This window comes from Ovis canadensis, chromosome 1 (genome assembly GCF_042477335.2).
Source record: "Ovis canadensis isolate MfBH-ARS-UI-01 breed Bighorn chromosome 1, ARS-UI_OviCan_v2, whole genome shotgun sequence".
NCBI classification, from domain to species: Eukaryota; Metazoa; Chordata; class Mammalia; order Artiodactyla; family Bovidae; genus Ovis; species Ovis canadensis.
The window spans coordinates 28462712-28604807 of NC_091245.1; the positions used below are offsets into that span (position 1 = coordinate 28462712).

The 142096-nt window shown below is 49.7% G+C and overlaps 3 protein-coding genes across 13 annotated transcripts; all 3 read right to left on the reverse strand.

The window, feature by feature from the left end:
- Positions 1-2728: 2728 nt before the first annotated feature.
- Positions 2729-8495, reverse strand: CZIB (CXXC motif containing zinc binding protein). 2 transcript variants are annotated; one of them, XM_069592140.1, is made up of 8 exons: positions 8136-8495; positions 7844-7927; positions 6774-6830; positions 6340-6421; positions 6101-6132; positions 4750-4827; positions 3913-3978; positions 2729-2979 (listed from the first exon to the last, which is right to left on the reverse strand). In XM_069592140.1, the coding sequence occupies exons 1-8, from the start codon at positions 8139-8141 to the stop codon at positions 2902-2904; spliced, it is 483 nt and encodes a 160-aa protein (XP_069448241.1). In that variant the 5' UTR covers positions 8142-8495; the 3' UTR covers positions 2729-2901. The 2 variants fall into 2 exon arrangements, with proteins under 2 accessions (XP_069448241.1, XP_069448230.1); XM_069592129.1 differs by having other exon boundaries at positions 6735-6830; positions 8136-8237.
- Positions 8496-10610: 2115 nt separating this feature from the next.
- On the reverse strand, positions 10611-19524 carry MAGOH (mago homolog, exon junction complex subunit). The gene is made up of 5 exons (XM_069592152.1): positions 19326-19524; positions 16697-16755; positions 14269-14379; positions 11951-12033; positions 10611-10851 (listed from the first exon to the last, which is right to left on the reverse strand). The coding sequence occupies exons 1-5, from the start codon at positions 19411-19413 to the stop codon at positions 10752-10754; spliced, it is 441 nt and encodes a 146-aa protein (XP_069448253.1). The 5' UTR covers positions 19414-19524; the 3' UTR covers positions 10611-10751.
- A 6800-nt stretch (positions 19525-26324) lies between these two features.
- LRP8 (LDL receptor related protein 8) lies at positions 26325-104745 on the reverse strand. 10 transcript variants are annotated; one of them, XM_069560017.1, is made up of 20 exons: positions 104418-104720; positions 103515-103634; positions 69463-69585; positions 60824-60952; positions 56986-57369; positions 55949-56071; positions 53126-53164; positions 51853-51972; positions 51652-51777; positions 48306-48480; positions 46127-46354; positions 43666-43784; positions 43266-43405; positions 41630-41771; positions 40507-40659; positions 39383-39607; positions 37248-37316; positions 31192-31364; positions 30055-30231; positions 26325-27852 (listed from the first exon to the last, which is right to left on the reverse strand). In XM_069560017.1, exons 1-20 carry the CDS (start codon positions 104521-104523, stop codon positions 27814-27816), a joined length of 2910 nt encoding a protein of 969 aa, XP_069416118.1. In that variant the 5' UTR covers positions 104524-104720; the 3' UTR covers positions 26325-27813. The 10 variants fall into 10 exon arrangements, with proteins under 10 accessions (XP_069416118.1, XP_069416050.1, XP_069416336.1 ...); XM_069559949.1 differs by lacking the exon at positions 53126-53164 and adding an exon at positions 55036-55158 and having other exon boundaries at positions 104418-104672; XM_069560173.1 differs by lacking the exon at positions 53126-53164 and adding an exon at positions 55036-55158 and having other exon boundaries at positions 27335-27852; positions 30055-30115; positions 104418-104672.
- Between the last annotated feature and the right edge of the window lie 37351 nt (positions 104746-142096).

Below are 142096 nucleotides of genomic sequence, written 5' to 3' on the forward strand. Positions count from 1 at the left end.
CTGCCTTCTTGTGGGTGAGGCTGGCCTAAAGGTTAGAACAGGCTTCATGGTGGGCAGGGATGGGTTCCAGGGAATTCTGGGACTCGTGCCTCCCACTGGTAGGTGGAACTGGGCGCTGGGCCTTGTCGTGGGTAGGGTAGTGTCCAGAGGCAGCTGTGGGCTCATGAGGTCTTTAGACAGCTGCGTGCTGACTGCTGGGGCTGCATCCCCTCCTAGTTAGTTCTTTGGCCTGTATCCCAGCAGTAGTGCCTAGAGGCTGTTGTGTGGGGCCAGATCTTGGTGATAATGAGCTAGAGAAAGGAATCCACAATTTGGGTGCCCAGCAGCACCAGCATCCACGTGGTAGAAGCAGCTCCCAAGAATGGCTGCCACTAATCTGTTTCCAGGGGTGCTACAGTTGCCCCCCTCCCATCCCCAGGAGACTCCAAGACCAGCTGGTAGGTTTGCCCAGGCTCCTTTCAAGTTAGTGCTTTTGCCCTGGGTCCCAGAGAGTGTGAAATTGTGTGCCCTTTAAGAGTTACGGAGAAGGAAATGGCAACCCACTCCAGTATTCTTGCCTGGAGAATCCCATGGACAGAGAAGCCCGGTGGGCTACAGTCGTCCATGGGTTGCAAAGTTGGACACGACTGAGCAACTGTCACTTCACTTTTAAGAGTTGTCTCTATTTCCCCCAATTTTGTGGGACTCCTGAAACCAAGCCCCTCTGCCCTTCGAAGTCAAATGCTCTGCACACACATATCCCCAGTGCAGGACCTGCTGTGAGAACTTGTGCAGTGTAATTCTCTAGCTGTGGGAGCCTGCCCCTCCCACCTATCTTGTTATGGTTCCTTCTTTGTATCTTTAGTTGTAGATGTTTCCCAGCAGTTTCCCGTCTTTTTCAGTGATGGCTGTTCTACCAATAGTTGTGATTTTGGGGTGTTTGCAAGAGGTGAGCTCAGTTCTTTCTACACTATCTTGGCCAATCTGTCAGTCACGAGCATTCTGAGATTCAGTTCCCAGTTACTTTTCAGGGTGGGATATACTTGGGTTGCTGTAGATGGGTGTGTTTTTGTATTGAATTGTGTTCTGCATGTTGCCAGTGTACTGAAATGCATTTGATTTCTGTATACTGACACTACATCCAGTGCCTGCTTATGTTTTTGGATTTGCTAAGTGGAAAATCACAATCTGTGAAAAGTGAGTTATTTCTTCCTTTTTGGTCTTTTCACCTTACTTTCTTTTCAGTCTTACTATGCTAGGGGGTGGGGACAATGATGAAGAGTGATCCAGAATATCCTCATCTCACCCCGATCTTGAATGGAATACTTCTAACATTTCATTTACTCTGAGTTTCCTATAGATATGATTTGTGAGGTGAGGGTAGTTTCTTTCTGTTCCTAGTTTGCTAAGCGTGTCTATGGTTTGTTGTTCAATTGTACCAAATACTGTTTTGCATCTATTGACATAATTGACTTCAGCTTTCCATCTGTTACTGATTATTTATGTTCCTCTACCTCCTAAAAGATGAGAAATTAATGTACAATATAAAGAGAACCTTGAGATCCTTTTAGTGCTTGCCTTTATAACACATACTGGCTGGTACAGGGAATAAACCCTGAAAGGCTATTATTTACCCAGCCTGATGCTCCTCGCTTGCTTTCAGGCCAGGCAGTAGACTGTTCCCAGTGGGTGGGGGCTGGCAGAAATGCTGGCTGAGGGAGGCCAAAGTAGCCCTGCCCTCTCAGGGGCAGAAAGCACAGGCCCAGGAACTGAGAACGTGAGTGGTCTAGAGGACACGTGGCACAGCTGCCAGACTGGCACAGGTAGGCATCTCTTCTCCACCTTTCGACATGGCCAGGTTTTCCTGCTGTGTGGGGATCCCCTTCCTAGAGCCCCACAACTAGCCTTGGAATGGGCAGACCCTCTCCTAGAGGGCCACTCAGAAAAATGAAGACAGTAATTTTTTACTTCCAAAGAATCCCAGGCTCCAGCAGAACACTGAAGAAGAATAAGTCCTCTCGTAACAGCCTTGCCAAATGGCAGTCTCTGGTATGGAGCTACAAGCTTGCCCTAATGACCTGACCATGCACGGAACCACTCTCTCCATCATGTAGAGGATCTGCAGGCCCAGGGAAGCAGGCCCATGAGACCAGAGGCCACGACTGTTGTCTGCACACCTCCACATGGCTGTTCAGGGGTAGAAGACAGAAGGGTGACCACAAAGGGGACAGACCAGGACCATGAGGAGCGGCAGGAAGCAGAGAGGCTGACTCAGTACAGGGAAGAGCCTTCACAGGGATTCCCCTGGTGGGAGGGGACTGCCCCATCACAGCAAGCGAGCAGAGACCCAATGGCCAGCTGGCAGGCACTAGAGATGATTCATGCTGGGACAGAACTACTGACCTCCAAAGTCCCTCTGAACCCTGGGACATGCAGCGACACCAGCTAACAGAAACGCCTGGGTTTACCTGAGGGTCAAGCTGGTCAATGTAATGTTTTGGGTGAGGACTGCTGGGTTCAGCATCATTCCACAGGCTCAGCTGCCCTCTGTAGCAATAACTTGACACCTTTGGTCCCTGGCTCGGCCTGCGCACTCCCCAGGCAGTTGAGAGCCCTTGAGAAGTCTGTGCGCCTGTTTTGCTAGCTGGATCAGGCTATGATTTGGTACTGCGGGAAGGTGTCAAGAGGCCATCAGAGCCCTCCAACATGGAGAGGGGTGGAAGGAGTGGAGTAGCCATGCACCCAGTGGTGTAGCACAAATGGGGACTTTATTGGTGGGGCTCGGGGAGCTGCGGCAGAGCCGAGTGTGCAGGCTGCGAGGGCCTGCACAACTGCCAGGAGATGAGGGACAAGGGGGCCAGCCTCTGCTTGGGGCACATTGTCCCTTTTCAGTTCTTAGAGGCAAGTGTACAGGAAGAGGGATCAGCACTTCACAAACTGGTGGGCGACCTCGTAGATTCCCACAGACTCCTGAGCCGTTTCGTCATAGTCAGTCCAGTCCTGTGGGGAAAAGGGCAGTGTTAGCCTCAGGCAGCCTGGGACAGCGTGGGGAGAAGAGAACTGGGACTTAGAGGCACAGCTCAGGCTCTAACTCAGACTTCAGGAGCATGTCTGACCCAGGACACGGAAAGACTGCTCAGGTCTGAATTCCTCCTCCTCTGGCTTTGTGATTTTTCAAGTCCCTAGCTTTCCTGAATCTTGGTTCTGTCCTGCTTTAAAAAAGGGAACGATAGATTTTGTGGTGAACGTTGAAAGAAATGAGTTAACACATGTGAAAGTACTTGGCATGGTGACAGGCACATGAGAGCTCATTAAATCCAGTTACTGTCATTATGCAGATTGAATTTTTTGTCCTTCCTTCTTCTGAGGCCTGACCACAAGCCTTCCTCATCTGCAAGGCAGTAACCTGTCCAGTGGTCCAGTTGACTCTTGGTGTTCACAGTAGTTAATGTTCTATAAAGTCCCCACAAGCATTGAATTACTGAATATTGAACTCACTGCTCCCAGGGGAAATACAGGTTAGGTTCCTGGGAGCATCTGATCACAATATTTTCCTCAACCAATCAATACATAACCTTGTTTCATGTATGTTTCTGTTTAAAAACACCTTATCTAAATAATATATATGTGTGTGTATGTATGTATGAATATAGTTGATTCATTAAGACTGGACTCATGGCCAACAGCACTGTATCTCACACCTAAACAAAGCTTATCTAAGATGTATTTTCTCCAAAAGGCACATCCCAGCCTTCCTGCATGTGATCACTAGGTAGCCCTTTAGCACCACACGTTGGGTTATCGTAAAAACCAGAATCACCAACAAAAAGCACAAAGTGTGGAGCCAGCATCTCGCTGAAGAGCCTTGTTCACCAAAAGGATAATTCCCACCAGGTGCTGTATAGCTCCCCACAGGGCCGCCAAGTCCTGTACCTTCTCCTGTAGGTTAATGTCACTGAAGACTGTCCCCGATTCCACACCCTCGGCAGCAAACCCGGCCTGCAGGTGACAGGAAGGCAGCAGTTAATCGGAGGGGAAGGCACCAGTGTGGCAGGTGGGCCTGGCCAGGGAGCCCACCCATCTCACAACCCTCTGGCACAGAAGGACACAGACGCAGTGTGGGATACTGTTCTGGGGACACAGACGCAGTGTGGGATACTGTTCTGGAAGTATCCAGATCTTCTGGATACTGAGATCGCAGGGCCTAGCAGCTGCCCTGGGACTAAGACTGGTTTCTCCAAATTAAGAGTCCTGGCCTAGAAAGCAGGAGGTATAGGGTAAACCCTTTCATCACCCCTGGTTTCCTGAAAGACCCCAGGCATGTCACTTCCCTCTCTGGACCTGTTTTCTTATGAAATGCAGATAACAATATAATCTCTTTTGCCTACCTCAAAGGGTTGTGAGGTGAAAATGCTACACACATCTAGTGCCATGAGCACTGGCTCTGGAGTTGGATTGATGTGGGTTCAAATTACTGCTCCAGTGTTTACTAACTGCTTCCCCTGAGCAAGTCACAAAATCTCTGAAGTTCTTTCCTCACCTGAAAAACTGGATGAATAAACCTCACAAGGTTACTGTGAGGATGAAGTGAGGTAACATTAAAAGTAACAAGTCTGGTGTCCAACACAGATTAGCTGTTTAAGAGATGACAATGATTATTCTTACGAAGGCGAATTCCTGCTCCACGGTCTGCAGGAAGCACAGTTCTGCTGTCACTTCCTGCAGTATACACCTTCCCCAAATATACAGGTTCCCTGGGAAGACAGGTACCTGGGGCTGGAAATCCACTGGTTCAAGTCCTCGACACTCAAACTCGACTATTGTCTTGAACTTCTCGTTGTCTTCAGCCTATAAGGGAAGTTTGAGGAGGAGCCAGGATGATCCCACGGCCCCTGTGAGCCCAGAATGGGCCTCAGGAGCTACTCATCTCTCTCTGGAAGAAAGCCACCTTGGCACTGGCTCACCGTGAGGTCTTTCTGAATATGGACTTTCGGGTTGGGGCGCCTGGATGTGAGCTCACACACAGTTGTGCTTCTCTTCCTTTCTGGGCCTAAGATTGTCAGATGGAGCTGAGGAACCCACTACAGCTTTACCGTGAGACTGAACTAGGTGTAAAGTGCCCAGCATAGGACCTGACTCATTGGTCAATAAATGGTAGATAAAATTATCAAAGTAAAAACTATGAGAATAATACTGAGGTAAAAGGTTTCCAGATCATCCAAAGGGCCTTGGTACACTTAGCTGTGGCCTTTTGGTAACCGTCTGCCATGCTGTCAAGGCAGGGGCTGACTTAAGGCCTTTGAAGTGGGATATGCATGTGGAGGATATTCACTGAGTGGAGTGCTATAACCGAAATGTGTGCCTACCTGACCCTTGGGTCCACACGCCCCAGGGACTACACCTACACATTCATTCTCGTTCATTCACTGTTCACTGTAGAAACACTTCCTGCATGCCAACCAAGTGCCTGTCCTCGGTGTAGTTCTGTTTCCTGGTCTGTCTCTTTCACTAGATTATGATTTACTTGAGGGCAAGTCCTTATGTGATTTTTTAACTTCAGGACAAAGCTGAGAGTTTGGCATAAGGCAGGCATTTTTCAAAAACACCAAATAAGGAATGGATAAAGAAAGTAATTGCCCTTCTTTAAATACAGACCCAAAGCATACATTCCCTCCCCTCACTTCTGGACTAATATGCTATGCAGTAACATAAATAAATGTCTAATAAAGTCAGATAGCAAGGATGGATGCACCATTCAAAGGACTATCCCACCCATGGATGCAGAGAAGGCTCACTAGTCCTCAGATATAGACAAGGCAAGTGTTCCCAGCATTGGAAACTGAGTGGCCAGGTTGGGTCAGAGGTCACGTGAGCTCCCACAGCCCAGCACTTTTAAGAAAGCGCTACAGTAGCCTGGTTACGAGTCTTTTTCCTCCCAGGCATTCAGGCAGTGTAAGGTGAATAAATGACTGACACAGTGAATGAAGGAACAAGTTAGCATGTGAGTCAGTCAGTCCCGCAGCTCATCACGCTGGTGCAGATGTAACTCTGGAACACAGGCCTCCTGGTTCCCAGCTTCGATCTAATCCCACCATGCCTGCCACTGCAGCGGGAAACTTACGTTGTAAGACTTGATGGTGCTGCTCAAAATCTCTGAAATGTAAAAGAGAAGACAAAGTTGATTTGAGTCCACATCCTGGCCCTACCAGGTACCCAGATGGTGCTCTGTGCAAGAGTCTACTGTAGAGGCTTGGATACCTCAGGCCTGCGTCCACCCACAGGTAACATGAGCATGCTTTCAGTCTGGTACCAGAAAGCTGTGGGCCAGCCTGGCAGAGGCAGTATCCATGGCCTACCTACCAATGGAGTTTTCCCTCGAACACAGCTTGCACTTCTGGACCATAGAGGCACTGCCACGGCCTCCCTTCAGTGCCACACTGTCCTGGCAAGCAGGAAACAGAACCTCTAGTCACATATCAGTCAGGTGTAAGGGTCCTCAGGAGACCCAATCTTACCACTTATTATCCAGTTAAAGAGATGAAGACCCAGACAGGGTGAGGAACTTGCCAGGACAAGAATCCTGGGGAGGCTTCTTGAGACTGAGAAAAGGACGACCCCTTGATTTTGAACTCTTGCCTCACATCCCAGAGTCTATTGTTCCCAGTGCTGATCACACCAATGCCTGCCCTCCCAAACCACAGAAAGTGGGGTCCAAAGGCCAGAGAGCTTAGGGCCACAGATTCCTGCCCAGAGACCTGTGTTTGTGTGGATACAGTGGTGGGGGGAGCAGTTACCATCAGCCGAATGTACTGCCACTTCTCTGAAATCTCACCACAGTTGCCACATTTCATCTTGAGGAGAGGGAAAAAGAGTATTAGTAAAGTAGTTGGCTCAGCTGGGCAGATGCTGAGGGAAGGGCAAGAACGGGGTGAGGTGGGCAGGCTCACAATCTTATCAGCCATCCAAGGACACAACAGGACTAATCTCTGGGCAAAGTGTTTCTCACGGTGACCGGCCCATCCTCCTCTAAGAAGTGCTCAGTCTGGCTACGGAGTCAAAGCTCATGTGGTACAGAAATGGCTTCAAAGTCCCCACAACACTCACTGAGTTAGGAGCTTCCCCTGTGTTCTCACAGGCCCTGGAGGTTGCTGGTAGAAACACTTATCACTCTGTTGCTACTCTATTTCTTTGTCTCCTCCTCTAAATTTGCTTTTTGAAGCTAGAGACCATCAATTCCTCAAGTAAGACAGGGCATTCGGGCTTCAAAAAATTTGAAAATAAACGTGGTCAGAAGGCTTCCTGAAAAAGGGATTTTTTTCCAGGTATTGAAGGATATTGGGATTTAGACAAGAAGGAAAACAGATGAGAAGCTCCGGAATGTGGGAAAGTGAAGGGCCTCAGCTGCTCAAATAAGGCGAGGACCTCTGTAGACCATGCCACTAGGGTACCAGATTTACAAATATGGGTTGGGGAAGGATGGAGCCCCGCACAAAAATAAAACCTAATCAAGAAAAGAGGTGAAATTACTCTTACTAAATAATCACAAGGTCCCTGCAAATAGTCTTTCATTTAGTGTCCGTTTACATAACATGAAACATTTAACGGAGGCAAAAATTACAAAAGGAACTTCAAGACACTGCTAATTAAGAATTAATCAATAAACTTTTAAAAAGATAACATAAAATTCTACCCAGGAGAAAAGAGAACATTTAATAAGGATTTCTCATCTTGCCCGAGAGAAAGCTCCTGTTCACTACTGAGATCAGGATGGGAAAGTTTTACGCGAGCCGGGCCTTGGCGCCCCCACCAGAGCCCAGAAGTGCCTGCAGCCTAGACGTCTAGAGCCCCGCCCCTCCAGCCTCACCTTCAGGTACCACCGGAAGTCTTCGCCCACTGGCCGGAGGTTGGTGACATTTTCCAGCGTGGCTTTGAGCTGCAGCGCGATTTTCTGAGAGAAGGGGCGCCATGGCGACTGCGTCAACAGCGCCTGCGCAGCCCCTGCCCCGCCCCTGTCCTCCCTTCCCGCACGAGCTTTGCCTCCCGGCTCCTTCTCAGCACAAGCCCTCTCTCCTCCATCCCTCGTGGCGCGATCTCCTGCCTCCTAGGTTCTCGCCACCTGCCCGCTCCTGCCCTGTCGGCGGCTCGCTCCCACTTACCCCCATAGCAGCCCGGCCCACCCAGCGCTTGCTGCGGTCACTGCTTTGCGGCTCGTCGTAAACGGCGGGCGCTGCCTGCGCACCCTCGGTGCGGCTCTGGGCGGGGCCTGGAGGCGGGGGTACGCGGGCCGCTGCTTTCCCAGGGCACCTGGTCTTTTAGGCAAAGCCGTCTTGTGGAGGTAGTCTGAGACCGCAATTAGCCGGGGTTCAGACCCGCGGAAGGCCCCCTCCAGCAATCGGTAATTAGATATTTACTGAACCGCAAGTCAGTTTGAGGGACGTCGCACCAAACAAGACAGTTCTGCCCGAAACCTCTGCCGGGTCCTCACTAGTCTGCCTTCCTTCACCCAACCTTGCCCTGGCTCTCCCTGCCTGCCCGCCGATGCATCTTAGATCACGTCAGTTCACGCTGCCCAGGGCCGGCTTCGCAGATTTGGGAGACGATTTTCTTTAAACTGCTCGTACCTCTTTACCCAGGGGACCTTTCGGAGGGTTGTCTCGTGTGCATGTCCTGCCGGTGGTCCGCAAGACTGGGCACTCCCCTTCAGCTTACTCTTCTCTGGGTTCCCGGTTTGCTCTAGCATACATTCACTCAACCTGTGCTTTCTTCCAGGGCTCCTCTGAGACCATACAGGAGCTGTAAGCATTACAAAGAACAGCCTGTTTGAGGCTTTTATAGCCTCCTGAGGTCTAGACTGTTTAAAATTTGGAGCGACTCTTTTGATGTCTACTTTGCCACAAACTTACCTGATTGCCGCCAGGTACCCTTCAATAGCAGAGGGTGCACTGCAGACAGAACCCCTACATCTCAGGTCCCAGATCAGCAGCTAACTTGCTGCCCTTTTTCCATTTTTTTTCCCCCCTGTGATCTTTGGAAGAGGCAAAGTAGGGTGTGTGTGTGTGTGTATCTTTGGGACCCTGTGATCTTTTTTTCTCCCCGGTATTTATTTTTGGCTGTGCTGGGTCTTCATTGCTGCAGATGGGCTTTCTCTAGTTGCAGCAAACAGGCTAGTCTCTAGGACTCATTAGTTGTTGGCACATGGGCTTAGTTGCTCCGCAACATGTAGAAATCTTCCCAGATCAGAGATTTAACTCATGTCCCCTGCGGTGCCAGGTGCTGGACCACCAGGGAAGTCCTGGGACCCTGTGATCTTTGAAGGAGGCAAAGTAGGGGCATGTGTGTGTGTGAAGGAGGCAAAGTAGGGTGTGTGTATGAAGGAGGCAGAGTAGGGTGTGTGTGTCTCTGGGATCTTTGGAGTCAAAGTAGGGCATGTGTTGGGGAAACACTTGCTCAGGACTATTTGGGACCTGTCCCAAGTTGGCCACTCGAGAGATGTTGAGCTTAGCTTTATCACCTCCCCTCAATCAAATGAGATTTAGCAAGATCGTGCCCACTATCTGTTCAGTCAGCAGTTTGCCTAAGGAAGCCACGCAACCTAGTAGCAAGAAAAATTTCCTGCAGATCTACCTGCTGAACAAATCCCACTATCTATACCAACTAGGTGCTTCTTAAATGGCTGTTAGAATTCTGACTTGAAAATGAATTATTGGAAAGATTTTGACTAGCCACTTTATGATATATTAAACCAAGTATACGTCCCCATAGTGAAAGTTTCAGATGTATCTTTAAAAGTGATTTTTAAAACTCCAACTTCCAGCTTCCCTGGTGGCTCAGTGGTAAAGAATCCACCTGCTAATGCAGGAGACATGGGTTTGAACCCTGGTCTGGGGATCCAACATGCTGCAGAGCAACTAGGCCCATGCACCACCACTACTGAGCCTGTGCTCTAGAGCCCAGAAATCACTACTGAGCCCATGTGCCACAACTGCTAAGCCTGTGCCCTAGAGTTCATTCTCCACAAGAAAAACCAGCACAGTGAGAAGCCCAGCGATACAAGAGTAGCCCCTGCTCTCCACAACTACAGAAAAGCCCGAGCAGCAACAAAGACTAGCACAGCCAAAAATAAAAATAAGTAAAAAAAAACAAAAAACCCTCCAACCTCAATTATACCTCAGTAAAGCTAGATGAAAAAAATCAAAATATCAACCATACCACTTTACTCCCTAAAAAATTAACATTTCACTAATACCAAATATGGAGTATTTAAATTTTCTTACTGATGGCAACTTTACATTTCCTGAATCATGATCCAAGCAGGGTTCGAACATTGTATTGATTATGTGATTATATGTCTCTCAAATCTTCTTTAACATTCCCACTCCATCTCCATTTATGTTTGCAGCTTTTTTTTTTTTTTAAATCAGATCACTTATCCTGGAGTTTCCTCTGGTTACTGATTGGATTTCCAGTTATTTTTTAGCATGTTTCTCTAATCTTTTACTTCCTATAAACTGGTAGTTATATGTACAGAGTTGATTAGATTTTTGGCAATACTTCACATAAGAACCTAGTGTTAAAAAGTAATTTGAGACAAGTTCACATGTTCAGGTCTTCATAAAATTAAAAAAAAAAAATTGCTTTTTGTTATGTATTTATTAAAGACAATCATTTATAGTTTATAAAAAAAATACTGCCCTGATATACACAAAAATGTCTAGATAATGGTAATTAAAAGCATCACTCCCACCCCCCTTGTGTCCACACCAATGTTCCATCTAGATTGGCTTAATCTTGAAGTGTAATCCAATAAGACTGAAGACCAAACACTTCAGGTCCTGGACAAGATAATAAAATACTCGTAAGCCTTCTGGATCCCTGTAATGCAAGAGGAAAAAGATGTTTAAAAAGCTGAAAAAACTCAGCAAAAATTACCATTTAATAACCCAGATTACTTACGTACCAGGATATTCCTCGTAAGAAGTATTTACAGAATTAAAACTTTGAAAACAACCAAATTCCAAAAAGAAGAAAAATTCTATATACATTAAAATGGAATATTAAGAAGTAATTTAAAACATTAAGGTTTTTAAAGAAGGAAATGCTTATATTAAGTAGAAAAAAATCATGATTAAAGTAACAGACTGTTGATCTCAATTCATTTTTTGTGCTTTAAAAGACTATTTTTTAAAGCACAGGAAAAACACAGAAATACTTTAAGATTAATGGTTATCTAACTGATAATTTTATGGGTGATTTTCACCTTTCTACATTTCTGTATTTCCTATATTTTCTACAGTAAGCACATATTACTTTCAGAATTAGGAAAACTTCCTTTTTAAGAGGTAGTGCTAAGCAGGACCAAGAGACTCACTCAACCTTACTATAGCATAAGTGGGTAAGAACAGGAGACTGTTCATAGGAAGACAACTATGCCCAACATGTACTGAAAGTGAACTATATCTAATCCCAAATCCTCAAAACACAAGAGACAAAGAGGCTGCCAAATTCTAATGATTCTGTGTATACAGTGTATTCATGTCTCAATAATTTACCCTCACAAAAACTAATTTTAAAATTTATATTCTAAATGATTTCAAGTTTCACTAAAGTCAGGCTTTAAGATGTGCAATCTGAATAACCAACACTGAGGAAGGTACCCAGACTCACTGATTTCATAGGTATTTCCAGCAGTTGCTTTTTGTTTTGGCCAGACTCTCCCACTTTGGCTGCCCCTATGGCATTACTCTGTGGGTGCATCACTGAGAAGCGCTCACTGATGACGACTGACTAAAACACCAAAAGCAAACAGAGCAAGCCCTTGAAGATAATCTGGGAGTCTCTCTATTGATGGGGACAAAGCTGGCCAGTTCTTAGATTTGTACCAGATTATTATCTTACCATAAGAGTCTCAATTTGATTATGGGTTTCATATCAGCATGCTCGAAAACAGACTATAAGGATCATGTGTACTTACTTGGATTGATTGACATCAATAAGGGAACCAATTTTTGATGTTGTGAAAGAAATGTGTTCGTCTCCAATGACAATTTCAAGCTCCTAGAAACATTGAAAGAAATATCAATCCGAATTGGTTTTTCATCACACAGGAGAAGGGTTCATCATCTTCCAAATCACATAAACTCTAATACAGATGGCCACACTACCAAGACCAACCTGAGCCCTAGACTGTACTGGGTACTAGAAACAAAGAGATAAATGGTATGACCTAAATACTGGTTTAGTGCTTGAATAGCTTACACTTAGTTGTGTCTGTGAGGCTCCACATTTGGAAGAATTTACATTGTGTTTCATACAGGAGTTTTCACTGTTAACAAGGTGGAGTAACATGTATAAATCTGTTTTACAAATATAAGAATCTAACATTTAAGGGCAACATTGGACAAGGAAAGGAATTCCAGACCTTGAGTTAATCCCAGCTTTTTCACTTACTAGTTGTATGCCCTTGGGCCTGAATTTCTAAAGAATGAAAGAAGTACCACAATCTTAAAAAAAAAAAAAAAAATCTATTGGGCGGGGAATTGGGGGGGGGGGTGGGGGTCTATGGGACAGATCAGCAAAACCAAAGATTTCTGCCCCTGTGGAACTTACAACCTATTGAGCTCTACTTCTTTTTAAAAAATAGTTATTTAATTTATTTGGCTGTGCTGGTCTTCATGCAGGATCTTTAGTTGAGGCATGTGGGATCTAGGTCCCTGAGCAGAGACCGAACCCGGGGCCCCTTGAATTGGGAGCATGGAGTGTTAGCTACTGGACCACAGGGGAAGTCCCCTGAGTTCTACTTCTTAACATTCAGACTTGAAATGTTAATATTTTGTACTTGTGTCAGATTTCTTTTTCAAGATAAATATTATAGTTTAGACCCACCTCCCACTCTATTTTCCTGCATGCCCAGAAGTTGGAATGTATTTCCACTCATGGTTTTAGATTACATTGCAGTTTTTTGTTTTTAGCCACAGGGCATGGTTTGTGGGATCTCGGTAGTGAAAACGCCAAGTTCTAACCACTGATCACCAGGGAATCTCCATATTGAGTTAAAATTGGTTTGTTACATAAGTACAATATTCTATTTCTACTTCTGTATTATACTGGGCTAACCACCAAAAATTTAAGTTTCTGTCACCATACAGTTGATTCCCTTTACAAATTTTGAACACTCAGCCCCTTCCCTCTAATAACCACTACTCTGTTTTTTGTATCTATGTGGTTCCAGTTGGTTTGTTAATTTATTTTGGTTTTTGTTTATTTTCAACAAAATTTTTATATGTAGATCAAGTTCATTATTTTTAGATGCTTGAGAATATTCATCATCACGCATAAAGGAAACCAAACAAGACAATTTCAGACAATGATGAATGCTATGAAGACAAAAGCCAGATCTTATTTAAGTGATAAGAAAAGGCATTTTAAATTAGATAGGCTCTTAAGACATCAGTGAAGAAGTGACATTTGAAGACCTCAATAATACAGACAGTCTCAGATAGAATGTTCCAGGCAATATGTAGCAGACGCAAAGGTTCTAAACTGAAGAAGCACCTAGGTGAATCTGAGTAACAGAAATAAGACCAACGAGATTTAAATCCAGTGAGAGATGGCAAAAATGGTAGAAGGTAAGCTGGGAGTTCGGATTTTATTTTAAATGCAGTGGGAAGCCAGAGTTTAAAATCAGTGGAATATATAAACAAATCTACATTTTAAAAGATTACTGTCACTCCAGGAAAGAAAAAATGGGCTCTACAGGACAAAAGAAGACACAATGAAATCAATTAGAAGTTGGAAGGCAGCATTAAAGTAGAAAGAAGAATCTTTCCTATTAATTTGGTCAAATATGACAGTGGCTGTTATTTTTTAATTACCACAATGTTTGCAGAATAAATATCTAAGCCAGAAATTTACAGATAGACTTAGTTGCTGGCATGACTTTCCATTACATTGTTGACATGACTATGTTTTATTTATCTTGCTATCTTCACAGTGTTTTGTCCATAGTGGTTACTCAGTAAGAAACGTGGGTAGCAAATACTCTCAAGAAGCGGGAGGTGGACCAGAAGAAGAAATTCAGGGCTGGGCTCCAGGTGGTCCGCAGCTCCACCTGCTGTCCCTGGTCCTCCGTGTGGGCTTCGTGCCGCCTTAGACCAAGGTGCCAGTGACCTGCTCGGTGCAGGGCTCCAGAACACGCACACATACTGAGTACATTCAGTGTCATATGCAGAGCAGGAAGCTTTATCTTATTTGTAAGATTTCTGCACTGTGGGTAGCTGCTAAAACACTCACCTGCCGGCCCACTCGGTCAGGAGGAGGCCACAAAGCATCATCCTCTTTGGTAATTTCACTGTCATCAATTATTCTTTTCAGTTCCTCCATCACACTTTTATGTACATAAGCCTGAAAGCAAGTTAAAAAACAGAATTTAAATTGTATCTCTAAGCAGCATTCTGACTCAGATAGTGATGAAAGATGTAAAAAAAAAAAATAAGACTAATAAAGATTTATTTCTGGCACCTCAGTGAAGACATTCCAGCTTGACTTCAGCATGCTAAGAGGACGGCAGGGTCAGAAGAGTCCAATGACTACACCTCAATCCCACATCTAGTTGTTTCTGTTTCTTGGTATATCCTGTTCATATGGACCTACTCCTTACCTATTTGCACACCTGAGCCCCAAAGAAAGATCTGTGAGTAACTCAGGTTATTTTAAACTAAATGACATGCTTCTGAAGAGCAGACACATGTCTTTTACATTTTACTTTTAAAAAAAAGTGAAGATGCTGACATGTATGGGTAAGCTTAATACTGATCGCTAATTAAATATTACAGTATGAAAATATACTATTAAGACATTTTCAAATGTGACAAAGCAATTAAAAGGAAAGAATGGCTTTAATGAAGTTCAATGGTGTGGCAGAAATCACACCAAACACGGACTTCACAAAGGCAGGCAGAGGTCTAAATTCCTGCTCAGTTTCTTACTAGGAAAAGTAACTTTGAACAAGCCCCATAATTGATATATAGGTCTTCAATGTCTTATCTGTAAAGGATATGTAACACCACCCATCATAGAGGCTTACAATAGGGGTTAAAATAGGACTACAGATGTGGTACCTAGTGTCATGACTAGAATCTAACATGCATTCAATGATGTTAAGTGCTTTCCCACACTCCCCTTTTGCCTACTCAAATGCAAATTAAAAGAGCTCTATTGAGTGCTAGGTACCAGGGAATGCAGATGATACCACCCTAATGGCAGAAAGTGAAGAGGAACCAAAGAGCCTCTTGATGAAGGTTAAAGAGGAGAGTGAAAAAGCTGGCTTAAAACTCAACATTCAAAAAACTAAGATCATGGCATCCGGTCCCCTCACTTCATGGCAAACAGATGGGAGAAAAATGGAAACAGTGACAGACTTTATTTTCTTGGACTCCAAAATCACTATAGACAGTGACTGCAGCCATGAAGTTAACAGACACTTGCTCCCCGGAAGAAATGCTATGACAAATCTAGCTCAGTGCCGTCGCTCAGTCGCTCTGACTCTTTGCGACCCCATGGACTGCAGCACACCAGGCGTCCCTGTCCATCACCAACTACCAGGGTCCACCCAAACTCATGTCCATTGAGTCGATGATGCCATCTGTCGTCCCCTTCTCCTCCCACCTAGACAGCATATTAAAAAGCAGAGACATCACTTTGCTGACAAAGGTCCGTATAAACAGAGCTATTTTTTTTTTCCAGTAGTTATATACAGATGAGAGAGCTGAACTATAATGAAGGCTGAGCGCCAAAGAATTGATGATTTTGAACTGGGTGCTGGAGACTTGAGTCCCTTGGATAGCAAGAAGATCAAACCAGTCAATCATAACGGAAATCAGTCCTGAATATTCATTGGCAGGACTGATCTTGAAGCTGAAGTTCCAATACTGTGGCCACCTGATGCAAAGAGCCAACTCATTGGTAAAGATTCTGATGCTGGGAAAGATTGAGGGCAGGAGGAGAAGAGGCCAACAGAGGATGAGATAGTTAGAGGACATCACCAACTAAATGGACATGACTTTGAGCAAACTCTGGGAGATACTGAAGGACAGGGAAGCCTGGTGTACTGCAGTCCATGGGGTTGCAAAGTCAGATATGACTTAGCAACTGAACAACCACCACCAAAGAATATATCAAACACTAAGTTAGTGACGGGTATGTTTCTCAGATGAAGCAACTGAGACTTATCAAGCTCAACCAGGAAATTTTCCCAAGGTCACATGTTAGTAAAAGATTCAAGGTTCAAAACCAAGATCTGCAAGACTTCAATGATTACCAGTTATTAACTCATCACTATTAAAGAAAAACTAAAAGAGGATTTGAGAAAAACTTCAGAAGCCGTCTACAGAGACATTTATACTTTCCTATTCTTTATCTTTCAGTATTACTCCCAGATTGGACTTCCCTGGTGGCTCAGACGGTAAAGTGTCCGCCCGCAATTGCAATGCAGGAGGCCTGGGTTTGATCCCGGGTCAGGAAGATCCCCTGGAGGAGGAAATGGCAACCCACTCCAGTACTCTTGCCTGGAAAATCCCATGGATGGAGGAGCCTACAGTCCATGGGGTCGCAAAGAGTCGGACACGACTGAGCGCCTTCACTTTCATTACTCCCAGAAAGAATAAAAACAGGACACAAGGCTAAATGGTAGTGAATGAAAGGCCCTCAGAAGATTCATTACCTCTTTTCTGATCATGACATCATTTTTGTAATTGCTGTTGTTGGCATATCTCAATTTCCCTGTGAGGGACAAAAAACAAATTCAATATATAATAAAAACATAAAGAAAGCGTCATTAGCCTACCAAGACTATCAGCTACTGCTTAAAATGTATCCTAACTTACCCTTCAAAGTGTCTAACAGTTTTAGTATTTACCCCTCTGGTGTTTCAGCAACACTAGTCTTTTCAGTTTTTCACTTTAGGCTTTGGTGAACAAAAAAATGCCACCTGCCTTGTCAGTAAACAAAGGCTGTTGCAGCCATTAAGCCATCAGCCACTGCAGCCACACCACCCCCAGCCCCTTCCCCGAGGGTGCACTCTGAGGGGATTCAGGATGTTGAAAACAGGATACTGGTCCTGGACAGTTAAGGTGAATATCAAAGGAATGATTTCAAAGAGCCCAGCATCCTCCCATACAAAGAAAAATGCTAACTTCATTAACTTTAGATGTCTGGTATTTTATTAACAGTAACCTTTAGATGTTCTACCTGTTTTTTGTTTGTTTTGGGTTTTTTTTCCCCTCTAAAACCTCCTATATATCCTGGCTCATCCCTCACCTCTTCAGAATAGTCCCTCAAAGCTATCTGAGAGCCTGTCTCCCAGGCTTATGTCCCCAGTGTTTCCACTAAATAAAACAATTCTCAAACTTTAAGTTATTTATTTTTTTTCCCCAGTGAACACTATTAAATAACCTTCTAGCCAAAACTACAGCTGACAATGATTTACAATTCTTGCAAAAGGCAGCTCAGGTGTGATAAAAGAACAGACTCTTGTGACTGGCAAATCGTATCTCAGCTGGCTAATGTCCTCAGCTGAAAATAGGAGTGATTGATAACCTACCTACACACAGGGCCTTCAGAGGCTCAAAAGAATTGTGAAAGTTTCTGAAAACTATAAAATGGTTTTTACATATATTTACATATGACTGTGAAACACTGATCTATTCCTTTTCTAAACATGATAGAAAAGCTGTGGTTTTATTATTGAGCATTTTTGGTATACAAGGCCCTCTGTAACATTGTTCATCAAACAGGCTGATTTGGGTATATATGGTGGATATGAAGAAGATAAAAGGAAATAAAGGAGATAATTTTTTCCCTATAGAAGGCACACTAAAAAGAGTGAAAACAACTGATGCCTTACTGCACTGTGTCTCTGCCTCAAGTCTCTCTCCATTCAGTTCATTCTCCGTAGAGTGGACAGAGTGAAACAGTAACAGATGGATCCAATTGGGTCACTCTAATATTGACATTTTAATACTGACAACGGCTCCCCACTACCTTCTTGATAAAGTCCAAAATCCTCAATGTGGCTTCCGGCTAAGCTGAGCTCATTTCCAGCCTCATTCCTACAACAGGACTCTCACACAGAGCTGGAGTTAACCAAAATACAGTTCACCCGTAAACGATGTATGGGTTAGGTGCCTTCTTTCCACTCCCAGAGTCTTTTCTGTTTCTTTCTACAACACCTTAGACACTGTCTTATCATTGTTAACATAACTTTCTCCACAATTTGGGCTTGTCAGTTCATTCATGGGGTCCCAAAGAGTCTTAGCAACTGAACTACAAGAAGCTCATTTTTTATGCCTTCATTTAGTGGAAGCTTTCTGCCATCTTTCACTCCTTTTCCTTCACCATATTGGTCCCTCACCAAATCCTATCAATTGGCAAAGTCCTATTGGTTCTGCCTCCAACTGTATCCTAAATCCTTCTCTACTTTTACTATCACTCTAGTTCTAACCAACATCCTTTTTCTCTTAACAATTGTAACCATCTCCTGTTATAGTTCTAACCAACATCCTTTTTCTCTTAACAACTGTAACCATCTCCTGTTAAGTAGTTTTCATTCTTGCCTATTCTGCACCTAATAATTACAATACTTTCTCAAGAATAGATTACACCTCTGCTTAAAACTTCCCAATTGCTTCCTGCTGCACTTAGAAAAAAAAATCCAAACTCACCAAGACTGTATGAGGTGGCCCCTGCCTACCTAATTGACATCATCTCCTACTATTCTCCCCGGAGTTTTCACTGCTCTTCAGCCACAATGGCCACCTGAAACATGCCTAGCTCATCTCTGCCTAGAATGTTCTTTTCCCGAGCTGGCTCCTTCTTTGTCAATCAGAGCTCAGCTCTAACACCGGCTCTTCAGCGAGTTCTCCAATAGCTATCCTTCCTTAAAGCGGCCCATCAGCAATTGTTCCATCATTTTATTTTCTGATCACTCAACACTATCTGGGATATTTTTTTGTTTACGACCTCCCAGTAAAAGAATACAAGCTCCACGAGAGAGGAAGCTTGTTTATCGTTCACTCCTACACCCCAGATTGTGGAAGTGAGACTGGCACAGATAGGTGCTCAAGAAAGGTTCGTTGAATAAAGCAATATGGTCAAAATCGTCACTAAACAGAAGCCCCAGCACACGGACAGGAAGAATCAGTGGGGCGGACAAGGATCGTTCCTTCCAAATCGGCGCCTCACACCCTTGGTCCCTTCCTCTAGTTTTTCGTACATTACGGATCCCCGGCCCCCCCACTCTCCCGCCCCCAGGCCTAGTCCTCGCTCCCGGGGAGCCGGGAGGCTTCTCTCACCGTCGGGCCGGAACTCAAATTCCAGGAATTCGTGGCCGAATTTGCCTTTGTGCCCCACGTAGTAACGCAGGTAAAAGTCACTCTCCATGGCTCGCAAAACGGAGACAAGACCGAACTTTTAAGAGCAATCCGCACCGCCGCTAAAGGCGCCCAACACTGACGTTTACTGCGGCGCGAGGAAGTGACGTTAGGAAACGTCATCGTGCGTCGCGGAGCGACTCCCTCTCTCCTCCCACTTCCGGAGATGGGACCAGGCGACTTTTCCCTTCCCGCCGGAATAAAGCCCCTTTCCCCCGGAGGCGAAGTCTGTTCAGCTCCGCCCCCTCGGCCTGCGACTGGGAGAGGCTGAGGGCTGTTCGTCAGTGTCCCCATTGGGCTTGAGGCCCAGGCTCCAGTTTCAATTAGGATACCCAACAGTGTGAGTCAAAATAGGCCCTTCACCGTCTCTGAACCTAGGTCGTCCCATCAGTAAAACAGGGTTAAAGGATCCGACCTCTTGGGAGAACGCAGCGCGGCGCGGCGCGTCTCTAACGTTGGCTCCGACTGAACTCTGCTGTTTAAAAATCAGTTCAAGAAACTTCTCAGCGACGCTTTCCCTAAATCCACAGTGGAGCTTGCCATTTTTTTTTTTTTTTTGCAACTAACTCTCCCGCACTTATTCTCCATTTTATCTCTTTCTACCTCACTTTTTCCCCTTTTTGCCTCACTGGTCTCTAGATGAGTTGTTGTAAGAGTTAAGTTTTGAATGTTTGATCTCCCACTCCATCCGCGCAATTGAATCGCCTCGGACGGAGCACCTAAAAAATACTGGTTCCAAACCAATAAAGCCAAAATCATCCACAGTGAACCTGTGTGTTGGTGTTTACTTTTTCTCCGCAGTTTGAATCAGGACTGTGAACTACTGTCCAGGAAGCTCGTGTGTTTTCAGGCCTAAGTGGTTGACTGCGAATGTTTTCTCGGCTGTGGAAAATTTTTTCCTCCTTGATTAGGCCAAGGGCAACTAAACTCTTATTAGAAACCTGCTTTAGCTCGTCTAAGTTCCAGCCAAATGGAAAACGGATTTGTTTCTAGAGACAGTGCTGAAATGGCATCATTTTGAGGGCCTGCGAAAGAGTCAGACGCGACTGAGCACGCGCGACTATAGCACTATTCTGTCTTCAGGCTGCTTGCCATTTCCTTCTCCAATGCATGAAAGTGAAGTTGCTCAGTAGTGTCCGACTCCTGGCGTCGTCCCTGAATCTCATTCCCAATCTTGCCGTTACTACTTTTCTCCCCGAAAAAGTATTGATAATAGAATGAAGAGTGGGTGCTGGGGTGGGGGGTGGGGGGAATGTCACTGGAGATTTGTGTTAAAATAATCCCTCGTGTGACAGTGATTCACTGTGACCAAAGGTGAACTGATTAAACTTTTTGGACCTCAGGTTTCTTATCTTTAAAGTGAGCATAGTAATGTTCACTTTTCATTTTCATGCATTGGAGAAGGAAATGGCAACCCACTCCAGTACTCTTGCCTGGAGAATTCCAGGGGCGGGGGAGTCTGGCAGGCTGCCGTTTATGGGGTCGCACAGAATCGGACACGACTGAAGCGACTTAGCAGCAGCAGCAGTAATGTTACACATCTGGCAGAACTATTGCAAGGATAAAAAACAATGTCTTGGAAATTGAAAACTACTTTTCAAACTCCAAATTGCTATAAGGCATCTTATTAAAAAAAACACTGGATGTGGGTGGTAACAAGGGACTTGTATAAAAAAGATAAGGGAATCAATCACTTAATAAATGTCAGCCCCTAGGCTGAGTGTGTTTAATTTCTTTGAATTTTCTTTGAATTTTCACAACAGTCTTGAGGTGGTAATAGAGTTAAGTATTTAGAGACATTGGGTAATTACCACAGGGTTATTTTCCAAGAGTGAAATTATAAAAATTATAATGTAATTGATGAATCTGGGCATCTGGAGACATGGCAAATATCAAAAAGTGATGAGAAAATTTAAAGGACACCCAACTCCAATCATGCTGTAAGGTAATTTCAGGCTTGGGGGTATGAAACCACATAGTAAAGTATAGCTGAAAGAGCATGGTCTATGTGTCTAATGTGTCTGAAAGTGAAAGTGAAGTTGCTCAGTGGTGTCCGACTCTTAGCGACCCCATGGACTGCAGCCTACCAGGCTCCTCCATCCATGGGATTTGAGGTTAGCATAATTTACTGAGCATCTACTGTGTGTCATGTGCTGGGAATACAGTGATGGCAGTCAAGGAGCATATAAGCAATTATAATGTAGGCATCAAATTTATAAATAGGGGAAGCACAGAATACTATGGCAGCTCATGCAGGGGCTCCTAATTCAGTCTAGGGGACAAAGTTAAGTCTTCCTGAAGAAAATGTTCCAGACAGAGGGCTCAGAACTTTTTGGTTATAATACAGAAAAAGAAAAAAAAAAAAGTTGAGAATATAGTAATTCAGTTGGAGAAGAGGTACAAGACTAATCACAAAGGACCTTATAACCCATGTTAAGGAGTTTGGGTTAAAACCCAAGGCTGTTGGATTTAAATGCAAGGAAAACAGATGAAGGGCTTTAAGCAGGAAAGTGGAAAGGGGTGTTGGTGACAAGACCGGCTGCATTCTAGAAAGATCACTCTGTGCAATGTTGTAGACTGGATTGTAAAATGGAAAGATTAGAAGAATGAAACTCACAATGGAGATTAAGATGAAGCCAGAAAGGTAGGGGAAAAATCAGGAGTATGGTATCATGGAAACCAAAATAAGAGTATTTTAAGACAGGAGAGCCAACAGTGTTATATGCTGCTTCTAGGTCAAGGAAGAAAAGGATTGAAAGTACTTCCAAGGTTTATAATTAAGGAGATCCTGGGTTACCTTGGTAAAAACAATCTCATTGGCATGGGAGTGAGAGGCAGAGCATTGGAATACAAGTAAGCAAAATTTGTTGTGGAAGCACAGAGTTACTTAACCTTACGAGTTAGGTCTGAGTCTGAGAGAACAGAGAAGGCTCCCTAAGCATAGTACTCAGGACAAATAGGAGTTAAGCCAGATGAAGAGAGAGAGAAGGAAAATTGAGGGAGAGAACACCACGTGTGCTATATGTATTTTGGGGGCACTAAACATAACTTTGCCAACAAAGGTCCATCTCGTCTAGGCTATAGTTTTTCCTGTGGTCATGTATGGATGTGAGAGTTGGACTGTTAAGAAAGCTGAACGCCGAAGAATTGATGCTTTTGAACTGTGGTGTTGGAGAAGACTCTTGAGAGTCCCTTGGACTGCAAGGAGATCCAACCAGTCCATCCTTAAGGAGATCAGTCCTGGGTGTTCATTGGAAGGACTGATGCTAAAGCTGAAACTCCAGTCCTTTGGCCACCTCATGTGAAGAGTTGACTCACTGGAAAAGACCCTGATGCTCGGAGGGATTGAGGGCAGGAGGAGAAGGGGACGACAGAGGATGAGATGGTTGGATGGCATCACCGACTCAATGCACATGAGTTTGGGTGAACTCCAGGAGTTGGTGATGGACAGGGAGGCCTGTCATGCTGCAATTCATGGGATCGCAGAGTCGGACACGACTGAGCGATTGAACTGAACTGAACTGAAACATAACTGTTGACTTTGGGCGGTGTCTTCATTCTTTTTCTCATCTCTAAAATAGGAATGATAATATTGAGAGTCTTTATCTCACAAGATTGCTCACTCCCCACTCATTAAAGCATCACAGTACTTTCAGATTTAATAAAAGGAATTTAATCTCTCTCTAGAAACAGTGCACCGAGTTTACAAATGTCCACATTTGGTTTTTAATTCACCAAGATGATGTCAGTACAACTAGTGAGATGCAGCACATCACCCCTTGCCTCTGGAAGAGAAACCAGGTTGCAAAAGGGACTGAGTATAGAAGCTAAGGGAACTCAGAAGGACAAGACAAAAAGCAGAATTGGTTAGTGTGACCCACCATTCTAACATGCCTGTTACATCAAATATGATCATTTAGGGGTGTTCAGGGAAGACAAACAAGGAAAATTTATTTGGGTACAATGGGATGGAGTCTGCAAACCAGTACTTCACCTCACATCAACAACAGCTTGTATAGAACAAAATGCTATTTAAAACACATGGTTTGTACAGATATTTTCTCTTGTAATTTTTGTAAAAAAGTATCAAAACCTTCATGTCTTTAAATATATATATATACACACACATATACAGGTGGCTTTTTAAAAATTACTTTTCATAGCACAAAGTATTTGCAAATGCGAGGATTTCTGCTGATTCTCAACTATGCACACTGTGCATAGCCTGAATGAACAAAGCTTCCTGATTTCTTATGTTAACTGAAAATATGAAGCTGTTAATTCCTCCATCTCAAAGTTGTCCACATCCTGAAAATCCTCAATACCCTAAAAATAGTGGGGAAATTCCAATACTCTTTGTGCATTGCCAGGAAAAGAAATGATTGACTCTGGAGCACTGAACTGATAACTCGGTTCTGTTTTGTGAAATGATGAGTGTGTAGCAGGATTGAGGGAGAGGAGTAGAGAGGCTCTCATTCCTGTGCTCTTTCCCCATTCCTTCCAGTACCTGACTGGAGGTCCCCTCTGCGGACACCACGTCTTTCAAAATTTCCAGTTTTCTTTTTCACAGTTGAGAAAGTCCCAGGGGCTCTTGACAACATGGAATGCTTCTGTGAAAATCCCACTGCCCTCATATCAGTCTTCATTGACCATGTCAAGAAACTCTGACACAAATACATGAAAAGCAGCCACTATTGCCCTTTGGCCACAGGAAAGCTTGAGGGTAAAGACTGTCATGTCTGCAAAGTGCTTGCAACACATCCTGATCAATTTTCCATGATGTACTTGGTGTCTTACACACAATAAATGACCAAGAAAATTTGATTAATTGAATCAGAAATTAAATAGAAGTATTCTATAAAGTGCTTACATTGAACCTATCTTTCCATCCAGCCTCATTTCTTGCTACGTCTCCCTTGAGCCTTTTGCTCATTACAAATTACATCCAGTTCCTTAAAATCCTCATGCTGTTTCATGCTTCTGTGTCTCAGCTCAGTGTGTCCTCTGCCTGAAGCAGCCTGGACACCACTTCTTCATTTCTGAGACTTAGCTTCGGTCTACTTTTCCCACAATGCCTTTCTTGACCCCATTCTTTATCTCCTCAGGTAGAAATGACCTCTCTCTCCTTTGTAATCTAATAGTACTAAAAAAAAAAACCAACAACAACAAGAAAAAACTACTCCTTTTTTTTTTGTTTCCACGTATGTCTTCCTCTAATTGCTACTGTGAGTTCCACCAGGACAGAAAGCATTTGATTGACATCTGCAGTACCTGGCACTTTGTTGGTGCCTAGCAAATAGTTTCAGTGGATGAATATCCATATTGCAATCACACAGACAGCTGGAGGGATGGTTCATCCTTATTGCTATAAATTTAAATCCAATCTCATTCTGAGGTTACAGTTTACCTCAATCTGTTTTATAATCATGCTCTCAAGAGTAAATAAATAAAATTTTAGTTTTCTCTGTTTCTGGAAGACCATTTCTGTCAGGGCCTTCAAAATTCCACCAGAAAGATAGGCCCTAAGATAGGTAGCGGGTTTGATACAGTGTTCTGGCAGCCCAAAGTAGTCTCCTGGAAAAGGAAAGGGAGGAAAAGGGCTTGGAATAGTTTCTTTTATATAGATATATCTGATAAATTGTCTAACCTTTGGGCCTTATCTCTAAACGCCCTTCCAGCTCTACTGTCCAGTGACTCTGTGATCCATTATTGGCTGTAGATATATGATGACCCAGGAGCAAAAGGCAACAGAAGTGCAACTACACCTCAAAATGCCTCCACGAATAGGGAACGATGGCCCTGACTCCTCAGACTTCATCTTATTTACTGCCATCCAATACATGAGTATTCCACAATTCAGTGTTTGTTTGTTTGTTTTGTAGGTTGTGCCCATAACAGCCTCTTCCAAACCACAGCTGTAGCATAGTCAGGAAACATGGGCAGAGGAGCCTGGCGGGCTATAGTCCACGGGGCTGCAAAGAGTCAGACATGACTGAGCACATAGGTTCTTATGTCACAGGAAACATGGATGTCTCCCAGAGAGTTGTGTTTCATTGTCATTTTGAGATTTCAGGCTGAACCATCCTGACCCCACTCATTATTCGTTCTTCAAAGGCCAGGATCTGACTGAAAGTTTAGAAACTATGCATTAGTCACTATTATCATTTCCCCAGAAATTCTGTTTCTTTGGAGGCAGGTTACAGGGAAAGTTGCTTGTTTTGTGTAAATTTCTGTGTTTTTACTTTTGTCATTTTTCTTCAGTCAAAAATAATTTTAGTTTCCATTTCTGAAAGAATACTAGTAAGTCATTAAGCTCCACAGGAGTTGCCCCTCTGTTCTTAAAATTCTGTTTGGTGCTGGTCATTCTATGTCAATTGCGTATACCCTCTTGATGAGTGTTTCAGGACTATCCACACATGTATATCATGAAGAAACTGCTTGTTTATGCAAAACTTAGTGCCCAGGTTCCAGGACACAGTTAGGAGACCAAGACCATGAATGATGTGGACAAAGGTCCTAGGAAGAGGGTGACAGAACTCCAAATCCAGAGGGTATCAAGCTGGTGAGACATCCAAGCTTCACTGAGCTGCAGGCAGCTCGCGTGGAGGGGAGGAATTTGCTTAAAAGCATCAAGCTCCAGGTGTGTTCAGGTTAGATACATGCCCTCTGCTCCTACTTATACCACACATTTCCATGTCACATCTTGTCCCTGGTTGTCCAGTGGGTGTGAAGTGGCAGAACATCTGAGTTAATAAAAGACCACACCTTGGATAAGAGTCAACGGGGACTGAATTCCTTCTGGGACTGTAAGATTATCTTTTCAATGGTAGACCCCACGAAAAGAAAAGTGCACTTCTCCCCGCATCCCCCAAGACCCAGGAAAAGCAAAGTAAGTGTCCACAATGAAAAAAAAATCTATACTTATACCCAGAGTTTTCCTTTTATTTACAAAGCAGTAGACCAAATTCCTGTGTGAACATATATATCCAGTGTACTATAATATTGTGTATGCCATTTCCTCCTCAAATAGGACTTTAGGTTTGGCCACTTTTTCTGATTTAAGCCAAATAGCAGTTCATCTATATAGACACATGATGGTAACAAACCTATGTATCACCTTTAACTGTTTTCCCACCCTAAGGATGTGGCAGAGAGTAAGGGGAAGGGTGAAATAGAGATTAACAAAACCTATTCCTCCGTCCTTATCCTCACCCATAGGATACTCAGAGGTAAGTGCCTGAGCCAGTCCCTAAAGTAAACTTGGGTGGTTCTAAAAACATCTCCACTTAGCTCTTTCTAAGTAAGGATGGCACCCTCAGTATGCTTCAGAGAAAACAATGAATTCAATCCAAGTGTCCTGAAGGAAAATGAAATTACTTGAAATGCTGGACTTTAAAACAAGGAGTAGCCGAGGTTCAGGAATGTTCTCACCTGAGCTTGCGAGAGCTTTGTGTACTGTGTGAAGTCTGAACACTGGCTTTAGCCACAGAAGAGAAAGCCCAGGTGAGAGCTACGGCAGCCCCTCGTGAGCCGAGGGGCTCTTTTCTGACTGACTGGAGTCCCGGGAACAGCCAGAGGCAGAAAAGACCTGCCTCTTCCACTGCACGTTTGCACAAATCACGAAATCTCTTTTCTGAGCCAAATTTACAAAGGCTTCTCTGGAAACTACAGATACCCCTCTCTTGTGGATTGTTTTAAAATATACTTATCTTTACGTAAGTGAACAACAGCCACAGGTGTGCCTCTTCCCTACAGATTTTTCTCTCTCACTCGCATACACGCAGAAACATAAACGCACACAGAGACCACACAGTGGGCCAGTCACACCGAAAATAAATACTCTCACGTCTCTAAATTACTTACAGATCTAATCTTGGTTTTGAAATATGTTAATAAATAACCTAAATGGGAGAGGGAGTTGACGTGTCTTCTTTTTTTTTTTCTTTTTACTTATGTTGATGGATAGCCACAAAGCATTATCATTCTATTTACAAAAAAACAAAACATAACTCTGAAACCTAAAAAAGACCCTCCAAACCAAAAGCCCTCTGTACATATAATTTTTAAATGATGAGTAAGCTACTGTACCATCAGCCCCATTTGGTTATGTACATCATGTTAGTCACTCAGCAGTAGCTAATCCATGAATTCTTCATGGGTAGTGCAACCAGTTAAAAAGTGTATAAAACATTATACATATAAAAATTCTCACATCCTTTGGATGTCTGCAGTTCATCATAACTTTGTGGTTACCTTTCTGTAACATAAATTAAAAAAATTACACACACACTCATACACACACACATACACACAGACTTAAGTACAGAAACCCTTCCATCCAGGCATACACCATCCAGAGTGTAGTGCATGGGACTGAATTCCATGAGGCACGAAGGGAGTGGTCCCATCCTCAGGGCAGTCCATCATCTTCAAGGCTTAATGCCACTCGCTGGGGGAGACAGAGCAAAGAAGTCATCATCAGATCCACTGGAGCTATTTATTGGATCACAACATAACAGAAATTCTATTACTTTATAGGCAGTAGCTCACATACTCTTCTAACTACCTCAGAAGACAGGTTTGTCATATTTATTTTACAGATGAGAAAACTGAGACGCAATGAGCTTAAACAGCATTTGTCCTGGGTCACACAGCAAGTGGGTGAACTCAGTTTGAACCCAGATCTGTATGACTCCAGAGCTGTAGTTTATTTCATCATTCTGTGTTGTCTCTGTAAAGAAGGGGGCTACAGAGATCTAAACTCTCTCCATGCTCCCTGATAGGATTTTAGGTTTGCTGAACTTCAGTGGGTTAGCTTTGCAAATGTTTAATCCCAGGCCTCTAGACAGGAAGGTATTCGGCTGTACCCCTCCAACTAACTGTATAGAATTGGAAGGCAATGGAGGTCAATTATGTTAACCCCTCGTTCCCTTACCCCTACTTTCTAGTCACTAGATACTCGACTTCCCTCTGCCTCAAATGGGTGACCCTAGATGGTGAGACCACTAACCCCTGAGCCAGCCTATTCCACTGAGACAGTAGATTTACATTCTTTCCTATACTGACATGAGATCTGTTTCTTTATTTCTTCTGATGTTCCCTGATTCTCTCTCTTAGACTCAGAGAGTTCTACACAGACAACCCTTGAACTTTTCAGTTTGAATTCCCTTCCCTTTCTTCTGAGCGTCTTCTTCTCCAGGCACATCTAGCTCCCCCCACGTGGTCCTGATGTTATCCTGTGCCCCACTCTTCCATTTCCTCAGTACCCTCCTTTGGATAGGCCCCATTGTTTTAAGATCTTTCTCATAGCTTTATGAATTTGGGCTAGCCACTTTATCTCTCTGAGCCTCGGTTTCACCACCTTTTAAATGGGAATAGTAGTAGGACCTATCAAATGAGATCATGTATGTAGAGTGTTTAATATAGTATCTAACACATATGGGATCCAGAGTATTCCACATCAACCTAATCAGCATAAGAGAGAACCAGACTAGCATTTTCCATTTCTGGACATTATACAAATCCACTGCCTTTCAAATCATCTTTGGGTTATTTGTGATTTTGCATGAATGGCATGGCCTTGCTCCACTAAACTTCTTCTAGTCTGTTACCCTCCTCCTCAAGTCAGATCTCCAGGCCAAAGGCAGGTCCCAGCAGCGATAGTGGAGCTACCCAAAAAGGGGCCAGGGGAGAGAACAGGTTCTTGAGAACACTGATTTCCACAGCTTCCAGGCTAGATACTCTGAGATATAGCAGAAAGAGCATAGACTTTTGTGTACATACAGACAAGAGTTTGAATTCTGGTTCTGCCACTTCCTAGTTGTGATCCTAGGTAAGTTATTCAATTTCTCTGAGTCTCAGTTTCCTCATCTGAAAAATGGGGCTAATAATGTCAAGTATGTAAGTTACGTAAAGACTAAACAAGAAAATTTATGTAAAACACTGGGTAGTGTCTGAAACAGTAGATTCTTACTAAATGTCAATTTCCTCACTGTCCTACTCTATTGCTCTGCAGCTGGCAGGAGCTTATTCTTCAGGCCTTAGTTTCATCAGGAATAGCTCCTCCTGAGTGACTGTTTCCTTCTCTGGAAACAGTGACATGTCACATGTACAGGAAGCTTTATAACTCACAAAGCATTCTCACATGAGCTATCTCACTTGAACTTAGGCCGTAAAGGGAATGGGGGTTATCATTCCCATTTTACAAATAAAAGTGAGCACACAGAAAGGACAGAGGTCACAGGGCTGTGGAACAGTGAAACCGGGAGTCATCTCCTTACTCCAAGCTCAACATTCCTTCCACTGTGCCCTCTCTGATCTTTAAACACTGGTTAAGCAACTGTTTGCTTGGACTGGCCGAGGTTAAGGACCCTCAAGGCCTTCTGCTAACCCTCCTCACTTGTCAAGCTTATCTCCCACGTCTCCCCTTCACAGCTTTAGCAGCCATCCTGTCCGTCCTGCCCCATACTCAGCCATTTCTTCCGCATGCCACTCCCTTAGTCTGCAACTTGCCCATCTTTCCTGTTTGCCCCAGCACCCAGCTCACAGTTTGCAGCCTTCCAGAACCAGAAAGCCTTCAAGGATTGGCTGCACCTGTCTGGTTCATGCCCTCGCTCATCAGCCCCTCAGACTCGGAGTGGCACTGCCCTACCTTGCACTTGACGACAGGCAGCTCGGAAAGAGGGTTCTTCGGGAGTTGGTGCGGCTGTGACCTTGGTTCCCCCGGCAAGACAAAAAGCTCCTTGAGGGCAGGGGCTGGGTCTTCCAGTTCTCTGGTCTCCCCAAGACAGGGCTCTGCCCACAGTGGGTGATCAAAGCTGCTGATTGCCTGACAGGGGGATGGACTGGATGACCTATGAGGTCACACTCAGCCCCGATTCGGCTATACAACCATGACATCTGCTTTGGCCACTGTGTGGTCCTCGCTCCCCCAACAAGCCATGCCCTGTTGTGCCTCTCGGCCTCTGCATGTGCTTCTTTCTGAAATGTCATTCTCCCCCTTCTCTACATGGAAAACTACTATTAATCTTTTAAGGACATAGTTCATCTGTCATCTCCTCTGTGAGACATTCCTGCCTGATTTCTCAAACAGCATTAACAGCTCCTTTGTGGATATTTCCATAGCATTAGTTCAACAAATATTTACTGGGAGCCAGCTCTGCTGTGCTAGGTACCAGGGAAATATTAATCAGACAATCCTGCCCTCAAGGAGCTCACAGTCTAGTGGGGAGACCAACGAGTATAAAGGCAAGTAGACTGCAGTGTGACATGTGTTGTGATGGAGAGAGGCAGTGGGAGAAAACGAAACCAGGGAAAGCTTCTTGGAAGAGGAGGCCCCTGGGCTGCCACCATGGCACTTAGCACACAGCTGTTCAATAACAAGTGACTCTCTAACTCCCCCACCAGCTCCCCGGAAGCAAGTACATCCCTTCTTAACTTTTGGACACTTGGCATCTAATGTGGTACTTGACACATAACTGGTGTACAGTGCTTACTGAAATGAATGTGTTTGAACTGAATGACCACAGTTACCTTTCTAGGCCACAGGTTCTGAAAACTTGCTCAGCACAAAGACAGGCCTCTTTACTCCAGGAAGAGCTTCTAGATACAAGGTAGTTCTGATACCCTTCTACCCCAACCACCTGCCCCAGCATTTCTGTGTCCCCAGGGCCTAGAACAATGCCTGGCACATGGTTGGTTCTTGATAAATGTCTAAAGGAGGGAGGGAGGGAGGGAGCGGGGAAGGGAGGAAAGGAAGGAAGGAATCCTTCCTGCAAGGAATACTTACTGCTGGGTAGACATGGCCAATCTGAGCAGTCCTCCCTATGTGCAGCTCATCCTCCTCCTCTTCTTCGGTTGTTTTCCTGTACACTGGATTGTCGAAATTCATGCTTTTGGTATTCTTCCGCTTCCAGTTTCTCCAGATCAGGTAGCCACTCATGCACAGCAGGGCTATGACCACTGGAGGAGGAGACACATCACACTGGGTATGTCTGGCAGGCTCCAGCCCGCTGCCTGGACGTCAGTGCGTTTCATGTCACCACTCCTACCTGACTGCCCCTTGTTCCTCAGGCTCTGTTTCTGCATATTCTTTTTCTGCTGTTGGGAAGCCCTTCTCTTAGCTCTTCCTTCAGTAACTGCTCACCCTTCAAGACCAGCTCAAATGCTCTCAGCCTCCCATGGTGCAGTCAGTTTCTCCCTCACGTGTGTTTCTAGACCACAGTGTTGTACTTTCCGTGCATCCTCAGCTAGACCGAGCTCCTTGAGGGCAGCGACTATGTCTTCTTTCTCTCTCTATGCCCAGTGCCCAGCACTGAGTAGGCGCTCAGTCACATGCTGAGTAACTGAGTTTCTTCACCCTGTTCTTGCTGCTTCCCTAGATTTCTCTAAGAAAACCATTCTTTCCCAAAATTGGAGGGGGGAGGGTAGGGAGGGGTGGGGTGCTTTTTCCCAAAGCTGGGCCTCTGCAAGAAGAGGAGCATCTCTAGAAGGGGACACAGCAGGGAAACACAGGTTCTGAGGTAAAATAAATGGTATACTAACGAGTGAAGGAGGAAATTCTCAAACAGAGCTGGGCAAAAACGAGGCAAGCAGATTCATAAGATATAGTAAGCGCTTACCCTGAGTGAGCACTCAAGTGAGGCTGGATGACAGCCATCCAGGGTGCTAGAGAGGGATTTCCACTTTGGTAAGATTATTATAATCAATAATAATGATACCCATAAAGGAACAGGGCAAGGATGCCTGCTATCGCTGCTAGTATTTGTTATCCCGGTAAGACCAGAGAAAGAATTGAAAGGCACACACGGGAAACAGAGAAAGCAAACTATCATAAACAGATACTGAGGGTCTGGAAAATCTTAGAAAAGCAGATGAAAAACTAATAGAAATAATTTTAGCTCCTCAAGAATCAACATAAAAAACTGGGGCTTCCCTGCTGGTTCAGTGGTTAGGATTCTTTGCTTCCACTGCAGGGGCCATGGGTTCAATCCCAAGCTGGAGAAGTTCTAAATGACACATACTGTGGCCAAAAAAAAAAAACATAAAAAATCAATAGCTTTCTTATTAATCAGCAATAATCAATTAGAAAATGGATATAATAAGAACACATTCATAACAGCCCAACAAAAAACTATAAAATACTTGGGATAACCCAATAGGAAGGTGTAAGCCCTATGTGATCTATACAATTCTACTGAAGCCCATAAAAGAAGATTCAAATAAATAGGAAGATGTGTCATGCTCCTTGATGGGAAGGTTCAATGCTGAAAAAATGTAAATTCTCCCCATGTCAATCTACATACCCAAAATGTAAGAGTTCATCATATTTTTTATAGAATTAATAAGATGATTCTAAAGTTTACCTAGAAGAAAAACGGAATAAAAATAGCTAAGAAAATGTTGTGAGAATCATAATGCCCTATTAGATATTAAAACATATCACAAATGTGCTTCTAGTAGCTAGGAACGGTATATAGAAATTGGTGGAGGAGAATAAGTAGCCTAGAAGCAGATGAAGGTATGTACACGGATACAGTTCATAATAAAGATGACAATTCAAGTCATAAGGGAAGGATGGACTATTCAATGATGGTCTTGAGAAAACCAGACAGGCATGAGAAAAAAACAGTCAAGTCTGTACCTCATGCTGCACTCTAAATTCTGAATAAATTAATAATCAAACACTAAAAATGCTTAAACTATTGATAGTAGAAAAATACATAGGGGGTATTTTAATAATTTAGGATGAGGCAGACCTTCCTAAGCAGGACACAAAACCCATGAGACTAGTGGTATGATATGATACTTAAAAATTTTAATTTATGCATGGCAAAAGAGGCCATCGACATATTTTAAAAATCAAGTCATGGTATGGGAGAAATGATTTATAACATATATTACAAAGGTTTAACATTTATTATATATCAATATTTCTATAAGTAAGAACAAGACAGAATCAATAGAAAAATAAGACCATGAATAGCCAATTCATAGCTGTGAAAAGAAGAGAGGCAAAAAGCAAAGGAAAAAAGGAAAGATATAAGCATCTGAATGCAGAGTTCCAAAGAATAGCAAGGAGAGATAAGAAAGCCTTCCTCAGCAATCAATGCAAAGAAATAGAGGAAAACAACAGAATGGGAAAGACTAGAGATCTCTTCAAGAAAATTAGAGATACCAAGGGAACATTTTATGCAAAGATGGGCTCGATAAAGGACAGAAATGGTATGGACCTAACAGAAGCAGAAGATATTAAGAAGAGGTGGCAAGGTTACATAGAAGAACTGTACAAAAAAGATCTTCACGACCAAGATAATCACGATGGTGTGATCACACACCTAGAGCCAGACATCCGGGAACGTGAAGTCAAGTGGGCCTTAGAAAGCATCACTATGAACAAAGCTAGTGGAGGTGATGGACTTCCAGTTGAGCTATTTCAAATCCTGAAAGATGATGCTGTGAAAGTGCTGCACTCACTATGCCAGCAAATTTGGAAAACTCAGCAGTGGCCACAGGACTGGAAAAGGTCAGTTTTCATTCCAATCCCAAAGAAAGGCAATGTCAAAGAATGCTCAAACTACCGCACAATCGTACTCATCTCACACGCTAGTAAAGTAATGCTCAAAATTCTCCAAGCCAGGCTTCAGCAACACGTGAACCATGAATTTCCAGATATTCAAGCTGGTTTTAGAAAAGGCAGAGGAACCAGAGATCAAATTGCCAACATCTGCTGGATCATGGTAAAAGCAAAAGAGTTCCAGAAAAACATCTATTTCTGCTTTATTGACTATGCCAAAGCCTTTGTGTGGATCACAATAAACTGTGGAAAATTCTGAAAGAGATGGGAATACCAGACCACCTGACCTGCCTCTTGAGAAATCTATATGCAGAATTGGACATGGAACAACAGACTGGTTCCAAATAGGAAAAGGAGTACGTCAAGGCTGTATATTGTTACCCTGCTTATTTAACTTCTATGCAGAGTACATCATGAGAAACGCTGGGCTGGAAGAAGCACAAGCCGCAATCAAGATTGCCAGGAGAAATATCAGTAACCTCAGATATGCAAATGACACCACCCTTACGGCAGACAGTGAAGAGGAACTAAAAAGCCTCTTGATGAAAGTGAAAGAGGAGAGTGAAAAAGTTGGCTTAAAGCTCAATATTCAGAAAACTAAGATCATGGCATCTGGTCCCATCACTTCATGGGAAATAAATGGGGATACAGTGGAAACAGTATCAGACTTTATTTTTTGGGACTCCAAAATCACTGCAGATGGTGATTGCAGCCATGAAATTAAAAGACGCTTACTCCTTTGAAGGAAAATTATGACCAACCTAGATAGCATATTCAAAAGCAGAGACATTACTTTGCCAACAAAGATCTGTCTAGTCAAGGCTATGGTTTTTCCAGTAGTCATGTATGGATGTGAGAGTTGGACTGTGAAGAAAGCTGAGCGCCAAAGAATTGATGCGTTTGAACTGTGGTGTTGGAGAAGACTCTTGAGAGTCCCTTGGAATGCAAGGAGATCCAACCAGTCCATTCTGAAGGAGATCAGTCCTGGGATTTCTTTGTAAGGAATGATGCTAAAGCTGAAACTCCAGTACTTTGGCCACCTCATGCGAAGAGTTGACTCACTGGAAAAAACTCTGATGCTGGGAGGGATTGGGGGCAGGAGGAGAAGGGGTCGACAGAGGATGAGATGGCTGGATGGCATCACAGACTTGATGGACGTGAATTTGGGTGAACTCCGGGAGTTGGTGATGGACAGGGAGGCCTGGCGTGCTGCAATTCATGGGGTTGCAAAGAGTCGGACACGACTGAGTGACTGAACTTAACTGAACTGAACTGAAAGGATGAAATGTAAATGGCCAATACGTTTATGAAAATATGCTCTACCTCACAGGGAAGTATCAGGGAAAGAATATTCCTCTTTCACCCCTCAGATTAGCAGAAATTGAAAATAATGATTGTATTAGGGAAGGTTACCTCTGGGAAACAGCACATGCATGTCCTTCTATAGACCAGAGGATGGCAGGAAAGGGGTTGATTTCTTTTTTACTACATAATGCTGAATATTTCCCACTCACTCCACTCAACATGACCCTGGGTCTCACCATCACCTTTACTGATGAACCTTTCAAGACCAATTCACATGCCACCTTCTCTAGAAGTGCCTACTCCCTACTCCCTCTCCTCCACAGAGCGTCATGCCTCTATCACAGCGCCTTATAATATGCAGTAACTCCTCTCCTGTATCACCTTTTTAATCATTAAGTCTGATTAAAGACTAAAGGCTCTTAAAAGTCGTTAATCTTTTCCTTCTCTGAATCCTTGGTACCTCGCACAGTCCCTTGCGTGTTGTTGAAGTTTTTAAAACATTCACTCGCTAACTCACCACAATATTGGGGATTGCCAGGATTAAAGGGCAAAGTCCTTATCCTTGAGATACTCATAGGCAAGTAGGGGAGATAAACCTACAAATGGACAATCACAGTGCAAAGATCCGACCAAGAGAAAAGACTGGCATGAGAGACAGGATGTGCAGCATACTAAGTGAACATCAGGGTAAGAGAGAATGAATCATCCCGCAGGGCTCTCTGCGAGGTTTACACAAATGCTGCCCCCTGGCCATGCTCCACATCCACCCCCCTCCCGCCCTCCCATGCCATGTCCCATGGCTTTGCTTGCGCTGTCTTCACTTGCTTGGGTTGTGCTTGGCCCTTCATTTGGCTGATTTGGCTCAAATATCATTTCCACTAAGAACTCTCCCCTACCCATGTTCCTTCTCTCCCAGTTTCAGGATAAGCACCTCCTCAACATATCTACTGAACTGCCTATGGCTTCATTGTAGGACTTAGCATTTCAGAATCAAATTATCTGTGTTATGTGTCTCTCCAACAAGTCTATAAACTTTTGGAGGACAAGAACCATGTTGTACTTATTTTTAACCACCTTCCCTCCCCTTATCACAGAATCTGGTACATCATAGCTGCTTGATGTGAAAGGGAAAGTCGCTCAGTCATGTCCAACTCTTTGTGACCCCATGGACTATACAGTCCTTGGAATTCTCCAGGCCAGAATACTGCAGTGGACAGCTGTTCCCTTCTCCAGGGGATCTTCCCAACCCAGGAATCAAACTGGGGTCTCCTGTATTGCAGCTGGATTCTTTACCAGCTGAGCTACCAGGGAAGCCCTAGCTGCTTGATAGGCCTTTCCATGGGGCTCAGTGGTAAAGAATCCACCTGCCAGTACAGGAGACAGGGGTTCAATCGCTGGGTTGAGAAGATCCCCTAGAGAAGGAAATGGCAAACTATGCCAGTATTCTTGCCTGGAAAAATCCCATGAACACAGCTGTTTGATAATGTTTGTTGAAAACCAAACAGAAAGAAAGCAAGATAGCATGATCTACTAAAGGAATGGCAAGTAGCTCTACTAATAGTTTTCAATCTATTACTTTTGTCCTACTCATTAATTCAACAAATTTGTTATTTCCTCCCATGTGCCAGCTACGGCTAGGAGCTGGGGAGAGTGGGAGCAAGAGAGACACCAGGCCTGTCCTCATGGAGCCTACCGTTTGGCTTCACATGGCTGGCATGTAGAGTGTCAGTGAGGGGTAATGGGGGAAATATCTGGACAGTTGTTTGGGGCGAGGTCCTAAAGGGCCTTGGGTGCCAAGCTAAGGAACCAGACTGCACCAGGACTGGGAGGTGAGCAGAAAGGCTTCCAGGGCAGAAAATTCAGCGAGAGGTCAGTGTGCCAAGTGCTCCGTTCTTCTAACGGTTTTCCCCCAAACTCTGGGCAGGGTTTCTCTTTTCTCCCCATGGATTTGGGGCCACACTCACCCATGGGCACAATGATCCCAATGACAGCAGCTGTGACTGTGGAGCCCATCTTTCCACCTTCATTCCCATCTGCAAAACACAGACATTTGCAGGATGATGCTCTATCACTGCGAGCCCAAGTCTTTCCTTGCTGACCTCATGCAGTAAAAACTACCCAACTGCTTCTTGATCCCGTTCCAAAATGATGGTCCTGCTCAATGCTTAATAATTTAGTCTTTCCAGATCTAATCAGGACAGAGGTCATCTCCATTTCACAGATGAGGAAATTGGGTCTTATTGGAGTTTGGGGGACTCTCAAAGTGGCAAAGCTGGGGCTCAAAGCCGGGACTTGTGACCTGAATCCCTTACCCCTTTCCACAGTGTTTGGGTGGCAGGAAGCTCGGGGCTGAACCCTTAGGTCTTTATGTTGCTGATGCTTGGGGCAACTGCCTCTTTCAGCCAATATCTGTTGCTTTATCTCTCCTTATTTCCACCCAAAATAGAAATACTCTCTGCAGTACTGTTTGCATTATCAGTTTACTTTCAAAAAGTAGTTAAAATGAGACACAATATAGCTTAGTGGAATCCAGAGTACAGGCTTCTCGGTTAGACTTCTAGGGTTCAAATCCTGGCTCTATTCACTCCTTCTGTGACCTTGGGCAAGTTGTTGTATGTCATAAATATCATATTTCTTTACCTTTAAAAGGAGGATAATTATATACCTACTTCCTAGAGATATTGTGAAGATTAAATAAGATAATTCATGTAAAATGCTTACTTAGCACAGTGCCTGACACCGCCTTACCAAGTTCAAAGAGGCCAGAGAGTGGGGTAGGAGTTCTTGTGAGGCCTAAATAGGGCAGATAAAAGCAGATTCTAAACTGAAAAGTGCTTGGAAATGGTACTACGTAGTTTTAAAAATAAGTTGTGCCATCTTTTCCATCTTACACTCATCTTCATTATAATGTCTGTATAGAATTTTTTAGCTTAAAAAGCAGTTTTCCCTTGGATGCTCGTGATAGCCCTCTGAGGTGTGAGACGAGCCATCACCTCCGTTTACTCCTAGACAGGAGACGACTGTCCCCTGGCAACGGCCAGATGCCATCCTCTCAGCATGTCTAGTTCTCCAAGTTACTCTAAGGGAGCCCAATTATTAAGGGGAGAAAGAGCTGCACTGTTTACAAAGTTTTCTGCGGAAATGCCGCTCTCTTCTCCCCCTGGGTCAAGAGAAAACACAGGACAGTGATATTAAAGCCTAGAGTGTGATGAAGCCAGTGGGGAGACCCCTTGGTCAGAGCTCTGCCCAGATAAGAGGAACTGGACTTTACACTGCTTCCATCTGCCTCTCTGAACTCCAGGGTAAGCAAGCGCTCAACTCTGAAAATCCCACTCTGGACCAAGATGGGCCCGATTAGAAAGGTGCTGCCAAGCTGCATAGTTTCTGGGCCATGCACATGTGGGAAAAAAATTTAAAAGATAGTTTATCCTCTTAAACGAACTTCCCCTAGCAGGTAACTCAATTTAAAAGGTATTCACTGGTTAATAAGACAGAGCATTTCTAGCAGTGACAATTACGGCTCCTAATGATTTAATAAGTGGTGAACTTATCCCAGGGTTTGCAGAGAGGCATGAGCAGACCATAGTTATGGATATGACTACCTGGGGAACCTACCTACCTGGGGAACCTTTCAGAACCTCAGTTCTCAAAGAACTGAGACCAGGGCTTTTGAAGTTTAAGTTTCTGAATCTGAGGGTCGCGCCCTCGTACTCGTCAATAGCGTGTAATGTAGACACACCACCAGAGTCAGCAGAGGCTGTGTGCACAAGCATTTCTGTTCACATGGCCTCCTCTCTCTCTCATCGTAACCTTGCAAAGCAGGTAGGGAAGGGTTATTATTTTCCCAGTTTGTAGGTGACAAAACAGGCTCAGAGATAAGAAGTAGCTTCCCTCAAGACCCTCTATGAGGCAGGAGCACCTGTGACTCCAAATTGCAGGCTGGTGCTCTACGTCCCCCTGCTTCCTCCCTGCTGATAACCCAACACTAAAGTCTGGTATGATCTCTTCTTCCCACAGATCCTCCCACCCTGGCTTCCCTAGGACCCCCTCCCCTGCCCCCACCCCACGTCATGCAAGATGACAGAACTCTTTTCCTTACAGTGTTGGGAGTGGTTGCTGGTTGCAGGGCTTGGGGTAGACAGGCTGATGCTGGGAGCCCTGGGGACACTAACTGAGCTTGGGACCATGGTGGCCAGGCTCGGTGTCTCTGTGCTGTGGTTCTGGTAGGCGGGGCTGTGGATGGTGGTCCCAGGGGCTCTGGTGGTGTCGGCCAGCGTCCTCGCTGTGGTAGAGGCTAATGTCGTAGTTGAGGTAGACTGAGGTGCTGAAGGGGAAATACCATGAAGATCACTTGGACAGAGCACTTTGCTGTTTCAGTGCCTAAATTATTGCTCTATAAGGATACTCGGTGAAGTATAAACTCATCCTCATGGCTCAACTCAAATGCCCTCTCTGAATGGGCTGGTCCTCCTGAATGGGCTAGTCCTCCTGAATGGGCTACGATCTTTTCTTTAGCTGAATGACAAGCATCTTATCTGTTTATACTGTACCTTGATTTTACAAAGATGAGTTATTAAGACAGTGCTGTCAGATTAGGTGTGGGAAAGATCGCTATAAAAGAATGGGAGGAGTGGAAATCATGTACATTGAGAAGGATTTTTTTTTAATACATGTATACTGTTATATTACTAGGTTCAAATTCTCACTCTACTATAAACAGTTGAACCTGGAAATCATAAATGATAGAGCAGACCTATGCTCAAACAAAAGGCCGTGTATCTTCATTGAGACTGGGGAATGAATGTGAGTTACATGGTTGAAGTATTCAGTTAGTCCCACTCATATCACAAAAGGACTTTTGGTAGTGTGTGAAGTTCTGGGTGAGAAACAGGCAGGATTGAAGTCACCTGCATACAAATAGTAACTGAAGCCATGGGGATAAAGGCTTCTTAATTTGAGGTCTTCAAGGGGCTCTGGATCCCCCTGAAGCTGAATTTAAAATGCTGTGTGTATATGTGCATCTTTCTTGGAAGTGAGAAGAGACAGCCTTGGAGGGACCCTACAGGACACCAGCATTCAGTGTAGGTAAAGAAGAGCCTACAAAGGCAAAAAGCAGCCAGAGAAGATGGAGGAATCCAGGAACAGTTTCCCAGAAATCAAGGCAGATTTCAGCAGATGGGTCTGACATTCCCAGGGACCAGCCCTCCCGGTAGCTCTGCTCACCTCGGTAGCACCTCCTCATGTCAGGGCCCAGCCACATTGTGTCAGGACAGGCACACGTGTACTTGGGGGAGTGGCTGGAGATCTGAGGAGCAGGAAGGCACAGGTACTCACAGCCCCCATTGGGCTGGGCACTCAGCTCACAGGCATCTGCAGCTACGGGCACAGAGAGATGGCGAGAGAGAGCGTCGGGGCACAGACAGGAAATGCCAGGTTCTCCCTCCTCCCAGGGACGAGGCCCTGCCCACTCAGCTCAATCAAAACACTTTCTCTGCTACTTCTTTCGAGCACCTTCCGCCACTGGACTTGCTGTTTTATCCCCACATTTGTTTAATGCTGACGACAACTCTGAGGGCTGGGTGTTATGCCCAGACTGCCCCCCCCCAAAAAAAAAATAGACTGCTTAAAGAGAACAAACTTGTCAAAGCTATGCCTCTTGTAAGTTTGGAGACAATTTAAACTCGGGTCTGTTGGACTCCAGAGACCATGTTTTTTCCTCCCTATGCCACATCTCTTTCCTCTTTAAATTTCTAGATCTAGAATCAGGCACCAACCTTATTTCCTTACCCCCTTTCCCCACCTTCACCCTCTCTGTTGCAGTTAGACTGAGGACACCCTAGTGACAGAGGCGAGAACAACCTAATGGTAGGATTCCTGGCTTTTGTTCCCAACCAGCCAGCTGACTTACTGACGGCTTTAGGATACATTACTTTACACCACTGCCAAGCATGAACAAATGACAAATGAGAAGCAATGGGCTCCTTCACGGCCAAAGTTGCTCTGGAATCAGACAGATCTAAGTTTAGGCGTTAGCTCTACGATCTGCTGACATTATTTCACCTCTCCACTACAGTTTCTTCAGCTGTTAAATGAGAACAGTAATTGCCATACTTTGTAAGACTGACAAAAATGGGACATTTGTATGTTCATTTATTTATACCCAGCCTTAGTTCACCAAGAGTTTGAGGCAAATGAAATAAAATATGTGACAGCTAAGCAGTTCACCAACGAGAGGGATTGTCACCACTGCCTCTGGGGCTGCTGAGATGTGACATAAATGTGAACGCAGCCTGCCTACTGGATGGAGAGGGTGTGGGCAGGGGCCCTAGCACTGGGGAAGGCTCACCTCTTGGCTGCTTCAGCTCATGGAAGATGACGATATCATGCGGGTTGTTGAGGTTCTCAGCTAGGATGGAGATTTCCAGGCCATTGAGCCGATTTGCACTGAAAATGGCCTCATTCTCCAGGTCTGTCCAGAACACCTTGTCCTGTGGGGTACAGATACAGAGAATGGCCTAGAGCCTAAACCCATGACCTCTGTCTGAGGGCTCAGGCTCAAACGACAGCCACAAGAACTGCTCTGGCATTTCCCCTGAGCTCTCCTGTCCACGGATTCACGGTGGGACTCTCAGCTCTAACCTGTGGCATATGCTGTGGTTTCCTTCTGTCTCAGAGGGTTACTCAGTGATTCTGTGCTTTGGCCTAAAGGCTGCTCATTAACGCTGAGCTAGGCCTGCTTCTTGGAGTTCAGCAGAACCAGGGTTGGGTTGGGTCTCTTTAGCTATTACCATCGCTAGGCCCCGGGACCAAGATTGGAGAGGATGTGTGGTTTAGTGAGTATTATCCAGACAGGGCCTCCTCCTGCAGCCTCTGGGTGTACACGCGTGTGGAATGGTTAGTCCACACAAGCCTAGATGCGCATATGTAGGCAAATTCACATTTACAGGTACAACCGTGCACCCTGTGCAGACCTAGACACAAACCCACATGCTCATCTCCATGCCCAAAGGCACACCTGTACCTAAATGAGCACTTGTCTAGATACTGGTATACACGTTTACATTCACAAGCACTAGCACATACAGGGATGCACATATTTTAGCAGATGCATTCATGTTTACACATGCACATACACATACGTGCCACATATATGCACAAGTACAAACACATGTGTCTGAACACACCTGTCTTTTGAAGCAGAGGCTGGACGTGGGAAGTGGAGCTTTGCCCACAGTTTCAGAGCTGTGCTGGGTGATGTTGCTCCGAGCAAACACTGCCCACACCCACCACGGGCCAATGTTCCCTCGCTTCCCCTCCCCCTGATGGCAGAGCGAGTTATGGGGAAGAGGTATGTGTGTACAAGAACTTGATTGGTTCTGGCTTCCTTATTCCCCAAGGTGGAAGGTTGTCAGGGTCGGAACACAGGAAGGTCTTGGCTCTTCACTCTTCCATGAGCTTCTTTTTTGTTGCTGTGGGGTTTTGTGTTTGTTTTTTTTTTGGCGGGGGGCGGGGGGCGGGGTCTTTTTTTCTTGAGGGTTAGGATGATGCCTGGTTTACCTCTATGACCCCAGGATCCAGCAAAAGTGAGTGAGAGTGTGTTGAATTGAATAGCATCTATCAGGCCATTTCCAATAGTAAATGAAACTAAGGAAATGTACATTCCTTCTCCTCCCTTTATTGGGCACCTTCTGTATATGTGGGTACAGTGCTGGGTGCTGAGGGTACAAGGTCTAGCAACTTACCTATGAGAAGTGCTCTGGGGGAGGGGCCTTGGGGAGGAAGCACAGGAAAGGCTGCCAGGTGGACAACGGACTGCAAAGCCTCTGTTTGCAGGCAGCTCACATATTGCGTACAAACGAGCCAATTGGCTTCCCTGTCCCTTTGTTTCCACCTGGACGAGTCTCAGGGAGTCGTCCTGTGTGAACAGCCTTTCCTAGGCTCCAGCTTCCTGAAGGAGCCTTGCCTCCCCTCTCGGGGCTCACCTCAAACACAGCTATCCCAAAAGGGTGGCTCAAGAAGTCAGGGGAGGAAATCAGCATCTTCCTGTTGCCTCCATTGAAGTCAATGCTGGACAGCTGGTGCAGCTTGGAGTCCACCCAGTACAAGCGCTGGTTCAGCAAATCTTGGGGAGGAAAAGGACGAGGGGATCAGTTGCTGAGCCTGCGACTGCAGCCTGGATCTCGGCTCCTTTGTGCCTCTTCCCTGCCCACATCTCCAGGCCAGGCCTCAGGAGGAGGCCAGCCCAGGGAAACCATCAGGAAACAGAGGCACTGGCTCTAAGAGGGGACGTGGAGACAAGATCCATGGAGCTCCAGGCAGTGGTCAGCACCAGGTGCTAGAACAGCCCACTCCCCCGCCCCCATCCAGGAAGGCAGGGCTCACCCAGGGTGATTCCATTGGGCCACTCAATACCATCCGACACCAGTGTCTGCCGGCCCACACCGTTGAGCCCGGACTTCTCAATCTTGGCCTGGAACCCCCAGTCAGACCAATACATGAACCTAGAGGAGAGAAAACCCAACTGAGCTTCTTGACAGGGAACATGACTGGGGCAGTCTGGCTCACAAGGACTCAGTGGCCCTCTGGATCCTGCTTAGTGGGGACTGGAAGTTGACCTCTGAAGTTCAGAGGAGCATCAAATCTTGGAACTGACAGGTGAGCTAGTTTCAGGAGCATAACACAACGATTCAGCATTTGTATATATTGCAAAGTGATGGCCATAATAAGCCAGTTAGCATCCTGCACCACACACAGCTACAGTTGCTTTTCTCGCGATGAGGACTTTTGAGATTCACCACTCCCCAGTTTTGAGACTTTATGATGGCTTCTCCTATTGACCTTAAAACCAGATCCCACATCCTTACCACAGCTGACAAGGCTCTGCATGACCAGGGCCCTGCCTACCTCTCTGGCTATTTCTCCCAGCACCATCGCCCACCTCCCTTACAATCCTCACAGCTGCCCCACAGGGCTTCTCTTAGGTCCTTCAGGGCACCAAGGCCTCCACGGAGCCTTTGCTCCCACTCTTTTGCCATTTACAATGTCTTTTCAGTAGAGAATCTTCCTCTGTTAGGAAGTAGGTTCTTCCTTCCCCTCAATGTAAGCAGGTTCTCCCTGTTACCTTCTCTTAAAGCAGCCCGCTCTTCCCTTCTGTAGCGCTCACAGCATTGTTGACTTATGTTTGCTTTTGGGTGTGGTGTATTTGTTTACTGTCTGTTTTCCCCACTAGTCTACAAGCTCCACTAAGGGAAGGTTCCTCATCTGCGTTATTCCTCATTTTATGCCTGGCAGGTGGTTTGCGTGTGATATAGGTCTTCATTTACTATTTGTTGAACAAACTAGTGTTTTCATTCTAGTCTCACAATTACCCCAGAAGGGTATCATTACTAGTCCCATTTACAGATTAATAAATTGTGGCTCAGAGGGGCTGACTTTCCTAATATCATGATGTGAACAAGCAGCGAAACCAGGCTTCAAATTTAAGTTGAAATTCAAGCCTGCATGCTTAACCCTCCCCATAATGCCTCTGCTGAAGCCTGGTGTCCAGCCAAGCTGGCTCCAGGCTAAGGGGCCGAGTAATTGTTTTGGATCATTTCCATTTGCTGTCTGAATCCCATCGTCATTCTGCTCTGTACAGCAAAAGGCTGGTGCACGTGGGAACCACATCAATGGGCTTGACTCCCTAGCAATCTGGCTTCCAGTTGGATTCAGCAAAATATTGGAGTGGGAAGAGGACAGACTGAGGTCAGGATGTCTATTCCCGACTCTCCCACACAAAGCTGACTCCAACTGGCTCACGCTCTAAAGGTTTAACCGGCCTCAAATCATCTTCATCTGAGTGTGCAGTGGGTTTCCTGCTGGGACCCTGACAGATCCACAATGGACCAGGGATGGGCTGGGTGTAACCACATGGTTTGGGGGATGTGGCAGGTACAGCCCCAGGTCTGTATGACAGCAGATAGGGAACGGGGTTGAGGCGGGGGTTAAATGAGATGACTCAGCGTCTGCAGAATGCCTAGGACTGTGCTTCGTGCACCTGTGTGTGCCGAGTAAATGGCAGCTGTCAGTCACTTCCCAGGGCTGCTTAACAATTAAGGAAACAGCAGAAGGAGGAAGCTGGTGATTCTGGTAAGCAATGTGATGCAGCTGCTTAAAATCCATGCCATCTCAGGACATCACTACTGAGGAAGGGAGGGAGTCCTGCTCTGTTCAGAATCCCTACCCCCAGTACAGAGGCATGGCCAGAGCAGGTCAGCCTGGGTGATGAGGGGCCCAGAGACTGTGGGCAACATGGGTGGGGATGGAGGCAGGCAGCCTGGAGCAGAGTAGACCCTGTAATTTTGTTCCTCAAATCTCTCTGTCTGTCTGGAAGGGCAGGGAGGAGACATGCCAGAGGTAACTCCAGAGGACAATCAGAGAGATTTGGGAATGCGAGGAACAAAGATCACTTTCCAATGAGCAGAGCTGCCCCCAGCTGAAACAGGCCGTGTGGGATGGAATGGGCTCCTGTCTCTGGGAGCCTGAGCACCTACCAGATGACCACCTGCAGCGTATGGCAACCTGAGGGAAGACATCCCGCCCCAGGAATATCTACAGTCCCCAGCACCCTGAGATGCTCGGTTCTGTGATATGATGAGTGAGTATCCCAGTCCTGGGAGTGCCCCGGCAGCCAGTGCACAAGGACCCCTGGTCAGGCGTTCATGGGCTGAGCGCCCCGCAGGGACTTTCTCCCCCATTGTCTATGTCTGGGTGGCCCATGGCCTTCTGAAGCCCTCGAGATAGCTCTGGTGACAGACACGTGCAGACTGAGTGCCCAGCATAGTCTGGGGGTGGGAACACTCACCCTCGCAGGGGGTCGACGGCAATGGCCCGGGGTTCGCTGAGGTTGCGGCTGAAGAGGGTACATCGGCGTTTGCCGTCGACTGTGGCCACGGAGATGGTCTTGTTGCCAGAGTCGGTCCAGTAGATGTGCTTGTGGACCCAGTCCACCGCCAGGCCCTCGGGAGAGTGCAGCTGCTCGTCAATGAGGACATCCTGCTCCACGGGGTTGCTGGCTTTGTCCATGTAGGCACTAGGAGCAACCAGGGCTGGTGTGGGCAGGCGTGCCACCCCCGGGGCCTGTCTGCAGCTGCCCTTCCCCTCTCTTCCCTCTGGGCCATGGTGGTGCACCAGAGAGGAGCTTGGCTCATTTCCATGCAGTGTGTTCCCTCGGCCACCAGGGTAAGTACACAAGCTAGAGTCAGCCAGTCTCTGGCCTGAAGAAGCTCAGTTTAGAAGGGACGGAAATTTACAGCCCAATAATTACACCAATACTCTGTGATTACGGAAAGTATCAGAGGCTGTACCAGCAGAGAAGTGGAAACTGCATCATCCTGGGGGGCTGGAGGAGGCCTTGTGGTTGAGCCCTGAAGGACCAATTCACCAGGAACACAAAGAACAGACAGGTCGGGTTAGAGTCAGCATGTGCAGATGCCAAAGCACGTGTTCTGAAACACTGAGCGAGCCAGCGGGCGAGGGTGGAGGGGGCCGGTGAGGGTGTGAGACAGAGTAGGTAGGAGGGACCACCTCCCGATGGCCCTCGCATATGCGCTAAGGGTAAAACTGAACAGGTCAGAGGACATGGCCAGACAGGGGAGTTAGATCACTGTGGCACCTGCCGAATACGCAAGGGTTTGGAGGGGGAGGGGATGAAGGCAGGGAGACCAGTTAGGAGGCTGTGAGCACGTCCAAGTGAGAGACGAAGAGGGTCTGCAGAAGGGCTGAGGCAGTGAGAACAGAGAGAAGAGGCCAAAATACAGCAGGCACTCAGGCGGAAACACTAGCAGGGCTTTATGTCTCCCAAATGCCGTTTTCCCCAAGGCTTTCTTCTCCCAGACCCTCTCTTTGCTCTGTTAGTTCCACAGTGCCCACGGCCATCCTGACTCAAATTCTCTGATCTTGACAACTAAGTCTCAGACTATAAAGCAGACTGGCCCCCTTTGAATGTCTCATGGACGCCTTGAATGCAACACATCCCAAACTATTCACCCCATTCCCCTCTTCTCAGCCACACTCAGCCTGCCTAACCCACCACCATCTCTCCCCTCCCGGTCTCATCTCAGAGAATGGTACCCAAGTGCCAGGCAAGAAACCGAAACTCTCAAAAATGAACTCTCAAAACGAAAGTGGGAATTCATTTCAACTCTTCCTCCTACAGCCCCATACCCAGTCTGTCATCAAATCCTGCCTCTTTCAGTCACAACTGTTGGACACACACTGCTTGAGCTGGTTCTGGGTGTGTGAGTTTGTCTATGTGCGCTAGGGTATGATAGGCACTGGGTTGTCAGTGAGTAGCCACTAGCGTTGCTCCCATCCATCCATCCCACCATCTGTTCAACAGTCCACCCAGGGCCTGGTCATCAGCAGTCCTGAGTCCAAGTGGACCTCAGGACAAAGAAAGGACATGACTACCAAAGGGGACTTGGGCACGCGGAAGCTCCCAGGAGAGAACTTCTTGTGTGTGTGAGGAGCCTTCCTGGGAGCCAGAGCCAAGAGACTGTGATGTGAAGGGCTGGTCTGGGCATAGTGCAGCGCCCAGACCGGGTCGGAGGTGTCCTCTACACTTTTCCTTCATGATCATCACAAGGGATATCACCGTGTTCTGAGTGGGATGCTCCATGCAGGACCAGGTCTGAGTCATCTTTCAGTCCTGAGTATCCAACACACATGTATGTGAGCGGCTCTGAAAGTCCCCGCCAAAGCCCCAGGCACCTTCCTGTGCCTTGCACCACCCGACTAGGCCGCCAGAGGTCAGTCAAAGCCCCCATGTGTGGGCTCTCCCAACAAAGCCCTCAGACTCCGCTGGCCCAGCAGGTGGGGAAGTCCCGGCAGTTCCATGTGCTCTGCGCTCCTGCATCCCCTCCTAAGCCCCAGCTCTGTCCTGGGGGAACCTAGGGGCAGAGGGGGTGCAGAGGCCACCCGTCCCCTCCGCCTTTGTCAGTCCCTCTCCACGCCTTGGCTGCAGGAGCCAGGCCTCTGCTCACCTGTAGATCTTGCGGTAGGAGAGGTCGCACCAGTAGATGCGATTGGTGGCAACTTCAACGTCCAGCGCCACGACGTTCTTGAGCATGGGGATGAGCCGCGAGTAGTCCCGCTTTACTAGGTCTATCCTCCGCACTTCGTGCCGGTTGGTGAAGATCAGGGATGGGCTTCTGCCAGCTGCCATGCAGGGGGGGTTGAGAGGGCAAGGGTCAGCGCAACGGGTGGGGCGTCTAGAGACCAAGGCTCTGCTGCTGGTTTGCTGCGGGACACCTCATTTCCCGTAAAAAGTGGTGGCAACTCCTACCTCACAAGTTAGAGAAGTGAGATAATGGGTACAAAAAGCATAAGATGCAAAGCACCACACATAACAAGAGGGATTTTTTTATTAGACACAAACTCCCCCAAATCTGAGATGACTCCATTTCCTCTGGCCTGTATGGGAGGCTTTCTGCAGTGACTCCAGCTCCCTGTTCAGCCTCATCACTCACCCCCTAACACCTTGGTCCCAGCCACTAGGCTATCTGTCATCATCTCCCCACGGCAGAGCTTTGCTGCCTCAGGGCCTTTGCTCAAGCTGTCCTTCCACCTACAGTGCACTTCTCCCCAACAGCTGCCTCTTCCTCTGCTTGGGCCCCACTGCAACATTCAAGAAGGTGCAACAGGAATGTTACATGATTTACAAAGAGGGCTGAGGCTGCAGGATGGAGCACAGACCTCAGGGCTGGTGGTGAGGCTCAATGGAGGAGATTCAAGGAGGTCATTGTTAGTCTTCAATTTACACAGTGTGTTTGGGGACACGGCAAGAGATGAATCTGCAGATGCCGGCAGGGACCCAATTACAAAGGATCCTGTGATCTGGATTTGCCCTTTATTCTGAGCCAGTAGTTGGGGCAGGATGTGTATAATATGATACAAATTATTCACATGCAAAGGGACAACACACAACTGGTGTATATACAAACTCATTTTCAGACTTAGGATTAGATTTTGGGAAGAACATCAAAGGTTTAACACTCCTGGCTACTCCATGAGGAAGGTCACTGTCCCCCAGGCCTAGAAGGGTCTAGAACTTGGCACAGGCTGCCGCTCCTCCAGCCTGTTTTCAGATGTAACGGGCCAGTCTCAGGTATATGCACTGTCTGAGCGGCAACACCTATCTCTGGAGCTGCCTGGGCCTTCTCCCAGTCTTGTTTTCCAGCTGACGCTTCTGCAGGGCCCCTGGTCCCTGTCACTGCACATCTCTGCCAGGGTAATGTGCTCCTTGGGGGTTGGGAGGGACCAGCACAGAGCCATGTGGGGCCTGGGGCTGAGGGTGTGACCTGTGTGTAGTGATAGAGATCATTTCAGAGCAGGGTGGGGGTGACAGGGAGGGTATGGGACAGAGAACATGGAAAAATACAGCTCCATGTGCAAGGAGAAAGGAGAAAGGCTGGGTTCAAGGCCAACTCTGCCATTGACAATCTGTGATTTTCCTTGCCTGGAGAGTGAAAGTCGCTCAGTCGTGTCCGACTCTTTGGGACCCCATGGACTATACGACCCATGGAATTCTCCAGGCCAGAATACTGGAGTGGGTAGCCTTTCCCTTCTCCAGGGGATCTTCCCAACCCAGGGATCGAACCCAGGTCTCCCACATTGCAGGCGGATTCTTTACCAGCTGAGCCACAAGGGATTCCCTCGCCTGGAAATGAGAGCAAAGACACCTTATCTTCCCTAGGGCAGGAGCTGGGTTAAAGGGTATCTTGAACTGATTTTTACCAAGAGTTGTGACTGTGACAGGTGCCCTGTTTGTTTACGACTGGAGTTTTTGTGGAACTGCACTTTAGATATTGATATGTGGGGGTTGTATATACGTGGGCCATTGTGTGTTGTCTCCACTGCAAGTATATAGTCTCTGTTACACGTCACACCTGTCCTAGGTGGAGGAAGGAACTGGTTGCAAGCTACATGTGATGTGCTAATGTATGTGCTGTACATTGTACAGTTTGGGTGCTGTGTGTTTCGGGTTTGCTGGCTATATATCAATTATTGTAGCTGCTGTATTGTTACAGCCTATAGAGTGGGTATTTGTGCATCTGAATTCCAGGTTCATATATCTAACAGCCTACACAATACTTCCACTGAGATGTCTAAACAGTTTTGTTAAATTTAACATGTCCAAATTAATCCAATATTCTCCCAAACCCGCTTTTACCATCTTTCCCAATGCCTTAAACAGCAATCCCATTTTTTCATTTGGTTAAAAACCTCATGGTCATCTTTGACTCCTTTTTTCAATTTCACACCCTACATTCAATTCATAAGAAAATCCTGTTGCTTCAAAATAAATCCTGACGTTGAAAATATATTCACATTGTCTACTTTTCATTATCTCCATGCAACACCCTGGTTTAATCCACCATCCCCTCTCTCCAGGCTGACTGCAAAGACCTCTGCAGCAGTTACCCAGCTTCCTCCCCTGCCCCTGACAGTCTGTTCTCCACACAGCCACTAGAGGGAGCTGGTTAAAATGGAAGGCACCCTGTCCCTTTACTCTGAACCGACCAAAGCTTCCTTCCCCCTGACTGATGGTGAGAGTCAGCCCTTCATAATAGTCAAGAAGGCCTTTATGATCGTCCCAAGTCACCTTGTGGGCTTCATCTCCTCCTACTCGCTTCGCTCCAGCTGCACTGGCTTCCTCTTCGTTATCTCAACACAGCAGGCATGCTGCTATCTTTGGTTCCTGCAGGTCACGCATGGCTCACCCCTTCTCCTCCTTCAGGTCTTTATGCAAATGTCACCCTCTCAGTAAGGGCTTTCTTGAACACTCTATTTAAAACCATAAGCCACTGCCCCCTTGGACTGCTCTACTTTATATTTCTCCTGAACCCTAATCACTGTCTGCCATGCACTGAATTTTATTTCATTTTTTGATTTCCTGTCTCACCCACTAGAGTGTAAATCCTATAAGGACAGAGATTTGAATCTGTTTTGCTTACTGTTGAGTCTCTAGTGCCTACAACAATGTTAGGTGTTCAGTGTAAACAAATGAATAAAACAAGTGAATTCCATCGGCTGACCTGAAGATCAACGTCAGGTCTGCACACAGCTCTTTGTGTGGGTTGCCTATGCCATGTGTGGCCGGCATGGTCCAGCTTAGATCTGCCATGTGAGTGCAGTCTCTGGGTGGCTCTGTGCAGGGTCAGTGTTGTGTGCATGGTTGCACTGTGTGTGTGCTATATATTGCAACTTCCTATCTGAGTGTGTGAGGGGGTGTGTGTGCACACCCACTCCTCGCATGTGAAGCACGCTGCTTCCTGGACTCCCTCAGAGCTGCTCCCCTGCCCCCGACCTTGTAGTGTCCATACTGACCAACGGCCTTGCAGTTCTTGGTCAGTGTGTCCATCTCGTAGCCAGGGTGGCACTCGCATTTAAAGTAGCCCTTGTAATTGACACAGATCTGGCTGCAGGCATCTGGGTCCTCGCACTCATCGATGTCTGCGGGGAGGAGCAGAGGTCAGAACCAGCAGGAGGAGCTGCCTCTGCTTGAGGGGCTGGGGTGGGGGTGCTCACCGCCACAGGTCTTCTGGTCCAGGAGCTGGTAGCCTGCAGGGCAGGTGCACTCAAAGCCAATCTTAAGGTCGGTACAGATGTGGGAACAGCCGCCATTGTTGCGCAGACACTCGTTCAGGCCTGGGGAGGGACATGCGCTCCTGAGGGTCCAGGAATTGAGACTGGGGTGGGGGAGGGACACGGATGGGCCTGGAGCTGAAGCAGAGACTCAGGGCAGCCTCAGCCTCCCCCAGAGCCTCATCGAGCCTCAGCCTCGTTAGCCAGGTGACTGGGCAAGAGGAGGCTCACAAAGGGTCCTTGCTTAAGGCCAGATACACAGACAGGACAGGGTGGAACCAGAACTCGGGTCCTTTGCCTCCCAGGCCAGGACTCTGTCCATCACCAGCCTGGAAGCAGCCAGGCTGCCTAAGATCTTTCCTTTCACAAACACATTTCTTACATCTCCTTCCTCATGACCTCAGTAAGCATGTGCCATGTCCAACCCTCAAGTACCTTAAGAATCCCCCGTGAAATGCCCTTGCTTAACCACCTCCAGTCTCGGGAAGCCCACTTCCCCCCGAGGCAGCTGGTGCCACGCAGGGTTGGCCAGAGTCCAATGGCTCCCTCAGCATTTCCTTAAAGCGCTGATTCTTGGTCCCCTGCCTTTCACGTGTCTTTCTCTGCATGCACTCCATCTGTCCATGCCCCTCTCTGGATGGGGCCCAGAGCTAGTCTGCCACCCAGAAGGGTCTGAACTACTACAAGGGCTGCCCATTACTGAGCTTGTGGTTATTTAAGACTGCCAGGCCTCTATCTCCATGGCACTGTTGCTAAGTCAGTTCTCTCCCACTGTGAATTATGGTGGACTTTTTCCCCCTCCTCCCCTCTCAGCACCTGTCCCTATTCCTACACTTGGTCACGAGTCTGGTCCCAAGATTACCGACTGCTGCAAGGGATGTAGGGATCTGGTTCCCCCATCCTCCACACCCTCACCACGTCTGGCAGGGTCCTAGTGGAGGTCAGAGAGGCCAGGACCAAGGCTCACCAAGTTCTCACAGCATCTTCTGGGCTTTAGAATCACAGAAGGTTAACTCTTCAAGCCAGGGGAAGGTGCCGTGCCACCCTCTGCCCATTAGACCCCTGCCCCGCCACTCCAGCCAAGCCAAGCAGAGCTGTGCCGAGCCAGCCAGGGCCATGCACACAGCCGGTCTGAGCTTCCCACCCCAGGCCATGCATAGCTGTGGGTGCCCCCCCCCTCCAGCCTGAGCCATGCTGGGGGAATGTTCCCCTTTACCCCTGGGCCGCCTTCTGTTTCTCTGGGATGTTGGCAGAACTGAAAGAACAAGACCACGGCAACCCCATGACTGGTGGGCTGGGGGTGACTTGGCCAGGCCCACCACTGGGAAGCCCCAGCCCCTTGGGGTGGGCTGGTTTCTGGAGGGCACCACCTGCAGGAATCTCCCCGTCACTCCCAGCCCTCCCTGACCTCTCCCATAGCACACTGCACACTACTGCCTCAGCGCCGTCCCTCACTTGTTCACCTGCTCACTCATGGCCTCAGTCACCATCATTCACTTCCTCCCTCTCCTTCTGCAGGAGCTGCAGTTCAACCACTGTATTTACTGAGCACTGGGTGGACCGGGAGGTGCCAGATGGCTCTGATGGGGGAAGGGGAGAGTGCCACGTGACTTAGGCTTCCATGAAAGACAAAGGCGCAGAGGCCTCCAGGGTTGAGGTGAGTCAGGGTCAGAGAACGGGTAGAGGGTCCCTCAGCCCTGGAGAGCCAGCACGGAGGCAGAAGAGGGGAGTCTCTGGGCCTTCCCAGTTTGGTCTACCCTGGAGGTGAGTCTGCGGGGGGCCTGCAGTGGGGGGAGGGAGGGAAAGTGGTCCAGAGAGGCCCGAGGGGCATTTGGGGTCCCCACGGAAGGAAGGGGCAGTGCCCCAGCACTAGTGCACGCCTGCATGCACACACGCCAGCCCACATGCACAGGCGCATTCACACAGACATGGCAGCCACACAGAGACACGTGACGCCACTCCCTTGCCTTCCTCCGAGAAGGAGTCACGGATACAGACACTGGTCTCTCACCAGCACAGAGACACAAACACATGCGTACATACGTCTCTTTGGAGTGTCATGCAAAAGACAAGAGAGAAGAGGGTTCAGCAGGTTAGTCTCCGGTAGGGCGCCTAGGCTCGGATGTTCCTGCCGCCCTATCCTCTTTTCCATGACTTCCTTCTTCTGGGACTTTTCAGGGCAGAGGCTGGGGGGAGTCTGTCACCTGCAAGCTCAGACGAAGGCCCAGTGACCTTCTCCCAGCTTCTCTTCCTCTCCGAAATCAATTTCCCAATTCTCAACAGGGGCAAAAGTGTGCTGTTTCAGGAAGCTCAAGGGAATGATCTGCTCTGAAGGCCCAGGAGGGAGGGTGCTGGGTGGAAACGGGCCTGCCAAGAAGGCAGGGGAGGGAGGATCTGACCTAGGCTCTGTCCACTCAGGTGTTCTCTGTCCAAGCTGCTGACCTCAGAAATGAACCTTCCTAGAGCCCACCCTGAGTTTCCCACAAGCTCTTGGTGATGTCCGCCCACCTGCAATCCAGACTCTCCTACCCCTTTTAGCTGGGCACCCAGCCCGACAGCTCTGGCCGTCAGGGCAGCCGCCTCCTTGCATTCCTTGCTTGTGTCCAGCCTGTGAGTCTGGTCTCCCAGAAAGTTCCTCAGGGCACAGGACGGTGCCACCCTCTGCTGCTGGGTCTGCCCTATCCTTACCCAGGCCTGGCTTGAGCCCAGTGACCTTCATCTGTGCCTCGTCTGGCCACCCACTGGCTGTTCCCCACCTCTTCCACTGCAGGGTCCCCTGCTGTGGGGGCTGGAAGGCCTCAGAGGCCAGGGCCCTGGCTAGGACAGCAGGGCAGAAACAATGAGAAAGAGAGAAAGTTCCCAAGTGAGCACACACTCAGAGGTCTGAATCTGAAACAACTGAAGAGAGGCTGTGTTTACGAGAGGAAGCACAATTTTGAGCATTTGGAAAGGAAAGGCCCTTAGATTTGCAGAAACACAGAACAAGAGGCCCCAAAGGCAAAGAGCCCCTTCTGAGACCACGGGACAGCACATGTGCAGAGGGGCGGGTGAGGGCTGTGGCCTGAGGGCCGGGAGGGGGTGTCACGGGGGGTTGGTCCAGCAGCCGGACGGAGACAGGTACTGTACCACACTCTTTCAGAGGCTCATCCGACCAGTCCCGGCAGTCCCTCTGAGCATCACACACTTTCCTGCCGTCCACGCACTCGCCACTCTTACACTGAAATCTGCGGGGACCCTCACATGTTGACTCTGTCGGGCCGGACAAGAGAGTGGACAGCACCTGTGAGACCTTAGGCAGGGAGGGTTGGGGTGGGCTGGGCCTGTGGGAGGTGAGGAGAGCTCCAGACTCAGCCCCCACCAGCCTCCAGATGGTGGCCCAGGATTGACAGCTGAATACAGGGCTGGTGGGAGCTCTGTTCACAGGACAGGACCTCAAGGATAACCAGGATCATGGAGGTGGGCAGGGTGTGGGGGTCTACATCTGAACTGCCACCATTAGGGACCTTGGAGGGAAATGCAGCCCCTCTACAGACACCCTGAGGGCTGCAGGGACCATCTCCCGAGGGGGCCTATGCTCCAGGGGTCCTAGACTGGGGAGGCCACCTCACTGCCCAATCCTTGATCCACTTCTCCAGATGACCAGGGGCTCAGGGTCCCTACTCCTGCAGGGTGATGACAGAGAGCTACCTGAGAATTAAGGGGGCCCCTGGGGAGCAGGATCCTGCCTCTGCCTGGCCCAGGAACCAGTTAGTGAAGCTGCTTGTAGGTGCAGATGGAGACAAAGGGTGGGGGCTGGATCTCCGCAGTGCCTTCACACCCCTCCCCCAGGCCTCTTTCAGCTTCTGCGAAGTCCTTAGGGCTCCAGTTTTAGTGCCACGTGGACCCGCAGGGAGGGGCTCTGGGTGGTTTAGGGACAAGTAATACTCTGTGGGAAGAGGCATCATAAGGGCCCAGGGGTGGTGTCTCCCAACTCCGCTCTCTCCAGGGAGCCAGGGGAAAGCTCAGCCGGTGCCGTCCCCTTGCCGCTGACCACACTCACCCTGCAGGCAGCCAGTTTCGTCACTCCCGTCTGGACAGTCCTGCTCCTGGTTGCAGCGCTTGATGGCAGGCACACAAGTCCCATCCCCACACTGGAACTCATCTCCACGGCAGGTGCCCAGTGCTGCCAGGGGAGGGTGAGCAGAGAGGGTCAGCGCCCTCAGGTGCTGGGAAAGCTCTGCTCCCCCACCTCCAGCCCCACCTCCACTCCACATCCACCCCGGGCAAGAACAGAACCAGTCGCTGAGCTTGGGAGTCTTCGGAGGACACCTGGCCAGGGCACAAGATGGGGAGACTGAAGCTCAGAGAGGGGGAAGGCCTCACCCAGGGTCACACAGCACTCTGGCAGGCAAAGCCAGCACTAAAACTCAGGTCTCCTATTTCCCTCTCTACCGGCTCTCCCCAGGGCCACCCCTCCGGAACAGACACGTGAACTTCTTTGGAATCTCAGTGCTCATTACTTAATGACCTCAGCCTTTCAGCAAACCCTTCCTCAGTGCCCAGGATGTAGGGGTGGGGGGCACAGATTACTAAGAGCCTCCCCTTCCTCTAAGACCTCAAGGGTGCAGAGCAGGGCTGAGGGGCAAAGGAGATCATTGTGTGGATGTGTTGACAAGGTGGCCAGGAACCTGCAGGAGCTCAGGGGAACCCAGCCGAGCAGGGCCCATCAGAGGAATCTGAGAGAAGCCTTGAAGGATGAGCAGGCCCAGGAGGTAGGGAAGGGTCGGGTGGGGGCTCTTCTTTAGTGTACCAAGGTGTCTGGCATTGGAACCAGTGGGTGACTACTCGGGCCAGGGAAGGCAGAGGTGGGAGGTATGACAGGGGCAGGGGCGCATCCCGGAGGGTCACAGGTACCTGTGAACACCCTGAGCTCCGCAGCTTAGCAGCCATGTGACCACACACACTTCACGTTTCCCCAGTTCTGTCGCCCCCGTTAAACCACGACTAGGGTCGGAGTAGGGCGAGAAGAGGCGGCCCCCTCTGCGGACCGTGGCGCACCCGCGGCCCTGGGCGATATGGGGGCGGGCGGGGGCTTACGGCAGTCGGCCTCGTCCGACTTGTCCTTGCAGTCGCGGTCACCGTCGCAGCGCCAGCCCAGGTGCACGCACTCGCCGCTGCGGCAGGCGAACTGGGCGGCGGCGGCGCAGGCGGCCGGCGCGGGCGTGGCCCGGGGGCCCGCGCGGCCGCACAGCTCGGGCGCCTCGTCCGAGCGGTCCTCGCAGTCGAACTGGCGGTCGCAGACCCAGCGCTCGGGGATGCAGGCGCCGCTGTCGCCGCTGCAGCGGAACTCGCGGGGCCCGCAGGCCGGGTCGGCACAGCCGCGCTCGTCGCTGCCGTCGCCGCAGTCGTCGTCGCCGTCGCACACGAACACGGCGGCCAGGCACGAGCGGTTGCTGCACTGGAACTCGTGCGGGGCGCACACTGCGCGGGACAGAGAGCCAGTCGGCCCGCCAGACCCTATCCCCGGCGCCCCGGGCCCGCCGGTCCCGCTCTAGGGGCCCTGATCCTCACCCACCAGCCTGAATGAGCCCTGCTGGGGGCCCCAAATGTGGACGGCAGAGGGGGCCTCCAATCGGGGGTCCAACTAGGGTCATGCTGAACGACCCGGGGCAGCAGGCTCATCCCCTTAGCGTCACTGGGAGCGGGAATTCCTGTCCTGCTGCCTACAGGATGGTGGGACTAAGAGTCTCTAAAGCTGCAGAGTGTAACCTGTCTTGAAGGCCTCCCCCAGTGTTCCCAGGAAATGATATGTAGCATGACACCGACCCTTCCAGGAACAAGGCCCTCGACCTACTTCCGTAGCTCAGGCCCCTCCCCGCTCCCTGGTTTGCTTGCATATCCCCTCTAAGTCCCTTGGCCTGGCATCCAAGGCCACTGGCATGGAGCTACTGCTGTAGCTCCATCCCCTCACTCCACTCACACCTTGCTTCCCATCACACACTAGACCATTTGTGCACTTTCCCACTTCCCAGCCTTTGCCCAGGCTGTTTCATCTGCTGGACGCCCATCTCTTGTCTGCCACTGTCTCTCTTTATCACAGTGATGAGTTCAAATCCTTCAAGGGTCCAAATTCTACCTCATTCATAACACACTTCGTGTTCCCTGCTTGGGAAGTTTCCACACACCTCCAATCTTCTTTCAGGAACCCTTCACAGCCTGCTCAGGGGTCTGGGTCTCCTGTCCTTCTCTGTCTGCCCCATGACCACAAACTGCATAGGGGTGGGCTCTGAGATTGACCCACTTTTTCCTGAAGGTCCAGCACAGAGCTCCCTGCAGTGAGTGCGTGTGGTGGAAATGGAGGCTGGACCAGCCCAGGTGTGAGGAATAATTTAGGGATTCACAATCATTATGGAGAAGGAAATGGCAACTCACTCCAGTATTCTTGCCTGGAGAATCCTATGGATGGAGGAGCTTGGTGGGCTACAGTCCACGGGTTGCAGAGTCGGACACAACTGAGTGACCTCACTTTCACTTAATCACTATGGGTACAGGTCATTGGCCCTGCCTAGGGCCCTGGGCTTCCCCTTCCTGGTGGGCTGCTCTGAGCTCAGAGGCTGGGAGAGCCTTAGAGACCAGTAGCCCCACTACCAATTTACAGATGGGGAAACTGAGGCCCAGGGAGAGGAGAAACGTGCCCAGGGTCGCACAGTCAGTTTGCGGTGACGATGGGTCCAGAACTCAGGTTTGGGGCTCTTACTTCCTACTCTGACTCCTCTTGGCTTTCCAGTTTTATTCCCACCTGGAGTTTCTAGAGTAGCGACCTGGCTTCCTCCCTCCTTCTTTCCTTATACAGAGGCCAAGAAGAGGCCTGGAGCCCCAGGCCAGGCATGGATACAGAGGCTGCACGTGCATGCATGCTAAGTCACTTCAGTCGTGTTCGACTCTTTGTGACCCAATAGCCTGTAGCCCACCAGGCTCCTGTGGGATTCTCCAGGCAAGAATACTGGAGTGGGTTGCCATGCCCTCCTTCTGGGGATCTTCCCCATTCAGGGATCAAACGCTCATCTTTCATGTCTTTGCTTTGGCAGAAGCGCCACCACTAGCGCCACCTGGGAAGCCCGGTAACTTGGTGGTGGCAGCACCCCATCTTTCCACGCGGGGGCGCCAAAAGTCCGTGTTTTTACTTTCTGTTGGAAACCTGTCCTTTTTCATTGTTACTGAACATAAATTAGAAGGATGCCTTCAGTTTCACAATGTAGGCAGCTCGTGTCATGTGTTGCTGACGGCTCTATCAAGTTTCTGACAGATGAATTTTTTCCCCTTCTGGGCTTTTGGGATGTTGGGGCCTTGGTAGGAAAAATCACCCTACTCTGTGATGTCTGCCCTTCAAGATTAAGCTGATGCCTAGATGAGCCCTCCCTGTCTGGACAGGGAGGAGGAGTCACTATGATCAGAGTTCTAGGAGGAAGAGCCGCTTCATCGTGAGCTTGCTCCAAGGTTTCGAAGCTGACAGCACCTTTAAGATCTACATCACCAGGCCTGTGTTGAGGGACCCCTCCCAGCATTCATGAATGGAAGAAGCTTTGAGGGATGAGAGAAGGGAGAATTCTTTTTCCTTTGCCTTGGTGATTGGGAGCTGAAGCAGAGAAGCCCAATAGGACCTTTGAACATGACTATTTTCTATAATTAACAGGGAACAGCCCTGCCCCAACATGCCAGAGTTAGAGCTATTCCCACTCCTGGAAATAGTGGCCGATAGCCTTGATGACTGCGGAAACATTTGATTTTCAGGAGGTATGGAGGGGAGAGGATTCTCACTGGCCAGTGAGGCCCCACAGCATTATCACAACTGCAGAAATGAGGCAGTGTACCACTGGGGCTTTGCAACTGCTGGTCCCAGCCGGGATCTGCCCCCATACCCAGACGCTTCCAGCTCCAGAGATATCCAAATTCCAGAGACTTACATTCTTAGAGTGCTGTGACCTAGAAGCCCCCAGAGGAGGCGGCACTTCCCCCAGGCCAGGAAGGATGGGTAAGATACAAGGACAGAAGCTGGCAGAGTGAGCAGGGTGGGAGACAGTGGTGGACAAGTCCTTGGCAAAAGCCCCCGAGCGATCGCCCGGATCTCTGCCCAGCCTCACAGCCCAGTTCCAACAGCCAGTCTGTCTCCCCCATTCATCATGAGCTCCCAGAAAGAGGCCTATAGGATTCACCTTCTTGTCCCTTCCAGAGCCTGGCACACAGTAGGCGCCCATTGCATATGAGACATGCCCAGCCAGGCCGCCTTCCCCACTGGCCCAGGCCCTGCTGGCCTGCCCCCTGGGAAGGAGATAATCCTGTGTTTGAAGCCCACTGATGTGGAACTGCCCCAGTGACCACTTCCATCTGTCCCTGCAGAAGCCTGCTGAGACTGTCTTCCTGCCCCGTGACATTGGTGCTCAGACCTGAGATTTCAGCAACAGTCCTCAGGAATCTGCTCCCTTCCCGCCGACTGCCGGTGTCCTCCCCCAGGCCACCACCATTTCTCACTGTGGCCCCCACTCTGGTCTCCTGCCCCTGCTCAGAGATCAGTGCAGACTTATGGAATGGATGAGCAGATGTCAGGCATGGTTAAAACACGCATGGACTTTGCTGTCCGGACCTGAAGTTGAAACTCACTCAGTCCCATCACTTAGCTGTGGGCATTGTTCCTCACTTGTCTGAGCCTCAGTTTCCTCACCCACAAATGGGGATGATAATGGCTGCTCGTGAGGTGGTTGTGAGGATGAAAAAGAATGTCTCTTCAAAGTGCCCGGCCATTACTAGTGTCCTGACCGTCCCCCTTTCCTCTCCACCTCCCAAGCCCCCTGCAGCATCTGGCCCTCCTTCCCCACGACTGGACACTGCTGCCCAAGGCTGCCTGACCGAGACCCTGGGGACCAGACCCTGGACTCACACGTGGCACATCCAGCCTCGTCCGCTCCGCTCTCACAGTCCTTCTCTCCATCGCAGCGCCACGAGGCTGGCACACACTTGTGGCTGGAGGGTCCACAGCTCAGCTTCTCTGCAGGACACACCTGCTTGGCTGCAGAGAGACACAAGTGCATGGCTTAGCCAAGAGGGACAAAGGGCATGGTGCCAGTGAGCCCTACTGCCCGACTCCAGCCACATGGCCTGAAGCCCTGGGAATCCACCAGGGCCTTCCTGTCTCAGTTTCTTCGTCTGAGAAGCTCCTCTGCCCTAAGGCTTTCTTATTCGTGTATTTGCTTTTGGCTGGGCTGGGTCTGTGTTGCTGTGTGCGGGCTCCTCTAGCTGTGGTGAGCGAGTCTGTGGTGGCAGCGGCTGTTCCTGCTGTGGAGCACGGGCTCTAGGGGTGCGAGGGCATCAGTCTTTGTGGCAGGAGGGCTCAGTAGCTGTGGTTCTCAGGCTCTAGAGCATGGGCTCCATAGTTGTAGCACATGGGTTTAGCTGCTCTGCAGCAGGGAGAACCTTCCAGGACCAGGACTCGAGCCTGTGTCCCCTGCATTGCAAGGTAGATTCTTAACCACTGAACCACCAGGAAAGTCCTACCCCTAAAACGTTCTGAATCCTACAGTTGACCCTGTCACTGCCCTGCCTAACACCCTCTCATGGCCCCTGGTCTCTGGCCCTCAAGACCCTCTTCAGTTGAGCCAACCCCTGCACCTGCCTCACCAGCCTAACCTCCCAGCCTTCCCTTTAGGCTCCAGCAATATGGAGCCACCATGCCCTGCATGCACCTCTGCCATTTCCAGCTGTGTGCCCGTGGCAAGATACGCCCTGTTTGGGTCTCAGTTTGCCCTCCAGATCAGTGACTCTGTGATCCGAACCTGCAGATGGGAAGGGCTCACCACAGCCCCAACAGCTCCCTCCAAGCCTGCCTCCCCCCGTTAATGTGCCGAGCCTGCTGCTGAGAGCAGTCGCTGTGTGCCAGGGCCCAGCGGGACCACACAGCTATAATTACTGCAGCCGCAATCAGAGACTGACTCAATCAGGGGCCCGAAGCTCCAGGGCTGATTCTCAATTTGGAAGAAAGAATGAGAAGACTGATCCAGCCTGGGGATGGCTCTCGTTCTGAGCACCCCAGGACGACCCACGTGACAGACCCAGCCGAGGCAGAGACATCTCAGACCTCCATGCTGGCTTCCTCACCCTGCCTTCCAGGGTGTACACGGGCCGAACCCAGTGGTCTCTAGGATGTGCCAGGCGCAGTGCTAGACGCTTCCACTGTATCTTCATAGTACTCCAGCAAGTATAGGTTACACTGGGGCCTCCAGCATGAAGGTCAAGGGCACGGGCTCTGGGGCTTGGCGGCCTGGGTTCAGCTCAGTCACTTGTTGGCATCTCCCTTGGCCATCAATCCTTATCTCTGCGCCCATAAAGTGGGGATAATACTATTCCCAGTCCCAACGTACAACAACTACGTTAACGTCTGTAAAGCAATTAGAATGCCCAGCCAGTGCTCACTCATGATACCTACTATTATTCTCCGCACGTAGCAGCTGAGGACGTATCTATTTCCTCAGTGAGCATCCTGCTGTGGACCACACATGGCACCCAGTGCCAGGTCCTACTCAGTCCTGAAGACCCAGGATAGGGTGCAGTCAGCTGTGTCTCATGCCAGAGGCTGAGAACAGTCCACGGCATCCTGGAGGCAGTGGGTTACTGGTATCTTACCCTCAGTTCTTCTCTCTAATCTCAGACCAGTTTCCCCAACCTTTTGCTTCCATAGCTGGGATGAAAGCCCACAAGAGATGGAGAGAAGGACACAGATAAGATGAGTTGGGGGCAGGTGTCTGAGTCAAGACCCCAAGATACTACTACACCATGGGAAAGGAGTACCTTGTACCTCCCAACTGTGGACCCCAAAGTTATCCCTAGGAATACATTTCATAAATATAAGGCAACCTGTTGGGAATACAGGATTCAGGGGATTCATTTTACAGGAATTTCCCTTTACAAATACTGTCGGGCAGAGCCCTGGAAGCACTAACACTCAAACATCCTTTACACAGGCTTCCTTGGGAGGTGGCACAGGTGATGAGGGGCCTGGGAGTCAGGGGAGGGGCCCAGAGCACCTCCATCACCCACACACTGCAGGAACCAAGAAAGTACTTCCCGCTCTGGGCCCAGCTGAACACGAGGGGGCTGCAGCAACCAGCAATGTCCCAGATAAGGGGTGGGCTGGTGGGTGGTGGGTGCAGGTTCCTGGGCCCCAGCTCACACTAGACTGAATCCAGGCTTCCAGGGCAGAGCCCAGGCATGTTAGCAACTCTGCCCACCCCGGCTTGCCCTGGTGATTTTCAGCACCCCATTTGAGAAACCCTGGGTTACCATTCTGCAAATCCAAAAGATACAGGAGATTTCATGTCTTTTAAATCCACTTCCAGAGAAGTGTTAGAGGAGGCGCTGTATGTCTGCAAGCCCCTGACACAGAGGGGACAGAGGGACGAGGCAGCATCTGTGCGCCAGGCCTCAGGAAACAGATGCTCACGGGGAGTTGTTAGGGAGCCGTGGTTACTGAGCACCTACTGTGGGGCAGGCTACTTCATGCTGAGTTGATATTTTCCCATGTCACCCTGACCCTCTCCCTGTCACATAAGCAGGCCCTGCAGGCTGTGACTTGAAACTCCAGGAACACCATTCACAAAGACGATGTTATTAGGGGCACCCCTAGAACAGAGCAGGACACTGGTCCTGCAGGTAAGCACTCCATTTTACAGCTAAGGAAACCAAAGCTCAGAGAGACCCGGACCAAAGCTCAGAGTAACTGGCCCCAAATGCACAGCAGTGAGAGTCAGAGTCGAGATTCCTTTGCCTAAACCCTGCCCTTTCCATCAAACCCCTCACTCTCCTGTGGGTAGGGTAGTGGCCCAATCATCGTTGTTCAGTTGCTCAGTCGTGTCCAAGTCTTTATGACACCATGGTCTGCAGCATGCCAGGCTTCCCTGTCCTTCACCATCTCCTGGAGTTTGTTCAAACTCTTGTCCATTAAGTCAGTGATGCCATCCAACCATCTCATCCTCTGTCGTCCCCTCCTCCTCCAGCCTTCAGTCTTTCCCAGCATCAGGGTCTTTTCCAATGAGTCAGCTCTTCACATCAGGTGGCCAAAGTATTGAAGCTTCAGCTTCAGCATCAGTCCTTCCAATGAATATTCAGGGTTGATTTCCCTTAGGATTGACTGGTTTGATCTCATCGCAATCCAAGGGACTCTCAAGAGTCTTCTCCAGCACCACAGGTCAAAGCATCAATTCTTCAGCATTCAGCCTTTTTTATGGTTCAACTCTCACATCCATACATGACATAGTGACCCAGAACCAACCCCAAACTCTCTGCTCAAAAGTCCAGGTGATTGAAACGGCCCTTGACCCATCTGTACCATCTCCGGGGGCCTGGTTCTACATACCCCAGTGCAGCAGGCAGCTGCTTGAACTTTGAATGAATATTTATACAGTTAATTGCATAACCTTTCAGCAAGGACAATGATTAAACAATCCGTCTGCTTCCTTTCTTTATAATTAATAAGACATTTGCTGTGTCCCTAAATAGACAGCTCTAATTACAGGCTCTTGAGGATTCGGCAGTGCCTGACACCAGCCGTCCTACCCTCAAAGAGCCGAGGCACCTCCTTGGACTGTGGGGGACACAAGAGGCCTTGGAGGTCACACTGAGGAGCACCGGCTGGAGTGACAGGAGGTGGAGGTCCAGAGAGGGGAAGTGACCTGCCCGGGGTATTGGACGCTGGGCATGACAACCGCCGTCTCTCCCGGAACCTCGCTGTCTCTGTTGCGATGCAGCTCCTTCCCAAAGCAGGACCCGGACCTCGCCCTCTGGGCTCCTGGGTCAGACCTCTCACTGCCCAGCCCCGGAAGCTGGTCTGGGGAGTGTTGACGTGCAGCATCTCCTCAAGTGTGTGCGCTCAGTCGTGTCCAACTCTGAGACCCCATGGACTGTAGCCCACCAGACTCCTCTGTCCATGGGATTCTCCAGGCAAGAGTACCAGACTGGACAGCCATCTCCCTCTCCAGGGGAATCTTCCTGACCCAGGGATCTGCGTCACTTGTGTCTCCTGCACTGCCATGCAGGTTCACTACCACCGCACCATCTCTTCATGAAGTGAAGGCTATTATCACCTTCATTTCACAGATGGGGAGGGTGAAGCCCAGAGAGCGTAAGTCGTTTGCTTAAAGTCTTGTGAAGAGCAGAGCTGCACATCTTCCCCAGGTCCTTCAACCCCAAACACTGTTAACTGATGGCACTTCACACTGCATGGGGGGGAAAGTAGGCCCCTATGGTCTGGTGGTGACCCTGGAGAGGGTCACTGCAGGCAGGAGGCTCACTGGGCCTTGGCAAGTCTGCAAGATGGGAGGTGGCTGTCTAATGCCCACTTTCAGGATAACTGAAGCTAGAGGCCCCAGGCAGCATAGCCCGGGAGATAGAGCATGGGTTTGGAGTCAGACAGAGTATGGGTTTGGACTCCACATCAAATTTACTAACATGAAGGTCCTTCAACAAGTCACTTAACCTCTCTGCACCCTGGCTCCCCTCACCTGCACATGGGGTTACATCATCTCCCAGAGCTGGTGGGTGGCTTATATGAAGAAACATGCAAATCCCTATACAGAACCCAGAGCAAACTTGGAACTCAGCAGACAGTTGTCCTTGTTTTATTTCATGAAATGCAAAGGGCTGGGAGGACCCAGGTCTCACCCCTGGGGATAGACATCACAGCTTATTAGAGTCCAGAGGGCCCTCCGTGATGCAGCCCCCACCATTGAACTGAACACTTCTCCTTCTCTCTCCATCTCTTTCCCTCTCCTGCTCTCTCTCTCTCAGAAACAGATGCCCCAGGGAATGCCTCTGGCTGGCTGTCCAAGTATCTCCAGGTTCTCAGGGGCAGGAATGAGGAGCCCCACTTCCTCAGACATCAGGAATCCTCCAAGTCACCAAGGGCCTGCCACTGTACTCCAGAGTGGCTACAGGCATTTAAAAATTCCCAGAGAATCTTGTCTTAGAAATCGAAATCCAACCATCCTTTCTCTAATTCAGAAGCTCACAAATTAATAAAGAGGGAAATGTCTGTTGACTGCAGGAAGGAAAGGGCCTAACGGCTTCTTATTGAGCAAGCACATCAGCAGAGCAGGTCACAGGAGGCGCAGGGCCAACAGCCTCCACTTAGGGACTGCCAGCTCCCAGAGGGCTCAGGCAGTGGTGACTGTGGGGTCCAGCTGCTGCCCAAGGAAGCATGGCATGGATGTCCCACTGCGCAGAAGGGGGCAGTCACACCAAGCTCCTTCTCACAGGGTCAGCTGGGTGGGCCCCTGACTTGCCGGATGAGCTCAGAAAATCTTTGATAGGAAGGTATGCTTGGTTAATCAGTGAGGTCCCCCTTCCAGATGGGAAGGCTCTAACATGCATGAATAAAACCTCATTTTCAATAAGCAGCACCCAGAATTGTAACTCACTCACCTTGAACCAGCTTCCCTACCCCCATGCCGCACACCTCCCAACAGATGCCTGAAGGTGGGTCACAAACATCTCCAATCAAGGGAGCTATAATTAGAGCTGAAATGCTACTTTCATTAGGCAAATGTCCGGGCGTTCCTGCTGTGATTCCTGGCTCAATGTGACAGCGACAGAATCCAGAACCAGAAGGAAAGAGATCTGGGAGGAACCCCAGCCAGTGAGATGCAGATTATATAGAGGGGAACACAGGAATGGGAACCTGCTCCCAAATCCCTCCCTACTCCATGCAAAGTGTCTTCACTTAGACTTCGAAGATCTTAAATCGGGGATAGGGCCTAACGTCAAAACATAATGATAAAAATCCCACTGCCATTTCCTCCATCATCGACACTGTGAGTGCACCTTTTTCATTTGGTCCTCACCACCCATGTAAGACAGGTACCACTGCCCCGTTTTGCAGATGAGTGAACTAAGGCTCAGGGAGATTGGGCAACTTGCCTGCGGTCTCACAGGTTAAAGGACCTGAACCCGAGTATATCAGACATCAAACCCACTACATTTGACTACTGCCTATAATCTTTCTTTGCAGGTGGGGAGGGGGCTCTATCCTAGAAGCTGGCACAGTCCCCAGGAACCTGGTAGGCTGTGGAGGTTGCTATGACAACGCCAATTAAATGGGCAGTGAATTGGCTGCTGGGTTCTCACTTGGTCAGGAGACTGTGAGCAAGCCTATTACCAGGTCCTGCTGCCCCCAATTCTGCCTGGCCCTCAAGGTCCCACACTGGCTGACCTTCTCCAGGCAGCCCTCCCCACACACAGGTCTTCCCACCTGTGACCAGTGTAACTGCACAGAAAGTGGGATCCTGGCCTTGTGCCCAGCCGGGTACAGGCAAGGGAGAAAAGGGCCTCAGACTCTTATGAGTCCAGGAGTCTTAGAATCATGGTCTCTGGAACTCTGGAATGTTACAGACTAGAGCAGAGAGGGGGCGGGAGAGCATGCAGGACTCACACAGCATCACTGGGAGAGCCCCCTGACTCCCAGGATGCAGAGAAGGGAGCTGGGAGCCCCAACTCCCATGGTGGCAGCTCCCACACAGTGCTCTGTCAAGCCCCAGAGAGACTTCAGAGCCTGCCTTTTGTCATGGAAGGCCGACCAGCCACGAACAACCTGTGTGTCTTAGAAGCAGGGCCCTCAGCATCTCTAGGCTTCCAGTTACTCAACTACCTGATAACTGTGCTTTACAGCTGAGCCCAAAGAAGGCCTGGGGAAGCAGGGGGCGTGAGGCCAGAGACCCCCACCCCCACCCCCCTAGCCCAGCACAGCCCAGAAGATGGGAAGGCAGCAAGTGCTGGGAGGGGTGAGAGGTGGGAAGACAGAGAGAAACAGGCAGGATGAAGACAGAGGGCAAGGGGGAAGGGGAGCGGGGGGCAGGCAGCGAAGGGAGGCAGCCCAAGTGGAGGGCTGGGCAGGAGGGAGATGAAAAGGAGCACCACTGCAAACAGACAGAGATGTGGGGAGTTGTGGGAGCATAGTTCATAGGCAGCAGGACAGACTCCAGTAATGACTGTGATGACGCTCCCTTCCCCTCCAGCCCCAGTGTCCAGGGTAACTGCAGGCACGGGGTCTGGATGGCTGAGCTGGCTGACTGCCAAGGCGGTCACAGCTCCCCTCCCCAAACACACACTCCGGGCTGCACACGGCTCTGCCCTATGTTAGCTAGGCCGCCTTGGGCAAGCAGAGGAACCTGTCCCAGCCTCAGTTTCTTTCTCTCTAAACAGATCCACCCCTCGCCCAAGCTGGCCCTGAGAAGGAGTCACAAGTGGGCGTGGCTGGGCTTTGTTCCTCTGGAAGCGCAGGACAAAGCAGTGGGCTGCCCTCCCCCACCGTCCAGCACCTCCAGGAATGCATCGGGGTGCAGGGGCTGCTGGGTGGAGTGAGCGAAGGGCAGGGCCTGCGCTGTGGCTGGGAAGGCGAGGCAGCTGTGCAAGGAAACGAGGAGTCCCTTGTCTTGGGCGGGGGGTGGGGGGGGGGTGGCTCCTGCTCTCCCTTTCTCTCTCCCGTTCCCTGCTTCTCATGCGGAGACTGGTAGCTCTGTTGCTAGGAGACAAGGAAACCCAGTTATCACCAGCCACAGCCCTAGATAGGACGCTGGCCTCCATTGTCCCCACCTCTGCCTCTGGGGTGACTGTGACCCCTAAGGAAGATCCGGGGACGCTGACTAGCAGGTCCCCACCAGCCCTACCATCCTCCACGTGCTGCCCCTCTCCTGGCCTTTTGTCTCAGGCTCATTCTGCTGAAGCTCTGCCTCTGGGACCACTGGGTCCTTCCCTGCCCCCTTCTCTTCTCCTTTTTAATTTAACAAATGTCACGGAATGACCTGCCTGGTGTACGTTTGCTTTGAGGATTAGGGCTTGGAAAAGAAATCACAGAGAGACAAAGGCTGAGTGCGGGAGGCGGGCCTGGGGCTTGGCTTCGGCCCTCATCTTGCCCCTGTTGCCTGTCGCCATCTGGGCCGGGCTCCTAGGCTCCATCCGCCCAGAGCAGAGGACAGAGTCAGGGCCTTGAAGACCCCAGCTGGGTGGCCTTGGGCAAGTCACTCAACCTCTCTGAGCCTCAGCATCCACCTCTGCAAAAGTCAGAACGTTACAGTACCTGTCTCATGAGGCCACTATGGGAATCAGATGAATGAAAGTACAGATAGCGCTTTGCATACAGTGAATGCTAGATAAGTACCAACTGCCATTAGTGTTACTAGAATTATGATTAGACTCCTCAAAAAGAAAATACTAGTGGGGGAAACTGAGGGGAGGCCTGGAGCATGTGTGCTGGCTGCTTCTCACCATCAGGGTTCAAAGGGGCTGCTTTTAGCTCCTGGAACTCTAGGAGCAGGGCCTAACCTGCCAGGGAGCTGGGAGGAAAGCCCAGACACAGGTCACCAGACACCAATGACTCGAAGCTCCGGAGCTCATGAGTGCTCAGCACAAGGTGTGTATGGGGCTGTGCGAGAGAGACCACCTCACCTGAGCCTCCAGCTTCCCCACCAGGAAGTCCTGGCAAGGAAACTGAGGCCCGGAGCCAGGCCCCACCCCCAGCCCAGGGGCAGGACTCACTGCATGTGGCCTCCGACTCGTCAGAGCCGTCTGGACAGTCCTCCTCGCCATCACACTTCCACCGCTCTCGGATGCAATGGCCGTCGTTACAGGTGAAGTCGCTGTCTGCACAGGTCTTCTTGGCTGTGGGGCAAGGAGAAGAGCATGAGGGGCCTGCTGGGCACAGGAGGCTTTTCCAGAACATACAGTCAGGTGGCTACAGGGCGACCAGAACATCCTCCGTCTGCAAACTGGACCATGTGACCTCCCACAGCTCCACGAGAGAAAGTCTTATTCACTCCACAGCAGGAGGAGACAGGCAGTCCCTGGCCCTGCTCTCCAGGTTCAACAAGGGTGACAGCATCCAACTCCCAAGGGACTGCCTCTTCCCATCACACCTCCTCTTCCCCTCAAGTCCGGTTTCACTGTCACAGCCTCTAGGAAGCCTTCCCGGATCACACACAGTGGTTGCCTTGGCCCTTTCAGTCAGTTCCCCTTTACCTGCCTTTCCTCCTCCCCCCAGCCAGACTGAAGTCAAGGCCTCTTTTGCAAGCACCAGGGAGCTTATCATTTATGACAATAAATCACAAAAGTAAGTGATCATCTCGTGGCAAGATTAATGAGGTACGTTTTGTTCACAGTGAGGGAAAGAGACTCTAGACATCCAAATCAGTCTCTGTCCTGAAGGCCTTTACAGCCCAGAGGGAAGGCCTCCACACGGCGGGCTGGAATCCCAGCTCTGCCTCTTTCTATCTGTGTGACCTTGGGGATGTTACTGGACCTCTGAGCCTCTGTATTCTTATCTATGTGATGGGGAGAAAGACACAAAGGGCTCCGAGGAGAAGTAGCAAGAAGTTATAATGTATGAAGATAAGGCAACAGAGACCCTGGTACACAGCAGATGCTCAGTAAGCAGCAGCTATTGCTGTTTTTATGGTTCAAGTCTCAATTAGAAGCAAAGGAAGTGAGGTGTTCCACACTCTCACGGGGGATATACGTAACAGGCTGGGCTCTCACAGCTGGGAGCAGAACTGGGACCAACTCAGGGACCAACATGGTCTGCTTTTCTCCCTGTTCCTCCACTGGCCCGATGCTCCTCCAGTGTGGATATTACATTAGATTTGACACAGGACCCAACTCAGGGTAGATTTCAGTGGAGGCCATTGAACCCAAAGGTTTGAAACATGGCCGCTGCTCCCACACCTCCAGGCCAGGCTCCAGTTCTTCCCAGGAAGCGCCTTCTTAGCGACCAGCCTTGGGTTACGTAAATCCTCCCACAGGCCCTCTGGCCTCCTCTGGAGCCACAGGACTGCTCCCTCCCCCTGAGCAGCCCAACAAGGATTTGAGGACAGACACTAGGGCTCCTGAATCCATTCCATTTCTGCCTTCTTTTTCAATGAAATCTTTGCAGCGCATCTGCATTCTAGGCTGAGCTTTCACACTTTCCTTAGAAGAACATCTCTGCCTTTGCAGGGTGGGAAGAAACCAGAGGAATCAGAGTCTACCTACAGATGGGGGCCTGAGGCCTAGAGACAAAAAAGGGCTGGCCCAGGGAAACACACCACCACAGGGATCAGAACCAGCTCACTTGCCTCCCAATCCAGGACCCGGAAATCCCTCCCTGAGCCCTGCACTGAGAACTCGACGTGGGTAATAGATACCAATGTTGTTGTTGTTCAGTTGCTAAGTCGTGTCTGGCTCTTTGTGACCCCTAAACTGCAGCATGGCGAGCTTCCCTGTCCTTCCCTTTCTCCCAGAATTTGCTCAGACATAACCACTGAGTCACCACCTTTTGGCAAATCACAGCCTATGACACATCAGAGAGTAAGCAGTTATGAGCCATGGCACCTGGACATTTCCAGAGTGCTCCCTTCACAGGAAGCTCTGCATCCAAAAGAGAAACATCTATTCCCGTGCCTTCTTTTTCCTGTTCTAACATTCTCCAAGTGCATCCCATGTGCCAGGCTCTGTGCTTAACACTTTACCAGGAAACCCCACGACAAAAGGCCTGTTGTCGCCCTCACTTGACACGTGGGGAAGTTCAGTCCCAGGGTGTTAAGTTACACACTCAAGGTCACAGCTCGGGGGCAGCAGATGTCACAATTTGACCTCACTGTCAGACAACCTTCTCCCCACCAGGGCTCTCCAAACAAAGTGCCCAGTGGCATCAGATATGGAGCAAAAGATCTGGAGTAGATGGGGAAGTCCGTGGAAGCTCCAACTCAGTGCTCGGTGAGCGTGTATCTGCGCCCTGAGCACACGGATTGGGAATCAGCCCGGCCTGTGAGTGCAAGCGCACAACCAGCAAACCCCAGGAGAGAAGGACCAGGCTGACCAAGAAGGTGATGGAGGGGCTCCATTGCTGGGTCCGGGCCAGCCAGATGCTCACCAAAGACCCTCTCCTCCCTGGCATTCTGAGAGTGAGCTTGGCCTCCCACAGTGTGCCAAGTCCTGGTGGGCCCCAAGCAAGGAGGCCAGAGCAGCCGCAGGCACCATCACAGACCTGAGGGTAGGGAATGGCAGCCTCAGGGTGCATGTCCTATGCGGTGTTTTAGGGAACAGATTCATTCACTGTCAGGACCGGTTTGAACATTTTCCGCCCTGGCTCTGCCCTGGCACCTCTCACTCAATATCCCAGTGACGACTTACAGCTATCCTGACAGCTGTTGTTAATCCCATTTTGCAGAAGAGGAAATTGAGGCTCCAGAGGTAGACGTGGTAGGTGGCAGAAGCGGGATTTCAATCCCATGTGGCAGCTGCCAAAGCTTGGGCTCTCTGTGCTAAGTCCCTTAGCCGCCACGGTATTATCAGGCTAAGAATGAGGACCCCAGCGAGGCAGATGCAGCGGGACTAGGTCCCAGGGGCAGCAGGACAAGGCAATGTGGAAGATCAACCATAGCCCAGAGACACCTACACTGAAGGGCTCCCCTGGAATGTGCAGCAAACCTGGGCCTCGACGGCCTGTGCTAGGCTAACGCGCCACCCTGGGGAAACTGAGGCAGCATGGTCAGTTTCATGCTGGGAACTGGACTAATCTACCTGGGCAGGCCCTGTCTGAAGTGTAACCACATGGAAGGATTTGGAAGCAGAGCTGTCTAAATCCTGGCACAGCCACCTCCTCTCTGGATGATGCTGGGCAAGCTCCTTCCCTCTCTGGGCAAGTGGCGAGGGTGGCTCCCCCAGGAAGTACTGCCACAAGGGCAGAAGGCAAAAAGGGATCTGAGCGAGAATCCTCGTGTCGGGCGGATCAGTGTAGAGAGGCTACATCACCCCTGCCAGGAGATGAGGGCTCAGCAGCCTTGTGAGGCTGTCAGAGCAAGCCAGGCCAGCCCCCACTCTCCTGGCCTTGGCAGCCTTGGCTCCAGCTCCCAGGGTGATTCCCAAGCTGGGCTCAGGGCTGTAGTTCTCTATTTCCAGGGATTTATGTCCCTCCGTGCCAGTTGCCCCTTGGACAATGCCCACCTCTGTGAATCCCTGTCCTCCATGGCCCAGGAATGGTACACAGTTATCCAGGGTCTGCGACATCATAATCTGGTGCCATGGCAACAGATGGGCTGCCACAAAGGACTCGGGATTCCAAAGGGCAGTGGGGAGGGGCCAACCCCATGGCAGGGTGGGAGAGAGTGGGAAATCCAGGACAAAGGAAGTGAGAGCTGCTTTATAACAAGAACGCAGACCAAGGAAAGTGTCAGGCTGCTCACGGTTGATGGAACTCTGTTCTGCCACTTGTGGGCTGTGTGACCTTTTGCAAGTTACACAACTTCTCTGAGTCTCACTTTTTTCGTCCACATTCAGGGATCATATCCCTGCTTTACCGCACAGGGTTGCTGTGAGAAGCAGTCGGGCTAAATTAGATGGTGTCTGGACTTCATGGAAAGCAGAAAGGTGCGAGTCTGCGATGTGTGAAGTCGGCAGCCTCAGCTGCTGCGTGTGTGGCACTGGCTCATCCACCTCCTCATCTGGAATGGAGGGGTGGTGCTGACTACATCTTCAGCCCCTCTCTGTGCCCAGAGCCCATGGTCTTGTGAAATTGTTATGATCACTCAGCACCTCCCAGCTCCTCCGCCCCTTCCCCGAGACAATGTGCATCCTTCGTGCTGTTATTCCCCGCCCACACTCATCCCGCGGCCCCAGTGCAGACAGGGGGCTCCAAAACAAAGATTAGTCAGGGCTGCTGGGCAGAGCTGCTCAGTGTGGCTTGTCTTGGCAGTCACAGTGCTCCCTCCTGTCAGAGCCCAGGGCGTTGAAGTCCCCTCTGCAGCTCTCCCATTCTAGAAGCAAAAGCCAAGCCCAGGGAGAGGCGGCAGATCGAAGGCACAGCACACGCGCACCTGAGCCCAGGTAGTCTGTCTCCGGTAACACTGTGTGGCCAGGAAGTCAGGGGAGGGCTACCCAACCACCCCCGGGGTCAGGGAAGGCTCTCTGGAGGAAAGGACTGTGTTCAAAGAAGAGAGGTCAGCCAAGCTGTGGGAGTAAGGAAAGCAGAGGAGGGCATTCAAGGAGAGGGGTAACGGCACGGGGTGTGGAGGAGCCAGTGGAGTGGCCATTCGGGGTTCATTCGACACTTGAGGAGGCAAGTGGCAAGGGACCCGGCAGCTCTACTAGGCCACGGGCCAACTCACCCTGCCTGGCACCAGGCTGCCCCTCAGAGGCCCAGTGCAGCGGCCTGGCTTTCCCTGAGCGTATCCAGGGACTACCCCCCATCCCTGCTAATCACAGGACAGCCAACAAAACCCACAGCTCCTAGCTACCCGGGTCTCCTTCTGTATTTGGGGGTGGGGTTGGATACATGGACCATCAGGCCCTAGCAGGGGAGGAGAGAAGAGGGACCCCGACAGACAGCTGGGGGACCATCCGTTCAGATGTTTGGCATAAGCTTTCTTCTTTTCCCTTTGGGAGATGCTTGATGCCCATTGGCTCACCAAGGGCCCTGAGAGGCCTACAGGAAAGATATCAGATGGATCTTGTTTCCTGCAGTAATTTCCAAATTTGTTAAGCCAAAGACCATCTTTGTTGGATGCCATGTCTACTAATTTCCCAAGAAAAACCAGCGCAATGAGCCACACTTGATGAGACATTGCTGTAGGGCGAGCCCTGCGTCCTTCAGATCAGAAGATGAGGCCCAGAGTGGGGAGGACTGGCCTGTGGTCACACAGCAGAGGCTGGTACCCAGTCTTCTGTCTCTGGGCCACCTCCACCAAGCCATGAAAAGCACAAAAAGCTGCTCCCAGGGCATTTGGCCCTGAGCGAAGCTGAGAGTTTCAGTCCTAAGAGCAGGGACATGTCTAGAGGTGAGCCCAGGATGGCTGGGAGGTGGGGGGCACTGATACCAGGCCGCACAGGACAGGGAGATGAGAGAGACAAGGCCTGTGTTAGCCCTCAGGTTTCTGCAGACAGGTCGCGGGCCTCAGAGAACATTTTTTGATGGCAGAGCAGAGACCCACAAATGAGATGAATCCAACTGAGCACCGTTGCTGAGCCACCTGGGGCAGATCCCTTTCCTCCCAGGGCAGTTGAGAGTCTGGAGGAGCAAAGAGTAAACCCCTACCTTGGAGACTTGTGCACAGAGGGGACTCATCTGTTCCCATTTCCTCTCCCAGGCCTGGACCAGCCCCGAGTGTCCCGGCTCTGGCCCTGCAGCCCAGCCCGAAGGCAGCTGGGCCACTGGTACCCGGGTCGGGCAGATGAAAGAGCCGCTCCCCCCGCGGTTACCCTTCTGCAGAGCTCGCCAGGCCCCGGCGTTGCCAAGACGACCGCTGCCAGCTGAAGGAAGATCCGGGGTGGGGGCAGGGGGCGTGCCAGCCCGCCCCTGGCCTACTAACCTGGCAGGCAGATTTAAATGACAGCCCAGGAAGCTACTATTAAACTGTCACCCCAGTCAACAGGACGACAGACCCGGAGCGTTCTCTGGCTGCAGCAACAACACAGCGGGAGTGAGAGGGGGAGGAGACGGTGGCCCAGAGCAACCTGCACCCCCTCCCGGGAGGCCCAGTCTGCCTGGCCGCTCACCCGCTGGCCAGAGCCGCCCTCTAAGGCTGTGGCGGGTTGTGGCACAGAGCTGCCGCACAGCCCAGGCCTGGAAAACTTGGTTTTCAAGCAGAGGGATGATTTGTCTAAGTGAAACCCCAGGGTATAAAATAGAGTAAAATGGAGCTGCGCTACTGAAAGCAGGGTGAGAGGGGTCCACACCAGCCTGTGCCCCATCCCTCCCTTAGCAGCCCTGGTGGGGCCATAACACCCTGGGCTCACAGCACCCCCCAGCATTGGGTTCAAACCCAACCCTGATCCCATCTCGGACACATGATGTTCCCAAGAACCCTCAGTTTAAAGATCTCGTGAGCTGGGGGTGGGGGGCAGATCCCATGAGTCTAATATAACGTTTAGAACAGCTTCTTCAGGTTCAAGGTGCTCACTCTCTAAGAACCAAAGGTTCTAAGACTGTGCCACCCTGATCCACACACCTCAGCCTCATGATGGGACTCCAAGATGGTCCCTGCATGAATCACATAATGTCGACAAGCTGTGAATGCCCCCTGACCCTGTCCTGTGAGGGACTGACTCTGAGTCCGCGCTGACAGTCAGACCCAAGGCTCCGGTGCTGCCAGAGAGGCAGGCCGTTCCCACAGTGTCCCGACACCCACGGAGCGCGGGGGGAGGGGCTCAGCTCGAGGCTTTGTGCTGCCCAGCGGGCTCCGGGGCGCAGGCCACCACCATCCATCAGCAGGTGACATCTGAGTCTGCTTTCTCGTCCACCCTCTCATCCCACCTGGGGAGACAGGAAACGCAGTGGCAGATGCTGGGGGGCGGGGGGCAGGGAGGGGTGGGCATGTGAAGGGCCCGAGAGAGAAGATGAAAGAACGAAGCAGGCAGCGTGGGAGGACCACTCTTTGGGGAGGGCTCTTTGTTCTTAAATCGGACAATGTCCTCAGCAGGGTGTCCCCCTGGCCCCACACGCCAGCGCCTGCCAGCACTTCCTTCATCTTAGTGTCCCCCTCACACAGGATCTGGCGCCAAGCAGGTGCCCAAAGAGCGCCCGTGGCCCCACACCCCTGACAGACCCTGCGACCCCTCCCACTCAGCCTCAGGTGAGCACATCTGTGAGGACCCCTCCCGCTGACAGTCTGGGTCTGACACAGGTGGGCTGTGCTCCTCGGTGCTGCTCCAGGGGATCCCCTGGGGCTTCCGGCAGCCAAGTCCCTCTTCCAGGCCCCCGGCACATCCCAGCTGCTCTCCAACGCTGCCCCACCCTGGCCCCGCTGTCACCAAGGGAGGTCCAAGCCATCACTGGGGTATGTGGGACTCCCTGTCGCCACAGGGAAGATGCGTGTCTCCGAGGGACAGACGACAAAGGGGTCTTCCTGTCGTAGTGATTTGTGGATGCAGGGTATTGAGCCAGTGACAGCTGTGAGGGAACGGGGGGAGTGGGTGAGGGGAGAGTGGATGGGATCAGCAGGGGTCCCTGGCCGGTGTCTGAACAGGACCAAGCATCACGCAAGGGGTGCCGCTCAGAGCAGCTGGTAGCACGGAGGGGACAGCCACTCCCTGCCCAATCTCCAGGCTCAGGACTGCCTGCCCTGTGTCTGGGACACCCCCTTGGCACTTGGATTTGAGGTCCCAAGGAAACAGCTAGAGGGAAACTTGCTCTACTTCACAGTGGAATCCCTCAGAAAGCGGAAGGTATGGTCAGAAAACCCTCCGTGACCTCCAGCCAGGGCCCTGCCTGGTTCCTACCCACCCACACTGTCCCTCCACTCGGGAGAGCACGTAGCTAGCCCCAGCAGGGACTCAGCCTCCTCTGACCTGGGGACCGTCCCGGCTCACCCCATCAGTCATGGCTCCGCCTCCCACGGGCAAGCCTCAGAGCCTGCTGAGGATCCCACCTTCCAGCCCCTGCTCTCCATCACAAGCCCCAACAGGAGAGGGAGCTCTTCTGCCTCCTCTTCCACAGCTGAGGGAAAGGCTCTGGGTCTCATTGCAAGGGGCTCTGCCACCAACAAGCTGGGTGACGCCAGCGGGCCTCTCTGGGCTCTGTGGCTTCCACCCCACTGATTTGGACCATTCGGAAGCCCAGGGCTCCATGGACAGAGCTCTGCAGCAGAGGGCGAGGAGGCCAGACCAGAGGGGCCTGAGAAGTCACCAGGGGCAGATGCCACCTCAGTCAGCAGCCTGCGTCGGGTATGCTAAAGGACTGGGAACCAGGAGAGACTTCCCGGGTGGTACTAGTGGTAAAGAACACCCCTGCTAGTGCAGGAGATGTAAGAAACACGGGTTCAATCCCTGGGTCAGGAAGATCCCCTGGAGGAGGGCATGGCAATCCACTCCAGTATTCTTACTGGGAGAATCCTATGGACAGAGGGGCCTGGCGGGCCCTAGTCCGTAAGGTCGCAAAGAGTTGGACATGACTGAAGCGATTTAGCATGCACGCAGGAACAAGGTGGCCAGCTGTTCCTATTCAGAGGCCACCAGGTGGCACAAGGAAGTGAATGATGGAGTGATGACCACCACCTGTCTCCTCAACGCTGCCCCACCCCATTCACACAGGCACCCTCTGCCCATGAGGCAGCGCTGGGAAACAGCCCTACCTGAGTGGAAAATGAACCACTTTCACCAATTAGATGGTAGGAGAAGCATTTTGAGAGGAGCTTCACTGGGTTATGGGATTCCCAGATGGCTCAGCGGTAAAGAGTCTGCCTATAGTGCAGGAGACGCAGGTCCGAAGATCCCCTGAAGGAGGACATGGCAACACACGCCGGTGTTCTTGCCTGGAGAATCCCATGGACAGAGGAGCCTGGTGGCCTGTGGTCCACAGGATCGCCAGAGTTAGACAAGATTGAGCAGACACGCGCCACTGGGCTATCCTGGTGATAAATGGGCAAGAACGCCCTGTTATTGGGAAATCCACCTCCTGGGATTGGGTGGGCTGCAGCCTCTCTGGGGGTGTCCCTTCTGTGCTGGCCCAGAGTTTCTCACCCAGGAGGCTGGTACGAGCTCTCTGTCACCCTCAGCCCCTTGCTGGCAATCCAGGAAGCCTCTGCCCACTAGGAGGTGCCAGTAGGAGGCCTGAGGATTAGGACACTGCTCTGCCAACTAGTTGAGGCCTGTGCCTGGATGGCTGCTGGCTTTTATCTAGAAAGAAGTTAAGACCATTTTACTGTGCATGGTGTTAGCACTAGGCTCTCTCCAACCCCTGGCCTGGGGGCCTGGCTCCACTGTGTGACCTTGGTAAGCTCTCTGCCTTCTTTGTGCCTGGCTCTTTTCCTCCATGACAGGACTGGATTAGACGAGACGATCTCTGAATTCCGTCTTTTTTTTTTTTGGTATGATACCACTATCACCAGGTCCAGAGTGAGGCTGGCAAAGGAGGGGACCCGTGGCTAGGTCCCCAGGTCCTCCTCCTGCCTCCATGGCTCCAGGTGGGGGCTGGAGATCCACAGTGGTCACTGACCTGTTGAAGGCCCCTCCATCATCAGAAAGCCACCTTTTCTGGTCTTTTTGGGTTCCCATCTCCCCTAGAACCTGACCAAGGATCTTAGCAGGTGCTCAGGGAGACTTCAAGCTGCTCTGCTAACTGCTCTTGCCCACCCCTGGCTACCACTGCCCCACATCCACCCAACGGTCATGGATGAACCGTGGGCTTGCCTACCTGGTGTCTATACTTGTGTAGCTCCACCTGCAGGAGACGCTTCCTCATCTCCACCTGGCAGAACCTCCCCACTCCTCAAGGCCAGCTCAAGCATCAGCCCTTGACAGCGTCTGATGATACCCTCTACCTCCAACAAGGCCCAAAGGAGTGGAACTCCAGCCCAGGGCCCAGAGCACCGAGGGTAGAACATTAGCCAGCTCAAGTCTCCACAGGCTGCTTACTTTGCTGCCATATTTTTGGCAGGCCAGACCTACCAGGACAGTGTTCTCAGCCAGCCTTCCAGGCTGTGCCCACCCTGGCCGTCAGTGCCAAGGTGAAGCTCTGCAGCCCAGCCAGACAGCACTCATCCTGTTGACAGCCTGGAGGCTCCAGGAGGCTCCACCCGACCAGAGCTGGCTCAGGGAGTCATCCCAAGGCCCAGCCAGACTGTGGAGCCGGCCTCAGGGAGGGGCAACCTTCCTCTCCCATTGTAGCTGGGCCCCTGGGCCCTTGGCTGCAGGAAAGCCCTTCACAGGATTATTGGGAGGGAGTTCTGCAAACCCAGGCCCTGGTTGGGGGTGTGGGAGAGCCTCTGACTGGTCTGAGCCTTAGAGCCTTAGCACTACTCCAGGTTGCCCCCAAGCCCTTTGCCTTCCCCATGCCTCAATCTCATCAGAGGAGAAAAGAGTCAGGCCTTCCATGTGCACGATTCATGGACCTCCAGCCTCCAGGTGGAGAGCGGAAGGGACAGAAGGAGGGCACGCCAGGCATGCAGGCAGGGCTGCGTGCTGCCAGCCTGCGCAGTCAGCACCCGCCTCTAGAGGGGAGGCAGGTGTGCAGCTGGGTGGTGAGGATGGCAGAGCACTTGCGTTGCTCAGGGTGGACGCTCCATGAAGAGAGGGCAAGGGCCCTAGAGCAGGGGCCACCCAGGAGCGGCAGCTCAGCCGTGGGGAACTATGGGGCTGTTCTGGGGACAAGGAGAGTCTCTGGCTGGAAACTCAGCAAAGGCTGAAGGAAATCTGGCAGAAGTGGGATTCCGAATGAATGCGGTGCCGAGTAATAGATTCGGTGAGCCCCCCACCTCCCACTCTTCAGCAGGGGTCTTCACAGCAGCTCTGTGAGGCGGGGGAGGGAGGCGTCACTTCCTTTGAGAGATGATGAAGCAAAAGCCCTTGAAAGGCAACAGACTGTCCTAAGGTCACAGAGCTCAAGGCAGGACCAGAATTTAGGTCCTTTTATCCCTAACGCTCAACAGGAAAGAAAAAGGTGAGAGGTGGACCTTCGCTCACAGAAATTATAGCCAGGGTGAGGAGACAAGAATTCAGATATAACCGTCCCAACCCAGAACAAGATTAGACGGTCCTGATCAGAATCAAGGGTGGTAATGATGCTGTGTGGCCTCAGGCAGTCATCTCCCTCTCTGGGCCTCAGCTGAAAACAAGGATGCTGAACTCAGCCCTGACGAAGCTCTCACCCGCGCCTCTCCCCTCTGTGGGTGAGGCATGGTTGGGGGGTAAGGGGGATGAGATAGGAGCCTTTTGAGTAGGATCTCAAAGAAGGGCTGATTTTGCACCAATGGGGAAGCAGTGGGGGCTGAGGAAGCCCACCCTGAGAAATCTTATTTGATCCAGAAGGAAAAGGTAGATTCTAAAAGCAGATGAAGGAGGCAGTTTCTTTTCTGGCTTCTTGGCGAGTTGGGAAGGAAACGAGGTCCATTCTCTGAAGCCTTTCAACATCTCAGCGGGAAGTGTGAGCACACGGGTGGCAACCCCACCCAGCAGCAGATTCCGGTGAGAGATGCCCCCAGGCTCCCTCATCACACTAACCACCTGGAGCTGCTCATGACTCGTTCAATCCATCCTGCATGTGGCTGGTAGCTGTGCAGGCAGCAAGCGATTCAGGGTCCTGGAACTACAGGTGAGTTAACATCTCAGAGCCTCAGTTTGCTCACCTACAAAATGGGGATAACAATCAATAGTTATACCCTTCAGGGGCAAGATGTACAGGAGATGATAGATGTTGAAATTATATAGTGAATTGTATACACTTTGGCCACCTGATGTGAAGGGCCAACTCATTGGAAAAGACGCTGAAGGGAAGAAAGAGAAGAGGATGACAGAGGATGAGATGGTTGGGTGGCATCACTGATACAATGGACATGAGTTTGAGCAAGCTCCAGAAGATGATGGAGGACAGGGAAGACTGGCATGCAGCAGTCCATGGGGTCGCAAAGAGTCAGACAAGGCTTAGTGACTGAACAACAATATCAACAATAGCCCACAAGGGCGATGGAGCTCTTGTCAACAATATGGTTAATTTCTTCTTATTACTCCCAGCAGCTTTCCTGCTAGGACTTTGGAGGAGAGCTGAGTTGCCTTCCTGCTGGAATGGGAGAGGGCTACAGGCAAGTGGACAAAGGATGCGGCTCAGATGGAAAGGCTCCTGGGTCCCCCGAGGTGCTGTGGGGTGGCCAGTGCTGATGGCCTATGTGGAGAAGGCACGGAAGGGGGCAAGGGGCTGCAGGTAGAACACACCTGCAGGGCGTGTTCTCAACCCTTGCATTTCATAAATGTACAAACTCAGGCCAGAGAAGGCCTGGGCCTTTCATATTTCCAAAGCAGCCTCAGCAAAGCTTACACTCCCTCCTGAGACCCAGTCACAGAGCAGAATTGCAGCTTAAGACGCTCATGGGATCATAAAATAGCCTTAGAATCACAGAACACAATCTCCAGTTCCAGGAGAGTATCTTATTAGAATCTTAAAACACACAATTTAAAAGTACTTAGGCCCAGGCAGCTTAGTCAGGACCATGGATTCACAGATTCTTTCCAACTTTGAAATCAGAAAAAATCTTAAACTTACAAACAACAGAACCCTAGAAGCTTCCAATCACAGCATCTAACTTAGGCACCAGGAGTGGCAAAGGCCTATCCCTTCCCCCAACCCCTCCCCTGAGCAGTGCAGGAATCCTCTGTTCCCACCACTGACATATGGCCATTCCGCCCTCTTGAATGCTCTCTGCGACAGGGGACTCAGTCAGCTGTGCCGGCTGGAGGCTGGACACGTTCCTTCCTCTTAAACAGGGAGGGAAATAAGTTCTCAACAGGAGATCTCCACTTTGTACAAATGGATTTTTCACCCCTCCTTGTTCTTTGGCTCTGGTCGGAAAGATTCCCAGGGAAATGGCAAGGAGCCAAGAGCTGCCACAAAATGACTCTAACCAGCAGACAGGCTGGTAATGGGTTTCAGTGGGAAAAAGGAAGGAGAGGGGCGATTAATTCCAACTTGCTATGCGATAAAGGAAATTAAGGCATAATACGGAAAGGCAGCAGTTCTATTAACCTGTGTGGAATACCAATTACTCAGCCTCCTCAAAATTGCTGGAAATAAGAAAGAAAACCCCCAAAGAGAATGTGATTGTGGCCCAGGGCTCATCTGGATTAGGCTATTTGTTTGCCCTGGCACCCTAATGATGGGAATGAGGGGAAATTCCCCGTTTCCTGGGAGATGGCTACACCAGAGGCAGGGAGAAAAGGCAGGCCCACGTGTTGCCACGGGACCACTTGGCAAGTTTTCTGGGCAGAGGGGGGTCCTCGGCCCACTTGAGGGAGAGTTGGATGCATTCAGGCCCCAGCGTACACCCTAAGTCCTGTGTTCTGGGAGGGACCCTGGGAGGGACCCTGGGAGGGACCCTGGTAGGGTCAAGCGTCTGATGACCCTTGTTCCAACTGGAAAATCTCAAGTCTCTGCTGCTGGAAGCTGAAAGAATCAAGCAGGGGCCCTTGGGTGCTGAGTACCCAGCTAGGTGCTGGCACGTCCTGCTGTGAAGCCAGACCTTCAAAGGTGCCACATCTCAGGTTCCGGTCCTGCCGGGCTGGGACCCTTGGCTCTGGCCAAGGCTGCCCACCTCTCTGCAGCTGGCCGAGGGGCAGACAGCATGAGCAGAGTTAACAGCCACAGGCCGCAGCTCAGTGCCTCCAGCCAGGGGCCCAGCAGGACTTCCGTGATGGCCCCCGACCAGACCTGGGCAGAAGGAGGCAGTCGTGGCTGTGGGAGGTGAGCTGAGGGTGGGGATGGGCAGGTGCCCAGCAGAACCTTGGTTCCACCGCCATCCTGGCTGAGACCCCTGCCACTGCACAGAGCCCTCAGACAGGGGGCCGTCACTCAGGGGTTCTGAGCCGGCGTGGTCCCCCACCAGATAGGTCCCACCACAGCTTGGATGAAAGGGAAGCTGCCTCTTAAAGAGCCTGCTCTGTGGGCATGCCCACCGCCCACGACAATTCCACCCTCCTCAGCCTTTTCTTCACGTGGACGTCGTCTCCCAGTACAGAGATTTGGAAGATGCTAGTCTGCAGCCCTCTGTGGCCCTCCTCCCACAAGGAGCAAGTTAGGGAACCAGTGTTCACATCCTGGCGTGGCCCCTTACTGGCTCTGTGACCTCAGGCAGGTTACTTGACCTCTCGGAGCTTCAGTTTTCCTTATCTAAAACTGTGAGGCTGAATCCTGACTTGCAGGGTGGTTGGTTGTGAGATAATGTATCAGTGCCTGACATAGTGATGCAAAGTCCTCTCGACTTTTTTTTTTCCCACACTCCCACCCCCTGGCTCTGTACTAGTAGGCCCTCAGGAAGTTTTTGTTAGAATTGTTAAAGGGTTGGGTCAGTCCAGCCACCAGCACACCCTGCCATTCTCCACCCATGGTCCCACACTGGTCTCTCCTGAGCCCCAGAGAGCCAGAGTTCTGCAGGCCAGCGGTGCACTTGTCAAGCCCACCACTGTCCCACCCGTGCATGCCCCCACCCCACCCCCCTGCCCCGTGAACAGCACTCTGTAAAGAGGGGTGGGGAGGCTGAGCCGTCTCTGCACACAGCCCAGCTTGACCCTCCGCCCTAACAGCCAGGCCTGGTCACAGACACGTGCTCAGGCAGACACGCAGACCCAGGGGTGCAGGCACACAGCACATGCACGTGCAGACGGGCACATATGCACACAAACGCACACTGCCCGCTTGCACACTCGGATGTGCACCACACACTGAACACAGACACGCGTGCCTCCCTGTGCACACACCGCAGCACACAGGCCACACACTCACACATGCACAGGTGGCTTCATATGACGCTCACACACTCCAGACAAATATGCATAGATTTTCCTGCCTCTCCTGTGACAGCCAGATGGTGGGATTCTCCCAGAGGGCTACCATTTAATGCTCTAATTAATTTTTTAAAATTCTGTGTACCCAGAGCCTGGGTTTGTTCCAAATGTCCCAGGCATGGTCCCAGTCTGAAATCAAGGAAGGAGATCTTAGGGAGGAGGATGGTGGGGCTTCCACTGCCCCCAAGAGAGCCTGAGAGCCTGCATCCTCACTGGAAGGCTATGATACCTAGCCTAGTAAGGGGTCTGGGCTCAAAGTCCTCTTCCCTGGTTCCAAGAGTACTCTATAACCCAGGACCAGGAGAGAGCCCTCGCAGCATCCCTGGCAGGTTGTCTGGCCCTACCTGCACTTGGTCCCTGCACAGGCCACTGGGCTCCTGTTCAGACTGCACTGCGTGGGAAGGTGTTTACAGACACCAGGGTGGGCTCTGGGGCTCACGTCTAGATCCAAACTCGCCCTTTACAAGCCCTACTGTGTGACTCCGGGGCACCGTCAGTGGAAACGTGGCACAGAGCCAGTGCAGTCTGCCAGGCGAAAGGGATGAGGTGGAAAGATGATGGGCCAGAGGGACTTGCGATGCTCCCTGCCTTCCCGCTTGCATGCCTCCAGTGAGGGGGAGCTCACTCCATCTCCAGGCAGCTCTGACTGGACCAGAGCGCATCCTCACCAGATTCCCTGGTGAACCCTGCCTGTTCTCTGGGCCACGGTCCCCGGTGGTTCAGGCTGGCAGGAACCACACAGCACTCACCCTCCAGGCCTTTCCTCCACCTTTCCTGGGGGCACGTTCTTTGCTGCTGAGTGTTTGGGAAAACGCAGCAATAAATTTACCGCCTCACTTATGAGTAATTTGCTGTCAGGAGCTCTGTGTAAGTAGAGGGCTGAATTAACGAGACTTAATTAACATTAATGTTGTGACAGATCTCAACCGAGTCGGGAAATCCCCCATCCTCGCAGCCCAGGCCCTCGCCTGCCGCTTCTGGGCTCATGTGGGAGGTGAGAGGCCCGGGGAGGCTGCTTAGAGCTGCTGATGGACGTGACCGAGGGCCGCCTCTTTCCCAGGATTAGAGGGATTTGGGATGTGGGGGCTGGAGGTTTGCAGATCAGCACAGGAAGCCAGGAGCCTCTGCATCACCAGTTCCAGAGGAGCTTTCAGGCTAAGCCCTTCGTTCCCTTTGCCTGGCTCAGTGACACCTGCATGGGCCTCCGAGCCTGAGAGCCCAGGGTTTGGATCTGCCACTCCCAAGCTGAGTCACCCCACCTCTCTGCCTCACCATCCCCGTCAGCAAAGCAACAAGACACACCCCCGCTCACAGGGCTGTCAGAGGACTCTCGAGGTCACGTGTGGAGAGCAGAGAGGCTCTGACATCTGCATCTCCTCCTCCCACATCATGCGCGGAAGAGGAAACATTACTGAGAGACTACAATGCACTAGGCTCATCACCTCATTCGATTCTCCTAACAGTTCTTTGAGGAAGAATACCATAAGCCCATTGTATGGATGAGGAAACCAAGGCACTGAGGGGAGCTGATCTGCCCAAGGTCACATGAATAGCCATGGGGGGCAGTGAGGGGACCACAGTCACTCACTACGCTCATTGAGCGCCTCTGGAAGGATCTAAAGAGCCAAGGCAAGGGGTGAAGTCAGGCAGTGGGGGCCATGAGGGGTAGGTACAGGGCCTGGGCCAGGGGTGGAATCACTCTGCGGATGGCAGAGAAGTGTGTCCCACCACACAGGTGCCTGGTTCTCAACCACCAGGACTTCATTAAGCTGCCCCTCAAGGGTCCAGCCATGACAGGCTATGGGGAGGAGAAAAGGCGACAGAAGGTGCACACGCTGCTCTCGGGACTGGCCCCCTCTTCTGCTTCTCTCGGCTTTCCCCAGGGCGCCCACCAGCTCTGGTGGGGGCAGGCACGCCGTCATTTCCCGTTAATGACTGCCATTATTAATATTAATGTGGAGGACAGCTCCAACCAGGACCAACTCTAAGGAGCAGCAGGAAGGAGGCCCAGCTCCCACTTACCCATTCAGACACCTCAGGCTCTCAGCCATCATCCTGCACACTTCTTAGATCACCGAGCAGGACAGGCCATGTCAAGGGCCTGGGGCTCCTCAAGGGGGACAGGAGGGACTCTGGGCCCCAGGTCCCTGGGGCTCACCTGAGAGACGACCCAGTTGGGGTCTTAGTGTCATGGATGTGTCTGGGAACCGTGTAGGAAGGAGGGAAGGGACAGCATGTGGTGCGGGGTCAGATCTACCTCCAGGGAATAAGGCTCCTCAGCCCTGCCAAGCAAGTCCTGCCCCAGGAAGCCTTCCCCTCCCGCAGCCCTCCCCCTACCTCCTGACTCAGGCACTGGCCACATGACCTTGGGGAAGCCTCTCCTTAGCTATGCCTCATCTCTCCCCTGCATGATCAGGGATAAAAACAGTGCTATCTTATGGGGCTGACAAGACGGTCAAGTGGCAGCAGCTCAGTAAATGATGGCTATCATTACTGACCCTCAGAGGTTAGTGGATGCCAGCCCAGTCAGGTACCACCAAGGAGTGGGGTGGGTTCAGGGGTTTTCCAGTCTCTACAGGGCCACTCTCAGGCAGCAGGATCAGCTGGGGGGCTCTGTACAGCCCCTGTGACAGGCCAGGGACCCAGAGTGCCTCCAGGGGACTCTGTACAGCTCCCATCACAGGCCAGGGACCCAGGGTGCCTCTCAGGACAGAATCAGAAAAAGCTCTGCTTTTGGAAATAGAACTGCCTTATAAGGAAGTGAGACCTCCATTCCAGCAGGTTTGTGCAAGCAAGAGACCCATTCATTTATTCAACTAGCATTCACTGGGGCCTTCCTTCTCGGTGTTGGGCCCTGTGCTGGGCACCAGGAGTTGGGAGAGACAGAAAGAGACCCAACCCTGCCGGGGAAATAAGAAAGCAAGAGATACTGAAGGTGCCAAACCGATCCCAGGCCAGGTCTGCCCAGTCCTGTAGATGTGTCAGAGGCTAGAGAAAAAGCAAGAGGCCCTTTGGCATGAAGGGGGCTTGGGGACCACTCGGGGTGGCTTAATGAATGTGCTTTGGCCCTGCAGACATAAGGCCAGGCTCCACCTGCTCTGAGCCCTTCAAGGCCCGCATCATCACAAGGGCCTCCTGGTGCCCACACTCTCCCTGCCCTCGTCCACCTTGACCACAACTCAGTGCTGGTCCCCAGAGCCCCCACCCAGCCTGATACCCAGTGAGGGAAGGACAGGAAGTATCCTTGGAGGGAAGGTCCTGCTGGCAGCAGGGAATGGAAGAGAGAGGGGTGGCTGTCTCTGCTGGGACAGGGACAAGGGCATGGATGGCCCCAGCCAGGGGGTGGGTTCACCCCTTGCCCACTTTCCCGCGGTTCACCCCTTGCCCACTTTCCCGCCCCACAGCATCCATGACTCCCCCACAGCCCCACCCTCCCACCCTAGTCATGGTTCCCCAGGGAGCGGGCTCCAAGGAGGCCCAGCAGCCAGACCACCAGCTGCTGCCCCCTCCCCATACAAACCCTGGCCACAAAGCACCCTCCCCTAGCTCTGCCCGCCTGCGGTGACAGCCTCTTGGCACCAGCTTTCCCCTTCCCTCCATCTGTCAGGAGCCGGTGCAGACAGACTGTGAGAACCATCAGAGGAAGTAGCAGCACTGCTTGGACCCTCCCCCGCCCCCGTTGCCCCAGGACCAGCCCCCCCCCACGTCCTTTCTCTCCCCACGCCTGTGTCTACCTTTCCCTTGCATGAAGACACTGACAAGGTGGGAGTGGGGAGGAGAAGAACAGCCAGCCAGGGACCCCCACTTCCTGGTAACCACCACACATCACGGCCACCATCCTTGACCTTCTCAGTCATTAAGGAGTTGAAATCCTGTGTGCTTGTGGGCTCAGTGTCCCCATCTGAACAACTGGCATAGCAAATCCTGCTGAGTCCACCTCTCAAGGGATAGGAGGAAAATGCCAAGAAGAACATAAAGGGTAGCAGGAACGCATAGGCAGGGCCGTCGAGGTAACGATCCTCACCTTACTGATGTGATGTTATTGATGTTATTGACATGAGGTGAGAAGGGCAGGGCTGGGGGAAACCAAGTCTCAGAGAGAGCTGTCACTCAGCTGCGTCAGAGGCAGGGTCAGATCAAAGGCCAGGTGTCCTGGCTGTGTCCACACCAGCACCCCAACCAGGATGCTCAGCCCTGGCTCCTTTAGACCTTCCAAGGAGCTCTATGTCTCCTTGAATTCTGCCAAAAGGTGGGGAAGAAATCAGCTTTTTTTCTTTATTTAGAGTGAGCCCTGCCCAACTAGCAGCAGAATCCACAGGTAACGGAGAAGCCCTGTTGCAGAGCCGGGGGGAGTGGTTGTGGGAGTTGACAGAGTGCAGGCTGGCAGGCCAAGTGTCCCATTGGACATGAGCTTTTGTTTTAAAACTGGGGCGGTTCCAAGCAAACGAGGACAAGCTGGTCACCCCGCGTGGGAGCAGGCTCTTGGTAATGCCAAAGTGCTGGCCAACGCGGGGGCGGGCCTTTTCAACCAACAGAGAGCCAAAACCCTGTCCCCCTTGATCCCAGCAAAGCTTGGCCCGAGGCCCCAGAGGCCCCAGGATGGGGGGCAGGGAGGGAAGTTCTGGTCTAGCTGCCATCTTGGGACCCTATGGGGCCATGTGTGACCCCGACTGCAGCTCAGATGTGCCCAGGGAACAGGGGAAGGAGACTTGGGTCCTCTACCCTGTTCACCTCCAAGGAAGCTTAAGGTTCAGAGAAGCCAACTGCCCAAGGCCACATACTGAGTTAGGTGACCAAGGCTTGCTTTTCCATCTGCAGATCCTTCCTAGGTCCTGGCCCAGAGCAGGCCTGCAGTGAATGCTGGAGCTCAGACTTGAAGACTCCAGTCCATGCCAGGTGCTTCTCTAGGGCTCACACGTGGCTCAGGAGGACGCAGCACAAGGAGCAGAAACACGGCCTGGGAGAGGGGACCTGGGCCCTTGCCAGAGATCCCCACCCACTCTCCTCCCCTCCCCCTCCTTGGCAGGCCCTAGCCAGGTCCCCTGCCCCAGCCTCCTGAAGCCTGAGTCTGAACCACAGACTCTTAATCGGACCATCTCGGTACAACGTGGCAAGGATGGAGGGAAACACAGGGACAGGTGAGTCCAGAGCAGGCCCTGACCCAGCCAGGGTGGGAAGGCTCCCTGGAAGTGGAGACTATTGAGGCAAAGGGGGACTGAACAAGCAGAGGAAGGGTCTTCCAGGCACGTGAGAGTGTGAAGATGCCTCTGCGACATCACTCACATCGGGGGGTGGGGGTGGGGCTGGAGCACAGAGCTGATGGTTTTGTGGGGCAAGAAGATGGTGAGGTCTGGGGCTGGAGAGATGCCAGGTGCGTGCTGGGTCTTGAAGGGCCCTGAAGGCCAGCCAGCAGACTGTCCTGTGAGTGGTGGACCTCCCTGCAGCGCGCCGAGCGCGGGCACAAAAGTGCTTTGAGTGTATGAGCAGAGAACAGACAGGAGGGAGGGAACAAAGGCGAGGCTGGGGCTGCTGCCCTGGTCCAGGAGGCCGCAGTGGGATGGAGTAAGGGCCTGGGCCGTGAGTGGGGTAAGGACCAGGCCATGGAAGCTATTAGTGGTAAGGGAGAAAGGGGCTACAACGACTCCCAGATTCCTAACCAAGACACGGGGGTGTCTGCACTGTGCACTGGTCTCGGGCAGAAAAGGTCCAAGCACCAGCCTCCAGCACCCAGCCACAGGTTCTTGCAGGATCCAGGCACTGTCGCCTTGCTGACCAGGAGACAAGCTGTCTGTAGAGATGTCATCATTACCTCTGGACACAGCACATCTGTCTTCAGCCCCCACTTCATAGGGAGGTAGGTCACAGTTACAGAAGGCAGCCAGTGTTTATAGAACCTGAGAGTGTGTAGCCTACCAGGCCCCAAGAAACAGTGGCCTGAGAGGGAACAGGCCTTACTCGAGGTTACATAGCATGTCAGCTGTCACAGGCCAAGAAGGGATACTAAGCAGGCTTGAGATGAAGGTAAGGGGCACAGTCTGTGCACAGAGGCCCCAGAAACAGAGGCGGGACCAGGACAGGGCAGAGTGTCACAGGAGGCAGATTTGAGGTTGAAAGGAAGACAGATTCTCTAACAGGAAGAACTGTCCAGGGACAGAAAAAGCTCTCAGTTGCTAAGTTAGCTCCCTGTCCCTGAAGGTATTTAAGCAGACACCTCCCCCGCCCCCACATCCAGCCCCTGGAGTTGCTGGAGGAAATTCCCACATTGGGATGAGTGTGGAAGCATGCTTTGGCCAAATGAAGATGCTTCTCCCAAGAGCCACAGCTCACTCAACTCATTCACTCAACACAGAGTCACCAAGGCTTGCTCTGTGCCAGGCTGGGGACATCAAGGACAGGTGGAACAGAACAAGAGAAACCTTCTCAGTCAGTCTTCCTCGTGCTCATCCAGGGAGATGAGGCCAAAGCTGGGCAGGGGGCACAGGGTGGAGGTCCTGGCTGCCCAGGCTCCATGTCACAGGTCTAAGGGACTGGGCACATGTGGGGCACAGGGTCAAGGGCTGGACAGGGTCAGACACAATACAAACTCCTCCTACACCCCATCCCTCCTCGAGGTCCCCAAGGCTCTGGGCTCATTTCTTAATGAAGTCCCTGGAAGGACTCTTCCTAATTAAATTAGGACAGTAAGTTATGGCCTGGGGCCACCAGGAAGAAGCAGGGATAAAGGAGACTTCTGGGCGGGGGCTCCCCTGCCCTTCCTATTCCACCCAGCAGTGAGCATCCCTGCATGGGAGGGACACCTAAAGGACAGGTGGGAGATAGAGGTTCAGAGGAAGAGGTCAAAAGAAGCCGAGCAAATCACGTGCAGGCTTACTGCTCTCAGGGCTTTTCTTAAATAAACTTACATACTCATCCAGCCACTTAGAGGGTTAGGTGTTGGCTCCATTTTAGAGACAAGTGAAGTAACTTGCCTAGGGCCCACCGCTAGGAAGTGGGGAAGCATGGACTTGCTCCCAGGCAGCCTGGGTAGAGGCCCTGCTATTCTCTGTGCCGCAGTGGGGTTACTCAAGGATGAGGTGATGCAGCAGCAGTCAAGAGGAAGGGGACCTGGGGGGTCTTTATGTCTATGGCTCCCACCTGGCCACAGAGCAAGCAAAGGTTTGGTATTAGACCTGGACGAGGGTCAGGGTATACGAATTTCAAAAGCTGCCCAAAGTGACTTAAGCTCCTGATGCAATCCTCACAGGTGGGAAAACTCAGGCTCAGGACAGGTCAGAGACTCACTCAGGTCCCTCAATAAGTCGGTGACAAGGGGAGGCCCCCTGGCTCCCGGTGTGGTGGCACTGAGAGCCTGGGGGGACTGGCTCTCAACAGGAGAACAGTGACAAGGGCTCAGGCCTCTGCTCCCGGGGGGAAAACTCGGTGCAGAACCACATAGCCACCAACCTCTGGGCCCTGGTGTGGACCTGCGCCCAGTGCAGGAAGAGCTGACTGGTTCTGCGGGACCCAGTGAGCTTCAGCTACTATACCAAAACCAGGAATTGCTCATTGTCCATGTGCATGGGCCTCCCCGGCGGTTTACATGGTAAAGAATCTGCCTTCAATGCAAGAGACCTAGGTTCGATCCCTGGGTCAGGAAGATCCCCTGGAGAAGGGAATGTCCACCCTCTCCAGTATTCTTGCCTGGAGAATTCCATGCACAGAGGAGCCTGGTGGGCTATAGTCCACAGGGTTGCAAACAGTCAGACATGACTGAGCGACTAACACTTGCACTTTTTCACACAGTGCAGGAGTCTGAGCTTCCGGTTTGAGGGACTTGTCCCAGGCCTGCAGCTAGGACACGGAAAGACTGCAGCGGAAACTGAAGTCCAGCTGACACTGGCAGGCCATACGAGCCCCTGTCAATCACCTCTGAGAAGCAGGCAGTTGTTCAGGTAGGGGAAGGAGAGTGTGGAGGCATGAGAGCATCACGTGTGCAGCAGATAGAAAGCCTGGGGCTGCAGGTATTAAATAATCGGCCTGGTCAGACTCAGCGAAAAAATAAACAGGCACAAACTCCCAAGTGGAGGCATGTTCTGCTAATAAACAGTTGGTTCCAGCTTTGCATGTATGGTTTAGGCCACATCCCCTGGGTTGGGGTTGTGAAGGGTTGGATTTCACACCCTTTACTCTGGGCCTCCTGAGCCACAGAGAACAGGGGCAGCTCCTTGGACCCCCACACCTGGGGCCTGCCCAGAGCAGAGGTCCTGTGAACTCCCTGGTTCTCAGGGGAAAAAGAGAATCCCAGAGAATTAGAACTGAGAGGGGGTGGGAGATGCCCCACTCCTAGTGAGTAGAGACCCAACAGGGTCAGGAACCTGCCGATGGCCAGTTGGTGAGGTAGGAGCAGGGGTGGAGCTGAGGTGGGCCTGGAGTCCGGGCCACGACATTTCTATCAAGCTCAGCCCTCTAGGTGGGGGGTGGGTGGGTGCAGACAGTGGGCTGCAGGCTGAGACTTGGAGGTGGAGAGAGGCTGCCATGGCAGGGGGCAGGCTGGGAACAGAGACTGCTGGCACCTCGCCAGCTACAGATAATTCCCCGCCACAAACAGCCCAGTGGGGGGCTTTGGCTTCGGCTTGGCTGGGCGGCCTTGGCTGGTGTGGAAGGAAGGGCGTCACCGTGTCCCTGCCGCCTCCATGTGTCCAGGACGGTCACCTCCCTCCTGGTGCACACCCCCTCTCTGAGATGCACACCCTGTTCACATGCCCATGTACTGGGACACATGGCGGAGAGGAGGCTGAGGGTGACGGGGGCAGCAGATGGCAGCTCAGAGTCTAGGAAGCAGAGAGGGCAGGCGGCGGGAGGAGCGCTGGCCTGAATATCCCTGGATTCGCGCCACCAGGATAGCCCACCCTGGGCCTCCAGCTATTCAGTCCTGCAGCTTAACCTGGGCCGATGGGCTCTTCTTGCCTCTCATCAGCTTCCAACTCTCTGATGTTAAACGGACCCACTGGGGAACCAACGCCCCCTCCTAGACAACTATGCCAGGCATAGCTGGTTAACCAGCTCTCCTTGTTTCTCTCTGCTTAACCAAGTCCCCCAGGCCACCCAGGAAGCAGCCACTATGAGGCCTCCAGTGCAGATGGCAGTGGATGAGATGATTCTTACAGTCCCTCCCAGCCCAAGAAGCTGCTGTTCTCCCAGGCAGCCAAGTCCTCCCAACTGGCCAGTTGACCTACATCTCTCCTGCTGCTATTTCAGCAGTTGCCCTCTTGTCCTGTCCTTGGTGGAGGAGGAGGAGGAGGAAAGCTGCTGATGGTCCCTTCTACTTAGCTGTTCCCTGTGCGGGGATCATGGGCTTGGGAGGGGAAGTGGGGTGCTCATTTCAGGGCCAGGTCTGGGCAGAACACTTTATATCAGCCTGCGTACCTCTGAGAGGTAGGCTCATCATCCCCATTTCAGAGACCAGAGATCTAAAGCTCAGAGCATAAGACCCATACCAGGAACCCTAGCTAGTGGGTCACAGGACTAGTGGTCTGACTCCATTTTTCTCCATCACTCCACAGCATCCAATCCAATCACAGGCACAGAAAGAAGGCAGAAGGGAAAGCAGCCCAAGGAACCTGAGCCCTAGGGCTAAGTTCTGGAAATGGACCCTAAATAGTCCAGCTACCCTCCATCAACCTGCCTGGAATCCACCCACAAAGCCAGCTACACTCCCACCAACCCTCACCAGGCATCAAGGAGCTTGAGGGCCACAAGTCCCCTTCCCCCAGGCCAGGACTGGCCCTGAGCCCAGGTCCAGGGAGAAGAAAACTGCTCAGAGTGCTGGTTACAGTGTAGGCGGAGAATGGACCAATGGGTGAAGGGGAGATGAAGTTCAGAGAGGGAGAGCCCCTCACCCAGGGTCACACAGCAAGTTAGGGGCAGGGGCAGAATCACTTTCATAATGCTGTGGAGGAGATAGATTCTACAAACATCCTGAGAAAAATGAAGACTGGTTGTGTTCCCTCTTGTGGTCTCTGGTGGGGGTGTTCTCCTTGGGGCCAGAATACAGTTGGTCTTTCTCCTCACTTTGCTTTGTGTGGCCTGGATCTGGCCGCTTTGTCTGCCCCCTGGGACTGGGGTGAGGTGGCCCTGTGCTCACGGGAAAGGGAGGTCCTGTGGACTGCCCGCCTGGCTGGGAGGGGCCGCAGCAAGTCGGGGTGTCGTGAGATAGGAAACTGTCTCCTTGAGGGAGAGCGGCAAGGTGAGGAGGAAAACACACGCTCAGCCCTGTCTTTCCCAGGGCTTTCTTCTTCTTAGGAGAAGAACCAGAAAAGGGCACAAAGGTGTAATCCTGATATTTACCCCAGCACTGTGTAGACAGGAAAAAAAGATAGAACCAACTAAATACAAGTGTATCCATAGGAGACTATATCGTTAAATCAGGGAAGATTCAGGCAGCGGAATGCTATCTAGCCCTTTAAAACGATGATCGGCATCTACTGTGCCGGACACAGAAAGATGCACATGTTGTAGGGAGAAAACAACTGGCATAACACATGCTCATTTTGCTAAAAAAAAAGAAAAAAAAACCCAGCACATGAACTCGCATGCAGAGAATACAAGAACATCTCTGGGAGGACAGGCAGCTCCCACAGTGGTATAACCACATGGGAAACTCCTACCTTCCTCTTTGCACTTTTCTGAATTGTCTGGGTGTTTTCACTTTTTTTAAACAAGTATGAAACTATCTTTATATAATCAGAAAAACTTTCTTCCATTGGAAAAAATAAATGAAATCAACTGAAGTGAGTTTTGGCTTGAGCACCACCAGTAACAGGCTGTGTAGCCCCAGGCAAGCCCCGCACCCTCCCTGAGCCTCAGTTTCCTCAAGAAAATGGGGATGATAATGAACTTCTGCACCACCTTCCCCACAGAGCAGCTGTGAGGCACAAACTGGAAAAAGCCATATTGTGGTTCTAACAGGCTGAGAGGGCCAGAAACTGAATCATCTGCGGAGTGGCTGGTGTAAAGTCCCTTGTGGAACTCAGAGCCAGTGACCAGAGGAGGGTGGTGGCCACATGACCATTCCCGTGGACTCCCAGACTGGCAGACCTCAGGGAGGCTTTGGGCTGCCATATCCAAGGGGCGGGTGTGTGGAGGCTGAGAGGGATCATGGGAATTGTGTGGACCTAGGAGCCCCATGGCCCTGCTTCTCCGGGTGACTCTTCCAGTCACTAGAGGGTATTGATAATAAGCTGGGCTCTGCACCCCCAAAGCACTTGGCTTGTGGGCACCTGCCAGGGACAGAGAGGTCCGACCTGGTGCAGGGGGATGGGTGAGGTCACAGTTGGGGCCCCTCCTGAGCCACTCCAGCCAAGGGGCTATTCCTGGGGCCTATGACATACACGGAGGAGCCAGGGCCACACGACTGGTGATGGAAACTGCTGCTTCGGGCTCAGCTCATGCCCAGGGGCACCAAGGGGCCAGAGCTGCTCAGGAGGAAGTCCATACGCCCACTGGCAGGGGTTGGCAAAGACAGATGCCTGGGGTACCCAGAAAGGAAGAGGGGCCACAGCACACCCCCACATCACTCCCACTGCAGCTGTGACTGGGATGTGTGAACATGTATCTCCTCCCTTACCTGCGTCACACTGTAGCTAGAGAGGCATGGCCCAGCCTGTCGCTGACCGACCAACCCACCCGGGGCAAGTGACTTGGCTTCTCAGAGCCTTGGCCTCAGGTGACCCAGCTCACAAGAGAGGACCTGACTATGGTCCCTAAAGGACACCCAGCTCCCTTTTCCAGCCTCAAGGACCCCTCAGGGGCTTCTCAGAGGCCCCTGGGTCCCCCTCACCTGACTGATACTAGCTTCTCACTCTCAAAGGTGGGGGGCATTTCCTCAGTCCATTCATTCATTCACATACCACTCCTCAAACGCCTCGGCTCTGGGCCAGGCCCTGTGGTCCCCCACCTCAGATACTCCCCAGCAACCACAAGATCCTACAATGGGCTATGACAAGGGTCTGCAAAGCCATGGCATCCAAATATAGGAGAGGTTAGATCACACCAGGAAGACAGGGAAGGCTTCGTGGCAGAGGTAATGAGCTAGGTTTTGAAGGATTAGTAGGAGACAGGGCAGGACAATCCAAGCAGAAGGAAAGTATTTAGGAAGACCCACAGTCGACGAATTGCGTGGGAGCCAGAGAACCAAGAGCTCTCCTGGTAGCTCAGCTGGTAAAGAATCTGTCTGCAATGCAGGAAACCCTGGTTCAATTCCTGGGTCAGGGAGATCCCCTGGAGAAGGGATAGGCTACTCATCCCAGTATTCTTGGGCTTCCCTGATGGCTCAGATGGTAAAGAATCTGCCTGCTATGCAGGAGATTTGGGTTCAATCCCTGGGTTGGGAAGATCCCCTGGAGGAGGGAATGGCCACCCACTCCAGTATTCTTGCCTGGAGAATCCCCGTGGACAGAGGAGCCTGGCGGGCTACAGTCCTTGGGGTCGCAGAGTCAGACACAACTGAGCGACTAAGCACAGCACAGCACAGAGAGCCAAAGTCAACATTTTGGATGGCTTGGGTTCTTGGCCTTTTCTGGAGGAAAGACGGTGAATTGGAAATGACACTCTTTGAGGTTACCTGCATCAGTGACATATCGCTGGGGCCCTAGTTTCCCTATCTGTATAACGAGAACAGTAACCACCATCCCCAGGCAATGGCCAAGGAATACCCTTGGAAACTATGGAGGTTCACATTCATGGGGGGCTATGTGAGGAGAGGACCTTACGTTGGGGCTCTGTGCTGTCTCCAGAGAAGAGGGTCCCTCCCAGACAGAAATCTGTAGTCCAAGGAGGCATCACTGGACACTGCAAGCCCTCACCCACTTCTTCCACACCCTCTGAGCCCCAGGCCCTCTGACCTCTACAGGGTAATCAGAGCTTGGAAAGGAAGAGTCTGAGGAAAAGTCCAGGCTCCAGAGTGGACAGGCCTGGGTCAAGTCCCAGCTCTAGCACTCAAACATCATGACACTGGCCAAGTCACTTCTCTTTGAGCCACGGTTTCATCATCTTTGAAAAGGCAATAATAAGACAGCCCTCAAAGAGTTGTGAGTAGCAAAGCTACTGAATGCAGACTTCCAACATGATACTAAGCACGGGGTAAATAGCCTGTATTGATTGTTAGTAATTCCCTCGAGCGAGCTATTTTGGCATATTCCTTGCTCAGCACAAGGCTGGCAGGACAACTTGGAGAAGAAGGATCTGGGACCAAAGGAAGAACAGGGACAGATTATGGGAGCTCAGGGACCAGGGAGCAAGAGGACAAGAGGTCAGGGAGGGCCACCTGGGGGAGGTGGCATCTCCACCAGACCTTCAAAGACTGGGCTATCGGGGCATGTGGGCAGGTGTTATCAGTGCTGCTTAGATCCAGGGCCCTGAGACTTGGCTGCACGGCCCACACAGCAGGGCCCCACACCCTCCCCTCAGCCCAGGGCTGGCTTCCTGGGGGTGGCACTGGCCTAGGGGTCTGACCTGGGCCAGAACACTTACTTCCATTTGCTTACAGCCCTGAAGGGCAGCACAAACAAATCGGTCCTCTCCTGCTCTATCAGCCCTCTGCTTCCTCCCTCTCTTCACCCTCTCCCTGGGGGCATCTCTCTGGCCTCACCTGCTGCTGCTATTTCCCCAAGGAGGGAAAGCTGTCAAGTCAGTTTCATGCAGACAGCTGAGAGGACTGAGAGGCCTACTGCACTCAGAACCCTCAGCAGGCCTGAGTGAGCCCAGGGGGTTTCCAGAGGGGAACTTGGTCCCAGGAGAGCCCGCAGGAAGGCCCATGGGAAAGTCTTCAGCAAACGCTCCCGAGGCCTGCTGGGACCAAGCCATGGAGGCACCATCCTGGCCCTGGGGAAGGGAGAAGCTTGGGGTCTGCTGGGGGCCACAGGGCTTCCTCCGCTTTCCAGGCACAGAGAGCTCATAAACCAGCCTTGGGACAATCATCTGGCCTCAGGGAAGGCTTCCTCTGCGCCTCCCAGGGCCCCAGACACTCCACTGAGACCAACCAGGCTGGTTTGGTTCACTTCTTCTCTCAGGCCCTCCCTGGGTGACTTTCTCTACTTCCAGGTTCAGCTCAGGGCTGAATGGCCTTGGGGCTACATCCACTGGGGCTCAGCAACCCTGCGGCTGGGGCAAGTCTCAGACGTGGGAGCCTTCAGACCTCTGGCTAAGCAAATAGGAGCAGGAGAAGTAGGGACATCTTGGCAGACAGATACGTAGAGTCTTCCGTGAACTCCTCCAGAGCAGACAGACCATTGCCATTCACTGGACACCTATTGCTTATCAGGCACATTATCTCACTGAATCCTCACAGCACCTCTGGGAGAGGGAGACTAATCCCACCTCCAAGGCCATTCAGCCAGAGGTCACAGTGGGGATAGAAAACCAAGAGTGTCTAATTGAGGGCCACATAGAGTTATTCCAACACCAAGTCTCTAACTCCCCGCTCTTGACTCACGTATCTCAGCCCAGGAGAGAGACGGTAGCAGGGGAGGCTTTCTGAAGGAGGTGAAACCTGCACTGACAATTCGAGGACGACAAGGAGGAGGAGGAGGCTGCCAGATGAGGCAGCAGAAAGCGTCCCACACAGATGTGTGCAAAAGCCTCGCCGTGAGAAGCAGCAGGAAAGCTAGAACGTGACAGAAGTCTGGGGTCACGGGTTCGTTCACAGGAAGAGCAGGAAGGGTTTGGAGGGCAGTGGCCATTAGGAGCTGATCACAGAGACCCAGATGCAGAGGCGTCTCAGCTGAACTTATGCTGTGGGGACATGGGAGCTTCAGGAGGACTCTGAATGGTGGAACCGGCAGCTCAGATGAGGAAACCGAGGTTCAGAGAGAGCAGCACTGTCTGTCAGATGACTCCATCCAAAAAAGGACACGAAGCTGGGCCTGGGGTCAGGGGTGTTAGAATGGCTTAGGTCAGGTGGCACACCGAATACCAAATGCAATGTGGAGCCCCAGCTGGAAGTGGTGGCCAAGCTTTAATTATTTACGAGGCCACTGCCCAGCAGGCCTCAGCTCTCCTGCAGCCAGGCCTCGCCTAGCCAATGAGCTCTTGGCCAGGGGAGACCTCACTGCAGCCACTGCTTGTTAAACTTGAAGTGGAGGGGTGATGAAGGCTAGGAGAACAGGGCAGCCTAAAAGAGCCTGAATAGGGAGAGAAAACTGAACATACAACCGGGCCACCTGTCTACACAGCCCATCCACACAGAGAAGCTGGAGGGGGATGTGAGGGAGAGGCTGATGTCCCCTCAAAATGAGGAAACAGAGGCCTGGGAGGACTTGCCTGAAGTTACCAGCTAGTGCTTGACGTGGCACACATTCCATAGTCGGGTGCCTGCATTCAAACCCAGCAGCTTCAGTTTTACCGAAAAATCATACCCCCTTGAGAGTGTTCCTTAACCCCTCTGTGCCTTTGTAAAACGAGGATGTGCCCAGGGACTTCATAGAGTCACCCCGTTTTGTAGAATCCCAGCACAGCTCCTGGTCCACAGCAAGGGCTCAGTAAATGTGCACTGTTCTTGCTGTTGCTGTTCTGGGAGCAAAGGGCTGGCTGGAGATCAGAAACCCTGTCTCTGCCCCAGACACTAAGGAGCAACAGGAAACTGAGGCCAATACGCCGGCTGGTCTATGTGGCCCAGGTGCAGCCAGGAACCCCACCCCTTCCCTTGGCTGGGCCGCCCCTGAGCTTCCAGCCCCTTCCTCCACTTTGAAGGCCCTTTGAGTTGAGAACTGACGCCCCATGAGCCTTTCCCTTTCCCATCCTGCCAGCTCTATTCAAAAAGCCAAGTCCCATCCATTGTGGGTTAAGTTTCAGCACTTAGAAGGTCCAGTTCCAGCTCCAACCATGAGGAGCTGTGTGACTTTGGGGGCATCATGTCACCTCTCTGAACTCCAGTTCTTCCTCTATAATGTGGGGCCCGTATCATCTATTTCTAATTGCTAAGTCCTAATGAAAGTGAAAGTGTTAGTCACTCAGTCGTGTCTGACTCTGCGGCTCTATGGACTGTAGCCTGCCAGGCTCCTCTGTCCATGGGATTCTCCAGGCAAGAATACAGGAGTGGGTTAGCATTCTCTTCTCCAGGGGATCTTCCCGACCCAGGGATTGAATCCAGGTCTCCTGCATTGCAGGCAGATTCTTTACCACCTGAGCCACCAGGAAGGCATCAAGTCCTGAGGGAATGCCATTAATTACCATCTTTCAAGGCCTGGCTCAGCTGTCTCTTCCTCCAGAAAGCCCTCCTTGGCTTCCTCCAAAGACAAGCTCCCTCCCCCCAACCTCCATCATCTCACGGAATTCATGGTCCGCATTCTAGCCCCTTTGGGAGCTTGCACTCATTTTGCTGCACACAGACTTCACTTACAAATTGCAATCCCCAGTTTACAAGCTAAGAGGTACAGAGGGGGAGTGGCTGAGGCCCTCTCACAGGGTGGAAGGGGCAGAATGATTAAATATACGGCAGGGAGGATAGTTCCAAGCAGAGCAGTTTGGGCAGGTGGCCCAGAATGGAGGGAGCTTCCCAAATGGGGAAGGAAGAGGTGACAAAATACCGTTTTCCAACACCTGGCCCCATAGAGCCACTGAAGCTTGCAGCCCTTTCTTCACTACTTCTCACTGTGACCCTAGGAGTCCCTTTCTAAAGACCTTGGTGGTGTGAACTCACATCCATTCCCTTCTCTTCACCAGCCCCATGTGAAGACTCTCTATGTGTACAATCTGTAGTGAAGGAATGGCTACCCTCATTTGGCAGATGATGAAACAAGTCTAGGAAAGTCCAGTGTGTAGGGTCAATACTCGATACTAACAGCTAAGCCCTCAATGTCAGTTGTTTTTGTTCACTAACCCTTAGTGAACAACAACAACAACAACAAAACCCTTAGTGAACCCTTTTGTTCACTAACCTTTTTGTTCACTAACCTCTGACCCCACCCCAGCCATCTCAGAATGAAAGCAGGAGCCCATCAGATTGGCCCTCGCCCCGCCACCAGCTACTTCACTCTCATCTTGCCCAGAGCCTTGCATGGACATGAGAAGCACTGGGATCCCCCTCCTGGGTCCTTCCTCACCACACTCCCACCACCACCACAGACAATGCCCCTGAGCTAGCAGGCAGGCGGGCACCCTGGCCAAGTCCTGTCACTCTCAGCTGTGTGGCCTTGGGCAAATCACTCAACTTGTCGGAGCCAGAATTCTTACCAACAAGTGAGAATGACAAGGAACACTTTTGCTCTTCACAGCCATCCTCACAAAACTGTTGCTATGCAGACTCAGGGAGATAAAGTAAAACCAGCCCAGAAATGTAGTATCTATTTCCCCACCCCATCCTCAGCACTCCACCTAAAAGGAACCACAGAAGAACAACTCCCAACGAGGAGATTCGCTGTCATTTTACCCTCACCTAGGCATTTTCAGAATTTCAACAGAACTGGGAAATGGTCAGGATCATAATTAGGCTAAGAACTCTGGAGTCAGATGCTTAAATTTAAGCTCCTACTTAACAGCTCAATAGCTGTGGGGTAAGTAACTTAATCTCTCTCCAGTGCCTCTTTTTTTGTGTGGGGTTTTTTTTTTTTTTTGGTCTGTAAAATAGGGCTGTTCTGAAGATTAAAGGAATTTATATAAGACACAGTGGTGGACTTGACACAGTGGTAGACTTCCCACAGTGGTGGACACACAGCTAACAGCACATGTTGGTCGCATCCCTTTAAATGACATTTCTAGAACTGGTCCTCAAAAACAGGGCAGGAATCATTAGCCCAAGTGGTCAGGAGAGGAAAGACAGGAGGGAAAGATGTACCCATGTCACACAGCCAAATCTGGGATCAGTTCAGTTCAGTTTGGTCGCTCAGTTGTGTTCACCTCTTTGCAGTCCCAAGGGCTGCAGCACACCAGGCTTCCCTGTCCATTACCAACTCCAGGAGCTTGCTCAAATTCATGTTCATCGAGTTGAGTCAGTGATGGTCTGAGAGTGAACCTGGAGGCTGACTGGCTGGCAAACCAAGGAAAATCATAACAAAAACAAAAACTAGAACTCAACAGACAATGCCAGCCCAGGTGGTCCCCCTACCCCTTGCCACTGTGTGGAGCTGTGGGCCAGTTGCCCTCATCCCGCAGAAGCCGTGCTCCCTGGCCTGGGCAGGGTGGGGGTGGGGGGTTGTGGGAGGTCGGGGAGGACTGTAGGGGGTGAGGGTGGGGGGGGGGGGGTTGTAGGGGGTTGGGGGGTGGGTCTGCTCTCCAAAGTGCCCCAGTGCCTGGCAGACGGCAGGCGCTCAGTAACAATGGATGAATGACTACCTGTGTCTGTTTATAGAGTCGTTTTTCTGTTCCTGGAACTACATTCCTTCCACAGTGACAACTGCTTGCTAACTCGCTTCAGGTTCCGCAGACATCAGAAACCGCGCGCATTTCAAGAAAGAACTTCCAAAGCTGCTGCGCCCGGGTGCCGGCGAACACCATAGTCAGCAGAGGCGGTGGGCCACCTCATGTATCATGTAGCCCGCGGTTCACGCACGGCCTTGGGGTCCTCACGCCCCTTCCAGGAAACAAACTCTTCCTTCTGGTCCGCTTCTTCCTGCTCTGCCATGACTCACTCCTGGGCCTGGCTGGCAGGAGACCGCAGTCGGCCAACCAGGGTGGCACAAGAAAGGTTTTCACCGTGACTAGGCAGAAAAGCAGCGGACGCCAGCGCCCGCCCTGCACCTACTACCCAGGGGATGAGCGGGGGTGTGGCCAGGGCAGGGCCCCACCGCCCGGAGCGCCAGAAAACTGCACACCCGTTCGCTCCACGATTGGCCCGCTCAGACCACAGAGACCTATGGGGTGGTCCTCCCACAGCCAATCAGGGGCCCCGGGGAGCCCATTCATTCACACAACGCGGCAGGAAAAGAAGCAAGGCTAGGCCCAGAGTTGCGTGGAACTTTGAAACACGAGCGCGTTCTGTGGTGCCGAGGCTAGAGTTCCGGAGGGCCCGATCGCAGAAAAGTAGGCGCGCGTAGGGGCTGTCGCTTCGCCGCCTACAGATCCTTCCCAGCAATCTGGGCGTGGCGCACCATCCTCCCCGGCCCCGCAGTGCCGGGTTCCGCTCCGGCCCCAGCGGGACCCGCCGGCCGCCGGGAACCGGCCGGGTTCCTAAGTGCCCAGAAGGAAGCGGCTCCCGGGCGGACTCCTGGCGGCAGCCTCCGGCAGTAAAAGCCCAAACAGGTGGCCCCGCGGAGGCTGCAGCCACGTGGGCGCTGAGCAAAGCGTCCCCCCACCGTTCCCTCCTTCCCCGGCCAACCACTCACGGCAGTCGTCCTCGTCACTGTTATCCGAGCAGTCGTCGTCCTCGTCGCACCTCCACACGGAGGGGATGCAGCGCTCGTTCCGGCACCGGAACTGGTTCTCTTCGCACTCCTTGACCGACCCTGCGCGGGGGGAGAGGAGGCGTGAACCGGATCCCCAGAGCATAGCGGTCCCGGCCGCGGGGAGGGGTCTACTGAGTGCAGGATAGGGGGCGACGCTGAAGCCAAAGCCTTGGAGGCCTCTGGCACCCTCGACCAGGAAGGAGGGCAGGATAAGAGTTCCAGGGATGACGGGCTGCTCTGTGGCACGACGAGGCCAGGCACACACAGTCGGTGTCACACCATTTTGATACACTCCCCATTCAGAACACTCACCCCCCCACAAGGCCCATAATGAGAGATCCACACAGACACAGCCCACAGGGAGCCCCCCGAACACGCCGCGACACGCGCACTAGGCGCTGCGGGCACATCCCCCTCGCACGCAGCCCCTCTTTCTCTGCAACACGCAGGGGTCGCCGGAAACGCATTGTCAGCCGGGGTAGTCTCCTGGCTCTGCTCATCGCCGCCGCGAAGCGCGCGTGTCAAATTAACCCCAACGGCGAGAATCACACAGCCCTCGCGAAACCATCAGTGACCAACCCAGCAAAGTTCCTGGCCCCCACGGCGCCCATCCCCCAAGAACGGGTGCCGGGGGACAGAGCCCACTACACAAGAGAGCCGCGAGGGTGGGGGTCGAGGGCGAATTAACGGAGACCTGGGTCCGCAGGAGTAGATCCCGCACAGGCGCCCCACTGTCTGGCCCGGGCTCAGGGACCCCGGCGCAACCCGCCGGTCGGCCGCCGGGCAGTGCTTTGTCGGCCGCTCCAGCGGCTCAAAGCCGGGCCGGGCATCGGCCGCACGCACCTTGGCCGCCGCGCAGTGGATCCGCTGCCGCCGCCGCGAGATGCTGGAGCTGCAGCAGCAGCAGCAGCGCCAGCGGCCGGAGCGCGCCCCGCTCGGGGCGGCCCATGGCGGGCCCCGGGCTCCGGCCGCCGCGCCCCGCGCACCCTGTGCCGCCGCCTCGCCTCAGCCCACCGAGTCCTTGCCGCGGCGCCGGGGCTGCCGCTGCCCCCGCCGCCGCCGCCGCCGCCGCTGCCGCCCGCCCCGGCTCCTCGGCTGCATTTCAAGCAGGTTTCGTGACGCTCGGCGGCTGGGCGGGCTCAGGCTGGGCGCGCGGCCCCGGGCCTGGGCTGCTGCCGCCGGCGCGCGCGCCCCCTCCCGCTGCCGCCTCCGCCCCACTCTCCTCCCTCTGACGCCTCCTCTCCCTCCTCCCTCCAGCTCTTGGTCTGCTGCTCGGTTGGTACATTCTCAGTGACCCTACTCAGGGTCTCCCTCGTGCTGGCCGTTGTAGACGCTGGGATGAAACAGGCAAGACCTCTACCCGCAGAGGTAGCAGATGGCCTAAGGGAAGCAGCACAGGCTGCCTGGAGGAGGTGACAGGACGATAGGAGGCTGAGGAATGCCAAGGAGTGAACCTGGGCGGGAGGGGGGACAATGTTCCCTGGTGCACAGGCCTGTGAACGCGCACATGGAGTAGGGATGATAGTGGGTAGGGCTGGGGTACCAGGATTCATGTGATCTGGGAGAAACCGGGGGAGCAGGAGTGGACCTCTGCACCTCTCCAAGGCTCCAGGCAAGACATCACACATCCTTGTAGCTGGTTAAGGTGCCCATGCTGCATTCTCACACGAATGCAGTTTGTGAGGCCAAGGATGAGAGGCAGGTGGCTTGGGCCTGGTGCACAGACTTGATTCATTCATTCTCACTGGGTCATTCTGTTGGGCCAGGCAGACAATCAGGGGACCAGCAGGGACAACGGGGTTGTGTTCACTGTGATAGTGAAAGGCAGAGACTGTGGGGCCCCCCAGAAGGGATGTCTCATCCCTGCTAATGGAGGACTCACACCCAGGGCTGCTGTTCTCCCCTGCTGGCATGAGTAAGACCCCTCCTCTGAAGTCTCAGCCCCACTTCACTCAGTCCAGGGTGCAGGTGACTGGATTTTAGTTACTTACTGGTAAGCAAGCCCCAACCAGCACAGCCTTTTTGGACAAAGAGTTTTGAGTGCACTGGCCACTAAAAGAGCCAGACTTGAAGGTGGTTAGGCCCAGTGTGGGTCCACCTTCCCCTCCTTTCTTGCTGTCTCACCTCCATGGCAGGAATATAGAAGAAAGGGCCTCAGGAGTTGTTAGCCTCAGGCCTAGAAGTCACTGTCTCATCAGCAGTCCTATTACTGAGCCGTATGTCTTCCCACAAAGAGCAGCCCATTGGCAGTGTTTGTGGCCACCCCATGAGAGAGGGTTGCAGACCCCAGGGAGCCCAGCAGGTGCTGCTGCCGTCACCTCTTCTATCTTTTGTTCATTCAGTCATCCAACAAACGCATTCCAGCCTTGCTCTAGGAGTACCAAGGTGAATCAGACACTCTACCAGCTTCACTGGTGGGGAGACAGACCACCAACCGACACACGATGAAATGCAGGCATACTTTCAGCACAAAATTATGGAGCACCTACTATGCGCCTGACATTGCCCAGGGATACAGTATGGAAACAGATGACATTCCTCCTTTCTCTCCTGCACCTTAAATCTTAGTCGAGAGAGAGACACACAAAAACAAGAAAACAGAAACAAACAAAAAAAATGATCGTAATTTCAGATCATCATAACTTCTATAGAAAAAATAAAGTAGGATGATGTGAGAGTAATATGAGGTAACTTTAGAGAGGTGATCAGAGAAGGCCTCTCTGAGGAAGTGACATTTCACTGAATGGCCAAGAATGAAACTCCTGTAGGTCGAATGTATCTTCCCAGAATTACATTAAAACCTAATTTTCAGTGTGAAGGTATTTGAAAGTGGTGTCTCTGGGAGTCAATTAGGATGTACATGAAATTAGTGCCCTTAGGAAAGAGGCTCCAGAGAGACATCTCTGGCCCCCTCTACCAAATGAGGACATAGCAAGAAGATAGTCGTCTACGACACAGGAAGTGGGATCTCAAATCTGCGGGCATCTTGACCTTTCATTGCCTTGACCTTGAACTTCTCAGGCTCCCAACAAATGTCTGTTGTTTTCAGGCCACTCAATCCATGAGATTTTGTTATGGCATCCCCAGTGGACTGAGACAGAATCCAACCCTCGGAAGGTCAGCTGCAGAGGCATTCCTGGCCAGGAGAGCAGCAGACAGACTCCTCCAGGCGGGCTGGAATCTGAGGATAAGGAGAAGCTGGGTGAGCAAGTGAGGTCAGAGAGAGCAGCAAGGTTCTGATCACATGAGGGCTTTGTAGGCCTCGGCAAGAGGGTTGGATTTTGTTCCAAGCACAACGATGCCCAGTGTGACAGTGGGATGCGTAGGACTGGAGCCCCTCTTGCAGCCAAGACTGACCACTTCAGCTTAGCACCTCCTTCACTCTGTGGTCTCAGGAAAGTCATTCCCCATCTGTGAGCTTCAGTTGCTCATCTGTGAAGCAGAAATGGGGAATTTCATAGGCTCGTTTTAGTTTTCAGATTGTGTGGATTGAAGTTCAGAGGCAGCAAGGTAAAGAGATTAAAAGCATAGGCTCTGGGTTAGACTGCCTGGGTTTAAGTCTGTTCCTTCTCTTTCTAGCTACGTGATGTTGGGCAACTCACTTAACCTCTATGGCACGATTTATTTACCTGTGAAATGGAAATGATGACTATCTCACAGGGTTGTGAGGATTGCGTTAAAGGAGATTATATATGCAGAGCATGCAGTGTACAGTAGGCACATAATAGCTACTAGTTTAGTTGTGAAGTGAAAGTTGCTCAGTCGTGTCTGATTCTATGCATCCCCATGGACTATAGTCCATGGGATTCTCCAGGCCAGAATACTGGAGTGGGTAGCCATTCCTTTCTCCAGGGGATCTTCCCAAACGAAGGGATCAAACCCAGGTCTCCCGCATTGCAGGTGGATTCTTTACCAGTTGAGCCACCAGGGAAGCCCAACTAGTTTAGTTCAGTCAGTTCAGTCACTCAGTCGTGTCCAACTCTTTGCGACCCCATGGGCTGCAGCACGCCAGGCTTCCCTGTCCATCACCAACTACTGGAGCCTACTAAAACTCATGTCCATTGAGTCAGTGATGCCATCCAACCATCTCATCCTCTGTCGTCCCTTCTCCCACCTTCAGTCTTTCCCAGCATCAGGGTCTTTTCCAATGGGTCAGTTCTTCTCATCAGGTGGCCAGAGTATTGGAGATTCAGCTTCAGCATCAGTCCTTCCAATGAATATTCAGGACTAGTTTCCTTTAGGATTGACTAGTTTGATCTCCTTGCAATCCAAGGAACTCTCAAGAATCTTCTCCAACACAATTATTCAAATATAATTCCTCATCAAAAACTTCTGATAACTTCCTAGCACTCAAAGAATAAAAACTGAGCCTTCCTTGACCTCCTCTCCAAGAGGGTCTTTACTCCTACTCTCTGACACACATCCAGCTGCCAAAGCGGGCAACTCATCTCTTGAAAAAGCCCCTACCAGAGGTTATCCAGGCTCCTCTCAGCCCCCACCCAATCTGGCCCACTTCTCTCTCTCCCTAGTCAGCCTGTGACCTTCCCAAGGACAGGAACCAGCTCTCAGGCATGTCTGGGTTTCTGGCACAGGGCACATTTGATCCGTGTTTGTTTGTTCTTGCCTTTATTCATGATTTCTGTATCTTTAGGAGGACTATGTCATATTCACCCCTATTTTCAGAGGATAAGTACAAGCCTTGGTATATAACAAGCATTAGATAAATGATGTTTAAATCCTTGAAAAGATTAGAAAGAAAACCATGTCAAGTAATAATGATAGCTAATGCTTATTGTACACTTGCTGGGAGGGAGGTGTTTAGGCACTGTTTGTGTGTTTTAAATGCTTTAACTCATTTGGTCCCTACAGCATCTCTATGAAGCAGGTTTTATGTTGATCCCATTTTACAGATGAGCAAGGTAAAGGATGGGGAGATCATACAGATAATAAATGACAGGGCTAACAGTTGAACCCAGAGGACAGATCTGGGAGTTTTTCAGGGCACCTAAGTTGGACTCCAAGGAGATCCAACCAGTCCATTCTGAAGGAGATCAGTCCTGGGTGTTCTTTGGAAGGACTGATGCTAAAGCTGAAACTCCAATACTTTGGCCACCTCATGCGAAGAGCTGACTCATTGGAAAAGACTCTGATGCTGGGAGGGATTGGGGGCAGGAGGAGAAGGGGATGACAGAGGATGAGATGGCTGGCTGGCATCACTGACTTGATGGAAGTGAGTCTGAGTGAACTCCGGGAGTTGATGATGGACAGGGAGGGCTGGCATGCTGCAATTCATGGGGTCGCAAAGAGTCAGACACGATTGAACTGAACTGAACTGAAGTTGGTTAATTCCCTTGAGGGACAAATGGAGAAAGCCAGCCGTTGCCATACACCAGACACCAAATGGACACTGAGCTTCTGGTACAATTTGTGCCCAAGTGGCTTCTTGTCCTCTCCTGTCCTCTCTCTCCATCCTGGGCAGACTCAAGCATACTGGCCTCACCCAGTCCTGGGTTTCCAAAGAAAACCCTCAAACCCAACCCCAAGTACAGTGAGTTTTCTGTGAAACAGAAACAGGTGACATTGCACCTGCTGTCAGCATGTCCCTCCCAAGTCCCTGCGTCCTGCCTTCAGAGCTATCAGAGGCCCAGTGGCCCACCCATTGCACATTCTGCTCCCGCGCTGTGTCCCCCAAGACAGCCTCAGTCCTCTGCCAGGCTGTAGTGTCTGCTGAGAATACTCTTGCCCTGGCTGACTTCTGTGCATACTTTGGGCCTCACCTCACAATCCTCCTCCTCTAGGAAACCCTCCAGCCTCCTCTAGAGAGGTCCCCCCCCCTGCTTCTCTAGACTCCCACAAGACTGTGTGTCCCAGTCTCTCTGATCACACTGGGATATCATTGTTGGATTCCCCATCCAATGAGGAGTTGCTCAAGTCAGAAACGGGGTCGTCCTGGTCCTTGCTGTGTCCCCAGTGATGATTTGGTAAAGGGTAGTGCGATATGAATTCTCTCCAGGGCCAGGGCCAGAGAGCCTTCTGCATACGCACCTCCCGCAGCTGCTCCAGCCGGCTCTGTGCTAGGCAAGGAGCACAGATGGGCCAGACTTCATCCCTGTCCTTGAGGATCTTGGATCTAGGGGCAGACAGTGACAGCACAGGCTGATAAGAGCCCAGAGAGGGCGTGCCCATGGCATCACATCCCCACCCTCAGATACCCAAGGCCGTGCCACCCATCCAGCCAGGGTCAGAGACCAGTGGCCCCGAGCTAATCACAGCTGAGCGGCAAGGGCAGCAGAACTCTCCCACTGTCCGCTGCCTTCACTTTACAGAAGTCTAGCCTAGTCTGTCATGTGTGCTAGAAATGAATTGCCATTTTCTCTTTGCCACTGTCCTTACATATTTATCTCTCTTTCCCGCCCCCTTCTCTTTTCTAGCAGAGTATCTTCATTTCCCATAATAGAAGAATTCTCATTTATTACATGAACTTTATACAGATCCAGACTGCCATGGTTTAAATCATGTGTTAGCTGTGTAACCTGGGACAAGTTACTTGAACTCTCTGTGCTGCATCCTCATCTACAACCTGAGGATGACAATGTTACCTAATAGTATTAATTACCTGCATAGCAAAAGAACCTAAAACTTAGCAACGCAAAGCAACAACAAATATTTACTATCCCTTATGGTGTCTATGGGTCAGGAATGTGGAAACAACTTAGCTCAGTCTTGATGTTGGCCAGGCTCTAGTCTTCTGAAGGTTTAACTGGGGCTGGAGGGTCGTGTGCGCCTGGCAATTTCATGTTGGCTGTTGGCAGGATGACTTAGCATTTCACCAGACAGACTTCTCCATAGGACTGCTTGAGTGTCCTTACAACATGGCAGCCAGCTCCCCCCATCCAAGAGAGAGAAGGAGAAAACAAGGAGGAAGTCACAATGTCTTTTATGGCCCTAGTAGGGAGGTCACTCCATCATTCTGGCAATATCCTTTTGATTTCACAGGTCAGCCCTATTCCTTGTGGGAAGAGACTATGTAGAATAGTGACAGTCAGGAGGCAAAAACCACTGGGCCATCTTGGAGACTAGCTGCCACATATCTCATAGGATGAAATATGTTAATATAAGCAAAGTGTTCAGAAGGGTTTTCTGTATATAGTACATCTTATATATGTGTTTGTTGTTGCAATGATTACTGTTTTTTTCTGGTACATAGTAAGGACTCCATAAGGGTTATTTACAAATACCATAAACATTATTGCTATTATCTACAGAACCCTATTCATCATATAGAGGAAGACACCCAGGAACTGAGAGGATAAAAGCATTTCAGGGTTTCAAAACTGACCAGAGCAGAGCAAGACAAACCCAGCCTTGGTTTCTTGCCTCTTGGCTGTGTACCCCCAGGAGAGTCATATCTGCTTCCTTCACTGCCTTGCTGGAGGACACTGGGCAGGTCCCTTTTCCTCTCTGACCTTGGGGTTCCCATCCCTAACATGAGGGTTGGACTAGGTCAGTATTTCCTATGACAGATCAGTCACTCTCACCCACTGGGAGAGACCTTCTCCATTTCCACCTACCTCCTCTACTGTCATCCTAGAATTTTCCTTTAAGTCCTTTCACTTAATAATCAACTTCACTTCATCCTAAGCAATCCTAAGCAATAATCTCCATAAAATCACAGGTTTGATATGTTAATCATATTTTCCAATACACATTAAAATAAATGTGTGCTTGTTCAAATAAGCAATACCCTTCCGTCCAGCCAGATGTGTCTTGCTTCTCTCGAGGCCGCCAGCTCCTTGCCCCTCTTAATCTGAAGAGGATGGAGTACAGGAGCCCTGAACATTCAAGGTGACCGAGAGGCCCCCCGGGTGCTGGTCACCTGAGTCAGAGGACCTGCTAGCGGAGGCTCAGCAATTTTCCATTTGCTTTGTTTTGGTTTAGTTTTCATTTCTTTCTTTCTTATTAGAGTTTCACCTCCCATACTTTAAAGAATCAAATACTTCCGCACGCTTGTCATGAGAAACTTAAGTCGTTCACTCCACACCTCTATTTCCTTCTCCCCAAAGGCTAACACTTTTCCGTTTCTGTTTCTTGACCTTTCAGTTTCAGGCACTATCTTTTGACTTCCAGGAAGACAAGGATTTAGCTCTCTTATCACCACTACCACCACCCCCTGCACCCCCAGAAACATAAACACATAGACATCCACACAGTCACTCTCTGAGTCAACCGTTACCCATCCTTCCAATATGATTGTGATTATTTAACTTTAAAAGGTGTTTAAATTTTTTTTTATTTTTAATTGTGGTAAGAAACACAAAATAACATAAAATTTACCATCATAACCACTTTTAAGTGTACAGTTCGGTGGCATTAATTACATCCACATCGTTGCATAACCATCACCCCCAGCCAGCTCCAGAACTCTTTTCATCTTGCAAACTGCAACTCTGTACCCATCAAATAACTCCCCATTATCCTTTGTTCCCAGCTCCTGGCAACCACATTATAACTTCTGTCTCTATGAATGTGACTACTCTAGGTACCTCATGTAAGTGAAGTTGTACAGTATTTTCCCTTTTACAATTGGTTTATTTCACTAGCATAATGTCCCCAGTGTTCACCCATGTTGTAGTATACTGCAGAATTTTCTTCCTTTTAAGGATGAATGCAAAGAAATAGACAAAAACAATAGAATGGGAAAGACTAGAGATCTCTTCAAGAAAGTTAGAGATACCAAGGGAACATTTCGTGCAAAGGTGGGCACAACTAAGGACAGAAACAGGATGGACCTAACAGAAGCAGAAGATATTAAGAGGCAGTGGCCAGAGTGCACAGAACTGTACAAAAAAGATCTTAGACTCAGATAACCACGATGGTGTGATCACTCACCTAGAGTCAGACATCCTGGAGTATGAAGTCAAGAGGAACTGAGGAAACATCACTACGAACAAAGCTAGTAGAGGTGGTGAAATTCAAGCTGAGCTATTTCAAATCCTAAAAGATGATGCTGTGAAAGTGTTGCACTCGATATGCTAATAAATTTGGAAAACTCAGCAGTGGCCACAGGACTGGAAAATGGCAGTTTTCATTCCAATCCCAAAGAAAGACAATGCCAAAGAATGTTCAAACTACCACACAATTGTACTCATCTCACAAGCTAGCAAAGGAATGCTCAAAATTCTCTAATCAAGGCTTCAACCTTGCGTGAACCAAGAACTTCTAGATGTTCAAACTGTATTTAGAAAAGGCAGAAGAACCAGAGATCAAATTGCAAACATCTGTTGGATCATAGAAAAAGCAAGAGAATTCCAGAAGAACATCTACTTCTGCTTCATTGACTATGCTAAAGCCTTTGACTGTGTGGATCATAACAAACTGTGGAAAAGTCTTAAAGAGATGGGAATACCAGATCTCTTTACCTGCCTCCTGTGAAATCTGTATGCAGGTCAAAGAGCAACAGTTAGAGCTGGACATGGAACAACAGACGGGTTCCAAATTGGGAAAGGAGTACATCAAAGCTGGATATTGTCACCCTGCTTATTTAACTTATATGCAGAGTTCAGTTCAGTTCAGTCACTCAGTCGTGTTCGACTCTGTAACCCCATGAATCACAGCACGCCAGGCCTCCCTGTCCATCACCAACTCCCGGAGTTCACTCAAACTCACGTCCATCGAGTTGGTGATGCCATCCAGCCATCTCATCCTCTGTCATCCCCTTCTCCTCCTGCCCCCAATCCCTCCCAGCATCAGAGTCTTTTCCAATGAGTCAGCTCTTCGCATGAGGTGGCCAAAGTATTGGAGTTTGAGCTTTAGCATCAGTCCTTCCAAAGAACACCCAGGACTGATCTCCTTTAGAATGGACTGGTTGGATATCCTTGAAGTCCAAGGGACTCTCAGGAATCTTCTCCAACACCACAGTTCAAAAGCATCAATTCTTCAGTGCTCAACTTTCTTCACAGTCCAACTCTCACATCCATACATGACCACTGGAAAAACCATAGCCTTGACTAGACGGAACTTTGTTGGCAAAGTAATGTCTCTGCTTTTGAATATGCTGTCTAGGTTGGTCATAACTTTTCTTCCAAGGAGTAAGTGTCTTTTAATTTCATGGCTGCAGTCACCATCTGCAGTGATTTTGGAGCCCCTCAAAATAAAGTCTGACACTGTTTCCACTGTTTCCCCATCTATTTCCCGTGAAGTGAGTACATCATTCAAAATGCTTGGTGGATGAAGCACAAGCTAGAATCAATATTGCCGGGAGAAATATGAATAACCTCAGATATGCAGATGACACCACCCTCAGGGCAGAAAGTGAAAAGGAACTAAATAACCTGTTAATAGTGAAAGAGGAAAGTGAAAAAACTGGCTTAAAACTCAACATTCAAAAAACTGAGATTATGGCATCTGGTCCCATCAATTCATGGCAAATAGATGGAGAAACAATGGAAACAGTGAGAGACTTTATTTTCTTGGGCTCCAAAATCACTGCAGCTGGTGACTGCAGCCATGAAATTAAAAGACATTTGCTCCTTGGAAGAAAAGCTATGACAAATCTAAACAGCATATTGAAAAGCAGAGACATCACTTTACTGACAAAGATTCACCTAGTCAAAGCTATGGTTTTTTCAATAAGACATGTACTGATGTGAAAGTGGACCATAAAGAAAGTTGAGGGCCTAAGAATTGATGCTTTTCAAATGTGGTGTTGGAGAAGACTCTTGAGAGTCTTTTGGACTGAAAGGAGATCCAACCAGTCAATCCTAAAAGGAATCAGTCTTGAGTATTCATTGGAAGGACTGATGCTGAAGATGAAGTTCCATCACTTTGGCCAACTGATGCAAAGAACTGACTCTTTGGGGAAGACCCTGATGCTGGGAAAGATTGAAGGCAGGAGGAGAAGGGGACAACAGAGGATAAGATGGTTGGATGGCATGATCAACTCAATGGACATGAGTTTGAAAAAGCTCTGGAAGTTGGTGATGGACAGAAAAGCCTGGCGTGCTGTAGTCCATGGGGTAGCAAAGTGGGACATGACTAAGCAACTGAACTGAATTGAATTAATAAGGATGAATGATATTCATTTGTGTATATTCCATATTTTGCTTATCCATTCATCTGACAATGGTCACATGGGGTTGCTTCCACCTCTTGGCTTTTGTGAATAATGCTTCTATGAACATGGGTGTACAAATATCACTTCAAATCCCTGTTTTCAATTCTTTTGGGTATATACCAAAAGTGAAATTGCTGGGTGATATGGTAATCCTATTTTTATTTTTTGAGAAACTGTTGTACCATTTTTCATAGTGGTTGCACTGTTTTACATTCCACCAGTGGTTCACAAAGGATCGTACCCTTTATAGCATTTGTTATTTTCTGTTTTGTGTTTTATAGTAGCTATCCCAACAGGTATCTCATTGTTGTTTTGATTTGCATTTCCTTAATGGTGATATTGTGAGTCATTTCATGTGTTTACTGGCTATTTGTATATTTTCTTAGGAGACATGTCTATTCTAGCCCTTTGCCCATTTTAAAATTAATTCATCTGTTTTCTTGTTGTTGTTGGGTTGTAGGAATTCTTTATATATTCTGGATGTTAATTCCTTATTGGATACATGATTTACAAATATTTTCTCCCACTGTGTAGGTAGTCTATTCACTGTCGATTGTGTCTTTTGATACACAGTTTTTACTTTTGATGTAGTCTAACTCATCTATTTTTTCTTTTGTTGCCTGTGCTTTGGTGTCTTATATTGAAAGGATTTTTATGTGATCATAATAAAATAAATGCTATACACAGTGTGCCATGATAGTATTTTTTCCTGAATTATTATGTTGTTCCTGGAATTGGTAATGGACATTTATTTATTTGTCACTTTATTTTTTGCTTCATTTCTAAGTATTCACTCATTCTTCTCAAACTCTCCATCATTTGTGTAAACTTCTCTTAATGCAATCACCCATGATAGCCTTTTACCCACTTACCTGTCTGGGAAGTCCCTGCAAAGTTCTGATGAGTTGACAGCAAGGTCAGCTGCTCAGATCTCATTGTGGGTTTTCCCTTCCCCATCATCTGGAGGTTTCTCTGCACATTTCTCCTGTGTTGAATCTCTTGCTTCCTATATCCCATGTCTTCCTTTTTCGATATTCACTATCTTATTTGGGGGAACATCTGCTCATAGCTTTTTTTTATTATTGAAATATAGTTGATTTACAATATTGTGTTAGTTTCAGATATACAGCAAAGTGACTCAGATATATATATATGTGTGTGTGTGTATATATGTATATATATATATGTATACATATATATACATATACATACTTTCTTCAGATTATTTTCCATTACAGGTTACTGTAAAATACTGAATATACTTCCTTATGTTATACAGTAAATCCTTGTTGCTTATCTATTTTATGTATAATAGTTTATATCTGTTAATATCATGTGCCTAATTTATCCCCCCTGTCTCCCCTTCCCCTTTGGTAATCTCAGATCATGAAAACAACTCAAGTACCCATCGATAGACAACTGGTTTAAGAAGACCATATATAATGGAATATTAGCCTTTAAAACAATGAAATAATACCATTTGCAGCAACATGAATGGACCTAGAGATTATCATATTAAGTGAAGTAAGTAAGACAGAGGAAGACAAATGTCATATAATATCACTTATATATGGAATCTAAAATATTATACAAGTGAACTTATTTATAGAGCAAATAGATTCACAGACATAGAAAACTTATGTTCATAGCTTTCTAAGAGGAGGTATTTGAGGTAAACTTTTTGAGAGCTTGCCTAAAAGTGCCTCTCATTTAATTGGTAGTTTGATAAGATATAGAGTTCTAAGTTGGAAATAGTTTTCTTTCTGAATCTTGAAGTCTTGCTCCATTGTCTTCTGTTTATCGGGAAAGGCTATATTTTGTCACCCTGCTTATTTAACTTATACGCAGAGTACATCATGCGAAATGTCGGGCTGGATAAAACACAAGCTAGAATCAAGATTGCTGGGAGAAATATCAATAACCTCAGATATACAGATGACACCACACTTATGGCAGAAAGAGAAGAAGAACTAAAGAGCCTCTTGATGAAAGTGGAAGAGGAGAGTGAAAAAGTTGGCTTAAAACTCAACATTCAGAAAACTAAGATCATGGCATCTGGTCCCATCACTTCATGGGAAATAGATGGGGAAACAATGGAAACAGTGACAGACTTTATTTTCTTGGGCTCCAAAATCACTGCAGATGGTGACTGCAGCTATGAAATTAAAAGACACTTGCTCCTTGGGAGAAAAGTTATGACCAAACTAGACAGCAGAGAAATTACTTTGTCAACAAAGGTCCATCTAGTCAAAGCTATTTTTTTTTCCAGTAGTCATGTATAGATATGAGAGTTGGACTATAAAGAAAGCTGAGTGCCGAAGAATTGAAGCTTTTGAACTGTGGTGTTGGAGAAGACTCTTGAGAGTCCCTTGGACTGCAAAGAGATCTAACCAGTCCATCCTAAAGTAAATCAATCCTGAATATTTTATTGGAAGGACTGATGCTGAAGCTGAAACTCCAATACTTTGGCCACCTGATGTGAAGAACTGACTCATTTGAAAAGACCCTGATGCTGGGAAAGATTGAAGGCAGGAGGAGAAGGGGACAACAGAGGATGAGAAGGTTGGATGGCATCATCGACTCAATGGACATGAGTTTTAGTAGGCTCTGGGAGTTGGTGATGGACAGGGAAGCCTGGCGCACTGCAGTCCATGGGGTCACAAAGAGTTGGACACGACTGAGCGACTGAACTGAACTAAACTGATTTATTTATTTATTTGGCTGTACCAGGACTAGTTGCAGCATGCGAGATCTTTCGTTGTGGCATGTGGGATCTAGTTCCCTGACCAGGGATCGAACCTGGATTCCCTGCACTGGGGGCATGGAGCCTTAGCCCCTGGACCACCAAGGGAGTGCCTCCGCTGTCTTCTATTGATAGTTCCTATTGAAAAGTCCAATGCCATTTAGTTTCCTGTTTATAGGACCCTGTTCTTTCTCTCTAGAAGCATTTAGACATCTGTGTCCTCAGAGTGTCTTTGAGTAAATGTGTTTCCATTCAGTGTGTTGGACCCATGCTGAGTCCTCTCATCCTGGAAATTCATCTTCAGTGTGGAGAAAGTTTCCTAGAATGATCTCTATAAAATAACAATTACCTCACATCCATTTTCTGTGTTTTTTACTTTCTGGATCTCCTTAATTATTCCAATATTGGCCCTTCTGAACTAATGTTCTATGTTTCATATATATATATATATATATATATATATATATATATATATATTTCACCTCTTTTTGTTCTCTATCTGGAAAATTTTTTCAACCTTCTGCAGAGGTTTTTGTTTCTATTTTTCCCCTGATCATATTTCCAAGAGCTCCTCGTTTTTTCACTGACTATTCCTTTTTTATATTACCTTCTTCTTTTTTCATAATGCAATATTTTCTTTTATTTCTTTAAAGATGTACATAACATTTTGTTGTTGCTTCTGTTAAAGTGTTTATCACCCTGCAGAAGTCTCTGCTTCCTCCAAGTTAACTTTTCTCTCATCATTTAAAACACTAGCCACAAACTGGGAAAATATATTATAGCGCAAATAATGAACAAGGCATTCTACCCGGAATACATAAAGAACCCTTACAAACCAACGGGAAGAAGACAGACAGCTCAATTAAAAAATAGCAAAAGGGACTTCCCCGGTGGTCCAGTGGCTAAGACTCTGTGCTCCCAATGCAGGGTTCCCAGGTTGGATCCCTGGCACATATCTCGCATGCCACAGCTAAAGACAGGAGATCCCTTGTGCCACAGCCAAAACCCGGCACAGCCAAATAAATAAATAAAATATGTATTTTTAAAATAGCCAAAGCTATGGACAAGCATTCTAGAGGAAATATGAATGAAAAATAAGCCCGAAGAAAAGATGCTGAACCTTACAGAAAATCAGGAAAAAGTAAGTGAAGATCACAATGAGGTTTTCTACGGAAGAGGAATCTGACAGTGACAAGTATTGGTGAGAATGTGAAGCAACAAGAATTCTCCTACGCACCTAATACAGTGAAAATTGCTGCAACCACTTTGGAACTTGTGATTTCATTACTAAGGGTAAACACTAAAGATAGGCATTCACTCAAGTATTAGGAGACCCATACAAAAATGTTCATAGTAATGCCATTTATAATGGCAAAAACCTGGAAACCAAGCTAATGTCCTTAGAAGAAAAATGGATTAATAAATTATGCCATCTCCATATAATGAAATCCTGTATGGCAGTGGAAATGAAGCAGATAACGACTGCAGTCAACTATACAAGGGAATCTTAGGAACATAATGGAAGCTTAGAAACATAACGCTGAGGGAGAACAGCTTATTGCAGAAGACTTCGGACAACACAATCCAACATTTAGAGGGCTCAAAACAAGCAAAAACAAGCTATATTGTTTAGGTTTTCATACATATGTGATACAAGTTTTACTGAGGAAATGACTCAACAAAATTCGAGATAATGGTTACTTCTATAAGGAAGGCAGACTGGAAATGGGATAAGGAAGAGGCCCACAGTGTTAATCATGTTCTCACATTTAAGTTAGGTTCAAAGGTGGTCATTATGATCCCTTATTCCCAGGGTTGCCATACATCCGGTGTTTCCAGGATAGTCCGGGTTTATACCTGTTGTCTCATGTAATTATTCACTGCAATTCCTTTCTTTCTCAGAAAGTTCTGATTTGGATAATAATGTATATGACTACTCTATTTGTTTCTTATAAAATGCAACTTGCATCTCTTTTGTATATAACTTTTATTACATCATACATGTAATGTTTAATGCCAGGGCCATAGCCTGGCCACGATTGAAGGGGTTGTTTGTGGTTTGGCCCTGGTATCCTTCTGAACCAGCCTGGGTATCTGTCCTCAGGGCCTCAGATGACCCCTGCAGCCGTTTGGATTCCCCAGTGCCTGAGTCCTTATACCCCACCCCACCCAGGGTCCCATTCCCCACTCCCATTCACTTGTCACTCTGTGTAGGACCATCCTCCAGTGTCCCTAAAACCTCACCTGCAATCAAGGGTCACTGACATCCCCTTGGTGCCAGGCCCTGCGCTGGGCAACGTTGGGCTCCCAGTCCAGGCCCTGCCCTAGAAGAGCTGTCAAGTTTCAGATGGAGATGGAGCTGTGATAATTCAGGGGGCCAGAGGAGAAACACGGCTCCAGGCTATATATGGTACTGCAGGAAACATGGGCCAACCTGGAGACCCTGGGATGGCTGCCTGGAGCTGATCGAGCTCACGGGAAAGGTGGGGAGAGAGCTCCAAGCAGTTAGAAAGAACACAGAGAGAGCCATGCTGTGGGGATGGGCTGGCTGGGCTCAGGGAAGGCAGTTCACATCCTTCAGTCTAAGTAGAGCAGAGGGCACTGAACAACGGGGCAGTGCAGCAGCCGGAAGCAGGATTGGAAAGGGCACCTCCTGGGGGCCCTGGATGCAGAGCCTCAGATCTCGAACTGCATCCCAAGGTCAGCAGAATTAAAGTGAGGCAAAGAAAACTGAGAAGTCAGGGAGAGAGGTATCAAATGAAATTAAGTAGGAAATTGGGGGAGAAAGTCAGAGAGACAGAAGGGGACCAAGCAACAGAGAAGTGGAACTCTTCTGCTTAGTCTTGGAAACCCACCCCGACAGCCTCCCCTCCTCCATCCTGCATCCACCTCCCGCATACCATGCCACACACATGCTAAGAGATCTGAACAGCTCAGGAGTCTGTTTTCAGACTGCTGTAGGGCTTCCCGACTGGATAACTCAGTAAAGCATCAGACATTTAATCTGCGGGTCCAGAGTTCCTGTCCCTGTTCAGGCACTCTGATTGGGGGGCTTCCCAGGTAGGACTTCCTGGGTTCAAATTCCAGCATCACCTGCGTCCTTCCTGTGTAACCTACCAGCATCCTACCTGTGTACCCTTGGCGTGTGGCTCAGTCTCTCTGTGCTCCTGTTTCCTACTCTGTAAAAGGAGACTGGGGAAAGTCCCCACCCCAGTGAGGCTTCACTGAATCATTAAGGGCCAGGAACCTCTTCATGAGCCATCACTGTGATTAGGGTAGACACTATCCCTTCCTCCAAGACAAAGGAGATACAGCTGAAAAGAGAGACGATGTCTCTGTAGAGCCTTGACTGTGGCCCAGGACCCCACACAGGGCTGGACCTGTCCCCTCCCTGAATGAATGAAGCCTCATGCCTCTTGAAGTCTCTTTCCCCTGACCTTGCCTGTATTGGGTATGGAAGGTGGAATGATCATAATGATAAAAACATTTATTGAGTCAGTGCCTTCCCTGAAGCAAATCTGTCCCACTTTAGTTCCTCATGGATCCTCAGGTGAAGCATCTTGGCCTCTACTTTTATAGGTGAAGATACTGAGGCTCAGAAAAGTGTGAAGCCTGCCCAAGATCACACAGTCAGGGTATATGACCAAGTTCAAGCCACAGCCCACAGCTGTCTAAACACAGAATCTCAGGACATCAGAGCTGGGAGACCGTCAGAGGGGGCATCTTGGAGGTGAGATTTTAGTCACAGAGTTCTTTCCTCAATAAAAATATATGTGCAAACTCAAGATATAAAATTCATCCAAGAGGAATATATTAGCCATGCGAGTCCAGGCTCTGCTGAGGTGACAGATAAGCTCTGAAATCTCAGTGGGGGTAACACAATAAAAGTTTATTACTCACACAAATATAGTGGGTTAGTGGCTCTCCTGAGCATCTCTCCTCCACCTGATGACTCAAAGGTCTAAGTTGCTTCCATCTTGCATGTGTGCTGAGTTGCTTCATTTGTGTCTAACTCTTTGTAACCCCACGGACTGTAGCCGGCCAGGCTCCTCTGTCCATGGGATTCTCCAGGCAAGAATAACAGAGTGGGTTGCCATGCCCTCCTCCAGGGGATCTTCTTGACCCAGGGGTGGAACCCATGCCTCTTAAGTCTCCTGCATTGGCAGGCAGGTTCTTTACCACCAGTGCCACCTAGGAAGCCCTGTTTCCATCTTACAATACCCCTATAAGTAAGTATAAGTAAGTGAAGTCGCTCAGTCGTATCTGACTCTTTGCAACTCCATGGACTGTAGCCTACCAGGCTCCTCTGTCCATGGGATTCTCCAGGAAAGGGTACTGGAGTGGGTTGCCATTTCCTTCTCCAGGGGATCTTCCCAACCCAGGGATCGAACCTGGGTCTCCCTCATTGCAGGCAGTCACTTTACCATCTGAGCCACCAGGGAAGCCATACCCTATAGATAATGTAATTTCAATACATTGTCATTATGGGAAAAAAGGGAAGAGCCCACAGTGTCACAATGGGGATTTAAAGCTGGGCCTGTACCTTGCTTCTGCTCACACTCCTTCCAAAGAACCCAGTTACTGGCCTTTGTCACCTTGGCAAGTTAGGTGAGAAATCCACCTTCCTGTGGATCCAGAAAGAAAAAATAAGACTGGTGAGCCTGCAGTCACACTGAGTGCTTCTGCTGAAGGGTGGTGAGGAATCCTAGAACCTCAAAGCTGGCAGCACTCCACGTAGGCCCCTTCGCCAAGGGGGAACATAGTTTGAAAATCTCCACTGGAGTCCAGCAGCCGAGGAGGCTCAGGCCAGGAGCAGCTTCATGCTTCCACTAAACATGATTTCTATCTGCTCCTGGCTGTCTTGCCTAATTTTTAAAGGCAATCAGCTGGCATGGAGATCTCGTGTGTGTGTGTGTGTGTGTGTGTGTGTGTGTGTGTGTGTGTATGTGTTAGTCACTCAGTCATGTCCAACTCTTTGCGACCCCATGGACTGTAGCTGGCCAGGTTCTTCTGTCCATGGGATTCTCCAGGCAAGAATAGTGGAATGGGTTGTCATGCCCTCCTCCAGGGGATCTTCCCAACCTGGGGATCAAACCCAGGTCTCCTGCACTGCAGGCAGACTCTACCATCTGAGCCACCAGGGAAGCCCCATGGAGGTCTCTTAGCTCCAAGCATTTCTGAAACACTTGGCACCAGCTCCAGCTGTTCCCTTGCTGTGCCCACAATAGCCTTAGATGCTCAGTCCCTTCAGGGATGAGGGGCTTCATGTTCCACAGGAACCTGCATGGATGCTGGCTCTACCTAGTAACTGGGTGACAGTCTGTTCAGACCCAGAAATGGGGCTGGGAGTATAGGCCTGAAGCCCCTCTCCTGATATGTCAAGGAGTTGACCTCCCAGAAGCAGAAAGGCCAGGCTGCATCCCAGCAAAATCAATCTCACCGCCTCCTCAGACCCCCAAAAAAGACTCCACCCTGGCCTGGGGTCTCCTAACTCCTGCTTCTTCCCTTGAGAGTAGGTGAGGGTGACCCAGGGCTATCCTGGGAGCCCAGGGACCAGGAGCTCCCTTTGGGAAGGCTGGTCCATTTCTGCCCCACCACTCCCTGGCTGTGTTACTTTGGGGAAGTTCCTTCACCTCTCTGAGCTGCCATTTTCACGTTTATTTAAAATGGGCAGAATAATCCTGTATGTCAGGTGTCCCAAGAATCCCTCCCACTGGCGTCAGTGCTGTGAGAGCCGGGACCAGTGTGATCCCTGTGAGGCCGCTGGGGTGGTGTTCTCCCAGTTCGGCCCTGTGGTAAGCAAATGCTGATAAATCCTGGTTCTTTTTATTTAAGGAAAAGGCTACTACGGGCACCTGGAAAACAGCTTGGGGCCTAGCTAGAGGGCAGGGGCTTGCTGGTCTGAAAGCACAAGTGGCAAAAAGGAAACAGGAGCCAGGGATCAGCCCAAGAGCACCCCTCTCACATGGCAGCCTCCACCCAGGAGCCCAATAGACATGTCATTATCTTCCCCTCCAGGCGAGAGCTCCAGCAGGAGGTGGTGGCCTGGTTTCCCAGCCCCCGCTACCCGGGCTCCAGGTTGTCTCTGAGGAGACGTCCTTCAAGCCTCAGGTCGGAGCCGGCCAGCCCACCCGGGGAGTGACTCCAGTGTGGATGCAATTCGGCATTTCCACGTGTGGCTGGTGTTGTGTGTTTCTGCATGATTGGAACTTCATGTCTATGTTCAGGAGTGAAAAAGCCATTTCTGCAGTATGTGATTCTCTGCGGGTAGCTTGGCGCTGTGTGCTTGGATTGTGTGCTGTGAGTGTGTTTGTGCCTCTGTGCGTGTGTACCTGTATGGGTGTAAAGTCACAGATATTGCCTTGTTGCTTGCTTGAGTGTAAGCACGTATATGGGTGTCTCATAGTATGTGCATCGGCCTTTGGCTGTGTGGATGCCGCCTATGAGAAGAGAGTGTATATTTTCAGGCACTTGCATGTTTCTGAGTCTGTCGTAGTGTGTTTGGAGGGGATCGTGTGCTTATGTAAAACTATCAGGTGAACAGGCCAGGGACTGAAGCAGACACGTACACCATCACGGCGGTGTGTGATGAGGCATGAAAGGGGCCGTGGAGGCCATAGGGTTTCAGAGGAATGTGGGACACACTGCTTACAGGGAAAAGGAGGTCTTTCCAGAGGGTTGTGAGGGAGCCCTCAGGCAGAGGGAGTAGCCAAGCAAAGGCCCAGGAATCGGAAAGGGCAGAGTGAAACCATGCCGTAAGTGTCCTCACTCAGGAGGAGCTGGAGGGTGGGGTATAGGACAGAGGGCAGTGCGGTCATGGCTCCCAGCCGTGGGGCCTCCTGCTGACTCTGCTGTCTAAGCTCAGGAACCGAGAGCCTGGAGCCCGAGGATGGAGGACAGGAGGAATCACGGGGCCCCCTCCCTGCATCAGCTGGGCCAGCGCCGACTTGGTTTCTAGGGAGATAGATGTCCAGGCTTCTGCATTGCTCTTGGGCTGTTCTCTGTCCTGGTGGTTATGGCCTGTGTACCTGACTAGACCCTGGGGTGGGGCTGGAGTGATGAGGGTGGGGAGCAGCCTGGGACAGGAACCCCAGGGGCCTGCATCTTCATTGCTAGCTCTGCAGCTGACATAATGAAGATGGAGCTGATGGGAAGGATCCCTGTGGGTTTGGGATTCAGAACCCCCTTTACGCACGGTGCCCTCTGTTCACAGCATAGTGGGTTAAAGCAAGGGCTCTGGAGCTGGAAGGCTTGGAATCAACTCCTGGCTCTACTGCTCACTAGCTTGTGGCCTCGGGCGTGTTACTTAATTTTGGTGTGCCTCAGGTCCCTGATCTGTGCCGGAGAGACGACAATAGGAGGACTGTCTGGTACTGTTGATGGGAGGGTGAAACCACTTAACTTGGGCAAAATACTTAGGACAGCCCTGGCATGGTAATTAGAAGCTACAGAAACTTTAACTACTATATATTTTTTTATTCTATGTTCTCACAATGACCAAATGAGTACTCATCACTTTCTTCATTTCAAGAATTCAGGCTGTGAACTCTCCCATACCTGGCTCTGAATCCACCCTGAGCTGTGTGACCTGGGGAAAGACTGAGCTTCCATCCTCTAAGCTGTGAATCAGGGCTGTTGTCAGGAACATACAGAGAGATGCATGGAAGTTCTGAGCCCCACCATGAGAAATCATGTGTCTACCCATCCAAGAATCTTCTCCAAGCCATTTGCCCTGTGATCTTGGGCAAGTCCCAAGCCCTCTCAGCTTAGGGGGCTCATCTGTTCACCAACGTGAGATCACTGCTGTGAAAATGCCTGGCTTGTGTGTTGATGGCCAGTGCTTATTGAGCACCTGCTGTATGCCAGGCTCTTTTCCAGCCACTTTAGCTTCATTAATTCAGTTAATCCTCCCACCAACCCTGGGAGCAGCATACTGTTCCGTTACCCTGTCCTCCCCAGGATGGAGAAGTCCCACCTCGTAGGCCATGGCAAGGGGCAAATGAGATAATGGAAGAAGATTACTTTGGCCAGGGCAACCTGGTGGGCTTCCTAGGTGGCTCAGAGGTAAAGAATCCACCTGCCAAGTAGAAGACGCAGGTTGGATTTCTGGGTCAGGAAGATCCCTTGGAGAAGGAAATGACAACCCACTCTAGTGTTTTTGCCTGGAGAATCCCATAGACAGAGGAGCCTTACAGGCTACAGTCTGTGGGGTCACAAAGAGTCAGACACGACTAAGCAACTGAGCACGCACGTGCACACACACACACACACACACACAGAGGCACTTGGTGAATGCTACACATATATTTGTTGTTATTCCTGGAACTTTAAAATTTATAAAATACAAGTACCTCCTTGGACTCCTCTGGGAAAGTGTGGGACAGGGAGCAAGCATTATTGTTATCATTTTTGCTGTGTTCACTTATTTATTCATTCATTCATTCATCAACCCAGCACCCATCCAATGACCAGGGCTGAGCCAGGAGCTCTGAGGGCCCTGAGGTATGGAGGCTGGGGACTCCCAGCTTGACTCAAAGGTAGAAAATCCACCAGCTTCTAAGGGTTCCCTGGCCTGTAAGGACTGGAGAATGATTCTCTCTAGTGGACTATTACCTGGCAGGAATGGGAATCCAGTGAGCCCAGATCTTTTGATTTTTAAAGAAAACCTGAAAACTTATATATATATATATATTTTTTTTTTGATGAACTTTCCTAATCTTTTGTGTTTTAAATGTTGACAACCAATTTGATTAAAAAAAAACAAACAAACTATAGTACATGCTGTGTCCTGCCCTGGGAATATTTGAACCCTCAGGAAATTGAGGCCTAGAGACGCAAGGGAACCTGCCCAAGGTCACACAGCTTGGGGAGAGCTAGGACTCAGACCCCGGACTCTTGAGTCTGCATCCCCTTCATCGGGCCTGGAACAGGTAGAATTGGTGGAGGACTTGGGTCATTAGCCCTCCAATAGCGATTGGCCACCTGAGAGATGCCGCTGAGACCAAAAGGGAAGCTGCGTATTAGATGGAACCTGAGGCAGTGGGGACGGACAGGCAGCCCTCAAGGCACGTTAAGAAATAAGATGCCATGGCCCCACTCATACTTCCAGCTTGAACACCCGTGCAGGTGTGTGCAGAGTTCCCAAAGCCAGTATTGGAGCCAGCGCTGGGAGTCATAGGAATTCCAGATCCCTGGTTCCCTGAGAAACTCTGGCCACAGGCATGTGTATAATAGCTGGGGCAATCATGGTGGCCGAGACAGGGCTGGGCCCAGCCAACTAGACAGTGGCCAGGGCCCTTGGACACCGCTGAACAATGTGTTTGGTCCAATCCTCCAATGGCACAAATGTGACTTGGGCCAGCCCCATTTCTTCTCTGGGCCTGTGTTGTTTCCACTGTGTGATACAGAGCAAGAAAAAGTGGCAGCCCCATGACTTTTCAGAGTAACGCGTCCATTCTGAGGAAGGGGACTTTGCTTCTGGGAAGGGCGTCTGTGGGGACCTGGGGCAGGGACAAAGCCACCCCTCAGCTCAGACTGTCCATTCCTGTGAGATGCCTGGCAGGGGAAGGGGAACCAGAAGATAGCTCACCATTTCCTCCCCTCCGCAGAGACACTGTCAAGCATTCCCTGGGTCTCTAATTGCCTGGGGCAGGTCATTCACCCCTCCCAAGCAGCCCCTCCATTGCTGGGCTGCTGTGTTGAACATAAATTCCTTTTCTGTATGCCTTCTGTCTGGCTTCCTTTCAGAAGGCAGCATGGTAGAGTAGAAAGAACTCTGCTGCCAGATGACTCCAGCAAGCTACTTAGCTTCTCTGGGTCTCAGTTTCCCTGTCTGTAAATTGGGGGTGCAGACCTGCCTTGCTGTTTGTAAGGGTCAAATGCATATAAAGCATCCATCCCACGCCTGGCACAGAGTAGGTGCTCAGTCAGTGACAGTTCCCTTCTCCCACAAGGCTGCACGCCTGAAGCCTCAGGAGCCAGGCGTGTGGCATCGGCTGAGCTCCCCTCACCGGGGAGTTCCACACGCCACACGGCAGCACTCGGTGGGCAATGCTGGCTGCAGTCTCCTGCCACTAATGGAAGGCATTGTGCCTCCCTGGAGTCCAGAGAGGCAGGGCCAGGCTGGGTCCCCTGGCTCCCTGCTCCTCATGGGGCAGCCCTGTGGGGTGAGACTGACCAGGCAGAGCCGGCCGCAGGGGATGCTCACCTCCGCTGCACCCTTCTCCCAGTCAGTGCCTACCCTGTCCAGGCCTCCTGCGCACCCTCCAGGCCCCACCACAGCCCTCCCCTGGTACCCGCCCTGTCTCGCCTAATTTCATGTGCCCCCACTGTTCTCTCCGATCCCACTCATCCCCGCTACCCCACTATGCTTCCTCTCACCCAACCAGAAGGGTCTTTCTAAGCCCACATGTGATCCTATTGTTCCCCCATCTAACATCCTACCAAGCTCTCACTCTCCTCTAACCTTCAGTCTAGCATTCAAGATCCTTCTCAGTTTAGGCCTTACTACCTTTTCTTACCTCACCTGCAGGAATTCTGCATTTGAATTCCTTTCCAAACCCTTCCACACCTCTTCCTTTTCAAACCCTTTTCACACCTCAGGCCTGGGCATGTGCTGTGCACGCCTCCTTCTATTCATTCTTTGTTTAATTAGCATTTGAGACTACTGGACACAGGCACTGCTTAGAGACAGAAAGGCAAACGGAAAGGACAAAGGCCCTCCCTCAGAGAGCTTACTTCTACTAGGAGAGCCAGAAAATAAGTCAGCCAATTTAAAGCACATCAGATGGCAATAAGGGCCATGCTCAAAGAACAAGGCAGAGAAAGGGGCCTAGAAGTTCTGAGGTGAGGATGGCGCTGACATTTTACACAGGCTGGCCAGGGATGATCCTGCTGGGCCCAGCCCAGGACCTTCCCACCTTGGGAGAAACCTGTGTTCCTAGGAGTTAGAGGGCTGCATTTGAGCCATTCTTGTAGGGCTTCATGGAGTCCTGGTGCTGACCTTGAAGCTTGGGTGGTTACTACACGATATGAGAACCCCAATAGGAGGCATTCCTGCTGGAGACTGGGGGTTGATTGGCTCCTGACCCATTGAAAGGGTCAATGCCCCAGGCAGGGGGCAGCCCTCACTCCAGAACTGGGCCTTGAACTGGGACTACTGGCCCAGGTACCTCATGCCTAGGAGCACCACGACTTCCACTAGGCCCTGTTCTGGATCAGGAGCGGCGGGGCTGAGCCAGTCAGGGAGAGCATGTCAGGTAGGAGCAGGACCTGAGCAAAGCCCTGGTGCTCAGGCTCTCTGTGCCCTGTGGGCAGGGCAGGTGGACATGGCAGATACTGGGCTGGGCCTTCCAAAGGACAGCCTTGCCAGCTCCTCAGCCAAGGTGGCCAAGACACACAGTTTGTGGCCATGTTGCCCCAGCCCTCTCTGACTTTCTTTATGAACTTAATTTGGCGCATGCATCACACTGACAGCTCAGAACGAGGCCGCTGCAGGGGCCCCTCGCCTGGTTCTTCTGCTACAGTTCTGCCTGCGCTTGGGTGAAATGGGCCCTGTGGTGCTTCTCTACCGCTAATCTGTGCCCAGGGCCTCTGGCGATGAGGTGGTTCGTAGTTATTTGCAGAAGGACCCTGGGGACTGGAAATCTGACCTGGGATAGTTTCTTATCCCTGGGCTCAGAACAAGCTCCCTATCTCCATTTTACAGGTATGGAAGGTAAGGTTCATCAGAGTTCCACAGTGAGTCTGTGGCAGAGAACCCAGGCCTGCTGGGTCCCAGCTGGAGCCCTTTCCACTGCCTCATCCAGTTCAGGATCTTGTCAACAAGGCCTCCCAGGCGAGAGGACAATGATCCCATCGCTCCATCAGTAGGGAACGGGGGTGGAGAATGAAGACTCCATGGAGCCCCAGAGGCTGAAGTGAAACAGGGATCTAATTCAGAAATAGGCACAATGGCAGTCAAGAGAAACCAGAGGGGCCTTGCCCTCCCCAAGTCCCTGGCAGGCACAAACCCCCTCTCATGTCCTAGGGGAGTTACACTACTGCTTGAAAGAAACATAAGTCCCAGTTTGGGGGACAACATAAAAAATCATACCGGTGTGCAAAGTCTTGAAAGAAACTCTTCGAATATGGTTCTCTTTCAGAAATGTAGGGACTGAGATCCCCATCACAGAGGGCATGCAAGTAGAGGCTGGGTTGGTCCTAGTGAGAGCACCAGGCCTAGACTCTGAGTCTGAAGCCCAGGCCACGGATCCTCTCATTCATCTGCTCATTCAACAATTGCTTCCGCAGAGCATGCTCATGTCAGACTCTGTGCCAGGCACAGGGGTGCAGCGCTGAGTAAAGGGGGCTGTGTCCTTGCCCTTGTGGAGTTGACAGACGAGAGTAGAAAATAATATCATGGTTTGAGGAGAAATTAAGCGGGGTGAGTGTGGTGGCGACCATATAGCTGGGCGGTCAGCAAGGCCCCTCTGAGAGAGACATCTGAGCAGTCACCCACTTAAAGGGAGGGAAGGTGCCCCCAAATACACAGGAAGAGTCTAGGGAACAGCCCGTGCGGGCCAGTGCTAAGCCTTGTCGGTACTGTCTTCCCTCCCTTCCCAGGCTAGTGGAAGATCCCCAAGATGCCCCTGCCTTCCCCACCCAGACCCCAGGGACCCTCCCCACACAGCTCCCAGCCCTGCCACCAGAGCGAGCTAGTGAGTCCAGGTCGCATCCTTGCTGCAAACAATGTGGGGGGCCCATAGAGATTCCCCAGTGTGTGGCACTCATGTCAGAAGGGAGGCACAGGGTGATTTTAGGAGGTACATGGCCAAATACTTTTTTTCTCACAGTAATATATTTATTTTATAATATATTTAGAAAAAATAACAATCACATCAAGCCTGGTATTATTGCCAAGGACACATGAGGAAAGGTTTTATTTCAATTCAAAGTAGAACACGCAGAGGTAGATGGAGAATGTTAGCCCTCGTTAAATCTTGGAAAAGGACATAGGGTGTCCATTTTCTAGTGTTTCACCTCTTATAGAGGAATTTCAGAGTACAAAGTTGGTGGAGGGAGAATAAAACTGAAGAGTTGGGGACATGCCTGGAGGGCGCTGAGCGAGGGCAGGACAGAGCTTGGTGGATTCTAGAGCGCTCGGCTGCAGAGCCGAGAACAGACAGGAGGGAGAGAACAGAGATGAGGCTGGGGCTGCTGACCTGGTCCAGCGAGCCTGCAGCGGGATAAGAGTCTGTTTCCTCTGCTGCCAGTAACAGGGAACAGCAATCCACAGCCAAGCCCAATAACAGAGTACAGCCAAGTGTAGGCTTGGTAGCCCGACTGCCTCCATGTGGGTCTGTCCTGTGGCCTTGAACCGGTTCCTTGACCTGCCTCAGTGTCTCCATCTAAAGACTGAGATGGTAACAGTACCTACTACCTCATCAGGTGGTCCCGAGGCTCTGCCAGCTTAGTAGATGTAAGATATCAAAACGCTGCCCCACCAGAGGCAGCACTCCATCAACACTGGCTGTACTATGCTGGTTCATTCCTTGGAGGACTCTTGGCAGGGCACTCCTGATGGAAAACTGCCTGGTGCCTGGTGATGGCCCTGAGGAGAGCTTCATACACTGCCTCCTCTTTTGCCAACACACACACACACACACACATCCTAGCCAATTCTGCATGCAAAACGCATTATATAAATCAACCAGATTTATAATACTTCTACTGGGCTGTTAATTTTTTATTTTAATTTAAAAAATTTAGCAACATTGTTTAGTTTTCAGTGTTCATTTTTAAGATTAAAGTCTACTTGAGGCAAATCATGCTGATTTCACTTGCAGGAATAATGAAAATACTTCCTTTTGAAATAAGTTTGAGAGTCGGTCGATCTCTGAACTTATAATATTCTTCACAATATTCCTATAAATCTAAAACTGTTCTAAAATTAAAAATTTATTTCAAAAACTCAGATTCAGTTTTTTAAATTTTGGACAGAAAAGAGTTGATTAAAGGGAAATGTTAAGTACTGGCTCTGGAGATTTGCAGGGACCAATGGGTGGAAAACTCTCCTTTGCCAGAAACCAGTTTGATCATCCTGTTTTCCTCCCAACCCTGATCAACTGTGTCCACAGGGTAAGGTCTTGGGGGGCAGGGAGAGGGAAGAGGAAGAATTATTGGTGATACAACACAGAGTTCTTTGGGGGCAGGAGCAGCCTTCTAGAGGGGTCTCTGCCAGGGTCCCTCTCAGAATCCTGATGGAAGTGTTTAATGATGGATTCGGGGGTGATGAAACACCCTGAACCTACAATAGTGGGAGCAGTCAGTGCCTGCAGAGCTGTGCAGACAGCCCTGCCCAAGCCCCTGAGGGCAGAGGCTCCGGGGAGAGTGCCACCTGACTAATGGAGGGTACAACCTGGCCTGGCAGGGAGTGGGTGGTAACAAGTCCCCAGTCTCTCTCACCTCCACCCTCCAAGCTCCTACTGTTGCTTGCCATGGACTGAAGCATGGAAGCCAGAGGTGAGGGGGCTCAGGTGATACATTTGGTGGAACTGAGGGCAAGGCAGAGGGTGTATCTGTAGGGCCAGTGGGGCACCTGACTCCATGCTGGGCAGGTGAGGTGGGAGGGTGGCTGCAGACATTCAGCAGGTTTGTGGAATGAGCCGGGAAGCCGAGTCAAACTGCCTGGGTTCACACCTACCGAGTGATACTGGACAGTCGCATCCCCTGTCCATTTGTCCATCAGGGTAGCAAACGCCCCCTCTGGGAATGCGAAGAAGCTGAAGTGAGTCTGTGTAGACTTTGTGCAGTCGGGCACACAGTAAGCTTGTTGGTCAAAAAAGAATATCATCTGCCCTTTCCAAGAGAGAACAAAGCCTCTGCCAACTCCAGCCACCTAGCTCCTCACAGCCACTCCAGGGCCTGTCATGTCCTCAGCTCAGTTCATGGACGGCCCGGCCACTGCCAGGCCTGCTTGCTGTCTAAATCCCACCAAGCTGCTTCTCCCCTTGTCCCCTCTGATTACAGACCAGGAACCTGAGGCCCAGAGAGCAGAGCCACATAGTAAGTTAGTGATGGGTCAGTGGATTTACAGGGGCCTAGTTGGCCAGTTCATTAGCCCTTTCCCAGGAACTGGCTTGATTTCCTGGCCTGGGGGCCTCCCCAGGAGGTGGGAGAATCATAGTCAAGGCTTCCGGCTGTCTATAATTTTCCAGCCTAATTACACACCTGCAAATCCATTTGCTACTAATGATACAGAGTGAGCCTCGGGGAATATTTGGAGGGAAAAATACCAATCATTCAAATTCAAAGAATAAATAATCACAGTTCTGCAGAAGTGTGAGTGCCAGGGGAGGTTTGGTGATTTTAACACTCTCCATCTTCGTCAAGTCATCCCTATTCTTTTATGAACACCCTATGGCTTCTTGGTCTTAAGTAGGAGATTGCGAAAGCACTCCCCCTACTCCGCCCATAACCTCTCTTGGCCCAGCAGGGAAAGCCCTACAGTCCCTATCCATGCTGTGTGACCCTGGGTGTGTGCCTGCCCTACCTGGGCCCTGGTCTTTCTCATCTGTATAAAGGAATCACAATCTGTCTCCTATTGTACTCATCTGCCAGTCTAGGAAATGAGAAAACACGCAGACTCAGCCATTATTATCACTCTCCCATCTTCTGACAGCCCACTATTCTCCAGCCACACTGAACTCCTGCCACTCCCCAAATATACCTCTTGAGTGGAGGTAGGTTAGATTTTGCTCTGTAACCTCCCGAATTCAGTAGAGTAGTTTTAAAAAAACTAAGCATTTACAGGTCAGCTGGGCTTATTGCTTCACCTCAGTCAAGACAAGTTGATTATGAATCGGGCCCATTTTCCAACCTTGTTCCCATATCAATGCCCCTTGCAATGTTCATCTCCCGTAAAAAGGGAGAGGTTATTTTTCTACCCCTGGTCTTATGACTTGCTTTGATCAATAGGATGTGGCAGAACGAGAATGGGCTGGTTCTGAGCCTCGGCCTTAAGAGGACACACATATCCACTCGCTCTCTTGGACCCGTGTCATTGCTGCCATGAGGACAGCCTGGGCTAGCCCACTGGAGGATGAAGGAACTGCAGAGAGAGGTCCCATCCACCCTCACCCAGGCCCGCCTAGACCTGACAGCCCCAGTCAGCTAGGGTGACCCACTGCTTCAGTTTGCCCAGGATTGAGGAGTCACCTGGGATGTGGGTCTTTCAGTGCTATAACTGGGGCAGTTCCCGGCAAACCAGGATGGTTGATCACGCTATAGCTGACTCACCAGCTGACTCAGGTGCAGGAATAAGCTCACCTGAGTTCAGAAGAACTAGCCAGCTGACCTGTAAATGCTTACTGTTTGAAACCAATAGAGCATGAATTTGGGAGGCTGAATTTGGGAAGCCTTTTGGTAGACAGCGAAAACTAACAAGGGCACCTTCTCCATTTCTCTGTGAAGAACTCAGAGTTGCCCTGCACAACTGCAGGGGGAGCCAGTAAAAGAGATTACCTTGTGAATGGCAGCACTTGGAATTGTACAGGGTAGAACCCTAGATAAACTTCAAGGCCCCAGTTCAAATGTCACCTCTTCTGTGAAGCCTTCCCAGACTTCCCTAGATCTAGTTTACTAGAGAAAGGGAGTCTTTTGTGCTAAAAATGATAAGGATAGAGTAGGATAATTAAATAGTTTAGAAATCCCACTAGGGGATTAAAGACAGAAAGGGAATTTTAAGGGAATTTGAGAGACTGTTGTAAGCTAATGATCACTCAAGAAAAGAATCCAGTAACCTAGCAGCAATCTACACCACCTTGAAGGAAGACCAGGTACATCAAGTGCCAGGCACAATCAAGCCACAAAACCTGATAGTTAAACACAAAACAATAGATACAGGATCAGAATCTTGTTACATGAAGTCAGGGAGTTAATGGTCCTTGAAGAGTAGCATTTCTGCAGGTAACCAAGACAGGAATATAGGTGAAAGATTTAAATAAATACTAGGGGAGGGACTTCTCTGGTGGTCCAGAAGTTAAGACTCTGCCTTGCAATGCAAGGGATATGGGTTCAATCCCTGGTTGAGGAACTAACATCTCACGTGCCACGGAACAACTAAGCCCAGCACCGCAACTACTGAGGCTGGATGCTCTGGAGCTTGTATGACAACTAGAGAATCCATGCGTCCAAACGAATGATCCCATGTGATGCAACAAAGATCTTGTATGCTGCAACTAAAGCCTGACACAGCCAAATAAATAAATATGTAAAAAAAAAAAAAAAAGAAAAGAAAAAAAAAACAGGGGAGAAAGGATATTATACCAAAACCTGAGATGAACTACCATGTTTTAGTAAGTATTACAATCCTTTTTCTAATATACATATGATTTAAATAGCACCATGACAGTCCCAGTTGGACCATATAGGGTCAAAGGAAGAACTGACGTAAGCCTTGATATCTGCCCAAGCATGAGGAAGAAGGTGGTCTCCTCCTTTCCCCATTTTTCCTTGATTATAAAAATGTAACCCCTTTGCTCTTAAAACTGTGCTCCCTTGCTGGCCTGCTTGTATCTCTCACAAGCAGCCTATGGTAATTAACTCATGCTTTACCTATTGCTTTGCCTCACGCTGAATTCTTTCTGCAACGAGGCAAAAGAACCTGGGCTTCAATAAGTTTTGATACCAGGTGAGCAGTTTCAGTTAAAAGACAGTGAGTTTGAGTCCCCTCCCAAGTAAGGAATTGTGGTTCAAGCCCCAGTCTGAGTTTTGGTTGGGTTTGAATCCCATCCAAGCAGTGTAGTTTCAAAAAGAACCAGTTTTAGAGTCAGGCCTGGTTCAAAGGTTCTTCTACTTATATCTTGGGCAAATCAATTTAACCTCATCTGGAAAACTGAGATGACAGAAAGTAACCATTATCTTCTAGGATTGTTGTGAGAAGAGTGTGCACAGTGTCCAGCAAACAGGATGTACAAAGTTGGGGTGTGGTTCATAAAAGAATGGAGCACAAGACTTTTTCCTCTGTACTTCTGAATTCTCTCCTCCCTGTCCCCACCGTGATTCTCCTTATCCAGGTTCTAAGAATTTCTTTTCCCTTAAAATGCAATCAGCTCCTCATTGACCTTCTGGAGGACCAGGCTTGCTCTGTATTACGCATTGGAGCCAAAAGGACACTCTTTTTTCAATTTTTTAATTACCATACAGAAAAATTTACCTTTATGTACAGTTCTATGAATTTTAAACACATGTATAGGTTTGTTTAACCACCACCATAATAAGGACACAGTTCCATCATATAAGGGAACTTTTTTTCATAATATGAATTTTTATTTTAAAAAATTGGAATAGATAATACATATACTCAGTAAAAAAATATGTTTAATAGTATACAAGTTATTCATTGAGAACTGTCTTCTACCCCAATCACTCCGCAGATGCAATTTCTAGTTTCTACTGCCTTTTAGAGATATTTTATGCGTGTGTGTGTGTGTATGTGTGTGTGTCAGTCTCTGACTCTTTGTGACCCCGCGGACTGTAGCCCACCAGGCTCCTTCGTCCACGGGATTCTCCAGGCCAGAATACTGGAGTGGGTTGCCGTTTCCTTCTCCAGGGGATCTTCCCGACCCAGGGATCGAACCCAGGTCTCCTGCATTAGAGGCAGACGTTTTAACCTCTGAGCCACCAGGGAATATATTTTATGCATATGCAGGCATAAATACATTCAATCTCCTCCACACCCTGATTTTATATTACTAGATCTGCACCTTGTTTTTTTGTACTTACTATATTAATACAGGTTGCTCAGATTGGTGATAAATATAGTCTCTCCATGCATAGTACTCACCATGTGCCACTCCCCGGGCTTCCTCGTGGCTCAGCAGGTAAAGAGTCTGCCTGGAGAAGGGAAAGGCTACCCACTCCAGTATTCTGGCCTGGAGAGTTCCATGGACTGTGTAGTCCCTGGGGTCGCAGAGAGTCAGACACGACTGAGTGACTCTCACTTCAGGTCACTCCCTGGTCTAAACACCATAAGACCGATTTTACTCATTTACTCCTCAGCACAACAGTTTAAGGTGGGTGACATTATTATTACTGATACTCACCCCATTTTAGAGGTTAGAAAACTGAGGCACAGAGAGGTTAAGCTAGGTAACTGGCCTAAAGTCAGTCCCACAGCCAGCGGTGGCAGAGCTGGGATTAGGACCCAGGCATTCGGGCTCCAGAGTCTATGTTCTCAAGACCACACTAATCTACCTCAAGCAGTGTCATGAAATACCGCTACATCCAGCCACGGTCATTTATTTAACCAGCCTCCTCTTGATGGCCATGATTTGCCACTGCAAGCAAGGCTGCCCTGGATATCTCCGTCATTCATCTTTCTGGACATGTGGAAGTGCATCTGTTGAATTAATTCCTAGGAGTTGAACGCCTGGGTCACAGGGCATGTGCAGTCTTATATTTGATAGATATCTCTAGATTGTCTTCTTAAGAATTGTAACACTTTTGACTCCAGTCAACAATGCATAAGAGAACTTGCTGCCCTACACTCTCACAAAAACAGCACATTATCTAAAATTTTGGTCTCTGCCATCTACTGGGGGAAGTGGTAACTTTGACCCAGTTTTTGTTGGCATTTCTCTTACTATAACTGAGCATGGACATCTTTCCCTCCTTTCAGAAACCATTTGTATACACTTTCTATGAAGCATTTGTTCATGTCGTGTGGCCATTTTACATTATTGATCTTTTTAAAAATTGATATATGGCCTCTCATATATATATATATATATACATGCATATATATACATATATATACATATATATATATGTACTCTCATATATATGTATGTGTGTGCTAATTCGCTTCAGACATGTCCAACTTTTTTCTTTGTGATGCTGTGGACTATAGCCCACCAAGCTCCTCTGTCCATGGAATTCTCAAAACAAGAGTACTGAAGTGAATTGTCATGCCCTCTTCCAAGAGATCTTCCCGACCCAAAGATCGAGCCCACGTCTCTTGTCTCCAGCACTGGCAGCTGGGTTCTTTACCACTAGCACAACCTGAAATTTTACTTGTGGTACTTTTTTCAAATCGGACACATCAAATTTTACTGGTTATATTCATATTTTCTTCTGTGGCTTCTGGGTTTGAATCAGTTTGGGGAAATCTTTCTCTTTCCCAAATTTAGAACTACAAAAGAATTATCCATGTTTGTTTCAATCCTTTCATGGTTTCATTTACTTTAAAATCTTTGATCCACACAAAATTAATGCTGATGTAAACAGTAGTATGTGATTCCAACCCGCTGTTTTCAAATTACCTCAATATCACTTAATAAATAATCAATTTTTACTCATTCACTTGAAACGATACCTTATCAATTTAAAACTCTTATGTGTTTGTGTCTAATCCTGGATTCTTTCTCCTATCATCCTCCCAGCTATTCTTTTTGTGTTTTTGTGTGATATCATTTATGTATAATAAAATGCCCAGGTCAAAAGTGTTCAGTTCACTAAATTTTGGCAATTGTGTACAATGTATAACTACCATTCAAGGTAAGACAGAACATTTCCATCATTCCGAGATTCCCTCATGCTCCTTTCCAGTCACCCTTCATCCCTACCATCCCAGAGGCAGCAAAATATACATTTTCTTCAAGTGCCCATGGAATATTCTGCAGGATAGATCACATGCTGAGCCACAAAGCAAGCTTGGTAAATTTAAGAAAACTGAAATCACATCAAGTTGGAAGTGCTCATATTATTTTCTCCATAGGTGTTGTTCAGACACTCAGTTATATCCAATCTTTGCGATCCCACTGACCGCAACATGCCAGGCTTCCCTGTCCATCACTACCTCCTGGAGTTTGCTCATATCCATTGCTCACACTCATGTCCATTGAGTCAATGATGCTGTCCAACCATCTCATCCTCTGTTGCCCCCTTCTCCTCTTGCCTTCAGTCTTTCCCAGCATCAGGGTCTTTTCGAACGATTTGGTTCTTTGCATCAGGGGGCGAAAGTATTGGAACTTCAGCTTCAGCATCAGTCATTCCAATGAATATTCAGGATTGATTTCCTTTAGGATTGACTGGTTTGATCTCCTTGCAGTCCAAGGGACTCTCAAGAGTCTTCTCCAGCATCATCAAAAGCAGCAATCCTTCCGTGCTTGGCTGTCTTTAAGGTCCCCTTTATGGTAACTCTCACATCTGTACATGACCACTGGAAAATCCATAGCTTTGACTATATGGACCTTTGTCAGCAAAGTGGACCTTTGTCAGCAAAGTGGACCTTTGTCTCTGCTCTTTAATATGCTTTCTAGGCTTGTCATAGCTTTTCTTCCAAGGGGCAAGCATCTTTTAATTTCATGGCTGCAGTCACTATCCTCTGATTTTGGAGCCCAAGAAAATAAAGTCTGTCACTGTTTCCATTTTTCCCCATCTATTTGCTATGAAGTAATGGGACCAGATGCTGTCATCTTAGTTTTTTCGGTGTTGAGTTTTAAGCCAGCTATTTCACTCTTTTCTTTCACCAGCATCAAGAGGCTCTTTAGTTCTTCTTTGTTTTCTGCCATTAAGGTGGTTTTATCTGTATATCTGAGGTTATTGATATTTTTCTCAGCAATCTTGACTCTAGCTTGTGATTCATCCAGCCTGGCATTTTCTATGACATATTCTACACGTAAGTTAAATAAGTAGGGTGACAATGTATAGTCTTGTCACACTCCTTATCCAATTTGGAACCAGTCCATTGTTCCATGTCTAGTTCTAACTGTTGCTTCTAGACCTGCACACATATTTCTCAGGAGGCACGTAAGGTGGTCTCCCATCTCTTTAAGAATTTTCCACAGTTTGTTGTGATCCACACAGTCAAAGGCTTTAGCATAGTCAATGAAGCAGAAGTTTTTCTACTCCATACATAATAAAATTCAATACTCATTGCTGATTTTTAAAAGCCCTATTTCCTAAAAGAACTTGTGTAGAATTGGTATTATTTCTTCCTTAAATGTTTGATAAAACTTATTAATGAAGCCCGTCTGGGCCTGGAGTTATCCATGTGGGAGGGATTTTTATTACAAATTCCAATTTTAAAATAGATATGGGGAGGTTTCAGTTTTCTATTACTTCTTTTGTCAGTTTTTCTGGAGTCACATTCTTAGGGATATTATCCACTGCATGCAAGTTGTCAAATTTTGCATAAAACTGTTTGTAATGTTCCTCATGAATGTTTTTCACATGAACTTTAGAATCTCAATTTTCCCATGACAAGCAGTGCTTTACACTCACTTCTATTTTCTGAGCACTCAGACTACATAGCATAGCTCTTCTTGTAATTAAATGCGATCACATGATAGAGTTCTAGCCAATGGAATTCAAGCAGAAGTGATGTGTATTAATTCTCTGACTGGCTCGTAAAAACTTCCCATGCTTAATCATTCATATTCCTCTGCCAGCTTCAGGCAGATGCACACAATTACCCTGGAAACCATGTGTTGAAAATAGTAGAGCCAGAAATTAAAGAAGTCTGATTGAAAGACACACACGTAGATGCCCACCAATCAGGAACATCTATTTCGGGCTTTATGTAAGCTAGAAATAAGTATCCATCATTTTCTAACCATTATATACTCAGGGTTTCTTCCTTTAAGCAATTATCTACACTAATTAATATACACTCCTAGGAACTGTGGTTTTATTTTTATTAGAACCATTCTAAATGTATATAATAATATAGGGGAAACTGACTCATATTTGCTGTCTTCCTACAAAGTATCTCTTTTCATTTATTCTTGTTTTATTTTAGAAGTCCAGTAGCATTTAAATTTTTTTCACGCATATCATGAATTTTTCCTATTGAATGTGTTGCTAGATATTTTATCTTCTGTATTTTATCTTTTTTGCTATTTCCATAGATGGGATTTTCCCTTTAAGGATCTTTTATAACTCATTGTTCATGTATAGGAAAGTTATTATTTTTTTATGCTTTAATTTTGCACCAAGTTATCTTACCAAGCTAACTTATTTATAATAAGTATTCTATTTTATCTTGCTTTTCAAACACATAATCAGTTCAGTTCAGTTCAGTCGCTCAGTCATGTCCGACTCTTTGCGACCCCATGAATCGCAGCACACTTGGCCTCCCTGTCCATCACCAACTCCCGGATTTCACTGACTCGCATCCATCGAGTCAGTGAGGCCATCCAGCCATCTCATCTTTGGTCATCCCCTTCTTCTCCTGCCCCCAATCCATATATGAATAACAATACTTTTGTCTCTTTCCAATATTTATGTTCCTCATTTCTTGTAAAATTATAACAGTTAATATCTGCAGAGTAATGTTAAACAAGACAGGTGAGAGGCGACATCTTTTTCTAGCTCGTGAATTTTTGTGGGATGCTTTAAACTGCTCACCATTACACATACTGGTGGATTTTGCCTTGTTATACATGATCCTGGGCTTCCCAGGTGGCGCTAGTGGTAAAGAACACACCTGCTAATGCAGGAGACTTAAGAGACACCGTTTCAATCCCTGGGTCAGGAATATCCCCTGGAGGAGGGCATGGCAACCCACTCCAGTATTTTTGCCTTTAGAATCCCATGGACAGAGAAGCCTGATGGGCTACACTCCATAGGGTCGCAAATAGTTGGACATGACGGAAGCGCTTAGCACACATGTATACATGATCTTATTAATTAAGGAAGTATCCATCCTTTTCTATTCTATCAAGAAGTTTTCTAAAATCAGAAATTAACATTGAACTTTTCAAATGCCTTTTCCAGAATCTATACAGAAAATAACAATTTTCTTCCTCTTTTGATCTATTATTCATGACATTCTATAATATTACATTAATGATATTAATCTACTTTACTAGGTTTTTTAAAATTGAACCATGTAAAGATTAGTTACAGACGCGTGCTATTTTCTTAATGTGCTTCTGGATTCTAAATGATATTTCTGATTAGTCAGGGTTTTCCAGAGAAACAGGGTCAGTGTGTACCTATGTGTGTGTGTACCAGGAGAGATGATGGTACAGTTCTAGTCTGAGTCTGAACATCTAAGGCCAGGAGGGGTGATGATGTAAGTTCTAGTTCTAGTCCAAGTCTGACAGTGCAATAAGGTTAGTGTCCCAACTCTAAGACAGTCAGGCAGAGGGAAAGAATTCCCTCTTGCTCCATATTTTGTCCTGCTCACACTCTTAACAGACTAGATGACACTTCCAGCATCGGGGAGGACAATCTGCTTTGTTCAGTCCACCAACCCAAGTTAGTCTCATCCAGAAACACCCAGAATAATGTTTGACCAAATATTCAGACACCCTGTGGCCCAAACACGTTGACACATAAAGTGAACCATCACATCTCCTATGATTATTATTTTACTTTTTGATAGTCACTCCCACAATATTTATGCAAGGTTGATTTATTATTTTCTATGTTGTGCTTGGCTATCCATGTTAAACAGTCCTTATGGTAATAATGGAAAGCTTTCCTTCCTCTAGACAGGGTGTTAAAAAGCAGAGACATTACTTTGCCAAAAAAAGATCCATATAGTCAAAGCTATGGTTTTTCCAGTAGCCATGTGAGAGATGTGAGAGCTGGACAATAAAGAAGGCTGAGCACTGAAGAACTGATGCTTTTGAACTGTGGTGTTAGAGAAGACTCTTGAGAGTCCCTTGGACTGCA

Excerpts from the sequence above, each read along its gene's own strand:
- CZIB (XM_069592129.1), bottom strand. Across the intron at positions 6,133-6,339 it reads TTCGAGGGAAAACTCCATTG|AGATTTTGAGCAGCACCATC; the intron begins GTAGGTAGGCCA and ends TTTACATTTCAG. Across the intron at positions 2,980-3,912 it reads ACATTAACCTACAGGAGAAG|GACTGGACTGACTATGACGA; the intron begins GTACAGGACTTG and ends TTTTCCCCACAG.
- MAGOH (XM_069592152.1), bottom strand. The coding sequence starts at position 19,413 with ATGGAGAGTGACTTTTACCTGCGTTACTACGTGGGGCACAAAGGCAAA. Across the intron at positions 16,756-19,325 it reads ATTTGAGTTCCGGCCCGACG|GGAAATTGAGATATGCCAAC; the intron begins GTGAGAGAAGCC and ends TGTCCCTCACAG. Across the intron at positions 14,380-16,696 it reads ATGTCATGATCAGAAAAGAG|GCTTATGTACATAAAAGTGT; the intron begins GTAATGAATCTT and ends ACTTGCTTTCAG.
- LRP8 (XM_069559949.1), bottom strand. The coding sequence starts at position 104,523 with ATGGGCCGCCCCGAGCGGGGCGCGCTCCGGCCGCTGGCGCTGCTGCTG. Across the intron at positions 43,406-43,665 it reads GCCCAATGGAATCACCCTGG|ATTTGCTGAACCAGCGCTTG; the intron begins GTGAGCCCTGCC and ends TTCCTCCCCAAG. Across the intron at positions 27,853-30,054 it reads TGCCTGTCGTCAAGTGCAAG|CGAGTGGCATTAAGCCTTGA; the intron begins GTAGGGCAGTGC and ends TGTCTCCCCCAG.